We start from the raw sequence: 119212 nt of genomic DNA, 5'->3' as shown, positions 1-119212 counted from the left end.
AACATGTAGTGTATTATTAGTTTCAGGGCCAGAGTCCACTCATCACTTGCCTACAAAGCTCAGTGCTCACCACAAGTGTCCTCCTTAATGCCCATCCCCCAGTTACCCTACCCCAACCCCACTTCTCTTTGGGTGCTTATTTTTTTTAAGGTTTTTTAAATTTATTTGACAGAGAAAGAGAGGGAGAGAGAGTGTGTGAGCACAAGCAGGGTGAGCAGCAGACAAAGGGAGAAGAAGACTTCCAGAAGAGCAAGGAGCCCAACTCAGGGCTCGATCCCAGGACCCCAGGATCATGACCTGAGCCAAAGGCAGATGCTTAACTGACTGAGCCACCCAGGGGTCCCTGGGTGCCTGGTTTTTTTCTCTTCTCTGGCCAAGCTTATTTCCCAGGTTTGTCCCAATCAGTCCAGTGGAATTTCCAAGGGGGACTATTCGAGAGGGACACAGAGAACTGGGTTTTGACACTTGGTCTCAAGGAGGCATCCCTGAGGTTTCAGTCCCAAGAGTGGCTTCCAAAGGGGGCACAGATGCCCTGGACTCTGCCACATCCTCCTTCTCCTCCCTGTCCAAGCAGTAGAGGGAGCACAAAAGGGGCAGCAACGCACAGGCTTTGCTAACCCGTCCTATGTACGGGCAGCTGGGGGTAAGTAAACGTCTGTCTGTCTGGGACCAGCACAGTGACATGGGCCCTCCTGCAACAAACACCACTTACAGTCGAGGGGAGGGTGACGTCCCCAAGGCCAGTGTATGGACAGAGCCATTGCTCAGCTACCATTTCCAGAAGACCCCGGGTGGTTTTTAAGGAACTCAGGAGAATAAGCAACAAGCACGGGACACACCTGAATAACATGGTGCCACGAGGTGGAAAGAACACGACTGGGGTTGGCATTTCCATTCAGTGCCCTTCCAATACTGCGCTTCTCTGACCACGTGTCACGGGGGCCACGGGGGAACTGAGGATGTGGGGAGGGGTGGAGGGGGAAGGGGCTGAGCCCTGATCGTGCCTCCTAGGTCTACACTCAGCCTGGAGTTATTTAAGACACATCAGAATTGGTATTTTTTATGAGTTGAGAGGTCGTGTGTTTTTGACCAACGCATGTTAGTTGGGAAAAACAAAAGAAAACAGAACCAAAAAAAAACCCCAAAATGCTAGAGAACAAATACCCTGAGAACAACAAACCCTGGGTAGCCCCCAACTCACAATGGTCATGCCTGCTTCCAAGGGCTTCCTTTAGGACATGACTGTCCCTACTGTCCCAGACCTAACAGAGCTCCAACCTGGGATTAGACGGGCTGCCATGGAAGATTTTAAGTACTTTTTATGGCAGATTATCTTGGTTTTTGAATGATTGCATAAACAGAGCCATTTTACATTCAGACGAGTCTAGGTTTTGGTAGCAGATTTATCCTAAGATAAAAACATTGGAAGAGCCAACACGGGGAAACCCATGAAGAACCATGACTCACCGGACATTTCCAGAAAATATGCCGTGTGAGTACTTCTTGAAATAAAGATAAAAGAGGGTTATCATATCAAATTATGGTTGACAAGAACTTCATAAATGGGAAAAAAAATCAAGAAACTGAATGAAAGATGGTGTGTTTTCATGATCAAAAAAGAAATCTTTTTTTCCTACCAAAAAATTTTTAAAAACTAATTCTAAGTCCACCCGTCACCACAGGTGCATTCCAGCGGGGTGGTTGTTTTGACATAGTCCCCTCGGATAACTGGAGATTCGTTCTGTTGGGGCTGTCTTTCAGGCCTGTGGAACATTCGTTCGTTCGGCAAACACTGGTGTGTATACTGTGAGCCGGACCCTCTCTCCTCACCGAGGCGATAAGAGATTCACGATAGCCCGTTCTCTCAAGATGCTAACCTTCTGGAAATATGGAAGAGCCAGGCACCGTGTGGGCTCAGACACAGAGGACAGCATGCAAGGCTCTGCCAGGTGCTGTCTCTTGGCTGAGACACGTGAAGAGGCCTCGTACAGCTGACGGACTGGTTTGTAGATCATTCCGGGGACAAGCTGCACATGGCATCCCCTCTGAACTGCACATGGCCTCTGAACGAGCATCTTTGTGTGTGTTCTGGACCCACTGCAGGGTCCAAACCCCCTCACCCAACACATGATGCCTGGCATGAGGCAGATACACTATGTTGAACAGGTAACCTGGTTAAAATTAAAAGTGGTCATTTCTCAAATGTGTAGTTTGTATGTCAGACTTTGGCTGCCAGAGAACTTTGAAGAAAAGAGAGCTTGGCAACCTTGAGCAACATGCCTTTATGTCCTTAGGGTAGTAATGGCGTCTTGTTCCCTACGGGCAGCCTGACAGGAACAGGTGGTCAAGGAGGGCTGGTTAGAGCGGGACTGGATACAGTGCCTTCCTGTGGCCTGGCGAGAGGCTCGGATGGCTGCCTGTTGGCTCCCGTGGGACAGGCGTGTGCTTATAATGTCTTCCTTTTGGCCACAGCCATTGTTATAAATGGTTCTGTGCAAGGAAGCTACCAGCCCCGGAGAGCTCCTTCCGTTGCTCTGGTGGCCTTTCTCTGGAAGCCATAACTACTGTAGCGTGGTGGTGATGGGCAGTGGGTCTACCATGGGCTTCAAGGCCCCGGGAAGGCTGTCATGAAGCATGAAACCTTTGGACACCGACTTCCTGCTCCAATAAATGAAAAGCTGCTCCATGTGTCCAGATGGCTCTTTGGTGTTTGTAGTCTTTGAACGGTGGCTTGGCGTCCCAATCCTGACTTGGTCTCATACACTGAAGCTTCCCATGGGGTCAGGTCATGGGATGAGCAAAGTGTCCCCCTCCTCCCCCTACACCCTGGCTCTGGTACGTGAGACCTTTGTCCCGCGCTGGGCTTGTCCTCTTCCTTCCACACTCTGGTCGAGGGGCTCTACACGACTTTGAAGAAAGGGAGACAATATGGCCTCCAGCACCCGGGTCTCACACATTTTAGATGCTCAGAAGGAATCTCCTTCTTCGGCAACTCGTTTACTGCGCATGATCGATGAATACCAGGCTGTAGAGTGTGGGCGTGGTCACATCCGAGCTCCCACGGTGCTCCAGCGGGGCGGTCTCTTTCTCTCCCCCCCCCCCCCCCCCCCCCCCCCCCCCATTGCAGGTCAGGTCAGTGCCTGCGCCCTCCTGGGACTGGGAATGTTTCTCTCATCCTTTCTATTTTCTTGTGCAGATACCCCCCTAGCTAATGTCCCCTTCAATGTCTTCCTTTGGCTTTTTCTATTATAAAAACCTACAAAAGACACGGAAATGTGTCTCTCCATTTGACTCTTCATGAGTTCCCTCCACGCTTGACATTCTGACTTGTCACACTCGATCCTGGGACTGTGGGCTAAGCGAGAAATCTCTGTGGGCAGATGGAGACACACTGGCTAGATTTCCCCTCCAGAACGAGCTCCGAGATCGAGCGTCGCCTGCTCCACCAACAGAGCCAGCCGGGCGCCCCCGCAAGGCCCTTTTCTGATCTTATGCTGTCTCCACAGCATCCTTAGGAAGTAGCTACTCTTACATCTCCCACTTAACAGGTGGAGAAACTGAGGAACGGAGCGACTCCCTCCCTTGCCTGAAGCCATAGCTAGGAGGTCGTGGCAGCCGGAATGCATTCATGGTTTCCTGGTACTGGAATCTGACCTCTAGGTGCTCTGTTATACTGTCTCCCCCACTGGAGGCCAGACGCTTCTGTCCCAGGGGTCAGGTCACAGGTTGGAATCCAGGCGTGGCTTTCTTGCCGCAGAGACGCTGAGTCAGGAGAGTGGGGTGACCTTGGCCCCCGGCAGGGAAGCAAGAGCCCTGCCCAGTCTTCGATTTCATCCTGGGCCCTCCACTCCTGGCTTCATGCGGTCACTCTTACTGTTGAGTTGTTGCCCCTCTGGGTGACTGTAGAGAAACATTAATTTAACAACGTTGTGATGACTCGAGCTCATAGGAACTGGGCATTTGGTTGTTCACTGGGGAAACTGAGACAGCCATGAGCTGATGTGAATTTGTTTTCAAATTTTAAAGATTCTATTTATTATTTGTACTAGAGCACAAGCGGCAGGAGCGGCAGGCAGAGGCAGAGGGAGAAGCAGGCTCCCTACTGAGCAAGGAGCCCAATGCAGGACTCGATCCCAGGACGCTGGGATCATGACCCGAGCCGAAGGCAGATGCCTTCATGTAATAAAATAAATAAAACAGGGGTACCTGGGTGGCTTATTTAGTTAAGCTACTGCCTTCTGCTCCGGTCAGAATCCTGGAGTCCTGGGATCGAGTCCCGCATCGGGCTCCCTGCTTGACCGGGAGTCTGCTTCTCCCGGTGACCTTTCTCCACGTATGCTCCCTCTCATTCTCTCTCTCTCAAATAAATAAAATATTTTAAAAAATAATAATAAAAATAACTCTATGGTATAGAAGATCTACCTTGGTACCCCCCCACCAAAGCCAGGACAGATCCCCCATCCCCATTTCCAGGGTGAGCCACTGTGAAGTTTCCAGTGTCTTCTTCCAGAAACATGGACAACACCATCCCCTGTGTCATCTTCCAGTGTGTGGGCATGCCCTCCTTCCAGCCACCGCCTGCATGACACCATCTTCCTTGCTGTGGCTGTCATAGACAATGCATCCATGGAAAGTCCCATGTGTGGCATGGTGTACATAGTTTGGGGTGCCTGGAGGAGAAGGCCAGTGTTTTCCCGAGGGAGGTGGGACCGGGGCAAAGGGAAGGTACAAGAAGGACAGATCACCAGGCTCCCAGGTGGCCTCTGTCCCCTGTGGTCCCCGCACCACCTTGCCATGCTCCCCCTGAGAGCGGTCTCTCTACCCATGCCTCAAATCTGGGCTGGCCTCGCTGCTTGCTCTGGTCTCCAGCTTACGGTCGAAGTGACAGTTCTGAGAGAGCACGAGGCTGTGCACGTGCCTTGGCTGTTCTGGAAACCTGCCCAGTCCTCACCTGAACCAGCCTGGCCATCCTGCTGGGGGTGGGGGAGACCATGAGGAGCAGGCCACGGTCCCCTGGCCAAGGGCACTGTAGGCCAGCTGGTGCCTGCCTCGCCCCTCCTGCACCCACCACCTCACAGATGCTAGAGGGAGCCCAGTTGCCACCAGACGATAGCGGCCGACTGCCAGACAGGGAAAGCTCAGATGATGGGCTGCTGACCTCAGCAATCGGCAAGCGTCAGTCCCCAAGAACGCCTGCGTCAACCTGCAGGTCTGGGAAGCTAAATAAGGGCTTCGGGTCTAGGCCACTGGTTTTGAGGTTGCTTGTTATGCAGAATTATGGTGAGAGTAAATAACCTATCCAGCCCTTTGTGTGGAGGACGCGCCCAGTTAGGGTGTGAAGGTCAAGGACTGCCATAGCAAACCCTGCTTTAGGGAAGAGGTATTTTTTCTTTTTTCTTTTTTTTTTTTTTTTTTAAATCACTGGATAATCTGCATTCTGGTAAAATGAAATGGGTTTAGAGAAAACCGCTCCCACAGCTGTCTCAGCACAGTGCGGAGGCTGTGACAAGCTCTATAAACGGTTCAGCCTTCCCAGCCCCCTCAGGTCTCGGGGTGACATATGGCCAGAGCCTGTGAGATTGACTGTATTTCCTACCGACAGTTACTAACAACCCAGTGCTATGATGAGCTGATCTGCCTCTTTTTTTTTCCCACAAAGACCTGCCAGTTCCTTAAACTTTTTTATCCCCCCCCTCATGTACTCCTTGGGCATCTGATAAAGCCGACTGCCCCCTTCTCAGAATGTTGTAAAATGAATAAAACAAAACATATAGGATTACAAAGAAAATGTCAGTTGAGGTATGATTCTCTAAAAATTAGAACAAATGTATGAACTAGTAACATACATGCCTTTTTTAAAAATTAAAAAAAATTTTTTATTTTTAATTTTAAAAACATTTTTTTAAAAATTTAAATTTATTTGACAGAGATCACAAGTAGGCAGAGAGGCAGGCAGAGAGAGAGAGAGAGAGAGAGAGAGGAGGAAGCAGGCTCCCTGCAGAGCAGAGAGCCTGATGCAGGGCTCGATCCCAGGACCCTGGGATCATGACCTGAGCCAAAGGCAGAGGCTTAACCCACTGAGCCACCCAGGCGCCCCATACATGCCTTTTATTATTAATGCATCACTTAGGCTCTGTGAGCAGGTCTAATGACAACCTTCGTTTCAGAGTGGCGAAGACATTTTGAGAGTCATAGCTCTCGTTTGGTAGGAAAATATCTGTCCATTTCACTGGTGACAAAATCCCGGGTCTTGCTGACATATACTAGGGCGACACGGTCTTTGTATTCACGATGGAGGGAAGAGCTATATTTTAGTTCTAAGTTGGGGGACAGTGGGCATTCCCCCACCCCATCCACGTTCACGGACCTTCTGAATTCTGGGGATGGGCCCGGTGAGGAGCCCATGTTTGGCCTGATCTCCTCCAAAGTGCATCCATCAGTACCGAACTCCCATTTCTTCCTGTAATCCTTACATTTTGGACAGGAGGGGGACCACTTTGGATTTGGGGAAGAGAATGTTTTTCCGTTTAGAAATGATCTGCCAGTTAGTACTATGTCCTTGGAGACAGACGTAAGCCATGAGCGAAATCGTGGTCACGGGAGGCTCTGACCTCAGCACAGTTTCCTTTCAGGTATTGGTGGAGAAGCAGCTTCTTCTCCAAGAACGAAATCTCTACCTCTGCCTCCCCCACTCCCACCCCCAGTGCTTGGCCCAGTGGGTGGAGGGAGAAGTCCTGGTTCCATGATTTAAGGGTCCCTGGTGGAACCAAATCTGGGGACGGATCCACGAGCTTGGTTTACCCCTTTCCTCAAGGTCTAACCAGAGCGGTGACACGGCAGCGACCCTCAAGGACCTGCTCAGTGACTTGTGAGGGAAGCAGCCTGATGAACCAGACTTGAGATGGGCGTGAACGTGTGATCCTCTCTCTGAGAACACCCTGCAGTTCGGGGGGGGGGGGGGGCTTCCCAGCTTGTGGAGAAGGTCTCTACAAAGACCTTTGGCCCCCCACATGGACGCGTCTCTTACACAGAGGCCTCATGGTGGTGGTGGTGGGGGGTGGTGGGGATAGCAGTGGCTGCCCTGCCTCAGGACCTCTCTGTGAGAACGTGGGAAGTCCTGAGGCCAACCCCGAGCCAGAGGTACAGGCCCGACGACCTTTGCCATGTCTGCAGCCACCGCCTTCTGTGTTTGGTAAACCTTCCCGCTTTTGCTTCCACTAAAATGCTGTTTCACCGGATGTGCTGGTTGGCTTTGGCCACATGGATGCTGCCGTTTTCCACATGGTGCCTTTCCTCCGATGAGAAAGGGGACTTCTTCTAACCCAGACTCCTGGCTGGCCCTCCCTGAGGCCTCCGGGAAGGCCCCTCCCACGCATCCTTCTTTTCTCCCCGCCTCTTTGCTCTCCTAGCCTCTGTCCCCGCGCACCCTTCCCTCACCCCCCTTCCTTCCTCCCAGGGGAGAAGACAGTGCCTGCCTCACTGACCTGGCCCATGGCCATTCCCACCTCCCTGGGAAGGTTCCTTCTCTCCTCCAGGCTCACTCAGCAGCAGAAAGCTGGGGACGCCCCCTTCCAACCCCCTGACCTGACATCACCTTCTCTTTGATGATTCTAGGGAGCCCCGGGCCCCAAACCAAACCTGGTCTGGCACTGAGGCCTTCCTTTCAGTGAGGACACTCAAACGTGTCAGGTTTGCCGACGCCTGACTCCCTTTGCTTGTTTTTGAGCTAAGAGAACAGTCGATTCCAGGTTTCAGGTGGGGCAGCCGCGTCACAGGCAACCACAGTCAGTCTGTGCCAGGACGCAGGAGAAAGTCACACCAGGCCCCCTTCTCCCCCCAAGCGTGGGAGGATGGGGGAGGGGCGGGGGAGGGACATCAAAGGCCCGAGGTTGGCGATCGCACTTGTGCTCAGCTTCACCATCCTCCAGAAACCACCGGTGTGGGAAACGTAGAAGGCTGACCTTTCCGTCAACCCTAACCCGCTTTGAATGGCTTTCGTAATAGCTGTGCTCACTCCGTGGTTTCTGATGGCTTTGGCTTCAACTGCTCTCTCAAAAGAAAAGTCCATTTGCTCATCTTGGGTGACAGGTTTCACCCATCTCTTTGCTTTTCAGAGGTGTGTGGGTGGCAAGCTCCTCTCACCAGATTTTTCCCACGCATCTTCAAACCGAAAGGGCTGACCTGCTGAGAGTTTCCTTTTGGGTCTCCTGGGGAACCTCTACAGCCTTCAGCCCTGCTGGGCAGCACGGCCAGGAGATGCAGGCGTGTCCCAGGGCCACGGAGCCTGCAGACACTGGGCTGGGCCCGGATTCTTGGTATTGAATGTGGGGTCTGGAGAGCCTGGGGCAGACTTTGGTCATCTCTGGTCACTCCGTGGTTTGGCCACGGGTGGGGTGGGGTGCACTGGGGGCTTTGACACAGAGGCCCCCAGGTCCCAGCCCCCAGTGCAGCACACTCAGCCATGTGGGTCTCTGTTGGTTCCTGTTCCAGCCTCTAGCCCGTGTGGCCACCAGTCTGGCAGGACCGTTCTGCTACTAAGGAGCTCCTGTTGCTTTGTTCCGGGCCCTGGATAATCCAATCTTCCATTACTTCAACTGGCTTACTAGACAGGAAGAGGCTCAACTTGAGGGCATCATTAGTACATGAGGGGTTACGGGGTGGTGGGAGGGGCAGGATCGAGAGACCTCTCCCCTCCATCCTCCCCGCACCTCCCCCTGCAGGCTTGCCCTTTGCCCTTCTCTGCCATGTGAGTTTTGGGAACTTCTGTGCCTGGCCAAGTTGGCCAATGGGACTATTGACAGCCTTATAGCTGACCCAGCATGGGGACTGACCAGTATCCTCACTGAGCACTGTTGAGCACGTCTGTGTCTGGTGTGGTGCTCCATGTGGTGGGAGGGAAGAGAGGGAGATGAAGAAGGAAACATGGTCCTTGCCTTCTTCCTGCCTAACTGATTCAAGAAGAGGCCACACGAGAATCTGGGCACAGGGAGATGGAGGGAGGAGGAAGGGAGATGGAGGGAAAGGGGGCTGGGGATGTTCTGTGGGGCTCGAGGCACTCGAGGGAGGGAGTCCCTGTCATCCCTGGATGCAGGGTGTAGGGTGAGTGTGGAAGGACCGTCTGGGCCGAGCTCAGGCTGACTGGTCCAGGAGTGACTATGTCATGCCCCTCTGGGTCTGTGTCTGGTCTCTGCTGACCCAGCCTGAGGAATTAAGTTGCAGTGGGAATGTGACTCCTTCCTCTGCTGGTTGCCTTGGCCCGGTGGTCTTGCTGAGCTTTGTACCACAGATCAACTGATGGTGGTTTGAGGAAGTCCATGACCTTCCCCCAGACCTCACTGTTCTGGGAAGTCAGCAGTGTGCTCTTTGCTCACGGCGGTCTGTGAGCAGCCCAGGAGAGCCAGGCAGCTCAGGTGGCGGAGGGCGGTAGGTTGGAATGATGATAATACCTTGGTTCCAGTGGGTCTTAACACTGACCTCGGGGTAGACAGGGAAGGATCCAGATCCCGGGCCACATGGTAACCTCTGAGTATCTGCTGGCTTGAGCCCTTCCAAGAAGCCAGAATACAAGCCTATGCTCTGTTCGGCAGGGCAACTGAACTCCGAGTCAGGCCTAGGTAAAAAAAAAAAATTTAACAAAGAGATTCTATTTATTTGATAGAGAGTGGGGAGTGGGGAGGGAGAGAGAGAGAGAGGAAGAGAATGAGCAGGGGGTGGGGCAGGCAGAGGCAGAGGGAGAAGCAGGTTCCCTGCTCAGTGATGCAGGACTCGATCCTAGGACCCCAGGATCATGACCTGAGCTGAAGGCAGACACTTAACGACTGAGCCCCACAGGCACCCCAGGCCTGGGTGACTCGGTCAATGGGCCTTATGTCCCGGTGGAATGAAAGACAAGGCTACTCCCAATGTCAGAGTGTTTGCTTTATTTAAATCCTGAGGTTAAAAATAAAACTGCTCCAAACGGTGCAGCAGATGCTTTTATAAAGGAATAGGTCTTGGGATACAAAAGTTTCTCACCCCCACTGCGCAGGTGGGTGTTGGCATTTGATGTGCTTTTGGGTAATTCTTTGGCAGGGAAGAATACAACAGGTCCCCAGACCCACTATCCCCTAAGGCCTTGAGAACTGAGGATTTGTCAATGAAAGTGCGATTCTGATTCGGAAGCCGCCCAAGGGAGGCGTGGATGTTGCTCAGCGGCGCCCCCCAGAGGCAGGAGCATCTCTGGAGAACATTCACCATGAGGTTCTAATGAAGCCTGTTCATTGGCCATGTCTCCTGAAAGCTAGACTATTATTTTTAAAAAGTGATTAGGAGGGAAAAGGCATGATTAATTCAGTCTTTCCCATCTCCTAGGAAGAATCACAATACAATGAAAAAAACTCCAGGTTTCCACTAAGAAATGTCTTCTGCTAAGTGTTTTGTAAACATGGCTGACTGGCTCACTGGTCTCAGCAAGGTGACCCCTGGTTCTCTGAATCACGGATGCTTCTCTCTGCTTTCCTTTCAACCCCGGAGCCAGGGATAGGGATCTCACTTGTAGTTACGAAGGTGGACTTTAAAAAATGAAACTCCCCCCAAAACTTATAAATCAGCAGACATCTATCTAACCAGTATCCCGTAAAGCACAGACTCTGAGATGTCACCCCTGCCCCCATCGGGATTTCCTTCCATTTGAGTCTAGAATGGCCTACCCACCCAGAGCGTGGAGAACTCAAGAATTTCAGAAAAACAATCCCCTTGATTTTTTTGTTACATTATGTGGCTTTTCCTTTTCTACTTTTCAAACCCTGTAAAGGTTTTTTCAGTTCTAGATTCCTTCTTGGTCTAGTTGACCTGGAGTACAGTGGGCTCTGGCCACGTTCTCAGGCAAGGTTGGTTAGTGGCATCTGAGGCAGAGGTGAACAAGGCAGCAGGGTCAGTGCTATAAAGTGAGCAGCTGTTATTCAGAGAGCTGGGCCATCGGGGGCTGCCGGAGTTTTGCTTTGTTGTTTTGTTTTGTGTTGTATAGTGATCTGGGGTCCCATTGATGATTTCTAGTATAATTCCGTCTACTGGCTGGAGCTAATAGTTAATAGTTGACTAATAGTTAATAGTTAACTAATAGTTAATAGTTGATCTTCATTGTTATCTGCATTTTTTTACATAAGTATCCCAACCCCTAAAAACCTCAGTGAAGACAGGAAACTGTTTTGGATAAAAATAAAGCTAAAATCACAGCTGAAATAGGCCACCTCGCATAACGCATAGCAAACCTGAGCTCGCATGGCAAAGTACCGAGGGAAAAAGAGTCTGTCCAGCACAAAAATAAATAGGCTGCGGAGTCAGAACGTGACTGCTGGGGGAGCGGGCAGTCCACTGAATGACTGTAGTCAACGTTCCAGGGGGTACACACCACGAGGTACACACCCCTGCTCTTCGGGAGGAGTGGCTCTGGGCCAGCTTCGCAAGAGCCAACTGGTTTTTAAGCTGTAGTTGGTCCCCTGTCGGGCTGAGTGACAGAGGTTCACTGGGGGGCTTGGATGGAATGTTCCAGGCCTTTCGCAGGAAACTCAGGAGCAGTTAGCTGCACAGGATGGTGGTGACACCATCAGCTGGCCGGTCTCCATGGTATCCTGGGAAAGCATTCAAAACAAGACCCCAGACTGCTTTGGGTTCTCTTCTGCTAGTTTCCTTCTTGTGGTAAACCACGCATCCCGATTACCCTTCCTAGAGGAGAGGGTGGGCTCCAAGGTGGGATAACTTGCTCTGGAACAATCCTCAGGCCATGTGGCACACCTGTGAGGATAAGTATGAGGCCAGGGAGTCTCTGGGAGCCTGGCTGCTTACTGCCTTGGTGCTGAGTACAGTCAAGGCCTTGACCACTGGAGATGCAAGGACCCTGGTGGTTTTCTGCCAGAGGTGGCTCGTTGCGCTAAGGAAAGGGCGTGAGAGGTTCGGCTTCTCTCAGCGTTGATTTCTCCGGAAGGTTCTGTTCATGACCCCCTCCTCCGCTCTGCCTAAGCTGACTGCAAGTGGCCAAGCCCCCTATCTGAGGGAAAGCTCTGAGCCCATCATGGAGGTTACTCCCCCCCCCCCCCCACCCCACGAGTCGCCTCTGCTGGGTGGTGGCTGCGGCATTTGCGCTGAACCCGGCCTGGGGGCCCTGACCTGTACTGGAGCTCTCAACATCAGCCTGACCAGGACTGTGGGGGACAGAATGAAGCTTCCATGTGGTGTGACTTGACTGGTCACCAGAGACCAGCTGGGGGATGGGCTGGGTCCAGTGCTCAGATCCCCAGACACCCTGCCTGGCGCGCTCCCTCATCCTTGGCTGAAGTGGGCCCTGTCATCAGATGGCCTGCTCACCTGTGAAGTGTCTGAGCCCTGACTTCAGGCTCCGGCCCCAAGAGGCCATGGAGGGTGAGCTCCCTACGGTGGGAGGAGAGAAGGGCCACAGACAACAGGAAGTGGGCAAACGGGGTGCTGGGGAAGACAGGTGAGGAGTGGGGACCAAGAAGTGAACTCCAAGCAGATCCCTGAATTATGCCTGTTGTACTCGAGTTACCGAAGACTTCTGCTGAGAAGGCCCAGATGTCTGGAAGTGGTTCTTACCCTGATTATGATCATTAGTAAACATGTCCGCGGGCGAGGCAGCAGCTCTCATTTGACAAACAGAGACAGCCTAGGAGCTCAGTAGTGAGTCCTAAGGGCCACACTCAGGGCTGCCTTGTGGTCACGGTGTCGCCGTCCGCGCAGACAGCCGCTGCAGGACGTGCCCTCCGTGTGGTGGCTTTGGTTTCCCCAAGCATCTTCAGTTCTGATTTCTAGGCTGATGTTTTCAACTACTGAGGGGCCTGCCTGAGAGAAGGGCTTTGTGTGAGGACAGGACGTCCCAGACCGAAGGGCCGGGAAGAAAGTGCACCTAGAGGCCCCTCTGGAGTTGCTGTGCTTTGGAGTAACCCTAAATTTAGTGTGGCAGGAGGGGACAGAGGCCTGACGGAAGAGGCTGGTGGGGGCTTTGGGAGAGCCCCTCCCCCTGCCTCAGGCACCCTGACTCTCCTGACGGCCCTGTGGCCTCCTCTGCCCGGGAAGAGGGCCTCGCAGCCTGAGGACTCCCAGGGTCTGGCCAGGACATCCCGGCTCATGGTCACCCAGGGTCCCTGGGCCCCCGCTGGGCAGAGTGCGTGGCATTTCTCTCCACGGGCAGAAGCTGGGATCACTGACGCCAGCCTGTGCAATTCTCCATGGGAGGCCGGGAACCAGCATGGCTCCAGGAGAGGCTGAAGGTTCCTGAGTGTTTAAACCTTTGGCAGAGTGTCCCTTTGGGTGTGAGGACAGTTGGGAAACGTTGCTTGAGCCCTTAAAAGCCATGGGGGCTAAGAGTGCCGGTGCACAGTGCCGAGTACATGCGCTCCAGACGGCATAGTGCTGAGGGGCGGCCGGAGGCCTGTCTCCCAGAGTCACACATTGGTCACATAAGGAGCCGTTGCTTTTTTTTTTTTTAGTGCTTTATGTGACAGGTGAGCAAGAGTAGTGTTTCCTGTGGATAAAGTGAAACTATCAGAATCTAGAATCCAGGTGCTTGAGGCTACAGGAAGTCACTTCCATCGTAGATCACAGGCCTGTCAACTGTCAAGTGATAAAACACTTTCTTGGAGACAAACCTGAGGAAACAGAAATGGAAAAGGAGGGTGTCACTGGGAGTCCCGAAAGCCGGGGGACAGCGGTGGCTGCTGGGGCCTGGCTGGGGGTGTGTGGGGGCTGCGTGCCTGTGGGCTGGTCGGGGAGCCTATTGGGGGAGCAGAGGCCTGGGCCCCTCGCCCCGTCTCCTGTCTGTCCAGCAGAGCTCTCCCCAGGCATGGGTCTGGGGAGCCTTCCCTGGGGTTTGGTACACAAACACAGGAACACCTACTCTGAAGCTGTGGGGGAACCTGGGGGCCGCAGGGGAGCGGTGCAGGGAGTGGACTCTGCGATGAGGTTTCTGGAGGAGGTGAGTATGGATCTCAGCCCCGCTGGGCACCAAAATCCATCTTGCCATCCATGGTTTAGAAATCTCCAGCACGGAGTAAGGCCGGGGTGGGTCACAGCACCATGGCTGCCTCTGGTGGGAACTAGGGGCCTGCCTGGGGCATGGGACTGCGTTCTGCCCTGAATGCGCCTCCCCTCGGCCTCTCCGACAGCCCACTGGGAATCTCGGTGATGTGGTGACAGTGCTCACTGCCTTTGCAGAGACAGGGCTCTGGGGCCTTTGGAGCTCTGAGGGCAGCTCTCTGGATATCCTGGGCCTATGCCCCATGAGTCTAGCAAATTCAAGGTATGTTTGTGCTCATGGGGATGTGCAGGGGAGGAGCGGAAGAGCGGGAAAGTGGGAAGCTCCTTCTCTCAGCCTCTCCTTTGGCAGATGGCTTTGGCCACAATCCCTAGGTGTTCAAGGCCGGGAGGTGCTGAGGGGGGTGGCACAGCTTTCCCCTAGAGTACCCCAGCCAGTTACTCTGCCTAAAGCCAAGTGCCCCGTGAAGGGGGGTGTAGGCGCCCCACACAGGGAGGACGTGGCTGGGTGCTGGTCAGGCAGGGCTCCTAAAAAAGGCGGCCCTGACAAAGGGCTTATGCTGAAGCCAGAAGACTTGGGTGGGTCTTCACCCAAGGGATGGGTCCCTGCAACCTTAACCACCCCGTCTCATGTCTCCATGAAGTGGGGGCCCAGGCTCCCGGCAGATCTCAACCAATGGGTTCCTTTCCCCAGCTTCCTTCCTCTGCTTCCCCTCCAGCCTGTCTGTCTTCATTCCCAACTTCCTGCCCCCCAGGCCTTCACTCCTGGACCTGGATCTGGGGCTTCGATGCAGCGCTTCCCCAAGACAGTACACCATGCTCCCACTGCCATGACAAGAAGGCCTAGGGCCTCCCCCACACAGCTCTAATCCTGGCCTTCATTTCTTGCTTGTCTGCCCACCCACCCACCCATCCATCTATCCACCCACCCACATACCCATCCACTCACCTACCCTTCCTTCCTTCCTTCCTTCCTTCCTTCCTTCCTTCCTTCCCCTTCCCTTCCCTTCCCTTCCCTACCCTAGACTTCCCTTCCTTCTTTCCTTCCACAGTTTCTACTGAACCCCTCCTTTGGGCTGGGTAGTGGGAGCCTGGACATCCGAGAGAGGCAGGAGGGCATACTGGAGGCAGGCCCTCTGGGTTCCAACCTGGCTCTACCACCACCAGCTGTGTGACCTGGGAGGTGTTAGCCGCTGGTCCTCAGTCCCTTGGTGGCACCATGAAGAGAACAGTAGCTCCTATCACATGGATGTGCCGTGGGGCTTAAGTGAGTCAGTAAGAGTGGAGGGTCGGGGACTCACGTGAAATGTGCAAAGATTCTATAAGTACTAGCCTGTGTCTCAATAAATCTGTAGCAGACACTAGACCACCACAGTATAGGGCTCTAAAAAAAGAGAAACTATTAACAATAAATTACTGATAATTAAATAGTCTCTTTCAAACGTCCACCCCTGTTCTCGCAGCCAGGTGGCAGGTGAACTCTTCCAGATGCTGACAGGTGAGGCGGCCCTACCTGGAAAAGGTGTTGTCGAAGATGAGCATGTAGATGCCTGGCGTGCGGACCTTGAGCTGGCCTTGGATGTTCTCCTTGTGGGAGCTGCACCGGGTCGTGGGGATAAGGACCTGGGAGGGAGAGCACATCAGAACAAGTGTCACAGAAGCCTAGAAGGTCTATGGGGTCCTCTGGGCAGACCCTTTATTTTGGGGACGGAACTAGGCCCAGTGAGGGTAGAGTTCCTGTCTGACATCGCAGCTGAGCAAGGTTGGGGCTGGGATCAGTCCCAGGACTGGGGTTGGGGGTATGCCTGGGATCAGTCCTAGGAATAGGAGGTACATCTGGGATCAGACCCAGGAGTGGGGGCGGTATGTCTGGGATCAGCCCAGGAGTAGGAGTGGTACCTCAGATCAGCCCCAAAACTGGGGGGGTGGAATCTTCTACATTCCCTGCATTTGCTGATGACCTGGGGTAGGGGAGGAGGCTGTGGGCATGAATTTCATTCAGAATCATGAACTTGTCAGCGCCCCAAGAGGAGTGGTCCTCAGCCCCCTATGACCACAGCCCATGCCAGAATGTTCCACCACCTGGAGGAGCAGGCCTTTTTTGGCTTCAGGAAGCCGGGGTGTATTTGAGGTGAAATCGATCTGTCTGGCTCCTGCTGGGCCTTGTGCTGCCCGGGGCAAGGGGTGTTTCACAGGACAGGCAGAACCCCTGCCTACTCCCGTCTCTTCACAAGAGTTTTGTGAGGCCCCTGAGCCCTGCCCGCTCTGGCCTAAACAGACGCAGCCCCACCTGTGGCTTCTCACTTGGCCCCAGCAGGCTGCCTCTCCTGCCGGCCCCCTTGCAGGTCCATGGGCCCCACGGCCCTCTCATCTTTCCAGGCATCAGCCTCAGCCTCCTATTTACCCTCTGCCTTCCCCAAGAATGAGAGATTAGTTCCAGGAAATAGCTGTTTTCTCAGGACATGTTCTAAGGGCCTCACTGTCGGGGGGCAAAGCTGAGCGCAGGGTAAGCGCTGGACGGGGCCGGGTGTGTGTGGGGGGTTGGTCCTCTGGATGGCCAGTCTTTCTCACGAGGGTAACGTCTACTACCTGCTGACCAGCTAAGACACTATAAAACTAAAGATATGGTCGGATGCCTGGCTGATAGGAAATGAGGAAATGGGAAATAAGACAGAGCCAACTGAAACTCAGAAAGATTTTAGAAGGGATCAATACCCCAATGGGTCTGGTCTCAGAAAGCATCCTTCAGCCGCCCACGTAGGCTGACTACACGTGAAAGGTCACACAGACAGAGGCTTTGCAGACCACGGCTAACACTGAGCAACTTGGGAGCTCCTAGTGTGGTGGGCTGCCCCAAAAGTGAGCATTTTTATTCTTTACGAAATTAAGTGCTGCCCCCTTCTCAGAAACACAGCTTTCTGAAATTCCATTATCTATTCCCTTTAAACATTTTTTTACCCTGAACAAAATGACTGAATCCAAAATGCTTCTAACGATGTGATGGCTTTTTCAATTTATGCTTGAATACAGAGGCACATTTCTGGAAACCCTATACCTTGGCCACAGGGTTCCTAACGTGAAGTTAAGTTTCCACAAAAGGTTCTGCCCTCAAAGATCTTGTGGTTTAACAGAGACAGCAGATGAAAAAACTGTTCAGTTATAACAGTGAGTGTGTCGTGAGGGGAGAACTGGGAGGGGTACCCATCCCAGCCCTGGGGGAGGAGGGGAGAGAGGCGCAGGGTCAGGGCAGGTATCCTGGAGGAGGGGACGCTCAGCTTGGATGAGGTAGGTAGTTCGAGAGAGGCCTGGCTTTCCCAGGCAAAGGGAAAAACATCTTCAGAGACATGGGAGAAGACCTAAGATTTACTCTCCCAAGAGATAACCAAAAAGAGACAGAATGTACAAGACACTGGACATCAGGCAACAGAGGACAGTGATCTCTGAGGGAACAGGTGGGCCCCACACCTGCCTCAGCTCACCACTTTCAGATGAGAAGGGAGCAACCACCAGAGGGGACAAACAGAAAACAAACAGTAAGATGACAGACTCAACCCTAACCAATCAATAAGCACATTAAATATAAACAGTCTATAATCCCAAATAAAAGGCAAAGGTGATCAGGCTGACCCAACCCTCATCATGCCCATAAGCAGAGACAATTTAAATATAAAGACACAAATAGGTTAAAAGTAAAAGCATGTTAAAAAGATACACTGTGGTAGCACTAATCCAAAGAAAGCTGGATTGACTAGTATCAGACAAAATAGATTTTATATCAAGGGATGTGGCCAGGGATAACTTCATGACAAAGGTGTTCATGCATCAGGAAGATGGACCAACCCTTCACACTGATGCCCCTAATGAAAGCTTCAAAAACATGAAGCTGAAAGTGGTAGGATTCCAAGGAGAAATAGATACATTTACAATTACCCGTTGTATATTTCAATGCCCCTCAATAATTGATGGAATGACAGACAGGAACTCAGTAAGAAGATGGAAGCTTTGAAGAACAACTAACTCAGCCCAAGTGACATTTATGGAACATGCCACCTGACTGTGGGAGGACACACCTGCTTTTCGAGTGCACTGGGAACATCCAGTAGGCCATCTTCTAGGCCATCAAAAAAAACCCCAAAAAACAAAACAAAAAACAAAAAGCCAACCAAACAACAACAAAAAAAACCACAAACCCACCTCATAGTTAAAAGGATTCAAGTTATATGGCCTGTTTTCTGAAGACAATGGAGTTAAATTAGAAATAAACACATCTCTGGACCAAAAATATGTGTAAACTAAAGAACACACTCTTAAATAACACATGGGCCAAAGAGAGAGCACACGTCAGAAGGGAGATCCCACAGGCACAGGAGAGAGCATAAGCAGTGTGTTCCTGATACCACAGGACATTTGCACTGGCTGGGAGCTGGCGGTGGTGAGGGAGTGGGAAGGGCCAGAGACAAGCCTGGAGGGGAAAAAGATACCTGAGGATGCACTCTGGGTGGGATCTGGGGCTAACCACTTCTATGCTTGGTCTTATTACATTCCATTGATGTTCTATTGTATTCTAATTCCACCTGGGGCTGAGAATTCTGGGAGGTTGCAAGGTTGGGTCTGCTTCCAGGGTCTGTAACCTAACAATGCTGAGCCTGGGCACTTCAGCAAGCACAGGTGGGGAGGAGCTGCTGGACAGGAAGGCTTGCGGTTTACACAGGGGCGTCTGGGCACCTCAGCCCTCAACCTCGGCATTTACTACCTTGACTGTAAAGCAACAACCGAGAGCTCGTTAGGCAAGTCGCCTGAGGAGGGTATGTCTAAGACAATGTGCTTCATTTCTTTAGAACATTCTAGATCATAGACTTTTCATTCATCTCAGTTCTGGTATTCTCACCATGGTCAAAATCTATGAGGTCATCTCTGGTGCCAAAGCTCACGCAGCTGAGGTGGTGGGGAGAAGATGGGGGGTTCTGGAATAAACCTGAGGCAGGTCCCTGCTGGGTGAGCTCTGGGAGTACCTCCCACCAGCCTCCGGGGCCTCCACAGCTGAGCCCTCATTCATGCCACGTGTCTGCAAGACAGCCCAAGCTGCTTTTATGGATACTTGGATGGGCTCCCGTGGGCCGGGGCTCTGGTGCAAAGCGAGGTTTCTATGCTGGATTGAAGAAGTGAGTCACAAAAGGCTACACAGACAAAGAGGGGGGTGGTTGCTGGGGGTGGGGGTTGCAGAGTGACTGCTTGTGGGGATAGTTTCTTTGTGGGGGATGATGAAAATGATCTAAAATTCTAGTGGCGACAGTTGCACAACGCTGTGAATACACTGTATGGCTTAAATGGGTCAATTATTTGGTATATAAATTATACCTCAATAAAGCTATCTAAAAAAACCACAAAGTTAAGGTTCTTGCTCCCGGTCCTGGTTGCTCCTCTGACTCTCTGTGGCCCCAGGTGGGCTGTTGAGTTTCTCTGGCCAAACATGGGTCCTCTGCCCAGAGAGAGGGCAGGGCCTGGGTCCTGTTCCCCACTCGGTCCCCCGGCTTCAGGACAGGGTTGGCACACGCGTAGCCTCAAGTCCCGGATGGACCATCTCTTCAGTCAAGGGTTTTCCCAAATTCCCGGCTTCTAATCTCAGTGCCGAGGCACGACCTTGACTGAGGAAGCCTTCTGGAGAGGAGGTGGCTCTGGGGGGCTGGGCAGTGTCTGCTGGGTACTGTTGGGGACAGGGCTAACCTTGTCCGTGCAGCTCCCTCTATGCGTCCTGGTTTGGCCCAAGGCCTCCTCCCCTGATGGCTGCCCCCCGGGGTGCCTGCCCACCCTCAGCACGACACTAAACGGAACCGTGGTCATCTGTTCACTGGGGGCAAGGGGAGGGCTCTCTCTTCAAGGGCAGAGCCATGTTGTCCCTTCTCTTCCTAGCTCTGACAGGTGCCAACAGAGCCCAGGGTTAAGCCGAACTTGGCAAGTGACTCTGAGCAGAAGGCAAGCCCCCTGTGTCTACACCTCCACAATCACACCCTTGAGCGCTGTCACTTTCTCTGCACGAAAGCCTGTAAGACCCAGGCTGGTCAGGGGATCCTGGGGGAGTCCCCCAGACACAGGCTGAGGACGTGGCTCTGGGAACAGGTTCCCAGGCTGATGTCTATCCAGGGCTCCTTAGGCACTAGAAACAGCCACCGCATGACTGGCTGAAGGCAGACGGCACCGGACCACCAGGCTCGCTTGCTCTGTCTATGGGCGCCTTCTGCCCCCTGGCGGCCACTCTGAGAAACACACTGGCAGTCCTGACTCCCAGAGGCCATCTGAAGGCTGGAGAGGAAGGGTCTTCCTCCAGGTCTCCGAGGCCCAAATCCTGGTAGGAACCACACGGATCGCCCAGGGCCATGAGTGACTGAGCAAGGGGAGAGGCCCAGGGCTCAGCCACACGTGGGCAGGTGGCATGGCCAAAGCCCCTGCCCGAGCCCCCCACAGCTGGCAGCCCACACACTAGAGGGAATCAAGGATATTCTCACGCACACTGCACAGGAGTCTCCTTCCACGTGACTTCAAGTCGTTCTCCACCACCTTGCTTCTTGCCATTGCTGGAACATGGACATTTCTACACGGTACAGCAGCCTGATGTCCACCCTAAGCTCCCGGCTGGCCTCACCGGTCCTTCCACCAACGTGGATTCAAATGGGACTCAAGTTTCCACCCAAACGAGCTCTGCCTCCCCTTGTACTGAATCAGCCACTTGCCAAGTCCTGCTCAACCTTCTGTTCTGGGCTCTGGATCCCACCCCATCCTTTCTGCTCTGGCTCCCAATCCCTCGAGCTAGACCCATGGCTCTCAACCTTGGCTGCTCACCAGACTCACCTAGGGGGAGCCTGTGTCCCAGCCATAGGCTGTGGTGTGGTGTGGAGTGGTGTGGCTGTGGCCTTGGGAGTGGGTGTTTCTAACATGTAGCCAAGACTGGGACCCGCAGTGCAGGCCATCGTCAGATTCCCATGCTTAGACTGTCTTAGGACTTTATGGACTGGGATCTGCCACCATGACTTCGAGCCCCACCGCCCCAGTGCACAATGGCTAAGTGTCTCTGAGGTGAGAGGCCAAACACACCAAGTTCATGACATCCTTCACGGTGACCCATTCTTGCTCTGCATGGCTCTGTGAACAAAATGACCCTGAGACTCGGTCGCACGTCTATATCCTCTGGTGATCCGTCCCCAAGTCAGACAGAAGCTGTCTACACAGGAGCAACCTTCAGAGACCTGAGGACAGCACTGTCCAGCCTCTAGACCTTTCCCTCCTCAAGGTGGCTAAGGTCAGGTGCTTTGCCTACCCCATGGGATGCAGCCCAGAGGGCTTGTCCCCCTGTTTTCTCCATGTGTCCTTCTCATGGCTGTGGCCATGGTCCAGGTGAGGCTTGCCCAGCAGAAGGCAGGATTGGCTGTGGCCCTGCACTGGGAAAGGTCAGCCCAAGCCCCCTGCAGGGAGCCGGCTTACCTTACACTGATCCAGCGGTGTGTCCTCTGCCTCCTGGAAGACCACGCTGAAGGAGATGCTCTTGGGGTCGGAGGAGAAGACCCAACTGATGGTGAGGCCTGCCTCGGCCACGGTAATGGGGATGACGCTGTAGGTACTGGACCGCACGAACAGCTCCCTGTTGCTCTCCCCGAAGTTGGCGATCTCGTCCACCGTGAGAGGTAGTTTTATCCTAAAATCCAAATGCAGAGAGGGCCCTGATCAAACGGGCAATGTGCCTGAGCCCGCCGGAAAGTTCACCTGCGGCTCAGAGGTGGGGGGGACCATTGCCCGATGTGTTTGATTATGGCAGAAGCCTGGATATGTAGTTCCCAACCACGGAGAGTGCTGACCAGGTGCTGGGCATGGTGGCCGGCACTGGGGACACAGAAATCAAACATGAGGATGACCATCCTTGCCTGTGTGGGGCTGGCATGTCCCCAAAGGCGGCCGGAGGTGAAGGCTGGCCTGAGGTGCTCTGTGCCCCCATGCATGGGAAGTGGCTACAGAGGCCTTAGCTTTCCAGAGCCCTCCCGAAGCTTCCAGTTGCCCAGCTGGCCCTCTCCTCTCTCCAGGTCCAGGCTGCCCTCTATGTTAACTGGGACGGGCAGGAAGCACACCCATCACTAGAAACTTCCTGCCCTCTCAGCCGTCCCTCTTTTCAGTGAAAATCTGTGCCTGCTGGAAGTTTCCAAGGGGTACCCTGGCTTTTCTTAAATGGGCTCCAGTACCTGCCCTGCTTCCTGTCTGCTGCAGGGCTCACCTCCTCGTAAGCCTGAGGTTCCTCCTCTGCCTGTCTGCTGTTGGGTGTGAGGAGGGCCTCAGAGGATGCTCTGGGAGTGAGTGAACCGGCTGTCCCCCTGCGGCTGCCTGTTCCTGGCTGAGCGGCGCCCCCTCCTGGACAGTGCACACTAGTGTGGCCTTGGGCGGTGGTGTGGCTTTGGGCTAGTCCCACCTCAGCTCTGAACTGGGAAGGTGGTGGCCCGGGCCTGCCAGGCCCTCCGCTTGCAGGCTTCCTGTGCCAGCTCCACGGTTGCATCAAGAAGCTCGATGCTGGGGCGCCTGGGTGGCTCAGTGGGTTAAGCCTCTGCCTTCGGCTCAGGTCATGATCCCGGGGTCCTGGGATTGAGCCTCACATTGGGCTCTCTGCTCAGCGGGGAGCCTGCTTCCTCCTCTCTCTCTCTCTCTGCCTGCCTCTCTGCCTACTTGTGATCTCTCTCTCTGTCAAATAAATAAATAAAATCTTAAAAAAAAAAAAAAAAAGAAGCAGCTCGAAGCTCCCATCTCACACGAAGAAGCCAAGATCCAAACGGATTAAGAAACTTGTTCTGGGCCCACCCAGGTCGGATCTGAAGCCACTACCTGTCCCCTACACCAAACTGCCTTTTGCTGCCAAAATCTATTACTGTCTCCCTTCATGTATCAGTGGAAACTAAAGCTCAGAGAGGTTAGGAAACTCGCCCAAGACTGCACAGCAAGTAAGTTATGGGGCTGAGAGTTCTGTCTGCCTTCAAAGCTGTGGAGATGGATGGAAATACTCCCCAGGACTATGCTAATGAGAAGAGTAGCCAAGGATGAAAAAACCCAAAATGCTCTACAGAGCAGCCCTGACAAAATCATTCCACTTTTAGGGGCACCTGCGTGGCTTAGTGGTTGGGCCACTGCCTTCAGCTCAGGTCATGATTTCAGGGTCCTGGGATCGAGTCCCGCATCGGGCTCTCTGCTCAGCGGGGAGCCTGCTTCCCTCTCTCTCTCTCTCTGCCTGCCTCTCTGCCTACTTGTGATCTGTCTCTGTCAAATAAATAATAAAATCTTAAAAAAAAAATCATTCCACTTTTGTGAAAATTTAGTTCCATGTCACGTTTTCCCATGTGTTCCCTGAAGCTTCATTTGTGATTATGGTACAAAAAGCCCTGCCCAGTGTTCATGATTCTCAAGAATCTCAGAGTAGGCAGAAGGGTCCATTTTGGAAAAGAGGCCTTTCTTGTAAGATGGAAATCTTACTGCATGGTCATGTGAGCAGTCATCCTGACAGAAGTCTCCAATGATGCTGGGCCATTTTATTTCATGTTCCAGAATTCTCCCCTTGCACCCAGTCCCTTAGATTGTTCTTCTAGTCTTTTTTTTTTTTTTTTTTTTTAACCTTTTGAGATCTGAGCTGTTCACTGGGAGGATGATCCTCAGTCTCCCCAGAGAGGCTAATAAAAAATAAATCAAGGGTTTGCCATCTCTGCTCAAATATAATCTTCTTCTTCTTCTTTTTTTTTTTTTGAGAGACAGAGAACACGAGTGCAGCAGGGGATGGGGTGGAGAAGGAGGTGGGAGGAGGGAAAGAGGGAGAGGGAATATTAAGCAGGCTCTTTGCCCAACATGAAGCCCAACGTGGGACTCGAGCTCACTACTTTGAGATCGTGACCTGCGCTGAAATCAAGAGTCAGATGTTGAACCAACTGAGCCACCCAGGCACGCCTCAAATATAATCTTAAATAAAAGGAGCCCACTGTCTACAGAACTCACATCATAAATGTAAATTCTACTGGTTTCCCTGCTCTGCCCTGTCCCTCCATAGTCATTCTCCACATGGCAACCGGAATGATCTTTTTTCAAATGTAAATTACATTAAGTCATCGTTCTGTTCCAAACCTCATTTCTGGGCTCCCCCTTCTCTCAGATTAAAAGCCAAAGTCCTCACAATGGTCAACAAGGCCTGATGTGACATGGGCCCCCTTCCCTCTCTGACTCAGTTTCTCTCGCTCTCTCTGCTTCAGCCACGCGGGCTGTTTCCCTGTTCCTTGAACATGGCAGATACCATTCTGCCCCAAGGCCTTTGTACCAACTGTTCCCTCTGCCTGAATGCTGTTCCCTCATAGAGCTGCATGGCAACTCCCTATGGTCTTACCTTCTTAGTGCCGCTTTATTCAAGATCACTCTACTTTGTTTCCTTTCCAGAGCCATAGCACCTTGTAATGCACAATGTAATTCACTTGTTTACTTACATCTATGGTCCACCTCTGCTGGAATATGAACTAAACATGAGGGCAGGAATCTTTGTTTTGCTCACTGATGTACTCCAAGGACCTAGAACAGACCATACCTGCTGCCTCCTAGGTGCTCGGTATCTGTGAATCTACTCAGTGACTATTAAACCATCATGCAGCCATTAGACACAACCCAGGAGAGAAAGAACAGGATACATGAAAATACTCACACAGCCATAAGTCTTAAAAGACTATGAAGTAAGATGCAGAATATTTTCTTTTTATAGAAAATGATGTACATACGTATTTTTAAAAACTGGAGGGCTCTACACTGAAGCGGTTTGCTTGTCTCTCTTCTCTTTTCTTTCTTTTTTTTTTTTTTTTACAATGAAAAGGTACTGCTCTTACAGTAAGAGAACAAAACAAAGTTATTTTCAAAAAAGCAGCACACAAGGCACAGGAGGCGTGAGGAAGGGATGGCTATGGGGGCATGGGGAGCTCCGGAGGGTGAGGGACCTGCTCTCGGTCTTCACTGAGGTCACATGGGGGCGACACTTTTCTGTTCTGGACCTGGGACCTTCCCGTCTCTGGCACAACTAGGACGTGCAGCCAGCTAGGCTTGGAGGTTGACAGGACGATGGATGATTACACTGTATTATTTGTCAGAATCTAAACACCGTGCACATAAAGGGGGAATTTACCTTACATAAATTGTACTAAAAGAAAAAAAAAAAAAAGGACAGACAAGAAGCCACCATTGGTGGTGCTTCTGGGGTGCTTCCAGCTCCTCCACCCCAGAGCCTCTGGGGTGCTTCCAGCTCCTCCTCCCCTAAAGTGACAGCCTGGGGAGTCCTGCTCGGAGACCTGTCACTTACATCAGCTCTCCAGACTTCAGCAAGCAGATTTCAGCATCTTGTCCTGGTGGCATGTCTTCAGTGTCCTCAGGGGTTAGCGAGGTTGACATGGTGTCCCTGGAATGTCACCCACAAGAACACACAGCCATTTAGCCATTGGCACACAGAGTCCCACATCCTGGGGGCCCCCAGCCTTGGAGCCGTGTAGCCAAACTCAGAATGCTCAGGGTCCTTCGGTCCCAGAGGCCAGGGCAGAGGGTCCAGCACGTAGGGGCAGAGGGACCAGGGCTGAGTAGGCAGGACTGGGAGAAGCCAACAGGGCTGCCACGAGGTCTCTAGGGTCTTTCCGGTGGCCATGGGGAGGGGCTGCCTGCAACTCAGATGGGCCACCCTCCTGTCCCACGCCAGCGGAACGCCATTAGTGTCCCAGGGTCCTGCCTGGCTGGCGCCTGGCCGGGACTAGCCAAGCCTGCTCTGGCCCATCTCTGGGGAGAAGGACACACACCCGGGAAACAGCATGGGCCGAGAGGGAGCAGTGGGACGAAGCCACCTGGCCTCTCTCGCTCACCACCCACGGTCGGCTGCACGGACAGCCAGCAGCGGGGCCAGTCGGCGGCACAGACACGCCATGCTTTCCACTGTGCTCCAGGTGGGAGATGGGACACACCAGGGCCAGGGGCGGAGGGCACCATATGCTCCCTCTCAGAGAGCCCCAGCACACAGCAACGTGAGTTTGAGGCTCTAGGAGGCCCGGCAGCAGAGACATCTACTGGACTTGAACTCCAGCCTTTGTGTGTTTATTCCGTCATGGAACGTTTCAAACGCTCACTGAACTGCTTACTCTGGGAAGGCAGACTGCAGTCCCCCCTTTTCACTGACGGGGACACGGGCGCCCAGGCAGCTCTGGAGACGCAGGCCGGTGCCCCACACCTGGACTCCAGCTCACCACCCATCCAGCCAGAGGCCCACGCTGGCTCGGCCAGTGGGTTTGTGTGATCTCAGGGGCCTCAAGCCCAACCAGCTCGAGTGCCCAGGCCTGGTCAGGGGAAACGGAGTCCAGAAAAGAAGAACCATCTGCCTCATGGACAACTGTTAACAAGGAACATCTCCCACCTAGCGTAGCTTTTTCAATGTCACAATAACCCCTTCTCAACTGCCCTAGAGGAGTCTCCCCACATGTCTCTGGGGGGAGGTCAATGCCTCCCTCCCTCCCTCCCCTGACAGGTACCCTTTGGGCTCTCACCAGATCAGCCCCGGAGACACTCGCCTGACCTCTGAGGCCCCCAAGGGAACTCGAGTGAACGCAGTCCAGCCCCACCCCTCCCACTGTGGTGCCCAGAGATGTCTGCCCAGGTGTGTGCTGAACACTGATGCAGGCATGCCCCCCCAACCCCCAGCAAACGCTCTCAGTTGGAAACACACACACACACAGAGCAGCCCAGAAAAGGTCGGTGGCCAGCAGCAAGCATCCAGACCTCGTGCTCAGACGGCTCTGCCTCCGCCACCTTCACACCCACTTGGGCACCAAGTTCATGGCGCCCCTGGGAGGGCAGCTGTGACTTCTGCTGGAATATGACAGCGCTGTCTGGGGTGCGTGGCGCCTGGGACCGGCTCTGTAGGATTCCCGGTGCATTCCTGCGCTCGCATGAGCTCAGGACCTAACCTAACACCATCCCCGGGACACCGGAGATTCAGGGCAGCCCAGTGGCCTCACCCTGCTGCTCACGGAGCTTCTGCCCGGAGCGGCAGCTGTCACCTCTGCTGGGAAGGGATCCCCGGTACCCACTGCTCATATTTCACTGCCCTCAACGGGTCGGAGTGTCCAACCTGCCTGCAGGGAGAGGCTACAGATGGTCTCCCACAGTCCACGTCCCGCATCTGAGCCCGAGGCTCCCCACTCAGTCAGGAGAACCCGAACGTCCACCTGAGGCCCCGGGGGTCCTCCTTGTGGTGGCAGAAAGTGGGAGAGCAGAGCGGGCAAAATTCAGTGAGTCTCCCCTCAGCCCATCCCAGCTGTCACTCTGCTGTGGGGGCAGGAAGATCTCCCATGTGTCACTGTGTCTCAGTGCGCCGGCAGGTACAGTCCTGTGCCACTAGTCTGGGGCTGTGACTGGGGCCGACACGTGGCCACCTGCAGCCCGCCCCCATCTGGCCTGCTCCTCCCTCCCACTCACCTCTGGGGCCCCCAGTCTGTCACAGCCCTCCTTACGCCGGGCCGTACTTAGCTCTTTTGGGAGCTGTCTCCCCCAGACTGAGAATCATTTGGAAGTAGGGGTGGGCAGCAGCTGAGCTGTCCCTACCTACCCTGCAGGACTGGCATGCAGCAGCTCGGCCCCTGCCACCTGCAGGAACCAAACAGTGTACGTGCCACGTGCTAAGAAGCACGTGGAAATTCGGAAAAGGGCAGAGGAATGCTGACAAAGCCAAAGAGAGAACGAAGGCCGGGTCCCTGAAGGATAAGGACCCTCCGAGCCCTGCATGGAGTGGCAGACACAGGGTCAGCAGCGGCACACCCACCGCAGCCTTACAAGGTCTTTCTGCCCGGAGAGGGACGGGTAATGCCCAGGGAGAGGCCTCTGTCCTCTTGGGAAAGCTCTGAGCACAAGACAGGGTGTCACTGGACCAGGCCCGATGTCATGCCTGCTCTCCACCAGGCCCAGCAGTCTCTCTGCCATTCAGCTACCCTGTCCCTGCCCCATCCCCATCTGCTGTCATGCTGAGGCCACTGGGAGGTGAGACTCTGCTGTCAGGGCACAGCTGTAAGGGGGCGGTGGTGGGGGCTGGCATGGGGAGCTACCAGGGCTATGGGATCACCAGAGACCCACTGGCACCTCACTGCCTGGCTGGGGCTGTCTGGGCAGTCGCCTTCAGCCCACGGTAAGTGGGGGAGCCCATCTTCACAAACACCCCACCCTTCGGGGGCTGAGCACAGGGAGCCCCGAGCAATGGGGGCTTCATCTGTCCAGCTGGAGCTCCCTGGGGCTCCTGAGGGCAGGAGAGGCTGTGTGGCTCTCAGTGGTGTCCTCACTCCCAGGTGGTTCCAGTCTTGGGTTTATGACTAATTGTGACTCTAGGTGCCCGTCCCTCCTCTGAGGTTCTCCCTTCTCTACGTGGGAGAAGGAGATGGAATCAGATGGACTCCGGGCTCTGCTCCAAGTTCAATGCTTGGCTGGAAAAGAGCAGTAGGTTCCAAAGGATTCTTCCCTTGGCCTTCTCCAGGCTTCCCAAGGAGGATGTACCAAGAACATGCCTGACCTGCCCGTTGCCACTGAGGGCAAGCCCCGTCCCTCCTTGTTCCTCTTCCTCCCCGGCCCAGTCCTTGACCTCCTCCCTGCTCACCTCCTCCCATGGCTCTTGAGACCACGGGCCTCCAGATCCCCCCTCCTTCTCCCAGGATAAATGCAATCACAGAACATCAGTGTGAGACGCTGTTCAAGGGATCAACCTACCCGCCCCCCCCCCACAACTTGACGGCCACGGATATGGGAGCCTGAGGAGCCAAGATGTGCTCAAGGCCACTTAGGCCTGCCTCAGGTCACTTGCTTTCATCCTTGTGCAAAGTGCAAACACCGTATGAGAGGAAGATAAGTAACATTCGATGGAACAGACTCTGAAGCTGTGGTTGGTTCTCTCGCCTTCTCCGGCACGGAGGAGAAAAGACGTCAGAACCCATCACTCCCTCTCCTCCTCCAGCTCCCCCTCTCTGGCCATGATGACAGACAAGTCCTCATTACCTGTAAGTAGGTGCTTCCCTGGGTAGGTCCCCAGCCTCTCCCGGCCCTGGCTAAGGCTCTGAGCGAGGCGGGCGTGGGTGGGTGATGTGTGCCGAGGGTAAGGATTAGAAGCACAGGGGTTTCTTCTCGATGGCTTTTCGAATTGTGGGTCACGACCCATTGAGTGGGTCACAAACCAATTTAGGAAGCCATGACCCACACTAGAAGAAGTCGAATAGAAAATGCCTAAGCAACAGTATACTGTGTGTTGTCAGGGGCAGTGTTGCGTCATGGGGCTCCTGCTTTGCTTTCGTGTTCCCATGCATGCCCCTGGGTAGTCAGGTAAAAGGCGTATCTTACCGCGGGGCTCTGCAGACAGAACACCAGCTTGGGAAGGACGGGGAACAAAAGCACGGCCACTAGGGGGCACCCTCTCTCCTGCCAGCACCATTTCCTTCTGTTGCCACTGGGTGGCTTTCCTGAGACGTTGAGACCCATTCGGTGCCCACAGCGCCCTTCCTTCCTCCCCTTGATCTGGCCATGTGAGCCTCCAGCTGCCGATGGTGACAGCTGATGGCACGTCACTCTCTCTTGCTGAGCTCCCGCCCCTGAGCCCGGGGTCAGGAGAGCTGACCTTGTCTTGGGGCGCACACATGTGGGGCTGGTCATCCCAGCACCCCCAGAGATCCTGCCCCGCACACTGTCTAGGATCAGTCAACGTCCAGATTACGTGCCCGACGGTGAGCTGGCTTTCTGTCCCACAAGTCCCCAAACGGAGGACCTAAACAAGGCTCCACTTGAGAAACACGTGGGGATAAAGTGGTGTCCGCGGACAAGGCGGATGGTGAGCCAGTCCCCGGCAATGCAGTGCAGGGGTCCATGCCGGCCTGGATGAGGCGTCACGGGGGACGGGGCGGGGTCCCCTGGCTTGGTCTCCACGGCTGGAATCTACAACAGCTCCCTCTCACAAATCGAAATGTCTCAGCTACTCCTTCATGTAGTTACGGTACCACCTCAGCCCTGCAGACTGCCCGGGGTGGGGGTGGTGCAGATCCTAGGCTGTCGGGGTCGGCAGAGGAAGAAAAGATGCCTAGGAAACCCCCCCAGCCCGCGCGTCTTGCTGACCGCCTTCCTCGGAGGGCTCCAGCTGCTCCTCGGCCTCGCCAAGCAGCAGGATGAGAAGGGCCGCTTCGCCTGACTACCCAGGGTCCCCCGGCCGGCGCGGTCAGCAGACAGCTCTATGTTTACAACACCCTGCCCCGTACAACAGCCACCAGCCTCACGGGGCCGCCCGAACTCAGACCCATCACAATGTTCTGAAAAGCGAACCATTTGGCTTCTTGGTGGCATCGGCCCCACCACAGGGACTCAAGGGCCACCGAGTGGGACGGTGCAGACTCAGGACAGGCCTGTCCTCGCGGACGGTGCCAGTTGAGCGGCACGGGCTCGGAACGTGGTGCTGAGCCCACTCTCTGTGGGCTCTGGGGGCGTTTTCCCATTCGACTCTTAAAAGTAAGTTCCTGGTGGGTTTTCTTTCAGTCATTGGCTTCCTTTTTGCCTTCCAAAACCCGAGTGATGAAGAGCACTTATGGTATTTTGATTTCTGATTACTTAGTAACCATGGTCTGACCACAATACCCAAGCCCACATGCCCAGCCTCAGAACCAAGAGCCAGGCAGCACCAGGCACGCCAACCTGGCTCTGGTCGGAGCTGCCTTCTGGTTGGGCTCTTTTTCTGAGGCTTTTGGTCCAAACTCATCCTCCACGGTCCCCATCAGCTGCCAGCGCTTTGCACCAAGGCTTCTGCCAGCAGCAGGAACTGCCTTCATCCTGGGTCCTGAGACTGACGTCCCGCCTGATGCTCTGCATCAGGAACATCAGGGGTTCTGGAAAAGTGGGCAAGTCAGCGCACTCTGACTTCAAGATAAACCCGCAACGGGCGTGGCTGCTGCTTCCCATCTAGCCTTCCCCCAGTTCTAGTTAGAAAACGTTTAAGTATTCCAGGGGAAATCTAAGATATGTGACTGGGCTGTTGCCCTTGTCAAGTTCAGAGTTTTGTTTCAAAGAAAAGTAATACCCTTGAAATACCGAGCGCTACGAACTGGCAGATAAGGTGGTAACACTGGCACTAGGTGAAGTGGTTGAAATGAGTTTCTGGCCCCTAGAGGGTGAGTGGCTCCCTCCTCCTCCTCCGGTCTGGCTGCAAGCCTTCCACCGGAGAACTTTCCGCCGGAGAACGGTGATGCCAAATGCAGCCATGCTTTCTCAGACACACGAACCTGTCCCCCCACCCCCACCCCATGAGCCCACACATGGTCATGGAGGCGGCCAGGGCGACGCCCGTTGCTTGCCACGGAGTACAAGTGCTTGTCCTTCCAAGCCACAAGGTCCTAGTCACGTGAACATGTTTGACAAGGCTCAGGCTGTTCTAACTCTGTTCTGGGAACTGACCCCAAGTGGAAAAGCTAGGAAAAGCTCATCTCTCAAAGCGCAAGAGGTTCCAAAAGGAAAGGGTGGCTCGCTCCGAAGGGATGTCTTGCCTTAGAAGGTCTCTTTCAGAGGATGGGTGCTTTGGCCTTCAGCCCTGCAGTATTTGGTTTGGCTTGTTCACTTGTTCGTCGTCCGTCGGCCCCTGTGTCCACCTACCACCTGTCTAGAGGTACACACTCTACAGAGTCTCATGGCTCCTGCCCTCAGCATCCCTCTAGCTCCCACCTTCCGGGGTGTTCTTCCTCAGAAGTCAGCATTCCTGGGGCAGGGAGACCAACAACTAGAACTGTGTTGTCACCTGGTGGTCAGTACCTGGGGTGTTCCAAGAGTGAGGACAGCTTCAGGGAGCCAGAGGACTCTGGGTCATGTGGGTTTAGTTATCCGTCTGGCTGACCTGTCCCCTAGGAGCCCTCCGGTGCTCTGGAGACGAGAGAGACCTCAGTTTGTTTCCTGGAAATGCCAGTTTTTAGCTGTGTGCACGTGGGGCTGTCCATTTCGGCCAGGGCCCTCAGTGTTTCCACCTGTAAAATGGGGACAGTACCTACTCTGCAGGGCTGCTGTGAGGTTCCGGGGCTGTCATGCGGGAGCAGCATGCATACCCTGAACCTGGGGTACAACATGGACTTTGCATTGCTCCAGGCCCCAACGGCTCCAAAGAGACATGATTAGTGAAGGAAATTATGTCACGGTACAAATGCCATGAGTCTTCAGTGGGCTGCCTGAGCCAGACCTACTTCTTGTCCCCCTTCATTTACAAATAAAAACCTTCTGAGGTCCTGACAGGTGATTACGTCCATAGCCAGGCAGCAGGGAGCGCAGGATGTGAGAGCCACGGCTTCCTATCTCTGACCCCCAAATTACACAGATGCAGGCTGGTCATGTGGATTCTGATGAACAAGGCAGGGGTGGGTAGGTCTGGGTCTCTTATGATCACCAACCAAGGGCTTTCAGAAGACAGTGAACGGAAACACGGACCACATCACTGAGAGACAGAGGCAGACCTTGCTGCTTCAAACGAGCTCACTTCTAGGACAAACTGACAGAGTCTCTTCGCCGGTGAGTCATTTATCTTCTTCTTTATAGAGTTAAAAGGCAGGTAGTAACCTCAGGCTGCTGGAGTCCTCTGATCCCTGCCTGCAGTGCAGGGTGGGGGGAAAAATGCCCGGGCTTTAGGGCTCGGCTGCTCTTGGTTCGAATTCCACCTCCGCCCCACGACCCGAGGACTGTGAAGTGACTTAGCACGGCTCTGGGCACAGAGAGCTCATAAGCTGATGGCATTGGTACTGCCCTCCCAGGGAGACGGGGAGAGTCTAGCCACTGGCCACATCTGTTCACTGAATAATCTCTGATTCTTGGTTTTCGTTTCTTTTGCATTATAATTTAGAACACAGGCTCTCAGATGATTGTCTCGTTTCTTTTCCCAATGTGAGTCAAGAGACCACTGCAAAAACTTCGGAAAGATAGACAAACATAAAGCGAGAAGGGAAATAAATCCTCACGAATTCACAGCTAGAGGCAAACTGCTGAAAAACTCTGGGCATTTTTTTGTTGTTGTTGCTGTTTTTACTGGCTGGTTCAGCCGGTAGAGCATTCGACTCTCGATCTCAGGGTCATGATTCAAGTCCCACGTTTGGGCATGGAACCTACTTTAAAATATATATATATAAATATATACATCATCAAAATCACAAAACTTATCGTGGATTCTTTCTTTTTTTTTTAAATTTTGGGGGGGGGGAGGGGAAGAGAGAGAAGAGGAGAGAGGGAATCTTAAGCTCCCCACACCCAGCACAGAGCCCGACATGGGGCTTGATCTCAGGACCCTGAGATCATGACTTGAGTGGAAGCCAAGGGTCTGACGCTTTACTGACGGAGCCGCCCAGGTGCCCCGCCATCGTGGATTCTTAAACAAGGGTCCACAGAATACGTGGAAGAGGGACTCAAAGGGCTCACCAGCCCTCGGAACGAAAGGCAGGTAGGCATGTTACTTCTGAGGAAAATGTCTGCAGTTTCAGAAGACTCTCAAAGGGTTTGCGATCAAAGTTAAGCACCATGACCACTTTTATACCCCTTTGGTCATCTGTTCATTGTGGCAGTAACAGCCAAGGCTAACGGTGCACATTGACTTTGTGCCTCTGCAGCTCGGAGTCGTGTCCATGTAGTGCTTTCTCCAGAACCATTTAAAGCACTTCTTAAACATCTGAGTCATGTTCTATTTTATGTCTGAATTGCAATTTGCTAATTTATTTATTATTAGACATTTGCACTGCTCCCAAAGTTGAATATATTACTTCTTTTTTAAATTAAAGAACCCTGCATAAATCAACATAGGACTTTGGCTATTAAAGATAAAGAAATGAGGGGGCGCCTGGGTGGCTCAGTGGTTAAAGCCTCTGCCTTCAGCTCAGGTCATGATCTCAGGGTCCTGGGATTGAGTCCCTCATCGGGCTCTCTGCTCAGCAGGGAGCCTGCCTCCTCCTCCTGTCTCTCTCTGCCTGCCTCTCTGCCTACTTGTGATCTGTCTGTCAAAAAAAAAAAAAAGGATAAAGAAATGAGTGATTTTAACATTGTCTAGAAGGAAACTGATTTTTTTAAAAGAAGATTTACCCATTTATTTTAGAGACAGTGAGAAAGAACGCACAAGCAGGGAGGAAGGGCAGAGGGAGAGAGAATCCCAAGCAGATTCCATGCTGAGTGGGGAGCTGGATGTGGGGCTCCATCTCACAACCCTGAGATCACAACCTGAGCCCAAACCAAGAGTCAGATGTTTAAGAGCTCCAGGCGCCCCAAAGGGAAACTAATTTTTAGTCTATCTGCACAGAACTGTGTGGCCTCAATCTGTCCAGCATAACATAGTACAAATGGACCTGCACCAGCCCTTTGGGAAGCTAGTTAACATCAGTGTTAATGTGCCAGCAGCAGCTGTAATAGGATTTTCTTATAAACAGGCAAAGGTATGTCAGGCAGGAATGGAGACTTGATATTACTCTGAAGGGGAGCAAAGCCGCTTGTTTTGTTGTCCAAGCGATGAAGCAGTAACACAAACATGCCCTCATCTGACCTACTTAACCCAGTAGCCCACAGAGCTGGTGGGGCCTGAGGACTCCGGATGGCCTGTCACCCTCCCACATCGCACATTCTCTGGTCTAAGAGCAGGGACCTTTCACTGAGCAGTCGCATCCTAGAAGCGAGGTCCTTCCTTGGAGAGAAGGGCACTCTGTCCCCACGAGGACCGAGGGGGCAGTGCCAAGGCTGATAGCATCTCCAGGCAGGACAAAAAGTCTTCGAGTAGATTAGAAAAGGAGAACGTGATCTCTCCTTGGACAGGCCCTCATCTGGCCAGTTGACATTCTGACTTTGCTAAACCAAATGCCTGTTTTTCTGGAGACTTCTTAAGGTTCTAGCAGGATATGGCCCTGGGTGACCAGTGGTGAGCCGCATTGTGTGCTGAGTCTCTGCAGACCAGTGGCCTGAAGCCCCGCCACAGCTGCCCCTGCTCCCACGCCACAGCACCTCACCCCCACGTCCTGTCTGTGGTTCTCAGCACAGTCGTGGGGGCAGAGGGAAGGGATGGCCTTGAAAGGCTGGGAGCCCCGGGCAGGAAAGGCGGCTCTCTGGTTGTTGCTACAAACCTCGCTGCGAGGTTGGACCCAGCACCCCCTGTAGGAGCCCATCTGGCGTCCCATTTCAACCAGATCTTCCACTGGTTAAATGAGACCCCTTGGGCCTAAGCTGCCAGTCACACCAGCTAAAGTAATGTTCCCTTCTGGGAAAGGGTTCCTTTCAAAAGATTCCCGAAGATGAGGAAGTCTTCCAGAAGCCAGGCTCTGGTGGTGGATAAGGCGTGCCAGGCGATAAGGGGCAGGCTGGGTTGGCTGTGGCCGGCTCCACCACCATGCCTGGTTTCTTGCACACCTAAATCCAGGCAGTGGAGGGCGAGAAGAGACAGGATGGACTGTCTACCCAGGCAGAGAAGTTCTGGTCATCCTCCAAACCCCTTCTGGTCTCCGGAGGTCTCCTCAATAGAGCCCCCCACCCCCGCTCAGTGGGGGGATACGCACCTTAGCTTCCACAGAGAGGAGTTCGGGGTTCTAATTTAACAGAAAGCGAGGCACAGCACGGGCAGATGAAGGCAAGCCTGCCCACCACAAAGCAGTTCTGTACTTCCAGAAGGTCACCATCCCCATCCTACCACACGGGGACCTTTGCTTTCGAGACCAGTGCACCGGATTTTCCGGGCTGTGCATGGGGTGGTTACATGTTGTCTCCCAGGTGGGTGCGAGCCTTATGATTTAAGGGCTAATTAAGGGTCCCTCATGCCGTTGGAGCAACCACCCCCTCAGCACTGGCTGTCTCTGGTACACAGGACTGTGCTGTCGCTGAGCAGAACATAGGTGGGTTCTGGAACGGACTACCTGCTCCCTAAAAGTGGGGCAACAGAACTGCAGGAGAACAGGAGTGTCACGCTGGGCCCCGTCTATAATTGCTGTGTTTGCCTCCCAGGCGTTCACGGGAACGTGCGCCATGGAGGATGACTACGTTGACCATGTGTTCTTCAACACTTCCAATGACAGCAGCCAGGGGCACGAACGCTTCCTGGAGTTCCGCAAGTTCTTTCTGCCCTCCGTGTACCTGGTGGTGTTCGTCTGCGGCCTGCTGGGGAACTCGCTGGTGCTGATTGTGTACGTCTCCTACCAGAAGCTGAAGAGCCTGACCGACGTGTTCCTGATGAACCTGCCCTTGGCTGACCTGGTGTTCGTCTGCACTCTGCCCTTCTGGGCCTACGCCAGCATCCAAGAGTGGGTCTTCGGCAAAGTCATGTGTAAGACCCTGCTGGGCATCTACACCTTGAACTTCTACACGTCCATGCTCATTCTCACCTGCATCACCATGGACCGCTTCGTTGCGGTGGTTCAGGCCACCAAGGCCTACAACCAGCAGGCCAGGCGGATGGCCTGGGGCAAGGCCATGTGCTTGCTTATCTGGGTGATCTCCCTGCTGGTTTCCCTGCCACAGATCATCTACGGCAACGTCCATGACCTCGACAAGCTTGTCTGTGGCTATCACAATGAAGAGATTTCCACTGTAGTTCTCGCCGCCCAGATGACGCTGGGGTTCTTCTTGCCCCTGCTCGCCATGATGGTGTGCTACTCAGTCATCATCAAGACCCTGCTTCATGCCCGAGGCTTCCGGAAGCACAAATCCCTGAAGATCATCTTCCTGGTGGTGGCTGTGTTCCTACTGACCCAGACGCCCTTCAACCTCGTGAAGCTCATCCATAGCACGAGCTGGGAGTACTCCACCATGACCAGCTTCCACTACGCCGTCATCATCACAGAGGCCGTCGCCTACCTGCGGGCCTGCCTTAACCCCGTGCTCTACGCCTTTGTTGGCCTGAAGTTTCGGAGGAACTTCTGGAAACTCATGAGGGACATTGGCTGTCTCCCTTACCTGGGTGTCTCAGGTCCATGGAAGTCTTCCGAGGAGGCTTCCAAGACCTGTTCTGCCTCTCACAACGTGGAGGCCACCAGCATGTTCCAGCTGTAGGCCTTCCCCAGGCCCGGAGAGCTGCTCGGGAGCACGGCTGTGCGCTCTGGGTGCAACGAGGAAGGCTTTGTTTATGGCTCGTGTTCTTGTGCGTTCTCATGGAGTTTGTGGCTCGTGCATTCTCATGGAGAAGTCACCGAACCCTGCAGCTGGTGTGGGACGCTGCTTCTCGGGAATGAACACATTCCGCTTTCCTTTAGACCCCCAGGCCTGAAGCTCAGTGTGTGTTGGGGGGAAGCTCTAAAAACTGGAAGGGCTTTCCCTCCTCTATGCCCAAGAACGCTGGCTCCTTTGAGAGTGTGTGAACCTTAAGACCTCAGGTTCTCCTTCATGGCGACTGGGGCGGAAGGCTGAAGAGGGGACCATCGCCACACAGCTGCTGAGGGCAGGTGATGGTTTGGGCTCCCCAATCTGGAACATTCCTCTGGCCACTGGGAAGCAGGGAGATTAGGGAGGCCATGAAAACAAGTGCTGGGCCGCATGGCTGGGACCTAAGTCAGTAGGCACCGGACACAAATGAGATGGGCTCTGCCTCCCCTTAGGCTTGGGCTTTATAGAGATGCCTATGTTCTCTTTGATTAATCCCAGAGGGAGGGACACCAGAGAACATGAATGGGCCCTTAACAAATGAGTCAGCTGAGGATTCCAGGGGGTCCAGAGAAGGTTAGGAAAACGTGCAAAGCGGAGTTTAAGGCGATCTTGAGTCGAAGCGGCATTTCTGAAATGGATTCTTTGGTGGGTTTGCTCATTTAAAAACTCAATAGTTCAACGCCTGATACACTCTCGCATATATAAGTCACGTTATTGGTGTATATAGAACACAAACATGCCTGTGTCAAATAGTATATGATTTTCATGACAAAGAAATAAAACCTTTTTAAAAGTCTCTAAATGATGCTTATCCTCAGGCACATTCTACTTTAACGTGGTATGCGTAGAACATACAGGAAAGTGATTATTCCAGGGGCTCGAAGCATAGGAAACGAGTTAAAACTGTACACTTTAAGGCACTGTTCTATCAAGGAAATGGAATATCCCAGTGCTCCCTCCTCCGCTGTGGCTTGCAACCTCCTGACCAGACTGTGAAGTGCGTTCGTGTACCCTCCGTGATACGGTCACAGGATAAGGCTGTTCGGAATGTCACACACTTGATTGAGCAAGTGTATTAGATCCTAGCAATCTGCTCAGTAGGCAAAGTTGCTTTTTTTGGCTCATGCTTCCCAAAACCACTCACCAAAATGGAGAGAACCAATCGCCAATGGTGAAAGCGGGTGCACAGGGCGGGGGAGGGGGCGCGGGCCTGGCTCAGCCGTGTGGCTCTGGGGTCCGGACAGATCAGAGTGGAATCCCAGCTCCGGCTCTGACCCGTTGGCTAGACCGGTCAGCAGTCCCTTTAACCTCTTTTGTTTTGGTGAAATGTGGGCCGTCCTGGCACCCGCCTCTGGGGGCTGGCATGCGGGGGACTTGGGTTTAAGAGCACAAAGTGCGCTCAGCATGGTGTGTGCTCGTCGGGGGAAGGGGCTGCAAGGATGGCAATGGCAGCCGGAAAACCAGCGACACACCGAGGCCGCAGGTCGTCCTCTGTGAGCTGGCAGGGTGCGGGAGCGTGTGCTTCGTGCGTCCGGGGCCGTGGGGGACATACCCCATAGCCTGGTCCAGCAGCGCAAGGGGCCAGGCCTAACCAGGCCCACGTGACCCTCCCTACTGTCTCCCGCTCACGCCTAAATGCACCCGCGGGAGCAGCTGCCTCCAGTGTCCATGGGCCATGTGGACCGAGAGCCTTCTCGCTCAACATAATCTGCCCTTTCGATGGTTGACAAGGCTGACCTTTATCGTCTTTAAATTGGCTTCACAAAAAAACCCCACAAAAAACTAAAACAAAACAACAAACAACAAAAAACCACACCAAAAAACCAACCAGGGACAAACATAAATGGTCTCCAAGTGGGAGACCTGGTGAGTTCATCCTTAGTTTAGCCCAGCTGAGAGTGGGGCCCCCAGCCCCTGGCTTCCCCAGAACGAGACAGAGGCCCTACCTGGAAAGGAGGACGTGAAGAGGCAGGAAGCCAGGGGCCCTGCAGACCTCAAGGGAAGCAGTGTGGTGTGACGGGGACGGCAGGGCTCTGGGGTCACCCGGACGCTGGCTCGGTGACTGTGCATCCTTGGGCATGGCACTCCACCTCCCCAAGGCCCGTTCACCATCCACACCACCCCTCCTTCCCTCTAGGAGTGCTCATGAGGCCTGCACAGTCAAGCCGGGGGTTGCCGGTCCAAAGTAACTGAGGGGCAGCTGTGGGGGCTGCTGGCTTCTTCCTAACCAGGGGCCTGCCAGGCTGAGCCAAACAAGACCAGGTGCCCATCAGGCCATGCCCCATCCCGGGCCTGTGTTACATGCCCTCTTCAGGCTCCCTGCAGAAAGGCTGTGCCCCTCCTTCTGTAGCTTAGGAAAACCCAGGACAGCACAGCCATGGAATCTTCCTTTACCTTCTCTGGATCCTCAGTCACTCATCATGCCTGTATCTCTGGGCCCTTATCTGCTACACCCGAGAGCAGAAATTTTCCCAAGCCCTCTGCTATGGACCCTGCACCGCTGCCTACAGAGGCAGGCACAGCCCACACAGCCTACAGATAGAGCACTTTTTATGTCTTGACTGCTCTGTTCACCCAATAGCCCCATGAAGGACAAGTTCCCAGCTTCAACCCTGCTGGGCTCCTCCCCTTGACTCTGCTCACACACATACCAGCACATGATGGGGTACAGGTGGGGGACTGCAGAATGGGGCCGGGCTGCCTTGAGGGTGGCCTCAGGGCCCGAGGGTAAGCTCCTCCCCCACCATGTTCCCAGCATTTTGTGGGGCAGTGGGGGTGGGGGGTGGTGGTTAGAGGCCCTGGACAGCCACACACTCTGAGACATGGGGAGCATATGGGGACCCTGATTCCAGGGGCTGCCTGGGAGCCAGAAGCCCAGGTGATTTCGGTAGGCATTCCGGACGGAGGCACAAAAGGGCTGAAGCTGTCCCTGTGGGTGGCAGGGTGGAGGAAGGGCAGGGAGCACGGGGTCCAGGAGTGGAGGGGGTGCTCGCTCTGACCTTCTCCACCAATGGCCCCTCAAGGCAGCGCCCATTCTGGGAACCCGGTCCTCTGCAGTCTGGGGTAACTCCCAGTGCTGTTCGGGGGGAGGCCTGGTGTACCATACCCATTTTTCTGGTGAGGACACTAGTTCAGAGAGAGGCCCACCTGCCGGAGCTCCCCCAGCAGAGCGAGGGCTAGGACCCCAGGGAGCAGCCCCTCTGCGGGCCAGCTGAGGTTTCCTACAGCTGATGGACTCGACGTACCGCCAGCTCTGTAGTCCTCACCCAGGGGGAGATGCTGGGTTGCCCCACCCCAAGCATAGATGGCTTTCTAACCGTAACCATCCTCACCATATCCTGTTCTCGTGTTGTTTCTGAGATGCAGGCATCACATCTCCTGGCAGGTGACAAACCCACCAGAGCCCCTGCAAAGCCCTGGGACCGAGAATCGCTGCTCATAGGGCAACTACTGGCAAAGGGGCTTGGAGGCGCAGGGACAGTCTCTACGAGTTTGGCTCAGTATCACTGGGCATCTGAGCGGTCTTCCTTGGGGATAGGGCACACAGCTCAGCCCCTGACACCACGATGCATGTGGAGCATGACAGACCCAGTGCGTCTCTGTGGAAGGCTTCCCAGGCTCAAGGCCCTGGGCTCCGCGCTTGACCTCACACGGTCTGTTTGGTAACCAGAAGGAGAGGCCAGGCCTGGATGAAGGCTGAGCAGAAGCCCAGAGACCCAGGGCCCAGCCCTGCTACTGGCCGAGAAGAGCTTTCTGTCTGTCTGTCCTGACACCTGAGTCCCGAGCACAGACAGACCACGTGGTCCATGGAGAAGGCTCAGGGTGGGCAGGGCTGAGCTCGGGGAGCAGGTGCGAACAGGCTTGCCTGGAGGGCTCTGAAGAAAGCCAGCTGTTCTCCCCAGGGGAAGGGCAGTGCTTCTCTTTCTTGCCACCATCCTCGCTGGTGGGCCGCTGCTCGGGAGTGTGGGGACCTCCCCCTGTCCCCTCCCTGTGCCTGGAGGGCCGAGGCAGAGAACTTCATTAGCCTAAGAATGTGTCCACGCGGGGAGAAGTGGACACAGGCAAGGGGGGACGGGCAGGCTTCCGATGTGCAGATGGGGAAGTGGGACCCCGAGAAGAGAACTGAACTCTTCAGAACGGACCTGCAGCCCCTGGACGGAGGGAGGAGCTCTGGGTTCCAAGCCTAGCCCTGACACTTACAGCCACGTGACCCAGAGCAGCTTATCTGGCCTCTGGAGGCTTCCGGGGCATTACGTCCCTGGCCTGGAAGGTTGAACAGCGACTGAGCAGGACCACATCTAGACGCGGCGGGCACAGGGAAGGGGCCTGACGGTAATTTTCAACAACACTGCTACCAAGCGGCCTGCTTTCCCTCGGGGACCTGGACACACAGGGCACTTAATCCCTTCTGGCTCACTTCCTGCTTTGGACTTGCTCATTTCTTTCCCGAAGTTTCCTGTCAGGGAGGCTTACGCAAACCCAGGGCTCTAGACCACTCGCGCTTTCTCAGGAGTCCCGGTGTTTCTGATTGGTCTTAAACTCACGAAGAAAAGGAACGTATGAGAGACCTCCCAGAGACCCCGGGGTCTTCTCTAACGCACAAAGAGGGTGCAGGCCCTTAGCTGACTGGCCCCTGACAGATGGAGTGCAGGCCCTGCGGGCTCCTGTCCGCCAGCCCCAGATCCACCCTGGAGGCCGCAGGCCGGCATGCTGGCAGTTTCCTTTCCCTGGAACACTTCCCGATTTCCAAGCACCAAAACACAGTTACGTGTCAGTGGTCAGAGAGCCTTCTGTGTTTGTTCTTACTGGGAAAGGGGAAGGTGAGGGATGAAGGAGACAGGGAGTTGCAGGGGGGGTCACTGAGGCTCTGGCCCTGCTCCCTTCCCTGCCAGCCACCTGGCAGGGAGTACGGTGACCAGGTGATAGCAGCAGACTGACTCGGGGCCGCTGGAACAGAGCAGGCCCCCAGGAGACTGTCGAAGGCTATGTGGTGGGTGGAGGGTGGAGGGGCTTCAGAAGGGGAGGCAGGGCTTCCGGGAGGGAAAAGGCGAGGTCCAAAATTCTGGAAGCAACAGTGCGCGGGGCTGAAGGGCTGGGTGATCGTGTTGGCGTTCTCTGTGAGGCCACAACATGCGGGTTCAGTCACCTCTTGTCAGAGAACAGGGGAGAGTGGAGGGATACACTTCAGCCTAAACCCTCTTGCCCTGAGAGCTTCATGAGGATTAAATGTCTCTCTTCCCACACAGCAGAAATCCTGATTAATCCTGGCCCTCCTGAACTCTGGGCAGGAAGAGAGGGACAGAGATCTCAATGTGGGTGTTGGCAAGAGCATCACCAAACTCCCCAATGGAGGCAAAGTGGGTAAATTCTTTCTTGGCTTTTGAAGAGCCAGTGCTTTGCTGTAGAAACTGCATTTAAGCCTGAACACCAGGGGCTGAGAGATTGAACCAGGCTGCCATGGGGGGAGGGGACTTGGCCTGTCGCTACAGGTCCCTGGGCACAAAATCCCAACATTTCAATGGGGTGGCACTGTGTGTGGTTATTCCATCCCTCGAAAGCCTTGTTGCAAAACAGATGAGATGGCCGGCGGAGGGTAAGTACTAAAGGACACTCAGGACATAGACGCCAGGGTGCACACACAACCGGTGACGGCGTGAAGAGGAAATGAGCGGGTGGCCATCTGCCAGCCAAGGAGAGAAGTGCCAGGAGAAGCCCACCCTGCTGATACCCTGACCTTGGCCTTCCAGTCTCCAGAACGGTCCTGAGCACTGTTCGGAGGCACTTTCCCTTAAACACAGACAGCTGATCCTGCTTCCAAACTCTCACTTTCCTGGTCCTTTAGTCAGAAGGCACTCGGGGAGCACGTAGGAAATAAAGGCAAGGTGTACTCACTGTTCAGGCAAGTTCGGGTCAAGGGAGTCAGTTTCGGTGGGTGTTTCGGGCAAGGAGGACCCGGACTCCTGGATCTGGCACAGCTCCTCATCTGTGATGATGTCAAACACGGCATCGTCTGGCGGCCTGCAGTCAGCGTCTACTCCCGGGCCACGGAGGCAAATGGGGAGAGAAGAGACACATACCGTGAAGTACAGGATGGGGAGGGCACCCTGGGAAGTGAGGGGCTGCGGCTGCATGGGATGGGCCACCGGGACACGCCCTCAGGGCCCACTCAACCTATGGCTATTCTGTCTGGGTGGGAGAGAAATGGCAGCAAGGACATTCCAGAAAGTAGTGGGGACTACAGGTGAAACTGCACAGATGAACTACAAGATTTCTCTTAAGCTCCTCAGTTGGGCCTTAAAGACATTTCAAGCTCTTACATATTCTCTGAGGCCTCTTATTTAGAAGAAAAAAAACCAACAACCTGTCAAATCCTTATTGGGCAGGAATCTAAGAAAAGAGTAAACACACTTCTGTGCTCCTGAGTCTTACTCCCTAAGACACAGATGTGACTTATCCATCATGCCTGTTTGAACGCAAGATTCTGTCTGACCGGCATTTTCACCTTCATCTGATGGGGGATGGGCAAGAACCCCCTCTGTTCAAGGTGGCAGCAAGCACTGTGATTCTGACCAGGAGCCTGGTATCTGACTTTGCAGGCCCCTCAGGAGGAGGAGGCCCTCTGGGCACTCTTGTGCTGGTCATCCACTTACAAGTACTTTCCTGCCTGTATCATGGAAAATGTGATGGCAGGCTTGAGGTAAAAGAAAGGCAGAGAAGGAAGACAGGAAAAAGGAAAGACAAAGAAATGCAAAAAAACAAGGAGACAGGAAATGTCAGAAATCAAAACAAGTGACCCTAATTAGCACTGGCACAGAGCCACCCTGTCATCGCTGAACATCTGACGGTGAGTCAGGGAGGGGGAGATTCCTGGACGCTTTACCAAGAGCAGTTCATGCAAGCTACAAGCTTTCAGCTGGCCCTGCCACAGAGCTACTGGGACAGGCTGTATTTAGATGGAACATCCTTCTTGTCTGAGGCCTGTATGACGGAGGACTTGAGACGTAGGTTGAAAAAGGGGACGAAGGGCTGGTTTCTTTTCATTCACCCAGCCATGCTTCTGAACCTGCCTTCTGAGGCTGGTGGAAGGAAGGAAGGAGGACAAGGAAGGAAGGCACAATGAGCATCAGGAGAGAAATCAAAGAAGACTTAAATGGAGAGCTATACCATGTTCGTGGATCGGAAGACTCAATTTTGTTAACATGTCAATTCTTCCCAACTTGTTCTAGAGACTCAGCGTGATCCCAATCAAAATTTCACCAGGATTTCTTATCGAAATTGACAATTCTAAAATTGATATGGGTAAGCAAAAAAAAAAAGAATAGCCAACACTTTGACAAAGAACAAAATTGGAAGACCTGCTCTACTTGATTTAAAACTCATTAGAAAACCATGGTGATCTCAACAGTCTGGTATCAGTGAGAGAAAACGCACACGGATAAATGGAATAGGACAGCAAGTCTGGATACAAACCCAATTGATTTTGACAAAGGTGAAAAGGCAATTCTATGAGGAAAGAACACCATTTTTCAACCAATGGTGTTGGAAGAACTGGACAACCACATGCAAAAAAATGAATCTCTATGCATAGCTTGTAGCATATATAGAAATGTAACTCAAAATGGATTATAGCCCTCAAACTATGAAATTTCTAGAAGAAAACAGAAAATCTTTGTGTCTTTGGGTTAAGCAAAGGTAGATATGACACCAAAAGAAAAGAAAAAAGTTGATCCGTAAGGGAAAAAACTGTTCATCAAAATTAAAACTGTCTGCATTTTAAAGACCATTTCTGCTCTTTGAAAGAAAGTAAAAATGAGGTATTTAGTTAGGGAAAAGGTACTTATAAAACACATATGTGATAAATAACTTCTATCCAGAACATATAAAGAAGGCTCAAAACTTAAATAATTAAAAAAAGAATTTAAAATGGGTTTGAAGAAGATATAAGAATGCTACGCCCAGTACATTCCACCATCACTGTTCTTTGTACCAAATATAAATAATGGCATCTGCTAACTTCCTGGATGATCCAGCTAAACAAAAGAGTAACTAACAGCATTTCTGAATGCTGACTGACTTTCATTCAGGCAGAGGTCAAAGGAAAAGTCCATAGGGACCAGATGCAGGAGGTGGGGATGTTTGAGCAAAGACAAGACCCTGCCATCTTGGCTCTGCCTCCCTGGTTTTCTACATCCACAGTCTGATCCATGAGAGGACAGCCTGGCCTGCTCTGCAGGCCTGTGCTGGGAGCAGGAACAACAGAACCAGATCCCACTTCCTCTTACTGAGCAGAGTGAAAGGATGAGGAGAATACATCTTCCTTGGTCCCTGAGAGATCGTGTGAGCCATAGGGAGAAGGTGAAGGATGTGGTCACTTCCACACACAACTTTTGGCCTCTGGCTACTCTGGCAGAAGGGCTGGGTATTGGGGTGAGACTCGGGAGACAGTATTTCCCAAGGTGTGGGGTACATTCCACTGGCAGCATGTGAGTTAAGAGGTACCCAGACCTCATATTAAATAACACTGACTCATACCAGGAGGAAATGAATTCCCTTTTCAATTCTCTTTCAAGCCTCAAACTGGTGTAATACATTTTTAGCTCCTCTTTAATGCCTGTTTGGAAAACCATGAATTCAGCTCATTACAGCTAACTAGCCACACTGGGGTGGGGGGGGGGGCAGGGCGGGTGGCACCTAAGAACACAGAGGGCAGGAGCGGAAGCCTCACCTTGGCCTCTGGCGGCCTGGGGCCCAGCCTGGGCTGGCGACTGTGCAGGGCTGGGCTCCCCCTGGCTGGTGCCCGAGCTGGCGCTGTCAGGGGAGCCAGGGCCATCGCTGAACTTCCGGAAGCAGGCTCGGCAGCAACGCTCCTTCTTGCCTCTGTGCCTGGTCAGGACGTAGTTGTTGCAGCAGTAGTAACAGAAGACGCGGCCGCAGATCCTGGGGCGAAATGAGCGCGGGCTGTGAGGGTGACCACTGTGGGTCCCACGATCTGCACTGGGCTCTAGATGCCATATGGCTCTCGTAAGACCTGGCTCTGCCCTCACCGAGGAGTGTGGCTTTCCCGCCAGTCTGATAAGATTCCAATAAAGCCATCTTGATAAGGCCCTGCGAGAAGATGTTTACTTTCCCAAGGTCCTGGGAGGCAGGAGGATAAAGTACCTGGCTGAGCCCACCTTCTCTGCCACTGGAAGGCAGGCGTACTGTTCCACGCCTCGGGGGCTGAGGCTCCAAGGGACCCTAGACCCACCTGGGCTGTGCGGATGATATTCCATCTCGCTTGGCCCCAAATGAGATTTATTTCTGCCTACCTTTCTTTGGGCCCTAGGAAGGTCTCCGCTGTCCGCAGTCCCCCAGCCGAGCCCCCATCCCTGCTCTCCCGGGGCTCCGGTAACACTGCGTCCCCTTTGGTCCCCGAGGGCTGGGGGAGGCCAAGGGTTGCTGGTCTCTGGATGCTCCACGGCCCTGTGGGTCCCCTTGACTCTGCCCACACCCCTTTATCAAACCTTCTTCCCCTTCGGGGATCCCTGCATGTCCTGCCAGGATCCAGCCTAATGCGCCCCATTGTTTGGTTCCCTCAGGACCGAACGGCAAAGTGCGTTTCCCAGAAAGACAGCGGCAGGGCCCACACCTGCTGGTGGCGCCTGCTTCGGTGCTGGGTCCCACCCGCTGACCTGCAGTGGTGCCGCCGTACCATCCAGCTGAACTCTCGCTTGCAGTCATGACAGTGGCTTGCCTCTGTGTCCCCAAGCCACCTCTCCTCAGCACTGAGCTTCTGCTGGAATTCCAGGGCATCTGACTTCTGCCACAGAGCATCCTTGTCCCTGAGACAGAGCCGCATTAGAAAAAGAGAAGAATCCGTGAGAACAATGGGATGATCCCTGATTCATTTCCAAAGCCTGATTCCAAAATTCCCAAGACATGGCAGGAAAATTGACTTTCCTTGGAAACACCCCCACTCTAGGCCTCGTCCGGCCCCTGCATCACTCCTAGACTCGGCTGATGGCGCGCAAGTGAGGGCAGAGGATGCCCATGATGTACGTAGGCCCACAAGGGTCACATGCTGCTCAGGCGTCCAAGGGACAGTGTTTCTCGGTCACTTGGAGCGGCAGCTGTAACAGGTTGTCACAGTCACATGATGGCCTGAGTGCTGTGAGCCCAAGGACCACAGATGCACTGCCCATGCAAATCTTAAATGTGTTCAGGAAGCTTTATGGGTTTAGGTTTTAAATAACAAGTGATCGGTGGAGGAGACCAAAGATTGCCCCGCCTGAGACTCTGATGGGATGTTAACTGCCCCTGCTCCTCAGAGAGACGGTACCTACTCTAGGAGGCAAGACTGAAGGAAGAGGGGGGCTTTTCAGAAAGGTCTGGCAGCATCAGAACGTGGCCGATGCGCCAGCGTCGAGGTGCGGAGGCTTCTGTGTTGCTGCTCATGGTCATTTTCGAGGCTTATGGCTTCCGACTTGGGAAGGCTTTGTTCTTTCCAAGACAGAGCCCCGGCCACCACCCTAAGGTTACTGTAGGCCCAGCAGCACCTCAGTCTCAAAGACCAACACCAGGTTCACTGAAGTCCTGTGAGAAACTGATGCCATCACCAGCCAGAGACTCCCAATCCACAGAGCTCTCCCCTTAAATACTAAAAGCCGGGACGGGGCCGCCCAGATGGCTCGGCTGGTTGAGCATCAGACTCCCGGTTTCAGCTCAGGTCCTGATCTCATGGGTTGTGAGATCGAACCCGTGTTGGACTGTGCGCTCAGCATGGAGTCTGCTTGGGATTCTTTCCTCCTTCTTCTCCCTCCCCCTCTGCTTTTCCTCCCCATTCTTTTGCTCTCTCTCTCTCAAATAAATCAATCTTCAAAAGCCAGGACAGAAGCAGGAATTGACTGGCTCTTCAAGGATGCCTGAAGTTGTCAGCAAGCAGGACAACTCACGCCCTGGTCCAGCATCATCCTTCTGGTTGATTCTCAGCCCCTCTCCCCTGCCCCCTGGAGGCCGGGCACCCACACCCTGGAATGTGGGACGCTGTCAAGACCAGGGTCCTTCCATCCCACCCCTCAGGAAGAGATCTGAGTTCAGAGGTCATAGATGCCCTGAGTTCCAAGTCTGAAAACTGATGACACGTGGGCAGAGGTCTCACACTTGCAAACACCACCATTTTACAACCCCAAATAAATTAGCGGTTTTAGGCATCGCTTATCCATGGCTGCCAACATTGCAGAGAATGGGCTCATCGGATCTTATGTGGCTCTTGAAAGCAAGGCCCAAACTGTAAACCAATTCTATGAAGCGTTCTTGAGAAAATGCTGAACTTGGGTCTGAGTCAGCCTTCAGTAGAGCAGTGGATCTCGACGCTGGCTCACTGATGCCCCCGCCTCACTCCAAGAAGTTCCAGCTGGCTTGGTCTGGGTAGGATCTGGACGTGGGTATCATTTTAATAGCTCCCCTAGGGATTCTAACCTGCGGCTGGGGTGGGGGAACGACTGCTGTGGTTTTAACTAACAATTTACAAATTAACAATTTACAGACATCCTGAGGTTGGAAGAACATGTTAAATGGCACCACAGGGATGCAATCAGCAAAATCCAAGCTGTGGGAGACTCGGCCAGATGCATGACCTAGCTTCCTCGAAAGTAAATTGCAACGAAAAAAAAAAAAAAAAACAAAACAAACAAGTTGGTGAGATGGTGACCAAATCACAGGCTAAGTAAGAGAAACCTAACATATTTCTCCTGCAGCGTATGGATCTGATCTAGAGCCTCATTAGAAAAAATTATATTCTCTCGAGAAGTAAGGCGATCTGGGAAGTTGGGCCCTTCACCCGTGTGGTGACAAGTGTCAGGAGCACAGCACGTGTGTCCTCCAGTTCCTGAGTGCCCTCCTGGCCCCACTCACACGCTGCTACCTGCACTGTCTGCTTGCTACCCGTGGGCACTGGAGCGTGGGAGGCCTGGTATCGGGGGAAAAGCGGGAGGGAGGAGAAGGGTAAAGGGGCTCACGAAAGAGGGACAAGGGACAAGAGAGCTTCCTAAAGATATGAGACATCACTTACTGTCACGCCTGTGGCTAAGAACACAGAGATTTTGAAAATAATGCCCCAGCAAGTACGACAGCATAAACCCAGATGAGCACTGATGGGAGCAGTGAAATCCACCCTCTAAGGCGGCCAAGGGCCAGGGCGTGCCCCATCTGTGTTGGAGGAGGGCCTCAATGACGCAACACAAGCAGACACGGGGCCCATTTCCCTTGAGAGGACTTGCAAGCGCAGCTGCATGTCTTTCAAGAGAAATCCCAGCTCCGGGGAGGCCCCGAGCCAGCTGCTGGCGCCGACTCTCACCTGAGCAGCTCGATCAGCCGTTCCTCCAGGTACTGCTTGGTTCTATTCAGGTCATCGAGGTCCGCGAGCATCTTCTGATCATTCTTCTCCCGGTCTGTCACCTCCTGGCAGAGTCTGTTGTAATACTCTTGGATTTTTGTTGTGGCTTTTTCAAGTTCCTTCTGGGTCCTGGTGGAGAAGTGGGAAGCTTACCGATAAGCCACTGTGTCCAGCTTCCCCCGTGCCTCTGGGCTAACTCGGACCCCTGACCAGGGGTTCTGCTGCCCTCCAAGCCTTTTCCCTCTCACAGTGGGGCGCCCCTCGGCACGACCCACTACCCGATTGTGCATCCCGAGTCCCAGCCTCCAAAACTCCTCTCGCAGCCCCACCCTCTTCACACGCCACGCCCCTCCCCACACCAAATACAGCGGGCATTCTGGGAGAGCAGGTGACCTCAGGCCGCTAGGAACACCCCAGGTGAATTGAACTCTGCACCTTGGTTTTGGGGCAGGGGCTGAGGTTATGGGGGAAGGTGAAGGCTGCAGTGGACAGGCCGATGATGAGAGCGGTTTGCAAGAGGAAATGGGAGTTGGGATAGAAAGAACACAGGTGCATCTCCCTGGAGGTGACCACATGGACGAAGACCCATCTCCCACGTGCCTTTGGGGCTCTGTGCACAGGGTGTGGTGCTGGGCTACCCAGCGGGCACTCGATGGGCACTGCCAGGTCCTGACCCGACAGTCCAGAGGCCTGAGGGGCTCTGTTCCCTCTGCTCAGTCTACAGCCAAGGGGCTGCCCAAACGAAGCATGGTCCTCCTGCCCTTGCCCGCTCCCCTGTCCCTGAGGGCAGTGGTGCTCCAGGAATGCTCTACAAAGATCCAGCAGGGCATTCGTAAAAGCTCCATTAGACACAGGGCTCTGCGGAGACTAAGCCAGATATCTGTGTCTAACCCCACCTTCCCACACCCAGCATAAAGCTGCCCGAAGGTTGTTTTTGAGCCACTGTTCGCCAAAGTGATCTCACGGGTGGACACACAGATACACACGCACACATGCATGCACGCACACCCAATCCCGGGCCGGCAGGTTATGCAACATCGGGCAGCTAAGACAACAGCTCCAAGATCTTAGGAATAAGCACAGTTGTAGCATTTTTAAAAAATATTTTATTTATTTGACAGAGAGAGATCATAAGTAGGCAGAAAGGCAGGCAGAGGGGGAGGGGGAAGCAAGGTCCCTGATGAGCAGAGACCCTGATGCAGGGCTCGATCCCAGGACCCTGTGATCACAACGTGAGCCGAAGGCAGAGGCTTAACCCAGGGAGCCACCCAGGCGCCCAGTTGTAGCATTAAAAAAAAAAAATGCCACCAACTTTTAGGAGGCTCTTGCTACTTATATTGCCACATGACTATGACCTGGGCAGCCAGAGCCCTATAGTGTTTGAACTCCGGAAGAAATCAGGCGAGGAGAAATGTGCATCTGGGTTAGCGGACACCCAGCATGTTCTGGATCTCCTGCCGAGACTGCACCCACCCTGGAAGCCGGCTGGTAGGCCATGAGGCTTGCACGCACTAGGTAAGGCTTGGGACAATCTGGTGTGATAGTCTTTGCTGGGGGCACACACCGGGTCCCGGGACCCCCAGCATGACTGCCTTGGCCTCCTCACCGAATGCTGGGCTCATGCTCATAACTCCATGTGGCCCCCTAGCCCGAAGACGAAGGGTCTCAGGGAGGTCTTGGGACTGCACAAGCAGGGCCATACTCCAAGGGGAGGGCAGTCGCGGTGAAGGGTGACAACACAAACACGGCGGCAGAGTCTGCAGGCAGACCAGCTGGCCTGGTGCCGGGCAGCCTAGCTCACCCTTGGCACAGACCTCAGAGGCCTTCCCCGACCCCAACCCCCAGCCCTGGGGCCTCTCATTTCACAAAGGAAACCAGGAAGAGTCACAGCTCGTAGCGGGAAAACACACACGCACACACGCGTGCACACACACACGGGCACCCTCACCCGAGATCAGACAAAGAAGTATCTGTCTGCGCTTTTAAGGGTCATTGTGGAGGAAACAGACTCTGGAGCCAAGCGGCCTGGGTAACACTCCTCCCCGGCCTCACCCATGCGCTGTCAGGAGCTTAGAAAGCGACTTAACTCCTCTGAGCCTCACTCTCCCCATCTGTATGATGGGGACAAGTAATAATTTCCTCAAAGGACAGTTAGGAGGAAAAAAAGGACAAACCAATGCCAGTGTTTAAAACAGGGCCTGCCCCGTCTGGGGCACGACTTCCGTATCTGCTGTTATCATTACCACTATTCTAGTCCAACTTTTACTTCATGTCAGCTCTTCCGAAGCAGGAACGTGCCCCGCCAGAGGCAGGAAAAGGGTATCCAGAAAGGCTTGGTGGCTGCCTGCAGGGGTGTGTGGGGCGGGCTGTGTGGCGTGTATCTGGCAAGGCGCCTCCCGAGTCTGGCTTTTCTTGCAAGGGGACTTCCTTAACCCGCTATGAGCGGCTGAGTTTCTAAATGACTGTGCCAAACGCCCCCTTCCCTGAAGCCTCCACCACCGGGGCCGTGTGGGTGGAACCACATCACTAACCTGTCCAAGCTCTCGCGCAAGGCGGCCCCCTCCTCATCCTTCTTCTGCACGGCAGCCTGGCTCTCCGAAAGACGCTGGCTGGTGCCGCTCAGCTGCTCTCCCAGATCCACCTGGGCGGCCTGGCACAGGACATGGGGAGAGGATGCTCAGCCGACAAGAGCCCATGCCGCAGCCAGAAAGGGACTGGGGGTGGGGGTGGGGGTTCCTCCACGCCACCTGGCCGAGTCACTTCTAACTGGAGGTGGTTTTAAGTTCAAGAGCCCGAGAACCTTTGAGTGACCTGCTCCTGTTTGTCATCCTGTCAAGCTGGCGGTGGAGGTTGGAGGGGCTCCCTCAGAATCTCAGGGTGGGGGTGGCAGAGAGCGGGGTTCTCTGGAGACAGGTAGCACCCCCCACTGCACCCCCACTGTTCAGGACCACTGGCTCAGGGATACCAGCGGAGGCAGCTAAGGACACCTTACATCCTTTCCGCCTGGCTGGCTGAGAAACACATCTGGCGGCCCCAGCCGGGTGTCCGGGAAGCGGGAGGGCCCCGAGAGGTATACTCAAGACGTCCACACCAGGGAACGGATGGGTGCTCTGGCTTGGGAACTGGGAGTCTTGCATGCGGCCCTCAAGGGTCCAGCAGAAACCAAACCAGACCTCTCTTCCCGACAGGCCCGCACCCTGGGGGTGGGAACGACCAGGCAGAGGTGGGCACGCCAGTCTTCCCTGCCCAGGTGGCCAGGCCACCGACCAGCACACCCCCCCGGAGCCTACCTTCAGCCTCTCCACAGCCTCCTCGGTGGCCTGCAGCTGCCGGCCTCGCTCCTCAAGCTGGTCCCTGAGGCTCCGGCACTCTTCACTGGCAGCCTGGAGATGAGAGAGGGCTTGTGGAAGTGGGGTCCTTGCACGAACATCCCCTCAGCCCCATTCCCCCAGATGGGTAAAAACAAGCTCTTTCTCTGTTTTGCACCCAACTCAATAAGCTCTGGGCTTGACTGGTGACAACATCCTTTCAGGTTTCTGAAAAGACTTAACTTGGTCCTCACACTTAGGATTCAATTTCCGCCAAGGAAACGAGGGCCCTACGAGTCACACAGAGCCACGCGGGATGGGGGACACAGTACTGGAGGCGCGTCTGTAGAAATGCCATGGTTGTGTGTCTGGGAGTGAGCACAGACTGCAGCGCTAATGGCCCAGTGGTAAGTTCTGGAAATCAAGGCCCCAAGGCCGTCCTACTTGTGTCCTCACTCTCAGCTACCTTACCCCTTCCCCTTTGTGCAGCAGTAAAGGCCCATGGTGAGCACTGCTCCTGTAAGCCTGTCTACCCCAAGGGCTTTGTGGAAACGCACTGAGCCAGTCTCCACAGCACCTCCCACCGGGATGGCACCTGAAGGGAGAGAAAACCCACAGACGACACTCGCAGGCGGGGCCTGCTGGTATCTCCAGTAGGTTCTAGAGGCTGGGAGAGGGTCTAGGGCAGACTCATAGGCCCCGAGGGCTGGGCACATATATAAACGAACATAAGGAAAACACATGCCTCCTTTGAAGGGGGCCCCCGCCACCCAGCTCCTGGTGACTTCTGCAGGGTGGGAACACGGGCACAGTCTTTAAGATCTCCTGAGAGCTCAAAGGGAGCCCCCACACTGCTGTGTAAACACCCAGATCGTTAAGAGCTGGCCACTGATGTAAAACAGCCACTCTGTATGAGCCAAACTGAGTTTAGGCTTCTGGGCTAGGGCCCTGCTCCCGACAGGGGCCCCTGAAGGGTCCCTGGGAAGGGAAGGGCGCTGGGACCTACAGAGCAGGACCTCCACATCTGCCCGGCCGCCCAGTACATTCTGGGGTCCTCAGGTGCCACGTGGCTGAAGGCACAGCCTATCTTCTCGTGGACCCGTCAGGCCCCACCGCAGGAGACCACTGCAGCCCGGGGGAGTCAAGGCGAGGGAGGACTACCTTCAGTCGACTCTGGTGGTCCATGATCTCCGTGCTCAGCTGGAACTTGAGGGCATTGAGCTCCTCGTGTGAGGTCTCCTGAAGGCTCTGGGCCCGCTGCTCGGCCTGCGCCAGCTGGGCCTGCAGGCCAGGCAGGGAGCGGGCTGCCTCCTCGGCCACCTTCAGCCTTTCCTGCAAGCCGTCCCTCTCTCGCTGCAGGCCTGCCACTTGCTCTTCCAGGCCCTCTCGCTGCCTCAAGGCCGCCTCTTTGGCGTCACGGAGCTCCTGCAGGGCGCAGGCCAGAGCCTCCTCAGCCTGCTTTTTCTCGGCGAGCTGCATGCAGGTATGGACGCTGGGCTCGTCGGTGGCTGGGCTGGCCCCGGGCAGCTGCTCTGGCGGCTCTGCCTGTTCCAGCCGGGCTTCCTGGGAGCCGGATTCTGTCCTGGACCACTCCTCCTCCTCCACCTCCTCATCAGTCCTCTCCTGCTCCAAGTGCTGCAGCGGCTCCCGACCAGAGGCCTTCCTGAGGGCTTCGTTCTGCTCCTTCAGCTGCTGTACCAGGGCCCTGTGCTCCCTCAGAGCAGCCTCGGCCGCGCTCAGCTGGCCCTGTACCTTCTCGCGGTCACCCAGGGCTGCCTGGAGCTTGGCCTCAAGGTCCAGCACCCCGGCTGGCGGGTGCCTGGCCTCCCCCTGCTGGGTCTCCACCTGGGCCTGACACAGGGCCAGCGGGGTGGCTGGCTCCTGGGGTGCACTGTCGTCAGGTGCGCTGAGCCCCCGTTGGCCTTGCTCTGCCATGAGGGCCTCGATCCGCTGGGTCTGCTGGTGGCACTGGCTCTCAAGAGCCCTGAGCTCCCTCTCCCGGGCCTCCGCCAGCTGCCGGCAACGCCTGACCTCCTCCTGCAGCTGCTGGCACTCGGCCTCCTTGTTCTGCAGGGCGGCCTCCTTCTCGGCCACTTGCGCCCTCATGGTCTCCTTGGCCTTCTTCACGGCCAGGAGGCTTGCCTCCATCTGCTCCCCCATGTGCCGGATGCTGGCCTGCTCAGACTCCAGGGAGGCTAGGGAGCCCCGGATGGCTGCCTCCCGCTGCTGCAGGGCCTGGTAATCAGCCTGCAGGGCCTGCAGCTTGCCCTCAAGGAGCTGGTTGCACTCCAGCACATTCTGCAGCTCCTTCTCCAGCTCCCTGTTCGCCTGCTGGAGTTTCTCCTCCTGGCCGCTCCCTCTCATCTGGGTGTCACCTGTCTGGCCCTCCTGGGGGCTTCTCTGCTCCTCTTCCAGCTTCTCAAAGACCTGTTGCAGGCTGGAGTCTGGGGGACCCTGGGTGGTGGGCTTCTCCCCTGCCATGGGCGGATCCGGGCCTCGCTGCACGGCGAGCCGCTCCAGCATCCCCACCTTCTGGCTGAGGTGGTCTTTGTCCCGGATGAGCTGTTTCTTCTGCTCCTCCAGGTCCCCCACGTGCTGGCTCAGCTGGGCCACCCGGGTCTCCAGGAGCTGCAGCTGCCGCGCCAGAGACCTGGCCTCCTGCTCCAGTAGTTCCTTCTCCTCTCGCCACTGCCGCTCCTCCTGCCTCACGTCCGCCAGCTCCTGCTCAAGGGAACTCAGGTGGCCTAGGGACTCCCGTAGCTGTCGCCGCAGCTGGGCCGCCTCTTGGCCCTTCCCGGCCAGCTCCTCCTGGACCGGGGCCATCTCCTCCAGCAGGCGCTCCAGGCGGGCCCGGGCCTCCTCCTTCCGCTCCAGCTCCCCGGCCAGCTGCTCGAGCTGGGCACTCTGCTGCCTGTGGAGCTCCTGCGCCTTGCAGCTCTCTCCTTCCAGGGCTCGAAGCTTCTCCCGCAGCTCCTGGACCTCCAGGGCCGAGTCCCCGGGGAGGAGCTCTTGCTGTGCCTCTGTGTCTGGTGCCCTATCTGCCTTCTGCTCAGCCGCACCCGGCCGGTCCGGGACATCGGCCGAACGCTGGTTCTTTGTGCCTAGCGGGTCCCGCGCGGCCTCAAGCTCCTGCACCAGGGGCTCCAGCACGGACTCTAGCCGCCGCAGGGCCGAGCGGTAATCGCCCTCCTTCTCTGCTGCCCCCAGCTCCAGGGCCTGCAGGCATTTCTGAAACTGCTCCATGGTGCTCTGGGTGGCCTGCGTGACCTCCTGCTGCTTCTGGAGCTCGGCCACCATGTGGGTGAGGCGGGCCTTGTCTTCGGCAGTGGCACGGCCCCTCTCCCTCTCCGCCTGCAGCTGCTCGGCCTGCAGGCTGACCGCTGCCCTCAGCTCCTGGTTCTCTCGGTCCAGCTGCTGCATCTGCTCCTGCAGCCGCTTCTCCCGCACCTCCAGCTGGTCCAGCTCCAGACGCATCTCGTCAAAGCCCTCGAGCGCCTCGTTGTTTAGGGGGCTGCTCACGTCAAAGCTGGAGGCCATCTCCTGAGTCTGCAGAGGAGAAACAATACACAAGTGGGTCTGGGACAGAAGCTACATGGCCACGGGGAGAAGCTTTAGAGTTTAACGAGAAGTCATTAAACAGTGAGCCTATCGAGCTATTCAAAAGGCTAGAAGCGCCTTTCTGGAAGCACCTGCCAAAGGAGGTCAGAACACATCCTAAACACACAAGACCACAGACGCCAGCTCCCCGGGTACTCAGAACCCGCATGTCCCATCCAGCCTGCTGGAGCGCCGGGAGCATAACGGACAGTGGCACTTAGATTCATTAAGTTACATTTAAACTCCTGTTCACCACTGCACCGTACCTACAGCTCCCGCTGTGATTCAACCACAAAATAGGGTTTCAGCTCAATTTATTCTCTACTCTTAATGCTTCTACTACTTTTAGTTGTTGTATTTTTATCAATTAACTGCACTGTTCTGACCTTTAAAACTATACGCGCATATGATACTCTCACATTTGTAACACAATTAACGAAATTTGCCTTTCCCATGAACTTTCCTGAGCACTTACTTGCCTACGTCAAGCCCTTAAGGGCCCCTTCACTTGATCTGCACTGTCCCCTTTTGAGCTAGAATGACTTCCAGGACCTCCATTTTGGGAGGAGAGCACTGAAGTTTCGAGAAGGTAAGCGGTCTGCCCAGGACTACGTGACAGCGTTGGACTCTGCTACTTCTAACCCAAGAGTTAAATTGCTTCCTTTAAAATACTTGAAAAGCTTCCAACAGAATTTAATTCTTAAAAAGCCTAAGTTCCGGGGTGCCTGGGTGGCTCAGTGGGTTAAAGCCTCTGCCTTCGGCTCAGATCATGATCCCAGGGTCCTGGAGTTGAGCCTCCCATTGGGCTCTCTACTTAGCGGGGGCCTGCCTCCCCGCCTCTCTCTGCCTGCCTCTCTGCCTACTTGTGATCTCTGTCTGTCAAATAAACAAATAAAATCTTCAAAAAAATAATAAACAGCCCAAGTTCTATTGGGTCATAAAAACACGGCCTCTAGGAAATAACACAGATAACAGAGGGTTTATATTACTTGAGTTGGAATAAAAGGTGTCTGAGAGGGGCGCCTGGATGGCTCAGTCATTAAAGCATATGCCTTCAGTTCAGGTCCTAATCTTGGGGTCCTGGGATCGAGTCCTCCATCGAGCTCCCTGCTCAGTGGGAAGCCGGCTTCTCCCTCGTCCACTCCCCCTGCTTGTGTTCCCTCTCTTGCTATCTCTCTCTCTGTGTCAAATAAATAAATAGATAAATAAATAAATCTTTAAAAAAAAAAAAAAAAGGCATCTGAGCACATCGCCCTGAGTTGCAAGAGGCCAGGGCGCAGCCCGGTCGGCATTCTGGTGAGGAGACTCCCAGCCTTGCTGGTCTTACCTGCAGGTAGCTGCTCACCAAGCTGCTCATGCTGGAGCTGCGGCTGGGAGGTTTCCACAGGTAAGCTGAAGAGCCAGGGGCCAGCGTCCTCCTGCAGGGCCACAGGACAGACTGCATCAGAGCGGGAAACATGCACGAGTAAGCATGCACAGAGGCCCTGATTATCACAAGGCAGGAGGTGGTAGCAGGGGGCATTGCCCTCCTGGAGAGAGTCTAAAAAGGCAAAAACCCATCAGCTTCTACCAGAGATCACATTTACGCTGGTCTGCAGCTGACAGCTCCACTTCTAAGTCTGAACGTAACAGGCCTTTCCACCTGCTGCCCGGGAAGAACTAAGTGGATGTATCATTTCCCCATTGGGGGCAGAAATTTTCCTCACCCTCTTGGGTGCCTGTCACAGACTGTCTGCTAGCAAGAGAAAAGCAGCAATCAGTCTGATAAGTCAAGGTGACAGCGGGCTTGGGGGCAGCAGACCCAGCCTAATTAACTCTCTACCACCAGGAAACAGATAAGCTGGCATTCAGTCGTACAACAGAACGCTCTGCATTGGGGGTTAGCAATCTTCTCTTACGAAGGGCCAGAAAGGACATATCTTATGCTTGTGCGCCTTCTGGTCTCGGTCCCAACACATGCTCCAGTGGCGGCATGACAGCAACCGTGGACAACAGGTAAATGAACAGGTGAAGCTGTCTGATCCACCCCCCAACCCCGCCCCCCGCAGCCTGTGGGAGATGGCTGGTCAACCCGCTCTCTGCAGCTACAGAAATCCACACAAACACTGATAAAAATCTCCAACATGCAGCAAGACGAGCAAGTTGCAAAAGAAGAGCTACCTATGATACGATATATGCAAAATTTATAAATGCATACAAAATAAAACCACATGTATATAAAATATGCAGGGATACCCACTCGGTAACACACAAAGATATTCGGGAATGACGTGGGGCAACTACAGGGCTGTCATTACTTCTGGACAGGAATTAAAGGGGACAGCGTGAGAGTGGGGTGGGTCTTTATTTGGATTTGTGATCTTTTATTTCCTAAACACATGGTATCAGACATGACAACATCCAAAAAAAAACCAAAAAACCAACCCAAAAGAACCAGCTCAAAGAGGCTTCTGTTGGCCAAATAAGGAACAATTTAGGCATCAAATTAATGATTACAGTGACAGAATATAACCCATGGAATAAAGTAAAAATCCATGAGTCAACTCTGCTATAAATGAATACATACACAGGGGTGCCCGGCTGGCTCAGTCAGCAGAGCATGCGACTCTTGATCTTGAGGTTGTGAGTTCAAGCCCCATGCTGGGCATGGAGCTCACAAAAATATATACAAATGTGGGTATATAAATATTAAGGAAAAAGCGAGGTAACAACCTGATCTTTTTTTCTTTAAGATTTTACTTACAGCTTTGGCTCCCTGAGCAGCGCCATGGAACAAGCGCCTTACGAAAGGCGGCAAAAAGGGAGCCAAGAAGAAAGTGGTTGATCCATTTTCTAAGAAAGATTGGTATGATGTGAAAGCACCAGCTATGTTCAATATAAGAAATATTGGAAAAACATTAGTCACAAGAACTCAAGGAACCAAAATCGCATCTGATGGCCTCAAGGGTCGTGTTTTTGAAGTGAGTCTTGCCGATCTGCAGAATGATGAAGTTGCATTTAGAAAATTCAAGCTAATTACTGAGGATGTTCAGGGCAAAAACTGCCTGACCAATTTCCACGGCATGGATCTTACCCGGGACAAAATGTGCTCCATGGTCAAAAAATGGCAGACCATGATTGAAGCTCATGTTGATGTCAAGACTACCGATGGTTACTTGCTTCGTCTGTTTTGTGTTGGTTTTACTAAAAAACGCACTAATCAGATTCGGAAGACCTCTTACGCTCAGCATCAACAGGTCCGCCAAATTCGGAAAAAAATGATGGAGATCATGACCCGAGAGGTTCAGACAAATGACTTGAAAGAAGTGGTCAATAAATTGATTCCAGACAGCATTGGAAAAGATATAGAAAAAGCTTGTCAGTCTATTTATCCACTCCATGATGTCTTCGTTAGAAAAGTAAAAATGCTGAAGAAGCCCAAGTTTGAATTGGGAAAGCTCATGGAGCTTCATGGTGAAGGTAGTAGTTCTGGAAAAGCTACTGGGGATGAGACCGGTGCTAAAGTGGAACGAGCTGATGGATATGAGCCACCAGTCCAAGAATCTGTTTAAAATTCAGACATTCAATGGTGACAAATAAAAAATCTTATTTGTGATGTTTAAAAAAAAAAAAAAAAAGATTTTACTTACGTATTTGAGAGACACAGTGCAAGAGAGACAGCATGAGCAGGGGGAGGGGGAAGCAGACTCCCCACTGAGCAGGGAGCCCGATGTGGGGCTCGATCCCAGGATCCTGGGATCATGACCTGAGCCAAAGGCAGATGCTTAACCGACTAAGCCCTAGTTGGTTAACCTAATCTTAAAGTATCTTTCTATAAGAAACCTAATGATTGGGGCGCCTGAGTGGCTCAGTGGGTTAAAGCCTCCGCCTTTGGTTCAGGTCATGATCCCAGGGTCCTGGGATCAAGCCCCACATCGGGCTCTCTGCTTAGTGGGGAGCCTGCTTCTTCCTCTCTCTCTGCCTGCCTCTTGGCCTACTTGTGATCTCTGTCTGTCAAATAAATAAATAAGATCTTTAAAAAAAAAGAAAAAAGAAACCTAATGATTACAAGGGGAGAGACAATAACTTTAGAGAAATCTAACAAACACCACCTTTACCTAATGGTCACAGGCAACTGCCCCGGTGATGAGACAAATCACCATGAGGGTCTCTAGATTGTGCTGAAGACAACACAACATTTGGGTTCTCCTGCCAGAAACGCTCACCCTGAATCTGACAATGAGGAAGCGCTAGACAAACTCCAACAAAGAACATTTTACAAAGTAGCTGGCCTGTGCTTTTCAAAAATGTCTACACCGTGAAAGACAAAGACTGAGAAGCTCTTCCAAATTCAAGAAGACCGGAGAGACTGGCATTAACTCCTGGGCGGGCTCCTGGAGTATAAAAGACATTACTGGGATGATTCTTAGAATCTGTCAACTGGTGGCACTGTATCCAAGTTAAATCCCCTATCTTCATAACCGCACTGAGCTTATACATAAGGGGGTGCCCTTGACTTTGGGAAGTACACAGTGAGTCCTGAGGAGTCAAGGGGAATCAAGTCTGTAACTTTCTCTATAATGGCCTAGGGAATAAACCAATATGCATTTTTAAAGAGAGAGTGATTAAACAGTTGTAGCAAAGTACTGAGAATTGGGAAGGCAGGGTGAAGGCTGGATGAATGCTCTGTGGCATTTTGGGGGCAACTGTGCTGTAATTATGAAACGAATTCAAAATGAAAAAGTTTTTAAAAGGACACGTGCAGTAAATACAGCAGAATGTTAGCTTTTCATCTCAGTGGTCGGCTCACGGCATCATCAGATTCAGGACTTTTCTCCACAGGGCGAATATTTTTAATAAAAAAATACAAAAATGGACACTGAAAACAACCTGTATTAACAGAAAGCAAAGCAAAGAATGCCGCACTGGTGGGCGCCTGGGTGGCTCAGTTGGTTAAATGACCAACTCTTGATCACGATCTCAGGGTCATGAGATCCATGCTCCGTGCTGGGCATGAAGCCGACTTGAGATTCTCTCTTCCCTTCCTCTCTGCTTCCCCGCTCCCCACGTGTGCACCCATGTGCACGCACACACATGCTCTCACACACGCCCATGCACGCCCGCGCGTTCTCCCTCTCTCAAAAAAAAAGTGCTGAACTGGAGTTGAACTCGAGTCTGGTGCTCTGCAGTACTGGGCAACTGCGGGCAAGTCACCCAATGTCTGAGCTTGTCCCCTCCCATGCCCCTCCTGGAGTGGCAGGCGAGCGCGCTTACCCTTCGGTGGGGGAGCCGTAACTCCCTCTCCCACTGGCCTCAAGGCCTCTGAGGAACTCTGCAAGAACACGACCAGGAAAAAGCCCACTGGCTCCCCCGCTGCCACCCCCAAGTCCCTTAACACACCTAAGAAACCTCGGGATTTGCATACGCATCTCCACTGACTCACACCACCTGGCCGGGAAGGAGGGTTAGGAGAGTTTTGGGTTGGAGACTTCAGATGTTATTGTTAGTCAGACTCAACAAAGCCTAGAAAACTCGCAGGCGTAAGAGTTGCAAAGCCTTCTGTAATCTACTGAGTGACCGAACTGCTTTGCATCGACTGGTGGCAACCTTCAGAACTTCGAACATCTCTTTCCCCCGTGTTTTCAACCAAGCGATTCTTCAAAATACCTGGCAAACGTCGGCCAGGCAGCGTCCAAGTCATAGCCTCTGGACGCCAAGTCAAACTGGACCTCGGTGAGCTCGTAGAGCTGGCCCACGATGTCGGAGCTCAGCTTCGGCTTCAGGAAGGGGCTTCTTGCGTAGTACCAGTCACTGCAGGGAAGAAGGAAAAGGGATCGATGACAAGAATAACCAGGAAAGCAAAGACTGAATTTGATACGGCTCTACCTTACCAAATTCTCACTCCTTACTAACGAGATAAATTCAGACAGATAGACAGACAGACAGGGACACACACACACACACACACACACCCCAATTTGATTTTCACTGTGGGAGCATGTAACTTTCAAATATGCTTGCTCTTCTTCAAGGAAATCACTGAAATGAACTAGATGCTTATTCGTGTATTATTGACATCCTAAACAGTCCCCAAAAAAGGATACGAGAAAATTTAAATCTCAAGTTATGTGCCAGGAAAGGGGCAGTTACAGGGGAAAGAACTCTTCCTCTATGAAACGTTAACCTCATCTTCTACTCCTTCGAGAGGATTCAATACACACCGGTGAGCTCGTGGCTAAGGACCATCCGGACACCAGTTTTAAAGCCAAGAAAGGGAACAGCCGCACTTTGAGGTGCTGACGGCTGCATCACGTGAAGCATCAAGAGGTGGGAATGACGCCACCGCTGTGCGTGTCCAGAGCTGCTTGGTGGCGCCCCTGAAAGGTGCCACCCTGGATGTCAAGTGGCTGGGGACGATTCTCACCAAACGTCTAGAACGAAGTTAACCTTCAGATCAAACGTGCAAAGGTTCTCAGCTCACATGAATTCACAGAGCCTGCCACACGCACGAGAGATACGTCTTTACGCAAATCAATCTTCAAGGTGACAAAACGAAACACAGTGTTTTCCCCGCAAGCGGTTTTTTTTTTTTTTTTTTTCCAATCCACAAGGGATTTCTTTGATTAACTGGAAGAACACTCCCTGGGAGAGGGGAGGCAGTGCTGGAAAAGGGTGCAGGGAGCCTGAAAGAGGTTCGGCTGCTAGGGGCCTGAGCTGCAGCTCCTCGTGGGATGCCCCGTTTACATTCTCAAGCCCCCCTTTCCTCCCCCGCTCAGACTTTAGCACCAGCCACACAAAGGCTGACCCCACCAACAACCTGGGCTCCAATCTGGCCGCCCACTGCTACGTCCGGGGAGCCCCGACACACCCAGCAGACGTTGACACGGAGTCTCGGGTGAGGGCCCTGGTGGCCGGCGGGATCGGTCCCTTCATTAGGGCCAGCACCGAGGGCATGCCACCCGCGAGGGAAATCCACTGGCATCAGGAGCTCAGAGCTTTGGCTCCAAGCTTCTGCTTTGTGACCCGGCATCAGTGGGGCTAGAGAAAGGCACTCGGGCCCCCTGAGCTTCCTGTCTTCCCCGGTACACAAGAGGTGCTACCACCCCACGCGCACCGAGGATGGCTGGGGGCCCCCTCGCGCTCGCGGGGTAAACCCCAGCTCTGCCACGCCCTTACCTGGTCACCTTGGTGTTCATGAAACACTGCTGTAAGGTGTCCGCCAACCTCTGGTGCACCAGGGAGTAGCGGATAAAGGCCCTTCCTTTCCCCAGAGATGTTCGGAGCTGGAAAAGGCGGGCAATGTTGAAAAGAAGAGCTGTTGGCCGAACGCCAAGGGCAGAGGTGGTCAGGACGGCAAGGCCTGCAGCAGCCTGACTTGCTATCATCCCCCACCTGAGAAGAACCTGTAGACTCCGGTAAACGTGGCAAGGGGGGACCCGTTCACCAGAGGCCCTGAAACTTCTGCGGCTGCTCCAGGGAATGTCATTCTCCCACCCCAGCTCCGTCAGAAGCTCTGGGCTTAGCGTTGCATGTGAAACTGTCTGATTTAATTTGGAATATTTAGAATAAAACTAGGCAGCTCAATGAACAGCTCCTCGCATCAGAAGTGAGCTCGAGCAAGAGATGGCCTTAGTCTGGCTAACGTCCAGGCTTGTTTTTAGGTGATGGGAGAAGAGGAGCAGGGTGAAAGGCCAAGAGGCTTGGCTGGAGCCCCAGTGTGGGGGCAGGGGATGTGGGGGAGGAGAGGGAAGGTCAAGGGCAGGGGTGCATCAGGGGGACTTTTAAGAAGTTCTGATGGGTATATGATAGCCTTCTCGGTGTTCTCCTGAAACCCTCAGTAAAATCTGTAGGTGTCAATGCTTTCCGGGTTGGTTTCGTTTAAGGTATGCCAACTCGCTGCATTAGTCAGAAGGTGTGGCCCGGTCACCCTGGGTTAAAGAACAAATGGGTGTGGCTCTGTTTCAGGTGGACAACACAGGAGGGCCCAGATGTAGGCCTGCCATCGAAAACCTCATCTCATCGTGCCAAAACGTGGCTTCTATAGAGGTTTCTGGAAGCTTCTGGGAGGGAGGTGGGGTATGCTGGCCAGAGACTGCCAACTATGGGCCCACACAGCCAGTTTGCCAAACAGGGCTCATTCCCATGGTTCGGACTCAGAATTTCAAGGTAAGCGGGCAGGAATTTGAAAACTCTCAACCTCCCAGTTCTGTCAGGCTCGGAGTCTGGGTCGGATAAGTAAAGACCCATATACCCTCCTTGCCTCTTCAGAGGTTAGAAATGTTTAACTTGGTGGCGGGGGATGGGGTCCTAACACCCCACACTATCGAGAAACCAATCATGGCACTGCACCAAGACAGGAAATGTGTGGTACAGACCCGAGCACCGACATATTAATGAAGATGTAAACATCCCGGGCCATAGCACCTTCTAGCTCAGAGCTGTAGGCCTCCTTACTGCTGACTCAAGGAAATGATACCACAGTATGAAGTCGCTTTAACAAAATAAAAAGGTGTGAAATGTCATGAGTTAAGAGAAAGGCTGTAAGCCGGGTCTCCACGTGTGCTCTGTAAGTCTGGGGCATGGTCAGGATACCTAGGAGTGGAAGTGGGTGAGTTGGTGGCAGCCTGACACACAGGCCTTAGAAACACCATCATGGCCTGTCTGCAGAGACCTGGTCAGGACACACGTTTTTGGGAGGATCGTGAGGACAGCCCCACATCCAAATACTTTTTCCACTGATGATCAAGGGTGAATGGAGTGTTCAGTGGTGATGTCCAGCAAACTCAGGGCAGCGCAGAACAGCTGGGCAAGGCGCTGTGGGGCCAAGTGTGTTGGTCAGACAGACACATCCACACACAGGCCCTGCAGAATTCAGTAAGACCCTCACACGACAGCCCATGTCCATGAGCTCCCAAGGGATGGGCTTGTCCTTAACAGCAAAACGGCCACTGTAACAGCATTTAGAACATGAAGACTTTCAGTGCCAAACAATTTGGGCCGTGTTTTTAATCAGCCTTATTAGGCAAACTGATCTGACATGTGTACATATAAATGGAGTTGTTTATTATAAGAGGTATCTTGAACATCCTTGGGGGGAGGGGATCAATAGCTCCTTTGTACTGCAGGTGAAAATACTGCCCAGCTTTTTAGTTTTGCTGTTCTGACATGGCTCCAGGTTCATGACCCAATTCATTAAATCTTTAGCATCTGGCCCAAATTCATCTGCATGATACCCAGAAGCTACCCAACAGCCTCAAAGGGCAGGAAGTCTGCAGGGCGCACGAGAGCGGATTCTGCTCTCAGTCAGATCACTGTGCCGAGAGCCGGACACCAAGCTGCACCGTGGTTCAGACCCTGGTCCATCTGGAGGAAAGTCGCACAGCTCAGGCTGGGCTTTTTCTGAAACCTCCAGAAGTGGCTGATTATAGCCTTAGGCTTTTTAGCCCAAAAGGCTGCCTTCCACCCCATGAGGGCCTGAGGGGCCCAGCAAGGCTTCTTATCCATTCACTTTTACCTTTTGGCTTGGTGGCCTGGACAACACTTGGTTATTACAGTTGGCCCTAGTACCCAGAAGCCCTGGCGCCCAAGTGCCCTTCCAAGTCATTCCACCCAAGAGAGCCCCCGAGAGCAGAGCCTTCCAGGGGGGACGAGACAACTGGGGCCTGTGGGAAGCAGAGCCCACGCAGCCACCAGGAACCAGGGCCGTCTGGGCAGGAAGCAGTGCTTTTTGCTCTGAGAAGTCAGTTTCCCTGGCCTCGGATTGTCTAAAGGTCTGTGCATTATGCAAAAAGGAGATTTACGCATTTTGTAACTCTGGGCCGTGAGGACTAAGCTAAACTCACTCCAGACTTCAGTTGTCTGAAGCCATAAAGCCAAAGGCCTTTGTTGCTCTGAAGAGTGGAAGACAGGACAGTGACATTAAGAACTTCTTCCAGACTTCCGGAGAGGAGATGACACCCCTCTCCAGGTGTGTGATGCATGAAAACGCTCTACGTCAGGGACCCCATGGTCCCACCAGGCAAGTTCTCATGAGACCGTGGTGCTGCATGGACATTAAAGAAATCCAAGGAACTAACTCCTCACAGCCAAGGTCTTTCCTCCTTTTCTCAGACGCCAGAGGGTGGGAAATGCTTGGCCCTCACTGTCAGCGTACTTAAGGCTGTCATGCTCTATAAGAAGAAACCCGGCTGACTCCAGCTGGCAGGGAGCGAGAAGGGATCTTGGAGCACCCGACTCGGCGCCCTTCGTGTGAGGCCGGCCAAGGAGCACGGTTGCGGGCTTTAAAGTGACTCCAAACGTACTGACAAGATGCTGAAAAGAAAGATGAAATGTAGAAACGCTTTAGGCCTCCTGCCCAAAATCTAGGTGTTTTCTCACTCCTGAGTGTGCACAGTTTTTCCCTCCCAGAGTGACGAGGCTGAAGGGGTGGGGAAAGAGAGGGAGACAGGGAAGAGGAGAGAGAGAAAGAGGAGAGAGAGAATGAGGAGAGAGAGAAAGAGGAGAGAGAGAATGAGGAGAGAGAGAAAGAGGAGAGAGGGCAAGAGAGGGAAGGAAGTGGGGAGAACGAGAGGGAAGGAGAAAGAGAGAGAGAAAGGAGAGCACGGAGAATGTGTTGTTCTGGAGTTTTCTGCAACAGCTGTCTGCTCAAGGGGCTCAGAGCTCAATGTGGGGAGCTGCTTAGCGTAACCAGTCCCTTGATGGCGCACATCACTCTCTTCATTATAAACACAAGTTTCCTGCACAAATTATAGGGAAAGCACCCAGTAAACTCTAAGCACTTTATCTAAGGAACGAATTCTCTTGAAAAGGCAGAGGCGTCCCGTGCTGTAGGCCCCCGGTGGGCCCCACGAACGGCCTCAGTGAGAGCAGTCCGCTCTGAGATGGCGTGTGCTCGTGGCCTGAGGCACAGTCAGGACTGAGCCATCCCTTGCTTGGCGAGTGCTCACTCCCCTGAGTGAGCACTGGACACTGAGTGCGCCCGGATTTCCTTACTTCCTCGCCAGCCGTCCGCTCCCCACCCTCCTCCTCAAGGAGCCGGCTGCAGCACGGGTCGGGCAAGAGATGCTTAAGGCAGAGAGAGGAAGATGCGAGGAACTTGGCCCCTCTGCTTACCTCCGGAATCGACTTGACGAATCGGATCCCATCATTGGCTCCTTTCACCTTGGCCAGGCAGGCACAGAAGTAATCCCAGTAGTCCTTCCTGTTGCCCAGAAGGGTGGCCTTCTCCTTCTGATCGAACTGTGGAGACCGGGGGACAGAGAGAGGAGGACCACCCCTGCAGCTGATCATCCCACCATTTAAATATCAGTAACAGCAACAGCTTCTTAGTCACCCTGTCCTGGACGGGGCCCTTTACTGGCGCCATTTTTATTGGCTGGCAGATAAGGGTGGGTGTTTCAAACCCCAATTTACAGATGAGGAGACTGAGGCTGGGAAAGGTTAAGCAGCTGGCCCAGGGTCACATAGCTAGTGGGATTCAGGAGTAAAAGCCCCCCAGGAGAGACTATCTCTTGAAAGGACCTCGGTGTACAGAAATGGGTAGAAGACCACCAGAGGTGTTGTTCACACGGGATGAGGACATTTGAGAGAAAAGTCTTGAAGGACAACATGAAGACTGTCAACTTTATCTCAACTCAGGGAAATGAGTTTGAGACATCTTACCCTGGCTACTTAAAGTCTCAACGCTGTAATATACCCAAATATGTAATAAATCCCAATTAATGTCAGCTATGAGTTGTTTCAAATCCAAAACCAAAACAGGCCGACTGAAAACTGAAAAGGTTCATAAATCATGTCCCAATGTAAGACAGAAGCAGCTGGAAAGGGAAGGGGGAGTCCCTCGACACGTCGGGGCTTCGCCTCCAGTAGGCGCTCATTCTCTAGCCGGGCTTCGCTGGGCTGTGACTGGAGCGTGCTGGGATGCACACGTCCGGTGTTCAAAAGGATAAAGGTGTTTCTTTCTACAGCATAACATCTTACAGTGTTTGTTTCTGGTTATGGAAGTTAAGATACATACATGTTAGAAAACCCTGACAAGACTAGAAAAGAAAAAAAAATTATAATGCAAACAGCCCCTTCCTAAGGTAACTTCTGTTAATGTTTCATTCCATTTCCTTCCTGCCTCCTGTGATTGCCTGTATTTTTCCGCATCTGCAGAGCTCTCTAGACCCGTGCATCTTCAAGCAAGCACACGTCAGCATTACAGGGCGAGTGTGTTCAGACAAAACTTCCTGGGTTAACCTCAGAGATTCTGATTCAGTGGGTCAGGGTGGGCACTGAGAAAAGATTTCTCACCCGTGCCCAGGGGTTGCTGATGCTGCTGGTCTGTGGACCCCGGCACTCTGAGCAGCAAGGCTCTAAAATGGGAGCTTCTGGATAATCTTCAGAGGGTCCACACACTCCTGGAGAGTGGGCGACAGGGTGCGTGTACACACACACACACACACACACACACACAGGCATGTCTGTTTTGGGAGAGATCCCACAGCTTTCACCAGATCCTCAAAGGGGGAGGCGACTGCCCCAAAGTTACGATCTCTGCCGTTACCCTGTGACCTGCCTTAAGATGGTCTAAATCTGTAAAGAACATTCTTGATGCCCACAGCCATGCTAAGTGGCAACATTCCGATTCTCCAGAGGATCGCACTCGGGAGGCTCGAGCTCCAAGCGACCCGGGGCTGCTCCGACTTTCAGTCTAACCAGGAGGGCTTCTTGGCTTCCCGGAGCTGTCTGAACCACATCCTGATGCTCATGAGTCACTTGAGAGGGAACCGAGAGAACAGAGCAGAAATCAACATGGTACAGGAGTCACTTACTTGCAGGAGATACTCAAGTTTATAAGAAAACTTGTGCAGGCTGGTGCTGTCGTCTGTAATGGGCTCCCCTGCTTCCTTAAACTCTTTGCTTAGCTCCGTCACCGCATCTTTAAGACAACAAACAGGAATACGTAACTGGCTTCAGAGAGAGAAGCAGAATAACCCGGGGACGCATGGGGAGCAAGCAGTCAGTGACGGAAGAGCACCTGGGAAGCAGAAAGTGGGATGTGACTCTAGAAGGAGGGAAGGCTGAGCCTGAAGGTGCTTGGGTGTGCTGAGAGCTCACAGGTATTCTCCCACGGCCCCCTGATCCAGCACATCTCTCGGTCCTCCCTGCAGGCCCACCGTGCAGGCCGTGCCATCTACATGCAGCCTTCGGTCAAGGAAGGGTCGCCATGTGCACGAACCACTCAGCAGGCCCCTCGCACTGACGTCCAGAGAGCTTTACCTTCCTTCTGGCCATGTGGCTTGTTGTTCTTCACTTTAACTCTCCTGCTCAGTACAGGCTACGTCCTGGCTTCAAGAAGACCAGAAGGTGCAAATAAGAGGAAGGAGAACAATCCCAAGAATGACAACAATGACACCTGTTTCCGTGAGCTGAGTGCCCATCAGGGGCCAGGCTTCTGCAGGTCTTTCTCCTTTAATACAGCACTGGCGAGGCGGGCATGGTTGTATTTCCACAAACCCAACACACAGTTGGTTTTAAGATAATCCCAGTTTCAGAGCTGTTAAAATGTGGGGAAGAAAGTACAACGGGAGACTGGCGAAGGCTGATAACATCATCCCGTTTGGCAGATAAGGAATTCCGGGAGAGGTCAGGACACTCGGCCAAAGACCATGGGATGCAAAAGGCAGAGCTGAAATGAGAAGCCTGGTTCCTCCAGGGCTTTCTGACACCGGAGCCCGCCTCTCCACTTCTAAGACAACCGACCTCCCTGTGCAGAATAGAGGGAAAACCACCTTGACTGTCACTAGCAGCCTCTGCTGTGGCATGGAGGGACAGTGAGAAGCTGGGTTTGGTGTAGACACTGGGAAGAGCGCCCCCGGTTGAGATGGCTGGGGCATGCTGCCCAAAACCATCTTGCTCTCCGACGGCTCGTAAGGAGAGGAGCCCCCCGTCCCTGCGCTCTAGAACCATGGCTGGAAAGCAGACCTGCCCAGCACTGACACTGAACCTGAACTGCTAAAATTTAAGCGACACTGACCTCTCCGGCAGAGGTCAGCAAATGGTGAAGACAGGCTCTTGGGACAGATTCTTATACCAAGAGACTGCTGTCCAGTGGCACCCTCTAGAAGTGTTTGCTGCAGCTGACATCAAGAGCCAGGGGGGAGGGGGGTGGTCAGGGACCAGGGACGATGCACAGCCTTCCTCCCCTACCCTCAGGCAGGGTTAACCCTTATAACCTGACCTGGGAACTTTTGAAATTTTGAAAGAAGCCTTGAGTATGAAATATCAAGTTTTCAGCTCTAATCTCTTCCAATCCAAATGCATTACTTATGAAGAATCTGAGTTTTCTGTGAATTATACACTTGTGTCTGTCAACAGTCTTGAGAAGCGGGTGTTACCAAGCTGATCTAGCATGTGAAGGAAGCAATGGGACCTTGGAGAGGTGATGGGACTTGTCCAACATCTTCCAGGGTTAAAAGGCGGAGCCAGGAGCTGACGCCAAGGTCGTCATCACTGCTGTCACCAGGAGGATGATCGGGCTGCTCTGCAGAGACCCGAAGGCTAAGCACTGCCCAAGGACACCTCAGTTAGGGATGCGCCACTCCTTGCTCTGTGCCAGAGATTTCTGGTGTGCCCACGAAGACAGTTACCAACAGATGCAAGGGAAGGGTCCCAAGAAAGTGGTGTGTCAAAGCGCTCAGTGGGCTGGGTACTGGACATTGAGATGGCTTTGGGATGTTGGTGACGACCAGACCAGCCAGCACGTGGGGTAGAAAAGGGCCCCTGAACAATGTCTTCCTTCCTGGATCAGGAGTGCGAGCAGGGGGTCCTCTCTTCCTCTCTCTTCCCTCCCAATAAAGCTCTCTGGGTCCCAAAGTCATCCTGGAGAACCAGAGACTGACAGGCAGGAGAGAGGGCTTACTCTGTGGAGAGATTTCTCAAGGCCAGAGGTGAACTCAGATTGGCAGACTGTCATTTCACCTTCTCGGCGTGTGTATGTGTGCATGCGTGCGTGCGTGCATGTAGACTTAAGAAAAAAACCCAGCTAGTATTTTAGCTGGAAGTAGGCTGGTATGGTCTAAGAGAGTAGACTCTGGCACCTGGTATCTGTGTAAACCGAAGCTCTGCCGACTGGGTGTGTGACCTTAGGCAAGTCACTTAACCTCTCTGTGCCTGCCTCTGCCTCTGCAGAACTGTGGTAATGGTTCCTACCTCACGGACCAAATGTGAGGACCCCATGAGTCGTTATCCATAAGGCATGTGCAGGACAGGGCCTGGAACCTGGGAAATGCCATGTGATAATCAGCAGGTCAAGGCCCCAGATGCTATATAAATGGGGAGCTGAGCCTGGGAGTGATTTTCATCGTGGTGCCTTCTGACCTGTAGAAGGAGAAGCGTCCAGTGGCTCTGGCTGTGACAGACTGCACCTGAGCAGGTAGGAACCTGGACCTTCAGGCTGTCAGGAGAGTACGCTGTCACTGCTGGGACACGCAGGAGGCGGTCACCTTCCCACTGTGTGGTAGCCAACGTGTTGGAGCTCCACAGAGGCCTACCGACCCGCCCTGGTGAGCTGTGGCGTGGGCCGGAAACTTGCCAGAATTCTGACCCCCGGGACATCACCTAGAAGGGTGACCTCGAACCCTGGACTCTCATCCCGAGTCTCCTCGGCATCCCGTGCGCCTCCCCTGCCCTGCCCTCCTCCAGCGAGATGAGAGTTCCGAGTCTCGGCGGGTTTGCTGAGCTCAGGGAAGTCCGGGAGGCAGCAGGCCCAGAATCACAGTGCGTCATAGGACACAGGCTGTCCGCCTGCCAGGACCAGGGAGGACAGCAAAACAAGAAAGACGGGTGCTGGTCATTCTGCTCAGAGGAAGGAGAACACGCCGCCCCAGATGAGCCAACTCCATTACGGCCTGAGGGCTCAGGATTCAGCTGAAGATTTAACAGGTGGCTTGAAAACACACATACGCACAAACACTGAGAGCAGACCCAGACCCCAAAAAGGGCATTGGATCTTGTTTACAACTGGCTTCGCAGTGCCCTGAGAGGAGGACCCGCCCAGCTCTCCCAGCCTGACCCGGGATGGACACCCGAGCCCCAAATGCTTCCACGCGCTGTGTCCCGGGGACTCCCATTACTTCCCGTGCGACAAGGATGAGAGAAGGACGGGAGAAGCACAGCCCCAGCTCCCCCACACCCGAGCCCCGTGTGCCTTCCTGCCCCCAAACCGCCACACCTTGCAAATCGCGGATGATTCTCTGGAGCTGGCTCTCTGCCATGGGGGAAGCCATGGCGACGGGTGCAGGTCACCCTTCTCCCCTATGCGCCTCCCGCCTGGGTCCGGTCAGCAGTGGTCAGACTCCATGGTGGCACCTGCACGAGGGGAGAGGGAGACCGTGGAGGAGGCAGTCACCGACACAACGTGACAACAGCAGGAAGGGGAGCGCCGCTCTGGGCACAAAGTCGCCCCATCTGGGCGTCCTCCCTCAACAGGCAGGGCTTGACCTTTCCGTGGGGGCCTTGCTCAGCGGGCATTCTTCGGCTGGCTTCTGACATGCTTCTATTCAGACACAATGACCCGGGTTGGGGCTTAAAAAGCAGCAAGTTCAACCAAACAGCATGACTCATTGCTTCTGAGCTTCTCTCCTCTTCCACCCTCTCAGGCAGGACGGCCTCACTCTCCTTCCACCTTTAGAAATGCCTCCCGGGGGCTCCCTCCCACCCTGCTACCACACACACACCAAGGCCAGAACCAGCCCAACCCACATGCAGAGGGCCACTGAGCTCACCATGCCGGCCACCACCAGATCCCTGTCTCCCTCACGCCCGGCCCCATGTCCTCCCCCAGCTTGTTTGCTCTGAGGAACGGTCAGTAACCTCTGGCCGGGTGGCGGGGGAGGGAGGAGGCTGACGGCCCTTGGGGCTTTGGGAACAAGGAAAGCCGGCCTTGCCTGGTGGGGGAAGCAGATGCCCGGAGTCCAGCTCAGCCTGGCTGTGTAGACACTGCCCGGCTTGCACTGGGGACTGGCGCAGCCCTCGGTCCAGCAAGGGACATGGCTCTATTTTAAGCTTGGTTACAGTCCTCTTGCAGCTGGTGAATCCCGAGTTACCGACCCTGCTCGGGCAGCTGCTAAAGTGATCTAAGGACACAGTAGTGGCTGCAGACCAATGGAGGTGACGAGACACGAGTGGCACTGGGGAGAAGTCTGGAGACGCACTCGGACACTCCTGCGTCCCCCCTTTAGAACCTCCAGTTCTTTCCTTGGATGGCCAGTGCAAGGTTGCGGTCACAGCCGCTAGCTAGGCTAAGGGGGCCGCAGGGGGCAGCCACCACTACACGAGGGCCTACGGTGTGCTGGGTGCTGGGCCCTGTTAGGTTCTTGCCACAGGTGATCATTTTACTTTCACAATCACCCTCGTGCAGTAGATAATGTGCTAAGGAGAACCTGGGGTTCGAGAAGTCCCGTGACTTGTCTAAGGCCATGGGCCAGGAAGTAGAATTGTGGTTTGAACCCTGCTGCAAATGACCAACCACTTCTACTGGCTTCGGAACGGCCCCCTCCAGCGTCTCCCATATAAGGTGCCGCCACTCTGAGTGCTTCTAACACAAGCAGGCCCTCACTTTCTCGCTGCCATATTATCCTTCCTGCTTTAGGAGTCCAGGAGAGAAGACTCTGGGATAGAAATGGTCCCGGGTTTCAAGTTCCTCCAAATATTTAATAAGCATTCCAGTGTGGGCCTGAAGCAAGAAGGGCCTGTCACTGGGCGGATATGCCAAGTCCTATTTTTAACTAACAAAGCTGCTCAGCCATGATTCAGTGCAAACAAGGCCCAAAGAGAAGCCTTCTCTGGCAGAGGGGGAATGAGACAGGCACACACCGACGCCACACTCCCAGGAATTCCTGACTCGGAGCCCCGAGAGATGCAGGGGACCCACTCAGAGCCCTCCAAATCCCCCCTTGGAAGGGAAAGCACCCTGCCCAGCACAGACACCAAACTGAGGGTGGGAGTGGTTTTTGAGAAGCAGCTTGCCCATTCCTGGGCGTCTCTCCAGGTCACCTGCTGAGCACAGAGCCTAAGCGGGGACCAGCCAGGGCCTTAAAGAGACATCTGCAGGGCTTCTAGAGAGTGCCCACCCCTGCCCCTCCCAGAGAGGTAGAGAGAGTCGAGGGTCCTCGCTGTCAATGCACAGTTGCCCCAGTTCCACACTCTGTCAAGCACTAACTATGTGCAGGTTGGGGACACAGAGGCACTCAAGGCACCGTCCAGCCCTGGAGGAGCTGAGCTGTAGCCAAGGAGAAAGAAAAACATCCAGCTATCTGGACACGGCAGGAGAGGTCCATACAAAGACAGGAATAAAAAGTGATGGGTACTTGGCCTAGAAAAGGGCTGAGCTGAGGATCCATGCAAGAAATGCTTTCTGCAGAGTGAAAACAACCAGCCTGAAAGGGTACAAACTTGCTGATTCCATTTGCAGGCTACTCTTACAAAGGCAAGATCTGGGGGAGCCTGGGTGGCTGGCTGCCACACCCCCAAGTCCTCACAAGCAGCCCCCTGGTCCGTGTGCACACTTCAGAGTTGGGGGAGACCCATACATGTGGAAGAGGGCAGGGAGCAACACCAGCAACAGGTCCTGAGCTGCCTCACCCAGGCTCTGGCCGGGGCCCTGCACCGACGGTGGAAACCAGTCCTCTCTGAGGCCGGCCAGGACGAAGACAAGGTCTGCAGACCAAAGCAGCATCCTGGCCTGATAGGCCTCAACAGGCAGAAATGGGCTCCTCGAGGCTTGCTGGCCTCTGGGGAGGCGGCCGTATGTCCCCATGCTCCCGGGAGGCCTCCTCCCTCAGGCCTGACCCTCAGAGTCATAAACTCCACTTATGCCAAGTTCCCAGGTCACGGGGTGAGCTGGGCCCAGCTGCTGATGACACAAGCTGGTTTTCCAAAAAGCCCGAGTCACCACCCAGGTAATGTGCCCCAGGAAGCTGGCTGCTGGGGCTGCCAGTCCCAGTGGCCCTCCCCACCGTGGCTACGGGAAGTTAATCCAAGCTTCCTTGGAAGGTCATGGCTACCATCAGGATGCTACTTTCCTGGACATGGGAAGGATGGCTCTTGGCATTTTGCTCCCCTCCTCCCGGGTCTGAGGTTATTAGTAACCACTGAAAGGCACACAACGAGGCACACCATGGTCAACGTCCTTGTGTCTCGAGATAAAGCTTGTCCTTTGGGTGAGGGATGAGAGATTTTTTTGTCTACAATGCTCCTGACACCAACATTGTGGCTTTCTTCCACACAGATAACCAGTTTGGACACCAACTGGGTGTTCTTTAATTCTAAGCTGACACTACCTACCTGGAGTTTGGGCAGACCCCACAGGTCAAGGGCTCTGTCCACGAGACTGTTCTAGCTTCAGGCGCTAGTCACAAGACCTAGGCTGCTTCTCCCTGTACTTCTGACCAACTGGCTATAAATTGGAGGCCCCCAAGACCCCCTCTTCGGGTTCAATAATTTGTTAGAATAGCCCCCAAAACTTGGAAAAAACATGACTATGACGAGTTTATTTTAAAGGATACAATTTGGGACAGGCCAAGGGGAAGAGAGGCAGAGTTGGGGCGGTGGTGGGGGAAGGTTTGGTCTGAGGTGTGTGGGGTTTCCTTGCCTTCAGGGGTCCCCACGCTCCAGCACCTCAGCTGTTCGCTAACCCACAAGTCCTCAGAACCCCATCACTTGGGAGTTTTTGATGGAGGTTTCATTACAGGGGAAGGGCTGGTTAATCACTGGCCGTTGGAGATTAATTCCATCCTCAGCCCCTCTCTGCTCCCAGAGGTCTGGGTGGGGCTAAAAGGGCCAAATCTCTAACCACGTGGTTGGTTCCTCTGGCAACCAGCCCCATCCCGAAGCTATCCAGGGGCCCACAGAGTCGCCATATTAGCATAAACTCAGGTGCGGTTAAAAGAGGTATTTACCCCAAAGATACAGATGTAGTGAAAAGAAGGGCCATCTGTACCCCAATGTTTATAGCAGCAATGGCCACGGTCGCCAAACTGTGGAAAGAACCAAGATGCCCTTCAACGGACGAATGGATAAGGAAGATGTGGTCCATATACACTATGGAGTATTATGCCTCCATCAGAAAGGATGAATCCCCAACTTTTGTAGCAACATGGACGGGACTGGAAGAGACTATGCTGAGTGAAATAAGTCAAGCAGAGAGAGTCAATTATCATATGGTTTCACTTATTTGTGGAGCATAACAAATAGCATGGAGGACATGGGGAGTTAGGAGGCAGTTGGGGGAAATTGGAAGGGGAGGTGAACAAGGAGAGACTGTGGACTCTGAAAAACAATCTGAGGGGTTTGAAGTGGTTGGGGGAACCAGGTGGTAGGTATTAGGGAGGGCAAGGATTGCATGCAGCACTGGGTGTGGTACAAAAACAATGAATACTGTTATGCTGAAAATTTAAAAAAAAAAAAAAGAGGCTTGTTATGAATAACAAAAGACACTCCCATTACTCAGGAAATTCCTAGGGTTCCAGAAGCTCTGTGGCAGGAACCTGAGCCAAATACCAAATATCTATTTCTTATTGTATCACAGAGATCACAAACTTCAGGCCGGAAGCAGCCCCATCCAGACAATCCATTAGCAAACGGCTCTCTTAACTCAGGAGACACTTAGAGCTTCTGTCCACACCGCCTTGGCCACAGCTGCTTTGGCACCAGGGGAATAACTCCAGGACTCCCACACCTCCCAAGACCCCCCAAAGAGCAAATCACCTCCACAAACCCAGGGTCCTTCCTGCAGGCCCTGTCCAAACCTCCCTCGCCTGTCTCCCTCCCGCAAGCTCTTTCAAATACCAGAGAGATTCATTTTCTAAAAACGTGGGGAACAACTCAGAATTACATTGCAGCTCATCCAGCATGTCTAAAAGCATCCGATGTTCTGATAAAGCGCAAAAGGGGCTAAATGCATTTTTAAAAACTCTTATTTGTTACCTGGGACTATTGCCCGAGTTCCTAGTCACAGCTTTCGTCTTAGTTTAGAGGCAAAGAACCTTCCCCAAATGCCAAATTCCTCCTACACCTGCCCAGAGGCCCTAACAATAGAGAGAGCAGTTCAGTCCCAAACTAAGATACAAAGACACCAACTGACTCCTGTAAACTTATTTACACTCTGGCGCTAATGACTCCAATTTGTAATGTTGCCCAGAAATCGACTTGGCAGGAGCAGCACAGCATCTGACAAGTCCCATTAAGGGAAGAACGCTCTGAAGGGGAGGAGGAGGCTTGGGGCGTGGAAGACAACTGTGCCCTGTCTTCAGAATTTTCTGTACCTGCTCCTAACCTAACAGCTGAGAAGTATCCCCATACCCCCCGCCACCCCCCCAATGCCATACAATCAAGCTCCTCCCCCAGTCCCAGACAAGGGGAAGCAGACCAGTGACTTCCACCCAGACCAAGAAAGAATGCGAACAAGGACAGTTCCGATCAGCCCAGGGCAGAAAGCCTTTCTGGAAGAGTCTCTTGCCTTTGCCTGGTTCACAGCATCTATACAGTTGCCCTCTCCAGGGCGCGGGGTGCCCTTGGCTGGTACCTGCAGCTCCAAGGCCCGGCGGTTCTGCTGGCTCAGCCCTGGAGCGGTCGCTGGGCAGGCTGCCCTCAGCCGAGCCTCCAGATGATACCCAGGAGAGTGCTCAGGAGTCTGTAAGAGGCCAGCTCAGAGGCAGACATCTCAGCACAGGTGAACAGAGGCTCGGGAGGTGACCCAACCCCTCAGATCTAATTAAAGTGTTGACCAACTGCATGCCTGGGTCCTTTTTCCCACACACTCCTTGCTTGCGATCTCCTTTCATAAAGGGAGGGGAGACTTGAGCCTCTGCCATCTTTTCTTGAACCTTCTCTTCTTGGCTCTTGCCCTCTCACCAATGATTCTAGGCTTCTTGGTCACTGCCTCTGGAACACAGAGAACTGGCTCCAGGTCCAGTCCACCGGCCCACGAAGGCAGGGTCGAGAGACCTGTGGATGGGAGGTGTTGCCTCTGGGAGCCTGGGGGAAGCTGCCTTTTTTTAGGAAGCGGGAACAGCTCCTCTGGAAGGAGCCACACATCCATACGTGGGGTCTTGCCACTGGAAGGCCCAGAGAAACTATCCAGGAGGTGGCGAGGGGCTGTGTGGAACTCCGGGTAGTCTCCAGAACAGGTGCGCGAACACCTGGGAAGTCAGCTGGAGCACCTATTTCTTCCTGCCCCCACGCAGCACAAAGCCCACCCGGATGGAGAAAATTACAGGCTCCAAACCCATATGCTTGGGAGACTCTCCTGACCCGAGCATCAAGGGGGGTCAGTCCAGCCAGTGACGGATCACAAACTAAATCCCTGACAGAATATGCTTTGGCCACTAACCATGGCCTTAATGGCACATGCTACCCATATGTGTTAAGAGACTGCCAGCCGGGTAAGAAGGATTTGCTAGGAAGTGGCAGGCCGGAGTCAGGGGCTGGGGCTACAGCCTTGAGTGAGCAAGGCCGGTGGGCCGTGGCCTTGAAGAAACCCAAGCTCCAGAGGGAAGAACAGACAGCATCTGCCCTACTAAGCTGACAGGCGACTAAGAGATCACTTGATGCCCGAGAAGGGCTTTGATGAAAAGAAAGCGAGCACAGAAGGCACCAGATTCTACTCTGCTCATGATTCTAAGCCCCACTGCCTTTCTGCCACGTTTGTGGCCATTTGCCAGTATGGTAATTTCTTGTTTAACCTGTTCTTCCCACCTGTAAGCGCCACTGCTACTCACCAGTTCCCCCAGCACCCAGCACAGCTTGGACCCACGGTGAGCCCATGATAAATTCTTTGATGAATGAATGAATCAGTCACACAAAACCAAAACAGAGACTCTTGCTCCAACAAACCAAACTAAATTTTAGGCACAGAAATGTACCAACAGGTAAATAGTGCTAACCATCCTTCTATGGTAGGAAACATGGGTAAATTTTCAAAATATTCAATTTCTCTGATTTTTCCATTTTCTGTTCCTGGACATAAATTACTTTTATGTTCACTAAAATAACACATTTTAAAAAATCAGGTTGTAATTACATAGTCTACTGTCATTACTGTGGAAATAGTACGGAATTATTATCCCAAGAAGGAATGGAATAATGTAAGTTAGGGACTGGATAGATTAAGTGTGTCTATGGGAGAAAGTGTGTCCCTCAGCTCCGACCTGAGGCAGCCTTACCCAGAAGCCTCCTTCACCCTATCCGGACAAGGATAACCCCTGGCCACCTCCCCCCACTCACCCAACCCTCGAAAAAGCCCTTCCCTCTCTGCATCACTGGGCCTTTGGATCTGGAACCATCCGCCAGGAACTGTCCCAGGGTCGGGGGTGAGGGTGGGGGTGGGTATTGATGGGTCTGAGCTCCACTGTGCCCTTGGGTGACAAGAGCAGCATCTGGGTACAGACAGAGCAGGGTTGGGGCTATGCCGGCAGACAGAAAGCCCAAGCCAGACCCGGGATGGCTCTGCAGCTGGAGTTTGGTAATGGGCAAGAAAACTGTCCTCTCTTTCACCAGCTGGAGCCGAGGCTTGACTATTTGCACCCTACTCGGATTTTAGAATCAGACTAGTCACGTGAAATGTCCATTCCCTCGCAAGCAGCAAGCAATCGGTAATGTGATAAGGATCGTGCCAGGACTGGGTGAGATGGGGCTGTATACAGTTCACCAAACTCTTATCAGGCAATTTAAGGAAATCTGTCTATCTTGGGGAAGTTATTTGACATTGTCCTATCTTGGGTGGGGTTTCTTTTTTCCCCTGTTTTTTGGTTTTGGTTTTCCCCCGTGTGCAGTGTGGGGAGATTACCCTTTATTTTCCTTAAGGAAGAGGCGGGGAACGAGAGAAGCAGACATTCCCAGTGGCTAACTTTGGCGGAGGCTCCTAAGTGCCCCCTCCCTGCTCTTGACCGAGGCTCCAGGCACCCTGGAAGCAGCCCACGGGGCTATACAGGTTCAGCTTGAGGAAATCCTTCTGGCTCCGTGTGAAACCACCACTCTAGTTCAGCTGTCCAGCCCACCCTGGACCTCCCACAAGGGATGTTCCTCTTGGCCTAACCCCCTGCATGCTAATGGCTTGTTTGGATTGCCTTTTCACCTCACATTTTTCTTCTGGATTCCACAGGCTCCCCTAACTCGGTTTCTTGCCCCGGGCCAAAGACGCAGCACCCCAGGCTCCTGAGGTGGCAAGACAGACCTGCCCCGGGGCCCCAGAACCAGACCACAGGGTCTCCTCAGAACCACGCTGATGTACACGTCCTCATCCCTGCCAATAGGATCGGGCCAAACTAGAAGCAGGCACTTGGTGTCTTTCAAATGCCACAAAGCCCTTTGTGAATAGGGAGGACCACTGGTGGTCACACAAGCCATCGGGAGGACTGGCAGCAACATGTGGAAGAGGGGAAAACACCTCCTGACCCACTGAGCACGGCTCCACCATCCTCCTCTCCTAAAAGCCATGAGCCCATGTGCTCTGGGGCTGAAGCTCGTGTTATGGGGCAGTCCAGTGACAAACAGTATGTCCAGAAGCAGCTAAAGGCTAAATCCAGGCCCATGGAGACATTTCCATATCCACCCTACTGATTTATTTACTTTTCAACCACAGGTTCTTATACCAATCAAAAGCTTTAAAAACAAAGACAAACAAACAAAACCTCCAAAAATCTGGCACCGAGATCACAAAGGGGGAATATTGTTCATCCTTGGGGCAACACAGTGACGTCGTGCAGGAGATGAGCAGATGCGGACAAGGCCAAACTCCACTCCTCTCTGCTCACAGGCGGCGTCTGGCTTGTTACAAGGCACCAATCAACGCACCTGACCTGCCGTGCGTGCTGGGGCTGCTCCAGGGAACGTGGCCCCAAACTCTGAGCTCCCATCAGTGGTTTTCACCGCGAGACCACAGCTAGGCTACATGCTTCCTCTGCCTAGTGTTTAAAGACCTTCCAGTCTTGAGTCACCAAAGTTGTCCTTGGATTCACCAGAAAGTACAGGTTATCCACAGCCAAACCTCTCCCCTAAAGGAAGAGAGGGACTGCCATTCCTCGGGTGCCTACTATGTGTTCTGGGGGGGGCAGCCCACAGCCTCGGTGACTGATACGGGTCAATGTCACCAGCGGCTCTGATCCTATCTGTTCGGGGGGACTGCTCTCATCACAAACATCTGTGGGGGTCATCCTGCCCACCCTCAAAGCAGCCACAAGAAGCAAAGACCAGCCAAGGAGCAACTAGAGGACAGACTCCAAAGCAACTACAAAAATAATCAAAGTCAAATAAATACGACTTGTGGATTCTAACAGGTGGGCATATGTTCACTACACAACTCTTGCCATGATTATGTTTTCCTAATAAAATACTGAAAACAATTTAAAAGCTAAATGGAGCACTACACAAAGATGAACACTATTAACAGGAGCAGAAAACGTGTTTCCTAAAGCAAGAACCATTTCAGATCCTTGTAATCACGGAAGGGGCCATGTCCCTTCACTGAGACAATCAACCGTGATTTCCAGAGTGATCACAGTGATGGCCCACGAATGGGCAAGGAATTCAGTAACCGATCAACAGTAGCTGTCACAGAAGGGAGGGTCGAGTGGGGACCACTCAACATGGGCCCACTTGGGAAGGTGTGAGCCACAGACAGCATTAAACCTCAGTGAGACGGCGTTTTCTGAGCACCAACGCACAGGGGAAGCCGCATTAGGCAGATGGCAGGAGAGTAAAGCTTGCTACAGAGACCACAGGGCTTGCAGGGGCAGGAGGGCAGTGAGAAGATTACAGCCTGATCCTCTGCCCTCAAAGAGCCCCTGACCCATTTCTCTATGGGAAAGGAAACTGCTGCGGTAAGACAAGCAGAGAGACAGAGCCTGTGGCCAACGCAAGCAGTTTCTTTAAGTGCTCTATTTTTTCCTAGAGGGGACAACCAGTGGGAGCTGTGAAGAATGAAAAGGGGCATCAGCGGATACATGTGCAGTAACAGGGAGCCACGTGGTTAATGTGTCAACCACCGCATTTCCTTACACAAAAATAAAACCCAGCCCTCCCCCTACAACAACCCCGACCCTAGGCTCTGAATAGGCTCTTATTTAGCCCAAGTCCCATGCAGCCACACCGCAATCCCAAATCCACAGGTGTTTTCAGGAAAGATCACTGGAGGCTCTCTCGAGATCCTGCACCTGGACACAAGGTAAAGAGAATGGGCCAAGGGATGAACAAACTGTCCCCTTATGGTTGGAAGGGCGAAGTGAGATGGTCTGGGCTGTCCCGGCCCAGCGAAGCCAGGAACTTCGCTTTTTAAGGTCAGCAGCCTCCCAGACAATGCAAGCAGAAACTCCGGGACCTGTCCTCCTGTAAGTAAAGGATCCAAAGCTTGTTCTGAGACTCCCGTATGGTGGGCTCCTTGGCGGCCCCTCGGCCATCGGAGGTCCTGGAACTGGTGTTTGGGGAGTCTGTCTTTCTAACTGACCACCAGAGGCAGCCTGGGTTCCAGGGTTAGTTTCAGCGCCCGCCCGAGGTGTCTCCCAGGCCAGCTGGGCAAGGGCAAGGGCTCGGGCGGGGGCTCAGGGAGACCCGGGATGGGCGGGGACAGTGAGGGCAACAGGTGAGAAGCCGCGTACGGAGGGAAGTTCTCAGCTCCGGGGCCGACACCGGCCCAGGCTCCCCCAAGGTCCGGCCGGCCCCCCGCGGCACTTACGCGCTCGTGGGTCCACTGCTGGGCAGAAGCGAAACTTTCTGGGGCCCAGCGGAAGAGTGCGGTAGCGTGCCGTGGCCCGCCATGATACGCAGAGCCGCCGCAGGCGGGCGCGGACTACAACTCCCGTCATGCTCTGCAGGGCCGATGCCTACAAGTCCCGTCGGACCCTACAGAACCGGGCGGACTGCGATTCCGGGTTTGCTCCGCGGGGCTGAGGTTTGCATCTCCCTCTGGGAGCACGGTGCCACCGGCTCTAGCTTAAGGCTTGCAGTTCCCGCGGGCTCATGTGTCCGCAGGTCATCTATGTGGCACCTTGAAAGCAGCGTTGTGCCCGTGTAGCTTTTGAGAACTTAAAACGCAGCTAGTACGTGTTGAATCGTACATGGGCTGTAAGTGCAAAATACACCTGACTTCCAAAGACTTAGTATGAAAAACATAATGCGAACTAGCGTGTTACTACTTTTATGCAGATTACATGTTGAAACGATAATATTTTTGATACCTTGGGCAGGCTAAATGGAAAACAGTCATGTATTACTGGGCTTCGCATCTTTTGATCCCCTCACTTCCTAACACCGGGACCTACTGGAATTCAGTGCTCAAAAAGTAAGTGTTTATGAATAAACTACCACCCCTGATTTCTCCCTCACTCTCGGTCCGATTTCTATTTATACGTTCTATTTTCTATTTGTAAGTTGCGAGTCATTTTGAGGCTGGGCTCAAGATAACAAAACACCTTCTTCATTCATGACGTCTGCAGTGGACACAAGACAGAAGAGCGACAGGACCCGGGGTACTTCAGCCTGTGACTGAAGCCCGGTCTCTTGTCCTTCCTTAACTCTAGCTGCCCTTGTTCCTACCATTCAGCTAGAAATAACCTTATATCTCCCAGGACTTAGCTAGTGGTGTCCAGTCAGCTGCTATAGCCCCAGCATTGCCTAGGTGGGATAACTTAGGAAAGCAAATAGATTTCTTACTTAAGGTTAGGGTATGGCATGTCATTAGTGCTCTTTTATAAATTAACTAGGTATAGATAAGTCAGCGATTAGATGGATGGGCTAGCGGATTTGTGGGGGTGGCAGGAAAGTGATTTCCATTCTTCCTGTTAAAAAACTATGAAAGGAAGATGAATGAGGGGGAGGATGGCAAATGGAAAGTCATTGTTCCGACCACAGTCTGAAGGGTTTTATGACATACTATGGATGGGAGAAATTTTAATGTCAGATTTTAATACCACTTTCTCAGGACTATGACCTCACATCCTCAGAATTGTGACCCCACATGATTGGGGCTATAACCCCACATGTTCAGAGCTGTGGACCTAGTGAAGAGGTCATGACCCCACATGCCAGAGGACTTGACCCCATGTTCCTGGGGTTGTGACCCCACGTGCTTGAGTCCATTGTCCATTGTCCCCACTTGATCAGGGTTGTGAGCTCCTCGGGGCTGTGACAACTCATGCTCAGTTCCATGACCCTTTGTCCTCTGAGTGGTGACCCCTGTGCCAGGGGCTGTGACCCCACTGGATTACAGTTGTGACCCTACATCCTCGGGGCTCTGACCCCTTGCCTCAGGCACTGACCCCATGTGACTGGGGCTATGAATGTTAGAGTGTGACCTCTCTGAGCCCTGATACCCTCCTTGGTCTAAGTGGGAACCAAAAACCTTACAAGGTGTTTGTGAGATGTAAGAATGTCTGGCACCAAACAGATCTCAGTAAAAATCTGTTTCCAGTCTCTGGTGGGCATCATCGGTCAGATGCAATATTTTGTGTGGGCAGGGTAGTCACTGAAACCTCACAAGGGGCTCTGAGATGCACGAGAATTCTCTGCACACCCACAGAGATCATTGCCCTGTATTAGCCTGCTCATGCTGCCATCAGAAAGTCCCAGAGACTAGGTGGCTTAAACAGGTCTCCAGGCCAGAAGTCTACGATCAGGGTGTCTGTAGGATTGACTCCTTCTGAGGCTGCGAGGGAGCACCTGTTCCATGTTTCTCCTGTCTTCTAGTGTTTGCTGCTGATCTCTGGTGTTCTTGACTTCTGATAGTATAACTCCAGTCTTCACACAGCGTTCTCCCTTTGTCTGGGTCTGTGTCCAAATTTTCATTTTTATAGGAACACCAGTCTTAAGGGGTTATGGACCTGCCCTCACCTATATGGCCTCACTTTATTCATTACATATGTAGTAACTGCCCTTGCAGAGAAGGTCATATTCAGAGGCACTGAGAATTAGGACTTAAACATTAGAATTTTGTGGGGAGTAAGAGGAAGACACAGTTCAACCCATACGTGCTGGAAGCTGAAGGTTTGTATACCCTAAAGAACCCTATGGAAATGCAACTTATGAAATTATACACCCAAACACTTCGTTTTTTTAATCATAGGAAGGGATCTTAGAGATAACTGAGTTTAAATCTCTCCAGTTATGTTGAATAAATAAGGAGGGGAAGTGGTTTGCTAAAGATCCAGGCAGAAAAGTGAGTGTGATTTCCTATAGAGACCAATATTTGTGGGTTTCCTCTAATTTTTAAGTAAACAGAAGATGGTTTGAGAAATTAGTAATGTCCCGTGTTGTTTTTTTTTAAACTCATTTTATCCTCACTATTGGAAAAAATCAGAGGCAGATTGTCGAACCAATTGTAACCAAAGTGAGGAGAAAGATACAGGTGGGTACTTCTCCAAACTCTCATAGTTCGTTGTAAAGTGCTTTGAAATAGTTTTAATGACACTTTTAAGGTGACATGTTTAAGGTGGACATTCCCAATTGCACGGACAATTGAGCCTTATAATTTTCTCTGAGTCCAGAAGGTTCATCCAAGTCATCTGGAAAGAGGGCCAGCAATTCCCTGGGCTTAGAGTAATACTATGGAAATCTTTCCCCAAATAGGCCAAATGACCAGAGGCTGGCCAACTTGAGAATAGGGCTAATTTGTCTTTGTGGTCTTATACCCGCCCCCTGCCACAAACATGGGCTTGTGCTGCCTTCACACAGAGTGGGCCTCCATATGTGGCAAGGAACATTCTGGAGTCTGCAGACCCTCTCCATTCTCACCCCTGGCCCCATCTCTAATCCTTGCAACTATCCAGTGCCCATCCACTGCCCATGTCCTTTCTCTAACCATGAGTGATGCTCAAGTCTGATTTTCTGATACAGTGAAAGTCAAGGAACTGAACTGCCATTGTCCTTCAGTCCTTCTGGCCACACTTTCTTTTGTGGAGGGGATGCGTGTGTGGGAGAGGGGGTTATAGGCACCTTGGACCTAAAATCTGGGCTGGCCCCAAGGTAGAGAGTGGAATTCAGGATAAGCCTTACCCCCTTCCCAAACTTCCCCCAAACCTGCAAAACATCTTCCACCAAGTTTTCAGGATACCCGAAATTCCCAGCAGGAAGTGTATCATTCCTTCTGATTGGAAAGCTGATCTCTGAAAAGTCCTTGTTCTGACACAATGGGTCATAAAATAGGAAAAAAACCCTTGGACTTGAAGATAGCGAACTTAGGTGCCAGGCCAGGGGAGAGATGAGCCATGGAGCACTCAAGATATACTTGGCCTCCTGAACAATTTTGCCTAAGGCCTAAAAGAACCAATTTCCCACCATCCAGAGCCATACAAGATTTGTTCCACACTTTATCTCCAGTCCTCCTCCTGTATTCCTTCCTGCACCCTAAATCCTAACCCAGATCCCCAATAAGCAGAGAATTTTTAGGAGTCTTATATAATGACCTTGGGTAGAAATTAGGGGAACACAGCCAGAGGTGCGTCCGTGTAAATCTTTTATTTGTGCATATGATACAATGATGCTTTCTGTCTTTATGAGATGATTACAATAGTAATTCCTATTTGGAGCTGAATCATTGGCAAAGCAAGTACTTTTACACATATGACCTCATGTGCACCTCCATTGTGTGGGTAGTCTGCCTTTGTGTTGTTGGCATTTATACAGTTTTACAGAGAAGGACGCTGAGGGTCTGAGACGCCCAAGGTCACAGTGAGTCAGTAAAGGAGCTTAGATTTGGGGTTTGGGTCCAGGGCTCAGATCCTGAGAGCCTTCTCAGATAGTCTGCTTTGTGGTCTCTTCTGCTGAGCTTTCCCAGACTCGTGGGCCTCCTTGTCCTGTCCCAGGTAGGTTCCACAAATGAAAGGTGTCAGGAGGTCAGCAAACCAGGCAATGTCTGGGCTGATGGACTCTAGGGAAAAGTTTGTGGGAAGTTATTGGTGGTACCTGGGGTTGACCAGAAGATGTAATATAAGCAAGTATGGAAAGAAAAAAAAAAAAAAACAGAAGTAGGAAAAAGCCAAAAAGATGGTCTCCAATCCACTTATTCAACCAACCACAAACCCTGTGGGGCACCAAGGGAGGTTCTAGAGCTGCAGCAGGAGGCTTGTGCCCTTGAGGAACTTCCACTCTGGCTAGGGTCATCTGAGGTCTGGGGCTGCCCTGGGCTTAAAGTTCCCATTCAAAGACCAGCAAGGTTCCTCCTCCCTTCCTGATTTTGTCTGAGAGAGCAGGGAGGTAGAAATGCCATGAAGACATCTTTTCTAGGTACCACTGTGGATGTTTTATGTGCCAGGAGTGGCAGGAGATCTGCAGCCCAGTATCCAGGGCACTTTGATTGACTACAGGGAGAGAGACAGGCCCACAAGAGTCTAGCTGAGGTCGAACCGTGGTTCTGTGGGTGGAGAGAGGGGGAAAGCAGGAGGTTGTGGCCAACGAGGGTGTGGTCAAGGTATGTAGAGAGTGGCCACCCATGTGTAGCTCTCTGGCTGTACTTTTCGGCAGTCTTGCTCACGGTTTCCTCTCTGATAGGATGCCCCTCTGTCTTCCCATTCACATCTGTGCTTCTCTGCGCCTCTGCTCTTGGATTCCCAAGGAACTACATTAAGAGAAGAGGCTCCACTTTCTACTCTTGGGGATGACAAAAAATCACTAGAAATGTAAGGAGATAGACACAATTGTATTTAGTGACAGGCTCTCAGGGGTGTGGCTGAATGTGTTGAAGGAAATACTTAGCAGAGCAGCTTTTGCTGGGAAGGAATGGGATGGGGTGAGGAGATGAAGAAGCGAACCTCTCAAAAGGCATGCTCTGTAGTAAGGCAAGACCCTGAAACCTGCCTTCTAGGAAGAGAGGTGTTGAGAACATGCAGCTTTGGTTTTGGAGCTGGAGTCCTCTGCCTTTCCCCTCCCTGGACTCAGCCTGCCTTCTGAATAAAAGTTGAACAAAATTTTAAGAATATTAGGTTTGAAAGGGGCACTGAATGATTATCCTAACCAGAAGTCCATTTGCTTAGCTCTGAGCCCACAACTACTCATTGTCTCCTTCCTTTTGCTGTTTCTTCTATCTGTGCTGAGTGATGTCCCCACCTATTAGTTGGCAAGACCATGAGAGCTTTGTCCTTCACTGGCGCACCACCCAGTCCTCTCCAGCAGGCGTTACCGGCCTAATTTTTAAAACTACACCTCCAGTCTTCCCCAGCCAGATAAAATGCCTCTAAGGGTGGCCACCCAATTGCAAATGCATCATTGAAACCGTAGTTGGAGCTGAAGGGGTGAATGCTTTATGTGCTCTCTATGTGCCAGCCAAAGACTGTAATAGTAGCTACTTTATTCAAAAGGCATAGACTGAGTGACTGCTGTGTGCAAAGTCCTGCCCAAGGGACTGTGGAAAGACTCCGGAATTCTCATTTTCAAGGACTTAACAGCCAACCATACCCAACTGGGGTGCAGGTCAGAATCACCTAGGGAGCTTTTCCAGAGGCCCCACTCCAGAGCTAAATCAGGTTGGAACCGGATCTGTGTGGTATGGGAAAAAAAAATTTTTTTTAAAGATTTTATTTATTTATTTGTCAGAAAGAGAGAGAGAGAAAGCACACAAACAGGCAGAGAGGCAGGCAGAGGAGGAGAGAGAGGCAGGCTCCCTGCTGAGCAAGGAGCCCGATGCGGGACTCGATCCCAGGACCCTGGGATCATGACCTGAGCCGAAGCTTAACAGCAGCAGCTTAACCCACTGAGCCACCCAGGCGTCCCTGTATGGGAAAATTTTGAAGATGGGTTTTATCTGTGTCCTGAGATGTGATGCTATGGGACAGTGTGAGAGGCAGGCATGTGTACCACTAACTAAAAAGCAAGGTCAAGTATAGACGTTGCCAAAGAGAGGGATAAACATGGTGCTCTGAGAGCATAGATTAGGGAATAAGGGTTACTGTCACTCCAGCAGCCTGGGGTAAGAAAGCACAACTGTGTTCCCTAGGCATTGGTCCCCCAAAGGCATACATTAGAAAAATAATGACAGCTGTCATTCTTTGCTCCCACTCAATACATCGTGCTAGAACACCAGGGCCCTTGGCAGGGTGCAAGACCTCAGGCACTCTGCATTCCAATGGGGCAGGAAGATAAGACATGCACAAGTGTAACTATGACACATGGTGGAGAGTGACAAATATTATTTCAGAGGGGACAAACAGAGTGCCACAGCACACCAGAGAGTGCTCTTCTGATTTTCAGATAGGGAAGGTCTTCCTGAGGAGTTGGCCTTTCAGCTGGGGCTTGTAGGTAGTAGAGTAGAAGGACAGGTGTTCCAGACCCTGGTGACCACATGGTGGGGGCCCAGAGGAGACTGGGGGAAGGGTGTGGTTTTTCTGTGGTTGGAACCTGAGCTGCATGGGGGGGATGGTAGAAGGTGGAATAACAATGGAAAAGTTCATTGGCACCAGATTGCAGGGGCCCTGAAAGACTTGCTCAGGTGTTTGGGCTTTATTTGCATAGTGTGAGGATCCACGAAGGGTTCTGAAGCACCCTGGTGTCCATTCAGAGGACACTTTGTGGGGAAAGAGGTGAGGAGTGGGAAGATGCTGAGGAAGTGAGGTCATTTGGGGATGGAACCACGGGCATTCAATGAACATGGACAGAAACAGCTCTGGGGGACATGGGGAAGGCAGAGGCAACAGGACTTGGCTGTGGGAGTGGAGGGAAGGGAAATGTAGGACTCAGAGATGATGCGGGTTTGGAGTATCGGTGGCTGGGGGAAGCTGGTGCCATCAGCCAAGCAGATGGAGAACATTTGAGGTGGAAACTGATGAATCTGAAGTATCAGCTTGATATCCATCCAGAGAGGATGAGATGTAGGAATCTTCACCCTGGTAGCTTTGGCCGAGGAGGATGTTTAGTTTTCTGGACCTTCAGAGCTGGACTATTGGTACCTAGAGGGTCATGATGGTATCTCCTTATCTTTATGTCCTGCAAACAAATGCTTCATGCAGAAGGTGGCACTTATTACATTCATTCTTTCCACAAAAGATTATTTATGGACTGAATATCCAGGTGCTAGTTCATGTGGCAGACACTAGAGCTATGACATGGAATGTATCTCTTGTCTAGTTGGGTCTTCAGGATCCAGATTGCATTCTGACTTGCTTATTTGAGGATGTGCTTATCTTGGCCCAGTGAAACAATCTCACCCAGCAGTCACTGAGGAGTGCAGAGCCAACCCCTCCGAAGTCAGCTGGCACAACCCTCCAGGTGAGTGGGGGACAGACCATCTACCATCAGTCTGCATCTATACAATTAGCACACACATGGAGCCTCAGACCCTCAGAAAGCCTTGGAGAGAATCCTTTCTGGGAATCCTTCCAAGTTTCAGAGCCTTCTGGACTAAGCAATGTCTGAAGGAATGAATGATGAACTCAGAATCCAAGAAATGTTTTTCTGGATGGAAATATACAGTTTCCAGGTGGGAGCCACTATCTGCAGAAGAGGAGACATGAAGGACCTACTTGTGGAAGGTGGCCATGGCATTCCCCAGCATGCCCTCCATGATGCCCTTTCCTGCCCTGCTTCTCCCTGCTCCCACTCCAGCAGCTCTGTCCACCTCCATTGGCACCACCGAACTCCCTTTCAATAGAAGGAGGCACCCTCGTAATTGAAGGAGCCTGCTGCGTGATGAGGAATGCTGGCTGCCTGCTGCCCGCAGATCCGGAAGTGCCGGAGCAGACTTTTGAGATGTCTGCGGAACTTGACCCCAACAAAAACGTAGAGCACTGGGTTGAAGCAGCAGTGGGAGAAGGCAAGGTTGCGGCAGATGAGTATGGCATAATCCACTTGCTGGCTGAACTCGCAGCTCTGGATGACCTCAAGTTTCAGCAGTGTCTGCAGAAACAGGACCAGGTTGTAGGGAACCCAGCTAAGGAAGTAGGCTGTCACGATGGTGAATATAAGCCTGACTGTTCGAGGGCGCCGTTTGGACCGAGAGCGGAACAGGGTCTTGAGAATCTCCACGTAGCAGAACAGGATAATCCCGATGGAGAGCAGGAAGAAGACATTATGCTGGTAGACCGAGGTTAGGAACCCCTTCCTTTCTGAGTAGACACAGTGTGAAGAAAGCACTGTGTGGAAGATAGCATCGGGGATGGAGGACAGGATGCTGGTTGCCCACACAGCCATGGTCACCAGCACACGGCACTGGAGGGTGTGGACACGCAGGGATGAGAGGGGCCTCACCACCGACAGGTAGCGGTGGATAGTCATGATGGTCAGGAAGAAGATGCTGCTGTAGAGGCTGATGGAGAAGATCATGCTGAGGAGCTTGCAGAGGAAGTCCCCCAGCAGCCAGCCCCAGTGGTACGCCATGATCCACACTGGCAACAAGCAGGAGAACGCCAGATCTGAGAGGCACAGGTTGAAGATGAAGACATTGGTGAGGGATTCCAGGCTCTCATACTTCACTAGGACCCACAACACCAGGCTGTTGCCCACCAGGCTGAGGAGGAACACCAGGAAGTACAGGATGGTGGTGCTGATGGTGGCAAAGGTAAAGGTCTTGCTCTCACACAGTAAGCTCTGAGGATCATATTCAAAAGGGGTGGTGGACTCTGGGGTGCCTGAGGGCTCCATCTAGACAAAGAAAGCATCTGAAATGACAGAGATGCAGAGTTTCAGACCACGTGGTTAGGCTAGGATCCATAGGACTCATATTACAGAAAAAGTGTGTGGTCCATGGTCCAGCTACCTGTGGTCATTTAACTGTAAGGTGACTAGGAACTTTGCCAGAACACGAAGTCACTAAGCATTCTGTTTAGTTTGGCAGGCTTTTTTTCTTAGCAAGGCTCTCCTGATGAAGGAAGTAGTGCATTCATTTGCATTCTGTCCTACACCCCATTTCTCCTTGGAGACTGGCATTTGAGTAGCACTAAGCTAGACCCTTCTTCCCGTAGGTGTATGAGGAAGAGCAATGGAACTGGATTCAAAGAACTGAGGTCAAATTTGAGCCCCATTACTATATTTCTGAGAAAGCTATCTAACCTTTCTGAACCTCAGGTTGTCATCTATAAAATAGAGCTAATGACCCCCAAATTGTTCCTTCATTTATTTAGCAAATATCTAGTGAGCATTTACTCTGCCTCCTGGCCTCCTTCCCTTTGTCCCTCCCTTCTTTACTTCCTCTGCTCCCACCTTTCCTTTCTTCCATAAAGTACAGAAATTCTGATATCAGGATTGTTCAGGAAACTTGCTGTCTCTTGAAACAGGTCTAAAAAGAAAGGAGGAAACATCTCTCATGTGAACTCAGGTGTGAAATAACCTCAAGACTACGATGAACACTGAGATTCTGGGAGACCCAATCGTCACCAACACAGAGTCCCCTGAAAGGGAAGTATAAGCAGAGTGACCTCCAAAGGCCAAAGGAGCCATGAGGCCAAAGAAAAAAGTCAGTAAAGTCCAGCTTGCCAAGAAATGGCTTATTAAAGGGGCTTATGGACAGAGGTGTGTCTTGGGTTGCTGCAAGATGAGTGTATCTCTGCACTCCGAGACCACCTGTAACACCTGATTTTGTAGCCCTAGAGGCTGGGGAGTGCATAATGGGTGACGACTGGGAGGAAATGTTTGAGAATATTTGTCTGTCATTGTTGTATCTCCAGAATAGATCAAGGCCTTTATGTTCCAAGCATATACTTAAGGGTAATTTATTATGCAAGTGGTTAGACAAAAGGAAAGAATGGTGGTTGTGGTGGTATGTGGGGGGACTGTGCTCAAGAGGGCTCCAGGTCACAGAGCGGTCATCATGGCAGATTTGTCCAAGATGGCGTCAGGCTGGTTCACACACTTGCTAACACAGATTAACTCTGAGCAGAAGGCTGCCTCACTCGGGAGTTTGGTTTTACAGAACATCCTATAGAGACAAACAAATGGCAATAACCTAAGTGCCCTGTTGGAGGGGAGTAGCTAAGAGAACTGTATTGAGTCACACTGATTCAATCCTCTGAGTTAGTGAGGTTTGGAAAACTATGAGACTTGAAGGCTAGGAAGAGGAGAGGGAGTGACTTAAAAGCCAGAATTCTGTTAGAAAGAGGTGAGTGAAGATGGCGGGCCTTTGGGAAGGAAGACAGGAGATTGGGTGAAGGAGCTGTCTGCATCAAGTAAGAGCCATCTAATGACCTACTATGTACCAGGCACTGTACTAGCACAGGCTATTCACCTGCTCCTTCTATCCTGCGACTGTCTATAAGGCACAGCCACCCCACCTTATAGAAGAGGAAACAAGGCTCCGACTGGTGAAGTGACCTTTTCAACAGTATAAAGCCAGTAAGCAGGAAGGAGAGCCCAGCCGGGAGCCAAACCTAAGCTCTCCTGTCTTGTACTTGGAGGAGGAGAAAGGGAAAAGTAGCCCGAGTTTCTCACTTACCTAGTTTGGGACGGGAGGAATAAAAGGGGGCATCTCAGACATGTCCTATTTTAGGTAGTAAGTCAATTCATGTCTCCAAACACCAAAGTGAAGATGGTTGAAAATATTACATATGGTTGGTTTCTTTTGTATTCTTTTGATTCCCAAAGAGGAATACATAAACTTTTGTATGTTTACTGTCCACTTATGTTTCTTGTTTTGAAAGTATTTATGAATTTTGTTCATTTTTCTGCTTGGACTAATAATGTTTTCCTTATGAATTTTTAAAAAATTTTTAAAATATTTTATTTACTTATTTGACAGACAGAGATTACAAGTAGGCAGAGGCAGGCAGAGAGAGAGAGGAAGAAGCAGGCTCCCTGCAGAGCAGAGAGCCTGATGTGGGGCTCGATCCCAACACCTGGGGTCATGACCTGAGCCGAAGGCAGAGGCTTTAACCCACTGAGCCACCCAGGCACCCCTTCCTTATGATTTTTTAAGAGCACTTTTTAGTATTGTCAGCCTGTTGTGCTTCTTAGCTTTTAATTCTGTCCATGTCTTTTCATATTTTTTTTGACATTTAGAAAGTGGGAGTCTACATTTTAAAGAGGAGCTCATCTGATTCAATCCAATTATGTTTGATGACTTCTGACATATGCCAGGCCCTGTGACAGATGCTGGGCTTTTGGGTGGAAACATAACTAATAAATAGTCTCTATCTATAAGAGGCTTATAGTTTAGAAGGAAATTAGAAATCATACAAATATCTGGGGTTTCCTGTATTGTGATGAGTTGGAAATGCAGATATTTTGGGATGGGGCCTTATAAGCACCCCTCATATCATACAGGTGATCCCCAAAGTCTGCTGCTTGGCTCTTATCTTCTCCTGACCTAGGGCCAGTGTAAGCTGACCCATCTTCTTAATATCATCAGCCCAGCTGCGTGGTTATAAATTTCTCAAAATTAAGTGACTTATCCTGACAAAGAAGATATCTTGTCCCTCTTTTATTGCAATTTACTAAAAACAAGTAGCTTGACAAAATCTCAGTGTTGTAACATATCTCATGAACACAGAACAAAACAACAGAGAGTTGGTTTGGCTTCCTTGGCTGATGATTTGTGTTGCATCGCCAAGATAAGATAATCACAGCTCTCTACATTGAGTGGAGTTCACATTTTCTCCTCAACTCTCCAGAATAAAGGAAGTCCTCGGGCTAGTCTGGGATGACAGGGAGCCAATGGCCAGTCAACTCAACTTCCATTTCTCCCTCTTTATCTAGTTTTTTTCCAGATCTGTGGTCCTGAATAATGCAGCTTGAATGGGTTTTTAAGAGGACTTTCTAGTTCCTGCTTTGCCTGGTTACCAAGTACTGAATTATTTACCATGGAAAAGATAACATAAGTGGGTTTCATTTCTCAATAATATTTGAGTAAGCTAAGATTTGACCAACCATTCCATAGATAAGAACTATAAACCCTGGGAAAGAAACCAAAACCAAACCCCAAAACCTTCCTCTGGGCACTATTGAGCAACCAAAAGATGGTGAATACTGGAAGGGACCAGCCATTTGAAAAACAAGAGCAACTGAATGGCATAGGTGGGATTCCCATTTTTTGGTTTTGGCCTCTGTGCAGGAGCCTGTCATAAGGGGCAGCTAAAATTCCAGTAGCAAAGTCACAATTTTTTGGGTCTTGAAAAACTAGAGGGCTGAGCTTAGGGCAATCACAGCCACTGGAGAGGGGATGAGGTGACATTGCAGAGAGGAAAGGGTTAGATAGTGAGAACCCCAGGATCTGTGTGTTTACTCTGCCCAAATGTTTGGCTGACCTCTGAACCACGAATGCCCCTGTGAATGCGGAGGCGGTGAACTGAAATTGAGCTACTGCCTACTTCATGGGAGGCAGAGTTTAGAGTCCGAACTGGCCACTTTATTTGGGTGATAGAACAAACAACAAATAAAACAATGATTACTTTTCAAAAGAATAAAACAGAATCTGGTCTGCACAGCATAGCATCTGTAATGATCAGGCTACAATACATCACTCTGCATGTGGAGAAATAGGAGAACATGGTCCACCCTCAAAAGGAAAAAACCCCATCAAGAAACTGACCCTGAGATGACCCAGATGTTGGAATTCATGAAATAAGCATGGAAATGCAACTCTCTTCACTGTGCTCAAGGGACTAAAGGACTAAAGGAAAATATATCCTTAATGAATGGAAAGATAGATCTCAGAAGAGAAAGACACTATATGAAAGGCCCAAAAGGAAGTGGAAACAAATAACAATAAGATATCTGGGAAAGCCAAAATAATTTGGAAGTAAAACAACATATTTCTAAAGAATCTGAGTCAAAGGAAAAAAATCAAAGGCAAATTGTAAAATATTTGGAACCAAATAATAACGAAAATAACACATATCAAAATTCATGGCACACAACCAAAGCATACTCAGAAATGTATACCTTTAAATGCTTATATTGGAAAAAAGAAAGGTCTAAAATTAGTGATCTAAAATCAATGACTCAGAAGCTAGGGGAACAAAAGAGCAAATTAAACCCAAAGGAATTAGAAGGAAGGAAATACAGATAAAAGAAGAAATAAAAAATAGGGAATACAAATAGAGGAAATGTACATAACCAAAACCAGTTGTTGGAAAAAGTTTTTAAAAACGTAATAGAACTCTAGTTAGATTGAGAACATAGAGAGGACACAAATTCTGGGTAGCAGGTATGGAAGAATGGGCATTGCTACAGATCTTGTAGATTTAAGTGACTAATAAAGAAATATTATGATCAATTTTACATTAGATACAGCAACTTAAATAAAATGGACACATTTCTTTGAAAATTCAACCTACCAAAGCTGACAAGAGGTGATACAGCAAATCTGTGAAGTCCTACCTTTATTAGAGAAATTTAATTAAGTATAAAAAAAACTTTCTCACAAAGAAAACTCTGGAACTAGATGATTTTTTCTCATGCATTCTGTCAAACTTCTAAGGAAGAAATAATACCAATCTTTTTCAAACAATCTGAGGTACAGTACAGAACACTTCTCAAATCATTTCAGGAGGCCAGCATCATCCTGATACCAAAACCAGACAAAAACATCACAATAAAGGAAACTACAGAACCAGAATCACTCATCAATATAGACACAAAAATTCCTTAAACAAGTGTTAGCGTGTCAAATCCAGCAATATACTTTAAAAGGATTATACATCAACAACAAAGTGGTGTTTATTCCAGAAATATGAGAATGGTTTAACATTTGAAAAATCAAGTAATTTGGGGCACCTCGGTGGCTCAGTTGGTTAAGCATCTGCTTTTGGGTCAGGTCATGTTCTCAGGGTTCTAAGATTGAACCCTGCATCGGAGTCCCTGCTCAGCAGAGAGTCTGCTTATCCCTCTGCTCCTCAATTCACTTGTTCTCTCTCTCTTTCGAAAAAAAAACAAAATCTTTTTAAAAATCAAGCAATTTGTCACCATATTGACAGAATAAAGACAAAAGCTACATGACACTTTTTGATCAATGCAGAAAAGTATTTGACAGAACCCCATACCCATTCATGATGTAAACTCTGAGCAAATCAGAAATTAAAGGGATATTGGACATCTACAAAAGCAATTTCACTCTTCTGGTGGTTATTCATTCCTATACATAAAATATCATAGGCGCTTCTGGTCTGGGGTTGGGAGGTCTTGGGGATGCACAAGGGAAAATGGTGCCAAACCCCAAACCACTGTGAGTTATATTCTAGGAGCCCGGTCCCCTTTTGCCTGTCACTGTCCTCCCTCCCTGTCTCTGCTTGCTCAACCCCAAAAGATCAAAGTTAGCCTTCCAGTCCACAATATGCTTCTGGATCGAGAAACACAGATCTAAATTATCCAACCACTGATAATAATGCCTGACCTAAAGGCTAGGCACCAGATAACCCCCTATTCTTTCTTTCTTCAGCAGAGGGAAAAGAAAAACATGTACATGATAGGTCTACTCAAAGTGCTTGGACCAGGTTTTTAGCAATGCAGATTTAGGGAAATCCGTAGACCGTAGGGCCTCAGAGGCTCTGGAAGTAGGGGTCAGGACTCTGCATATTTACTAGCTCTCCTGTTGATTCTCATGCCCACCTGGTACCTGCTATTAACATCAGAGGAAAACATAAGTTAGAAATGTTTGTAAAGGAACTCACCTAGATCTACACCTCTTTAGATGCGTCTTGAAGGAGAAATGGCACTTCTCTGCTGCATATTGTGCTCCAAGAAACTGAAACACTGCCCTGCCCAGAAGGTTAAAGGGAAGATGGTTGTGGTTGCGTCTAGTCTAAGAGGGAGGCAGGGAGCCTTGACTAATCTCTCCCTCTTCCTGGCTTCCCGGATTGACCCACCTTCAACCTCCCGACTCCCACCCAAGCCATCCAGTCAGAACTGGCCCCATTGCTGATCATCTGACCTATCTCCAAAGGCAGGTGTGGTTCACAACTTAAGGGTCATCTGGGCCCCTGGGTCCCCCTGAGAAAAGGGTCAGGTAATTTTGGAGTTGCAAGGAATCCTAAAGGATAAATTTTTAAAAAGTTGCATCTGTATTTTAGTAAAATTTATATTTATTAACATACAGTTACGTATGATGTTGGCGATGACGATTTTATTTTATTATTTTATTATTTATTTATTTGACAGAGAGAGAGAGAGAGCGCTTGAGCACACAAGCAGGGGGAGCAGCAGAGGGAGAGAGAGAAGCAGGCTCTCCGATGAGCAGGGAACCGGATATGGAGCTTGATCCCAGGACCCTGGGACCATGACCTGAGCCAAAGTAGATGCTTAACTGACTGAACCACCCAGGACCCCCAATGATGATGATTTTAAATTGAGATAACATTCATGGAACAAAAAATTTACTACTTTAAATTGTAGAATTCTGTAGTGTTTAACATATTCATAATATTTACAAGCATCTTTGCTATTCAATTCAGGAACATTTCCAGCCCCCCCAAGAAAAATCCCATACTTGTTAGCAGTCAGCCCATTTCCCTCCATCCCCCCAGCAACCACTAATCTACTTGCTGTCCTTATGGTTTTGCCTATTCTGGACTTTTCATCTGGGTGAAATACTATGTGACCTTCGGTGACTGGCCTCTTTCACGGAGTATAATGTTTTGAAGGCTCATCCATATTCTGGGATGTATCACTACTTCCTCCCATTTTGCAGTTGAATACTATTCCACTGTATGGATACACCACATTTCATTTACCCATTCATCAGCTGAGGGACATTTGGATTGTTTCCACTTTGGGGGTATTACGGATAATGCTGCCCTGAACATTCATGGACAAGTTTTTGTGTAGATGTATTTTCAATTCTCTTGCCTACATACCCAAGAGTGGAATTGCAGGGGTGTATGGTGACTCTATGTTTAAACTTTCTGGGGGAACTGCCAGATTGCTTTTCACAGAGCTGTACCATTTTGCTTTCCCACCAACAGTGCATGAGGGCCCCAGTTTCCCCCTTTCTTCACCAACACTTGTTCATTTTTTCTCTTTCTTTCCTTTTTAAATTACAGAGTATGAAATGGTAGCTCACCATGATTTTGATGTACATATCTTTCATGGATAACAATGTTAAGTATCTTTTCATATGCTTATTGGTCCTTTGGGTATTTCCTTGAGAAGTATCCATGCAGAAACTTCCCCTTTCTCAAGTTTGGGTTATTTGGCTTTTTATTATAAAATTGTAAGCATTATATATTCTGGATACTAGAGTCTTCTCAGATATATGATTTGCAAATAACTTTTCCCATTTTGTGAGAACTTTTTAAATTTGTTGCGAGTGTCCTTTCATACACAAAAGTCTTTAATTTTGATGAAGACCCATTTATATATACATTTTTAATTCTTGTGATAAATTATATCAGGATAATGCTGGCCTCACAGGATGAGTTTGGAAGTGTTCCTTCTGCTTCTATCTTCTGAAAGAGATTATAGGGAATAGATGTAATTTCTTCTTTAAATGTTTGGTAGAATTCACCTACAGGCCATGTGGTCTGGTGATTTCTGTGTTGGAGAGTTATTAATTGTTGATTCAATTTCTTAGTAGATAGAAGCCTATTCACATTATCTGTTTCTTCTTGTGTGAGTTTTGACAGGTTGTATATTTGAAGGAATTGGTCCATAGGTTATCAAATTTTTGAGCATAGTACTGTTTGTAATATTCCCCTATTACTTTTTAATGTTGATGTAGTTTGTAGTGATGTCTCCTCGTTTCTGATAATAGTAATTTGAATCCTCTCTTTCTTAGTTTGACTAGACACTTATTGATTGTATCAAAATTTTCAAAGAACCACCGTTGGTTTTATTGATTTTCTCTACAAAAATGGGATCATATTATGCCCACTGATATATCCTTTTTCCTTTAAGCAAAGTGGCACGAACATCTTTCCAAGCCCATTTTATTCTAGCAATTGAAAAGGGTTCCACCACATTGTGGTGCCATATTTTACCTACTTTCCTGTCAATGGACGCCTGGTTTGCTTCCAAGTTTTAAAATTATCCCAATGATACAGGGAACATCCCTGAAGCTATACCTTTAATGCACTATATTGATATTTCTATGGGATGGATTTTTCAGAAGTGGTGGATTTCTGGGTCATATGTGAATTTTACATTTTGTGTATGTGAAAATGTATGTGAATTTTACATTTTTGGTGCATATTGCCAGATTGCCCTCTATGGAGGTGGTATTTATTTACATTTCCACAATAGTGTACAAATGTCCCCATTTCCATGCACCTGGTCAAAATTGGATGTTACTAGCTTTAAAAGTTTTAGTCATTTTGAAAGGAGTAGAGAAGTATCATGTTGTTTTGATTCAAACTATATATTATTTTTAGCTAGACATTTTTTCCCACAGCTTTATTGGCCAATTATGGGTGTGTGTGATTGCTCTTTGCCAAAGTAGGTAATTATAGAGAGGACTCATATAGGAAGTGTTTAACAAATGTTTATTCCCTAAATATGAAGCCACAATTTGAAACTAAGGAGTTCACAATTCCTCATGTTTGGTTTTAGTGTGAAAAAGAAGTCATGGTTTTGCCTTAAACAGAAAGTTCTAAAATACTGCTCAGGCTGGATGAAGGTGGAACTGAGTTCCAGCCTTGTGCAGACTGGACGGACAGAAGGGGAAGTCCAATCTTGGGTACAGCCCAAAGTGGACAGAGGCCTGGTTACCACAGTTTGGGTCTGGACCCATCTGTGGGGAAGTGGGATTCAGGGCAGAGACCAGCATCAACAGAGGTCTTTGGCATCAGCATCAGAGTGGGACTCTTGGCAGGAATTAAATTCTGTAACAGGAACTGCTGACTCTAGATCCCCTGGTTCCCATAATCTAACTGGGCCAAGTATAAGATAGATGATTCTGTTTGAGACCATACACATGAGACCAGGCATAAGCGTATGTACATCAAAGGTCTTAAAGCTGTAAGAGCCCTTGGAAGTGCATCCTGGCCTCACTAGGTGGTACATTCATGGGGAACATCTTCAGTCATGGAAGTGAAGAGGGCCACCTTGAGTAGCCACAGAGGCCAAGGATCTCACGGAAGGGTTAGAAGGGATGAGCACCACAGTTTGTGGATGACAACACAGGAGACCACTTCAGGAACCTCATCATTAACTGAAGTTGGCTTTGGGGGGTGGGGAGGATGGTTCTGAAGACCTGGGGGGCAGGGGAGTGGAGTGTGTGCCAGAGCCATTGTAATCTGGATTTTGAGGTTAGCATGATCTTATTTGAAACTGAGGCTAGAGAGCTTGGGGTCCCTCTAGTTATGCCAGAGTCCAAAGCAAAGTTAGATCTTTGGGAGGAAATTAAATAGTCTTAGCTTCAAGAGTTATAGGAAGACATGACTCCATGAAGGTCACAGTATGTCACTGCACAATAGTGCCTCAAAGTTATTTTTAAAAATTAAATTTATCTTATTATTGTCATTGAATAGGTAATAGAGTCACAGGAGTTAATGTGGATCACAGATCAAAATCAAAGATCCAGGGGTGCCTGGGTGGCTCAGTCATTAAGTGGCTTAACCATTAAGTTTGGCTCAGGTCATGATCCCGGGGTCCTGGGATTGAGCCCCGTATTGGGCTCCCCGCTCAGCAGGAAGCCTGCTTCTCCCTCTCTCACTCCCCCTGCTTGCATTCTCTTTCTAACTGTGTCTCTCTCTGTCAAATAAATAAAATCTTAAAAAAAAATCAAAGATCTATATTGAAAAACACAGGAATTCACACCTCTGTATTAATAATAAGTAGGTAAGTAAATAGGTGAGTGGGGAGGGCTCTGCTTATGGGAGAGGTCAGTAGGTAACTGTGGAGGTGGAGTTGGGGTTGGAAGATCACTGTATAGCCATCAGAAAGAAGGCTAATTCAGGGAAGAACCTCCAATGGTTGCTAATTCTAGGATTGGGCTTTTTTTTCCCCATTTTTTAAAAATTTATTTTCAGCGTAACAATATTCATTGTTTTTGCACCACATCCAGTGCTCCATGCAATACGTGCCCTCCCTAATACCCACCACCTTGTTCCCCCAACCTCCCACCCCCCGTACCTTCAAGACCCTCAGGTTTTTTTTCAGAGTCCATAGTCTCTTATGGTTCACCTCCCCTTCCAATTTCCCCAATGGATTGGGCATTTTTGATGAGGCACAGGATATCTGCACGGTTCTGAATGGTTTCCACACAGACTACTCATTAGTTACAAAGACAGCAATAGTAATTGTATAGCAGAGAAATCGGACAACACTTTGACCCAATGATCAGATTTAACATCCCAGTGAAGGGCAGATGGATGTCAAGTGCCTCCAGATACAATGTCCAGAGGAGAACACAATATGGCTCCTGTAGTATCCAGACAGGGATGCATGACCTGAATCTGAAGATGGTGAATCATCAGATAGATCCAAGTGAGGAATGTCCTGTTAAAAAAGCAGGGAGCTCTATTGTTCAAAAATGTCAATGTCAAGAAAGGTGAAGAAGGCTGAGGAAGTTCCTGATTAAAGGAGGTAAAGGACACGACAGCTGAATGCAGCATGTGGCTCTAGACCGGGAGATCCTGTGCTAGAGGAAAAAGTGTTATGAAGAACATGATCGCATCAACCAACTAAGCCGGGACACCCATAAGTAGATTAGATACAAGGGCTAGGTTAACACAGAGCCTACTGATGTTGGTCAGTGCAATGTGGTTATGTACAAGGATGTTCCCATTCTTTGGAAGTGCATGCTGAAATATGTAGGGGTAACAGGTTCTACAGTTTCCTTTCACATAACTCAGAAAGGAAGGTCCAGACTGAATGCACATGATACCACCTGTGGGATAAAATGTTAATAATAGGTGAATCTGTGAGAAGGGTTTGGAAGTGCCACTTTGCATGGTTCTTACACTTGCCAATTTTTCTGTTTGAAATTATTTTCAAATGAATAGTGAAAAAGCTTTAAAAAAACCACAAATGTATGCAGTGCAAAAATCTTACTGTCAATCTGTCCCATGCCCCAAACACTTGTATTAATTTCTTGTGTTCCCTTCTAAAGTGTCCTTTTAGAAACACAATCAAGTATGGACATTTACACGCATGTTATTTTTGCTTGATCTAGAGATTTTTAGCCTCTCAAGAAGCCATATCAATAGAATCTTCCTTTTATAATTTCTCCACAGGTCTTCATTATCAGCATAACATGCAGGGGTGTCCCCCTTTTGCTGAGTCAGCAATAACAAATACCGAGTCATGATGACATCTTGCCTTTCCTCCCTATGGAGGTGAGTGACCCACAGCTCTCCTGGTTCATCCTAGGAAGCACTGGCCGGTCTAAAGCAGTGGTCTATATACATGACTCTTCAGGTGAATCTTAGGAGCTGATAATCAGCCAAAAGCTGGAATGGCTGACCTAAAGAAATGAGGTAACGAAGGCATCTGTAACTTGGAGTGGGAAAAAGAGAGTTTCTCCTAAGTTGTATTCCTTGGTGTCTTCTGGAGCATGGAGCTCAAGCCAGCAAGAAGGAAATAGAGATCCTCAGACATCCTTCTGGAAACTCTGATTCCATAACTGCAAGGTGTCTAAGGTAATTGGGACTCTCACCTCTCCAGTGGGAGGGTACACACAGAGAAACATCTGTTTAGGGAGCAACTATCATTCTGGCAAGTATTGACCTTGTCACAAGCAACACTCTGAAGAAGACATTATCAATATTCAGATTTTACCCATGAGCCAGCAGAGGGGCCCAGATGTAAAGTCAATTGCCCACAGTCAAAGAACAAGAAAATGGTAGCTAAGTGGGAGGGGGAGGAGAGGAGGGAAAAAGAGAATCTTAAGCAGCCTCCACGCCCAGTGCAGAGCCTGATGCAGGGCTCAGTCTCACCACCCTGAGATCATGACCTGAGCCAGAATCAAGAATGAGAGGCTTAACCGACTGAGCCACCCAGGTGCCCCACTAATGTATACTCTTTTTATTTTTTTTAAAAGATATTTTATTTATTTATTTGACAAACAGAGATCACAAGTAGGCAGAAAGGCAGGCAGAGAAAGAGGAAGGGAACCAGGCTCTCTGCTGAGCAGAGAGCCCGATGCAGGGCTTGATCCCAGGACCCTGGGATCACGACCTGAGCTGAAGGCAGAGGCTTTAACCCACTGAGCCACCCAGGCGCCCCCTAATGTATACTCTTAATCAGATACGTATACAGGAGAAGTTTTTAGAGATCATGTATTTGATATCTTAGGACATTTTAGTCAAACTAAAGTATATAATGAGAAAGAGGGCAAAGAAAAGGATGAGCTCCGGGCTTCTGTTTACCAGCTCAAACTCTGCATAAATGACCTGAAAACTTCTGTATCTATCCTTAAAGAAACTCTATTTCCTACAGCCACAAGCCTGAGATTTCTGAACACCAAACAACTCTCAACCTGCAAGTGTTTGAATTACAATGTAAATTAAATCCACAGTACTACAAGGTGTCTTCTGTTAAAGTGAGGGCATTGGCTGGGATGTCCTGAGATTCTGATAACTGGAATGGGGACATATAGGAAGATCTCAAGGAAGCTGAGGGTATAGAATCCCTAAATCCTCCTGAGTCTTCTTTGCCAATAGAAGCAGTCCTTCTACCTATGTCTGACTCACCAAGTCATTAAATGGTTGTGGTACATATGAGATGAGGCCCAGGCAGTCCCTGAAGGCAAAAGTAAGTCATATGAGGAATTAGCTCAAATGCCCATGGCCCCTATTTATTCTTGCTACACTACCTTCTCTCTCCAGCTACACACCTATGACCTCATGAGCAGTTCCCTAGGACCCATTGAATGAAGAAGAAAAAAACTCATGTCTGGTTTACAGCTGGTTCTGCATGACATGCAGGTACCACCCACAAATGGTGGCATCTCTCTTTGGGACATCCCTGGATGACAGGGATGAAGGTAAATCCTCTCTGCGAGCAGAATTTTGAGCATCTCACCTGGTTGTTCGTTTTGCTTGGAAGGAGAACTAGGTACTCAAACACCCGGTCCTGCTATTTATAGACATCCTCTGAGTTCAGTCCCCACAGATCTCATCCTGTACAGGGCAAGTTTGCTAGTTGACTTCAGATAGAAAATATTACTTCCCCGATTTCCACGTTCAGGGACAGAGTGGTAAAGAGCTCTGTCATTTCTATGGGACATGCAGTTTACAAGTTCCTTTCCTACTTCTACCAAAAAGAGGAAAGGGTGCTTGGCCATTTTTCACTTCCATTTGGCTGAGGCCTTAATACCCATGACCAGTGTCCCCTCCACAAAGTTTTTTCCTTTGGTAAAAATTGAGGTATGTGTAAGGTGGTTGTACACTTACTGATATATACATTTGTAATGATAAATATGCATACATTTATAAGCATAAAGTCATACTTTCACCTGACGTCTTACAACTGTCTTGCATACAGCTGCAAAAATGGTAACTCTTCCCCCAGACAGGTTGCAAAGTCCTTGGGTGATATTCATTCTTTTCCTTGATCCTGTGTAACTTGAATACGCGATATAAAGTTAATTATTATTATTATGACACCTTATGTTAGCAGATAAGAGAGCAAGAGAGGGAAGAAAACAAAAATATTTGCTTAATATATGTGTATATAATCTATATATGTACATAAACATATTCATAATGAGACAAGGAAGAAATATTCATAATAATGATAGTTCTCATTTCTGTATCTGGTCACATGGTCACAGCTTGCATTTACAGCCATATTCTTCTACTACTTGTTCCGTATTCCCTTTGCCCTCAGCAAGTCCCTTCGCTGGTTGTAGTTCTTTGCCTAGTGGGTGACCCAAACCTTCATACCTAACACCTGGACCATTAGCATTTCTGTTTGAATTGGGTTGTTGTGGTTTCCCACTGACTTTAATCATAAGACTTGGTAATACATGATAAGAGACACTCTAAGGGATCTGATCTCCTGTACTCCAGACATATTCTTTTTTACTTCTCTAGTGCAATAGAAGATCAGTTTCCTCTTGGGGGCCTGGATCAATCACCCCGCCAGCACAGTAACTCCCTTTTTTGACCCAGAGGCAAGAAGATTCCAAAGTGGCCAGGTGGTCATCTCAACTTCTGGTTCAGTGAAATCATTTGTCTCCCGGTGGAAGCATGTGCATTGTGGTCTAAGGGCTCTCCCATCCAACCCCTTGCTCCCTCTCCCTTTATCCTTTCACATCCCCCCCCCCCAATCTCCTGTACATCTGATCCTCACTTGGTATCCGCTTTTGAGATTCCAAGGGAGGAGAAGTCAAGGGCCATCTGAGGGTCTTAAGTCTGGCATGGGGCCATCCTTCTCTCAGGAGGAATAGGCAGGAGGAATAGGGCCTGGGGCAAGGAGCAGGATGAGGAGGCTGACGGCAGTCAGAAGGCCCACCCACCTCTCTGTTGGAACTTCCAGAATGTCTCCCGCTGGGTGCTTAGTTCCCATGCAGGCAGAAGGTGAAAGGCAGCCCTGGAGGGATGAATGGTAGACTCCCCTTCAGAGCCTTGGGTAACCCATCCCAGTCCAATCTCCTTTGATGCATGCTCGCACTTGCCCACTGCACTCCACCACGCATGATGTTTCCTCTGCATTAAGACTCTCTTGCTTCCCTCTCTCCTAGTTCATTACCACCCCTCCTTGGCTTAAACTTCACCCTCTTGAAGATGTCAGGCTCTTTGTTGATTGTGTTCTTTTGTACCAAGGCATTTCTCTACTCATTGCAACATTTTTATCCAATAATGACTTGTTTAATCATCATAATGCCGTAGCCAACATTTACTGAGCGCTTACCACATGCCAAGCACTGTGCAACCATTTGCTAGACTTTATTCTAGACTATACTCTCCATGAAGGCAAGGAGCATCTTATGTCTTGTTTGTGCTCTATCTCTCCAGGGCCTAGGACAGTGCCTGGAACATACTAGAAGTTCAACAAATATGTGTGGAGTAAAAATCCCCACAATGAGCCTAGCAAGTCTTTCCTTGTGCTTTTGTAGTATAAGAGATTAAATATGGTTGCAAATGTTTTACTGATCTTTCCATTGAGAGAAGTCTAATTCCCCTCTCCTTGAATGCGGGCTGGTCTAGGTAACTTGCTTGACCCACAGAATGTGCTGGAAGTGACATTCTGGGATTTTTAGGTTATAAGAAGCCTGGCTGCCTCCAGCTTGGTCCCTCTTGTTGGGCACCCTGAACCATTACCTACAGAGACCAGCTGCATGGGGCCACCGTGCTGGCGAGGCCGCATGTGTGATGCTGATAGTTCCAACCGAGCTCAGCCATCTGGTGTCCAGCCTTCTCTGCTGAGGGCCAGACCTGTGAGGGAAGCTGCCCTGGAGAAGCTCGCTGACTAGCTCAATAGTTCCAAGGGGTCTCTGTTGAAGCCACATGCCAAAGAAACCCTGCTCAGATTCTTGAGCCACAAAATTATGAGATAGAATTAAATAGCTCTTATTTTGGCCTCTCTATCTGGGTACTTCATTACAAAGCAAGAGTCATTATACATAATATTGGTTAGGGGGAAATCCCCAGGTTGATTTTCCATCTCACCTTCACCCATCCCACACTGTTGGGTTTCCCTCGAGGATTGTCACCACCAGAAGTCTTGCTAATTCTCCCCCAACTTACCTTTGATGTGGCTTGCAGAGAGCTACCTTTTCTACTTAGCTTCCATTTGTAACAATGCCTGGAAATCCCCCAAGTGCAGACCTGCCTTGCTGTGTGGCAGAGCTCCAACAGCTGCGTTGTCCTGGGTCACCTGCCCCATCATCAGATGGCCCCTTTGACCTTGGGTGACAAGGAAATCACCGACTCCCAGGTGGAGGCCCTTTTCCTTTGAAGCCTGCTGTGCCCACCCAACCATGCTCTAGCCTCCTTAGAGGGTTTCACCGTCACTGTGAGGGAAGCATAGGCAGCTGGCTGGGGCCAGCCCTGTCGGACCTGTCCCTGGTGGAGCAAAGCCCTGTTAGAGTCACCAGGATCTGTCTGTGAGGAGCTTCAGAGGGTGGCCATGGGGTGCAGGAGAGGACTGGAGCCTGGCGGATGTGCTCTGACAGTGTGAAGAGTTCTGGATGGAACCTTCCAAAGGTCTTCTGCAGTACCAAGGACTCAACAGACATTTAAGAAGCTTGAGGGCTCTTGGCCTCTCCAGGGCCTCTGGAAGGGGTTGTGTGGGGCTGCCCCTGGGGCGAGGGGCATTTGCCAGCTCATTCTGAGCAGGAAGTCTACCCTCTTCTCACCCCCTCATGGCTCTTCAAACACACACGGGTAGGTGGTGGTGGTGGTGATGACAGCATTCCTGGTAGGGGTCATAGAGTTTGGAGAAGAATAAGTACAGAATGTGTTTGTGATGCAGCAAGACAGGCACATCAGGGTCACAGCTTGTCGGGTCTTGGACATTCCTTGATGCTCCCAGGGCACAGCCATTGTTTCTCAGTGGGAAGTCAATGTGGAAATTGCATTACGTGGGGCTCATGGCGCTGCTCAGGTCTATAGAGACAAGCTCTTTGTTGGGGGCTGGTCTGGCCTCTGCATTTGTAACAAGTTTCTAGGTGGGTCAGAAGAAGGAAGTCAGGAAGTGTAGAGATTAGTATCATGGGCTCTGGAGTGGGACTGTAGGGTTCAAACTCAGACCCCAGGATACAGGGGCCATGTAATTTTGGTGCCTCAGTTCCCCTGTATGCATGGCAGATCGTCAGCATCAACTTCACTGACTTGTAATAAGGATTAAATCAAGTAAATGAGTTAGGTACTTCAAACAATGCCCAGAGAGTGCTCAGCAGCTGCAGGCTCCAGCTACCTGGATGGTAGCAGTATGTGCAAGGCAGGAACCTGTACCTTCAGTGTCTGGTCAGATCTCAATGCATGTCTGAACAGAGAACCAGAGTAAAACATATTCAGCAACACCCCTGGCCCAATCATGCCATGAGCATTTATTTTTGCAGCCAGCCCTGGCATTCTCTCTATATTTGTTTAGTTAATGAACTGAGAGATAGAGAAAGAGAGGGAGTACATGAGCAAGCAGAGGAGGGGCAGAGGAAAAGGGAGAGAGGGAATCTCAAGCAGCCTCCATGCATAGTGCAGAGCCTGATTTGGGGCTCAATCTCACGACCCTGAGATCTTGACCTGAGCCGAAATCAAGAGTTGGACACTTAACCAGCTGAGCCACCCACGGGCCCCAGCCCTGGTTTTTCTAGGTGCTGGGTGTTCCAAAAGGAACACATTGCTTCCTGCCCTTGAGATGCTCCTGGGCTCACAGATGTGGAAATGGACATTCGGGTGCGGTGTGTTAAGTGTGATGTAAGGGGCAGGGTCTGGGCACACCAGTCTTGGAGAAGCAAGGAAGGCTTCCTAGTGGAGGTGATGTCGAAGGGAGATCAGGGGGATGAGTGGAAGTTATCCAGGGAAAGGGGGCTGAATGCCAGGTATAGGGGATGCTTCTGTAATAGCGCATATCCTGGACCACGAGTGACAGAGTGGGGTATGTGCATAAGAGGTAGGGCTGTCAGGGTTTATGGCTTGAAAGATGAGCAAGATCAGCTGGTTGGGTTGAGTTGGGTTGCCCGATGCCTTTAGTTCTGTTTAGCTCTGTTTACCACAAAAGTCTGTCTGTCTGTCTGTCTGTCTCTCTCTCTCTCTTCCCCTTTGCTCAAATAAACTGCTGGTTACCAGATGGAAGGTGGATGGGGGATAGGGGAAATAGGTGATGGGGATTTAGGGATGCCCTTGTGATGAGAACCGGATGATGTATGGAAGTGCTGAATCACTATATTGTACACCTGAAACTAATATTACACTGTATGTTAACTAACTGGAATTTAAATAAAAACTTTAAAAAAGTCACCTCGTGTGTCATTGAATAACACTCCACCTGGGTTATTCAATCAGCACACTGTTTTGGTGCTCGGAGTATGAAAAGTCCCAGAGGTCCAAATCCCTGCCAGAGGAAACATGTGATCCCCTTCAAATGGTGAAGTGGTAAATAATTTGGGGTCCTTGTTTCAAAACTACCACATGGAGATTCAGGAAAGACTTCCTGGAGGTGATGGCATAGGCTAAGTCTGGAAAGGTGAGTAAAAGTGAACAGAGAGAGAAGAGAAAGAACATGGCATTTGGAGACCAGCACATGTAGAAATCAGGAGACAGGAAGCCTCAGGACTAGTTCAAAGGACTCTAATTATGGCTCAAGAGGAGAAAATGTGTCCTGGCAGGAACCATGGGAGATGAGGCAGGAGAAGGAGGGAAAGCTAAGGAGTTTGAAATTTATCCTGAATGGAGAACTAGTGACAGGTCTTAAGCAGAGGGATAAGGTGATCAGTGGATTCACTAGGATGCTGTTCGCTGCAAGTGGCAAAGCACATGACTCAAGTGGCTTCAGCAATGGGAGGCTATTAATTTCCCATAGGAAGGTAATACTAGGGTAGGTGTAGCAACTCAGCAATGTCATCGGGAGCCAAGGCCCTTTCTATCTCAGTGCCTCTGGAGAATCATTCCTCATGATTGCAAACTGGCTGCTGTGGCACCAGGCATCATGGCTTTGTACAGCATCCAGTGCAGGCAATAAGGAGGCATATGTCTCAACTAGTGGCTTTCATTGGGAGCAATTTGGCAATGTCTGGGGGCATTTTTGGTTAGCATAACTGGGAGGAAGCTACTGACATCTAGAAGGTGGAGGCCACGGACGCTGCCAAAGAGAACAAACTCCCATGAAAGAAAATCACCCAAATGGCAAGAGCACCAAGGTTGAGAAACCCTGGTCTAAATTGATAGGGTGCCTTTGGTCTGTATGGGGAGGTGAAGTTGCCTCCCCTTACTGCACTTTGGGAGCTTGGAGCCCAGAGATCTAGTTTCATGGCTCAGCTGCTGAGGTATCCAAGACACTGCTAGATATGCAAATGTACAATCAAGCTTCAATCACTTGAAGCTCTAGATAGACTGAAATGTAAGGAATGAAAGCACAAAACCTGGAAACCAGAAGTAGCTATTGGATGGGTGGGGAAAGACTTACTTATATGTTTACCTCTGTTGCATAAAATCATAAATATCCTCAGGACAGGCCATTCAAGAAGGGCATTATTATCTGTCACACACTGAACTGTTTTGCAGGACATAGCTTTCTTTCTTTCTCCCTGATACATCTTTAGTTACTGGACTTTCCATTCCAATGTTGTATTAAATGTAATGTCTTTGTTTCCTTTTAATTTTTCAAAGCAGAGGAAGTTGACTTGACCTGTCATGATGGGGGCAGCGATGGTGGGGAGTGGAGAAGGGGCTGGATTTTGAAGGCGGGTATCACCCGTATACAAGAAATACACCTTGTCTACCATCAACGCAGACCCTGACATGTTTCTGATACTTCCGTTGGAGGTTTCTGGTTTGACCTAGTTCTTTAGAAATGCAATGCTGACCTGATACCTTTTCCCTAAACTGCTTCCTTTTCCTGTTTCTTACTTACCATGGTGTCTTACACTAGTCTTGTTTTTGAAAATGAGCTCTGCTGATTAGGTATGGGTATGACTGTACTATGGGCATGTGTGCGTTCGTGTGTTCATGTGTGTGGGGGGGTTCATATATGTTTCCATGTCAACACAAGTTAGCTGACAAAGCTCTGGGATCCTTCAATAATGAAGATATGCCTCTCATTCCAGCACACCGTTATTACAAGATCAATGGCTGAAAAGAATATAATAAAAGTAGCAAACCAACTTCCTGTGCCTGAAAATCTTCACCAAGGGAGTTATGGAAAAGAAACAGCATACTTAAAAATAATGTGAAGATCAAAGAAGTTTCAAGGGAAATAAAAAGAACCCACTGGATGGAATAAAAGTGAGTCAGTAATTGAGCACTGAGAGGGACATTTATAGCTCTAACTGCTTGCATTGGAAAAGAGAGACTTTCACATAAAAAATCTAAGCTATTTTAAGATCCTGGAAAAAGAAAAGCAAAAATAAACTCCTACAAATGTAGGATTTGATTACTATCTTGTGATGTCTGTTTATTTCTGATATTAGACATTGTGCCTTTCTTTTTTTCTTTTTTCTTCTTCTTTTTTTTTTTTTTTTGGTCAGTCTTTTTTTTTTTTTTTTTTCTTAAATTTTATTTTTTATAAACCTATATTTTTATCCCCGGGGTACAGGTCTGCGAATCGCCAGGTTTACACACTTCACAGCACTCACCATAGCACATACCTTCCCCAATATCCATAACCCCACCCCCCCCTCCCAACCCCCCTCCCCCCATCAACCCTCAGTTTGTTTTGTGAGATTAAGAGTCACTTATGGTTTGTCTCCCTCCCAATCCCATCTTGTTTCATTTATTCTTCTCCTACCCCCTTAATCCCCCATGTTGCATCTCCTCTCCCTCATATCTGGGAGATCATATGATAGTTGTCTTTCTCCGATTGACTTATTTCGCTAAGCATGATACCCTCTAGTTCCATCCACGTCGTCGCAAATGGCAAGATTTCATTTCTTTTGATGGCTGCATAGTATTCCATTGTGTATATATTTGGTCAGTCTTTCTAAAGAAGTATCACTTTTATTGAATTTCTCAAAGAACAAACCCTTCCGTTTCATTTCTCAGTTGTTTTTATGGTTTTTTTTAAAATGTTATTAATTCTGCTCTTTATTTCTTTTCTTCCTTCTATTTACTTTGAGTTTATTTTTGCTGACTCAACAATATATAGAATATATATATATATATATATATATATATATATATATATATATAGGATCCTCAACAGTCAGCTGTAAAAAAATCCCAAACAATTCAGTTAAAAATTGGCAAAGGACTTGAAGAGACATCTCACTGAAGAGGGTGTACAGAGAGCAAACAACGGCACAAAGAGACAATTAACATCACTAACTGTGAGGGCAATACATTGAAACTATGATGAGGTACCACCACGTACCTATAAGAACAGATGAAAGCAAACACGGTGGCAACACCAAATTCTGGCAAGGATGTGGAGAAACTAGGTCTTCCTTACATTGCTGGAAATGTGAATGGACACTGACACTCTGGAGAAGAGTATGGAAGAGTCTTACCAAACTGAATACACACTCTTGGGCATGTATCCCAGAGAAATGAAAACTCCTGTCCTCACTAAAACCTATACGTGAATATTTACAGAAGATGAACTCTTAAGAGCCCCGAACTGGAAACAATCAAAATGTCTCCTAAGGGGTGAGTGAATGGCTCGATTGAGTGCCCTGGGCTACTACTTGGTGATAAAAAGGAACAGGCTTTTGGTGTGTGCAATTCCTTGGACAGATCGCAGGGGTTTTACAGTGAGTAAAAAACCCTGCGATCTCCAAAGGTCACATGCTGTGCAGGTTCATTTGCATACCGTTCTTGAAATGACAAAATGGTAGAGACGGAAAGCAGATTGGTGGTTGCCAGGGGATATGGGGATGGCCTGGAGAGGGAACAGTTCTGCATCTTGATGGAAGGGGTGATTGTAGGAATGTGCACACGGACACACAACTACAATCTGCAACAGAGCACAACTCCACACACATTGTACCGGTGTCAAATCCCTGGCGTTGACGTCTCACTGTAGCGAGGCAAGATGAGGCCATTGGTGGAAAAGGAGGGTTAGGCAGGATTTCTCTCTGCTATATTTACAACTTCCTGTGAATCTTCGGTTACTTCCAAGTTCAACAAAAGAACAAGTGATGATCCTGTCCCTGCTCAGCTTTAGAAGCTTCAATAATTATTTTTAGCCCACAGCCGTGGTTTTACAACTTCACAGTATTTGTGTATCACTTCTGTTGTACTAAACATGCAGGTCTCCAGGCTGGTGGCCCAGAAATTCCAATGCAGTAGATAGCAGGAAGGGGCGGGGTTCTGCCCATTTGTTGAGCTCATCAGGTGAGCTCATCACCTGCATGGGGGCCGGAGGTGGGGGGGCCGTGGTAGGGGTTTTTGGCTTATACAGGGAGAAACCCAGACTCTGGCTTTGCTCTTGAGCTCTTAATTGACAGTAAAACCCCTGCTGTGTAACAAAAACTTTTGCTCCCCAATTTCAGGACCAGAGTAAGGTGAGCAAGGAGCTGAGGGTGTGATATTTAAGGAGGCACTCACTCTCAGGTCCGTGCAAGGGCAGAACAGGCAGTGTCCTGATTCTGAGAGCAAGTACCTGCTGAAATTCGGCACCTTAGCTGCCTCCACCTGTCCTGGCCCTGCTCCCCACTCACGGACTTGGACAGAAAGGTTCATAGTTGCTTTCTTCATTATACCCTCAAACTGGACACAACCAGATGTCCGTCAGCTAGTGAATGGACCAGCAGATTGTGGTAGAGTCATAGGACAGGATAGTGGTCAGCAATGAGAAGGAACAAGCTACTAATACATGCAACAATATTCCTGTCTCTCGTAAACGGTATGCTGAGTATCACAAAAAAGGACATATTCTGAGCAAAACAAGGGAAATTCTGGGAAATACAAAACTAATCTACAGTGATAGAAATTCTGGGAAAGACTATGCTAATTTGCACTCCCAGAAAGCAAATTGGTGGGGGCCTCGGGTGGGTGATTTGTCTGAGCAGGTGGGACATTACAAGGGCACTTTTTTTGGGAGGGGGGCATCAGGAATGTTTCATATCTTGACTGGTGGTGGTGTTCCTATCCTCCACCGGTGTACACGTGTGGAAATGTCCACTTAACATGAGTACATTTTATCATATGGGAATTATAGATCTCTGTGAAGTTGATTAAAGAAACAAAACAGAAAAATAAACAGAACCCCGGATGCTTCACACGAGGGTGAGGACCCTTGGGGCAAGGCTGGTGGGAATGTGAACCCACGTAGCACTTGGAGGAGCAGCTGGGAGGAGTTAGGGCTGCAAATACTCTCTGATACCCCAGTGTCACTCTGGGAGTCCTCATCCAGAGAAGATCTGCCACCTGCGATAAGGAGACAGGCAGGGAGATGGATGGTTGATGGACGTTTGATGACAAAGATTGGAGAGAAACTAGGGGTCTGTCACTAGGGAGTAGATATATAAAATGTTGGTCCGTGCACATCCAGTAAGGCAAAGCAGCAACCGGAAATAGATTTACGACAGCTACATGGCTGTAGTTTGGGAAAAAAATAGTATTCATGGCTGAGTAGAAAAAAGTATTCTAGATTATATTTATGGCACAGTGTCATTCAGGTAAACTAAATGCATGCACACTGGGGTTTTTAAGAATATAAATATATATCCCATTTTTCAGGCATGATTTTGAGGACTGGTCAGATCCAGAACCGGGAACACATCTTCAGAGTTGGTGGTTTTCAATCTGGGCTACACCAAATCACTGGGGGAGTTTGGAAATGCTGATGTCCGAGCTTCACAGCCAGAGATTTCAGGTTGATTGGCCTGGAGCGGGGGGCCTGGACCACCAGGACGTTTTAAAAAGTCACTTCCCCTCTCCATCCCTCCCTCCCCTGCACATGCAGCCAAGATTGAGAGCCATTGCCCAGGAGCTCAGATTTTGTAAGTAAAACAATTACTCCAGATAATCATGTAATTTAAGCAAGTTTGGAAGACACTTGAGCCTACAGCTCCCACGGCTGTAAAATGGAAAAGACACGCATCTTACAGAGTCAGCGGGTTAGGTGTGATGTTGATCATTGGTTGCCACTTAGAGTCTCAACAAATGGTAAACACTATTTTGGGAAAAAAAAAAAAAGAGGTCATTGATAATCAACATCAAAGTTAAAAAATAGAACTGCGAATCCTGGTAAGTTCACATATTTTCCTGGGAAGGAGAAAAGCTTCCATATTGGTAAAAATGAAGGGGGGACCGCACTGGTTCTCAATGTCCCCAAAGGTTCTCAATGTTCCCACCAGGTCAGGAAGCTGGACTTCTTGGCAGTTATAGTTTGAAGATGCTAGAGAATTCACTGTTGGCCACTGCCCTCTATTGAAATAATACTGTCACTTCTGAGTAGAGAACACTCAAACTTGCCACGTAATTCCACTTGAACTTCCGCTCATTGGGGGAAGAGACTGACCTTTTTGTGAGCACTCACAGAAAATATTGCCCCTTAAAGGAACTCTTATAATCATAGTAGCTGGTATGTGGCGCTTTCTTACATCTGTTCTAGACATTTGACATATGTCAATCCTCACCTTGAACATAGCTCATCTCACTGCAAACACAAGAGGCAGGTACTATATGTTATATAGACAAGGGACGTGAGGCACAGAGAGGTAGCTAACTTGCTGAAAATCACACAGCTGGGAAGCAGCCAAGCTGGCTCCAGGGTCTATTCCTACCCAGCTCTGCTCTTCTGCCTCTTGAATGCCTCTGTTTCCTCTGATCTGATCAGGGCAATTGTTCTGCATCCTCTATTGTTCTCCAAATATTATTTTTCCCAGTTAAAACACCCTCAAGTCTGCGCCCCACCCTTGGGAGTCTCCCCTTCACAGCAAAATTCCTTGAAAGAATAGTCCGGCAGCTGGTCTGCCATGAGTTCTCACTTCCAAATTCCTCAGGAGTCTGGCCTTGTCCTGTTTCTCTGATTTCTATGAGCTCTCCCCAAATGCCCTCACTCAGGTTCATGGTTCATAATCCCAAATCAGACCAAGGTAATCCGTGTGCTAGTTCATAATCCAAAGAGATTTTCCCAGAAATTGAGACCCTGGCTAGATGTCATGAGAATCTTATGGTGCAGGAAGGGCGAAATGAATTCACGACCTCTGCTGGATTCCCCTACCTTCACCCCCAAGGCACCTGCACCCCCAAACACATGGCTTCTCTGGGCATTTCCATGCACTTTTCCCTTGTATCCACCAGGAGGCAGTCTTTGCTTCTTATAGCCTCCATTCCTCCCTCTTCAAAGACCCAGTACGCAATCCTGGCTATTTTGCAGTGGGTATGTGGATGGGTGTGAGCTGAGACACGCTTAAGTGCAAATTACACACCAGATGTTGAAGAGTTAGTACAAAAAAAAAGAATATAAAACATCCTACTAATAAATGTAGTAAACTGACTACATGTTGAAACGATATCTTAGATACATTAGATTAAAATTAATTTCTCCTATTTATTTTTAGATTTTTTAAAAATGTGGCTACTGAAAAGCTTAAAATTGCATCTGTGACTCATTTTATATTTTTATTGGACGTTCTGGCTTAAAGGCTCCTTCCCAATGGCAAACTCTAGGTAGCCCTGCAAAACCCTGGGGTTCTAAGGAACCCAGTTTGAAAACCATTTGCTTGACTTTACTCATGAAGAAACTGAGACCCAGACTGACCCACAACTTTTCCAAGATCATCCAAGTGACGGAATCTTGCGTTTAGATTAGAAGCAGGGTGTCCTACACTCTGCTAATTTTTCCTCTCTATCTTGCAGGTCCTTGAATGCCACATGGGGAAACAGGCACAGTGGGCCTTTAAGGTCCTTTACTGTGAAATGTCACCACCTCAGGTTCTCTTCCTGCTTCCCTCCTGCGTGTCTCCTGCACTCTAAGGGGCTGCTTTCTGTGGCCTGAGCATTTTCCTGCTTCCTGCTAGGAACCCTACTCCTCTGGTCCATACTTCAGGGCTTTATCTGACTGCCCCGTCTACACAGCTGACGGCCTGATTGGAGACCCTGAAAACAAGCTGTGACTGACGGCTGAGCCCTCCTTGTTCTTTTGTCTTAACTCCCCTCTTGACTTGTCCAATCCCAGTCCTACCCAATGGCCAGGGTAGATCCGATGGGGATACATCCAATCCAGCTGGAAGGATGGGAAACGGCCAGCCAGAGGGCCACGGGCTGACCCCATGACCACCATGCTGGGCCACTGTGGAGAGCTCACATAGCCCATCTGTCCTGCCTGCAGAGGGGTGACTGGTGATCATATGGCCAGTGATTCATACAGGAACTGAAAATGCCCCTTGCTGTGGCGACTTCTCGAAAGCAGACGCATGAATCAGCAGCAGGGAAATGGGGAGGTGAGCCCGGCCCCGAGTCACAAGCCTCCTCTCCCAAAACTCAGCAGAGCTACAGCCTTGTGGGTCGGGGTAGTGGTATTTATGGTAGGGGCTGAAGTCCAGAACACAGGTGTGAATGTGTGTGTCTGCCCCAGTGAGAAGACAGCCCTGTTGCTGGCTGGTGTCCTCCTCATCACAGATACCCTACGCAAGGGGGAACAAATCCAGAAACCCCAGGCCCTGGATTCCAGGTCGAGTTGCCGTGTGGGTCCAGGGATGCTTAGCCAGGGTCATTGTGCTGTGCCTGCAACTTCCCCTCTCCTGGCTCTGGGGCCACAGAGAGAAGAGCTGAATCATGAAGCCGTAAGAGGACCCGTGCCATGTGGATCAGCAGTCACAAGATGATGGTTCTCCTGAGTTCTGCTGCAGCCCTAGCTGTGCCGCCTTGGGCTAGCCACCGGACATCTCAGTTTCTCAGCTGATGTTTTTTATTAATTATCTATCACTTTAAAAAATAACTCCCTCAAAACTTAGTGCCTTCTACCACGAATACTGATTAACTTACACAGTATCCGTGGCTCAGGAATTTGGTTGCCACTCAGCTGGGAAGTTTGGGCTCATGAGCTTTCATGGCATGAGGCCTGGATGTTCACTGGGGCTGCAGTCACCTGAAGGCTTGACTGGGGCTGAAGGACCGGCCTTTACTATGGCTCATACACAAGGCTGCCGGCAGGACCCCTTAGTTCCTGGCCATGGGAGTTCTCCACAGTGCTGCCTGAGGGTCCTTCTGACACGATGGCTGACTTCTCTCAGAGTGAGCAATCTAAGACAAGACAGAGGCCACACTATTTGTAGGACCTAGCCTGTGGAGTCGAGTCCTGTCATTTCTGTACTATGCTATTTGTTATACCAGTCAACCCTATTCAAGGGTGCAAATACCACAGTGACCCACTGGGGGCCATCTTGAAT

At 51.0% G+C, this 119212-nt stretch overlaps 4 protein-coding genes and 1 long non-coding RNA gene across 9 annotated transcripts; 3 read left to right on the top strand and 2 right to left on the bottom strand.

The window, feature by feature from the left end:
* Nucleotides 1–9905: 9905 nt before the first annotated feature.
* Nucleotides 9906–83286, bottom strand: FYCO1 (FYVE and coiled-coil domain autophagy adaptor 1). 5 transcript variants are annotated; one of them, XM_047695845.1, is made up of 19 exons: nucleotides 83162–83286; nucleotides 72665–72801; nucleotides 69264–69370; nucleotides 67561–67686; nucleotides 63625–63731; nucleotides 62116–62259; nucleotides 57797–57887; nucleotides 55852–56418; nucleotides 54034–55791; nucleotides 52855–52947; nucleotides 52096–52214; nucleotides 49526–49693; nucleotides 46863–47012; nucleotides 45917–46128; nucleotides 43084–43222; nucleotides 25373–25468; nucleotides 21502–21712; nucleotides 15539–15648; nucleotides 9906–13640 (listed from the first exon to the last, which is right to left on the bottom strand). In XM_047695845.1, the coding sequence occupies exons 2-19, from the start codon at nucleotides 72717–72719 to the stop codon at nucleotides 13565–13567; spliced, it is 4329 nt and encodes a 1442-aa protein (XP_047551801.1). In that variant the 5' UTR covers nucleotides 72720–72801; nucleotides 83162–83286; the 3' UTR covers nucleotides 9906–13564. The 5 variants fall into 5 exon arrangements, with proteins under 5 accessions (XP_047551801.1, XP_047551779.1, XP_047551796.1 ...); XM_047695823.1 differs by having other exon boundaries at nucleotides 54034–56418; XM_047695840.1 differs by lacking the exon at nucleotides 83162–83286 and adding an exon at nucleotides 78017–78120 and having other exon boundaries at nucleotides 54034–56418.
* Nucleotides 32375–37987, top strand: CXCR6 (C-X-C motif chemokine receptor 6). Its single transcript, XM_047695849.1, has 2 exons — nucleotides 32375–32610; nucleotides 36058–37987. Exon 2 carries the CDS (start codon nucleotides 36079–36081, stop codon nucleotides 37099–37101), a length of 1023 nt encoding a protein of 340 aa, XP_047551805.1. The 5' UTR covers nucleotides 32375–32610; nucleotides 36058–36078; the 3' UTR covers nucleotides 37102–37987.
* LOC125081321 (40S ribosomal protein S3a-like) lies at nucleotides 59235–60086 on the top strand. Its single transcript, XM_047695871.1, has one exon. It carries the CDS (start codon nucleotides 59337–59339, stop codon nucleotides 60018–60020), a length of 684 nt encoding a protein of 227 aa, XP_047551827.1. The 5' UTR covers nucleotides 59235–59336; the 3' UTR covers nucleotides 60021–60086.
* LOC125081327 (uncharacterized) lies at nucleotides 82524–104097 on the top strand. Its single transcript, XR_007121639.1, has 3 exons — nucleotides 82524–82654; nucleotides 83673–83767; nucleotides 103506–104097. It is a non-coding gene; the product is annotated as an uncharacterized LOC125081327 (long non-coding RNA).
* Nucleotides 89175–98124, bottom strand: XCR1 (X-C motif chemokine receptor 1). The gene is made up of 2 exons (XM_047695859.1): nucleotides 98007–98124; nucleotides 89175–92066 (listed from the first exon to the last, which is right to left on the bottom strand). The coding sequence occupies exon 2, from the start codon at nucleotides 92047–92049 to the stop codon at nucleotides 91054–91056; it is 996 nt and encodes a 331-aa protein (XP_047551815.1). The 5' UTR covers nucleotides 92050–92066; nucleotides 98007–98124; the 3' UTR covers nucleotides 89175–91053.
* Nucleotides 104098–119212: the final 15115 nt, after the last annotated feature.

The sequence above is a fragment of the Lutra lutra genome, chromosome 1 (assembly GCF_902655055.1).
Source record: "Lutra lutra chromosome 1, mLutLut1.2, whole genome shotgun sequence".
NCBI classification, from domain to species: domain Eukaryota; kingdom Metazoa; phylum Chordata; class Mammalia; order Carnivora; family Mustelidae; genus Lutra; species Lutra lutra.
This window is presented reverse-complemented; position numbering and strand designations above follow the sequence as displayed.

What these genes read in the sequence shown, in the direction of transcription:
- XCR1 (XM_047695859.1), bottom strand. Translation starts at nt 92,049, where the DNA reads ATGGAGCCCTCAGGCACCCCAGAGTCCACCACCCCTTTTGAATATGAT.
- CXCR6 (XM_047695849.1), top strand. Translation starts at nt 36,079, where the DNA reads ATGGAGGATGACTACGTTGACCATGTGTTCTTCAACACTTCCAATGAC.
- LOC125081321 (XM_047695871.1), top strand. Translation starts at nt 59,337, where the DNA reads ATGTTCAATATAAGAAATATTGGAAAAACATTAGTCACAAGAACTCAA.
- FYCO1 (XM_047695823.1), bottom strand. Translation starts at nt 72,719, where the DNA reads ATGGCTTCCCCCATGGCAGAGAGCCAGCTCCAGAGAATCATCCGCGAT. An exon ending in ATGAACACCAAGGTGACCAG is followed by an intron (nt 62,260 to 63,624) that starts GTAAGGGCGTGG and finishes TCTTCCCTGCAG; the next exon opens with TGACTGGTACTACGCAAGAA. An exon ending in GCCTGGCCGACGTTTGCCAG is followed by an intron (nt 57,888 to 62,115) that starts GTATTTTGAAGA and finishes GTGGCCCTGCAG; the next exon opens with GAGGACGCTGGCCCCTGGCT.